Source organism: Ranitomeya variabilis, chromosome 3, assembly GCF_051348905.1.
Source record: "Ranitomeya variabilis isolate aRanVar5 chromosome 3, aRanVar5.hap1, whole genome shotgun sequence".
NCBI lineage: Eukaryota > Metazoa > Chordata > Amphibia > Anura > Dendrobatidae > Ranitomeya > Ranitomeya variabilis.
Genome location: NC_135234.1, coordinates 218,096,610 through 218,240,788, shown reverse-complemented (window position 1 = coordinate 218,240,788; position 144,179 = coordinate 218,096,610). Strand labels below are relative to the sequence as shown.

Here is a 144,179-nt window from a genome sequence, read left to right as displayed (position 1 = left end):
TCAAAGATTAGCAGTTCCACTCAAAGCCACCAGAGGGTGTCCAAGGACAGAACTCACCAAAGTACCATTCACGACCACAGGAGGGAGCCCGAGAACGGAATTCACAACAGATGGGACGCCATGTGTTATGACCCCAGTGGACAGGGTCTCAGAGGAACGTGTAAGTCTGCAAGATACAAAAATCCAGCTCATAGGGCTGTGGTAACTGGGTTGACCAAATAGCTACTCCTAACGCCAACACTAGAAGTAGCCGGGGATCATGCCTACGGTGATCGCTAGATGACTCGCGCCAGCCGGAGAATCTAACTACCCCTAGGAGAAGAAAACAAAGACCTCTCTTGCCTCCAGAGAAAGGGACCCCAAAGCAAGATACAAGCCCCCCACAAATAATAACGGCGAGGTAAGAGGAAATGACAAACACAGAAATGAACCAGGTTCAGCAAAGAGAGGCCAGCTTACTAATAGCAGAATAAAACAAGATAACTTATCTGGTCAACAAAAACCCTATAAAAATCCACGCTGGAGATTCAAGAACCTGCGAACCGTCTAACGGTCCGGGGGGAGAACACCAGCCCCCTAGAGCTTCCAGCAAAGGTCAGGATACAGATAGGAACAAGCTGGACAAAAATACCAAACAAAACAAAAGCAAAAAGCAAAGAAGCAGACTTAGCTTGAAAAACAGGAACCAGGATCAGAGGACAAGAGCACAACAGATTAGCTCTGATTTCAACGATGCCAGGCATTGAACTGAAGGTCCAGGGAGCTTATATAGCAACGCCCCTGAACTAACGGCCCAGGTGAGGATATAGGAAAAGACAGACGCTCCAGAGTCAAATCACTAATGACCACTAGAGGGAGCAAAAAGCAAAATCACAACAGTACCCCCCCCTTAGTGAGGGGTCACCGAACCCTCACCACGACCACCAGGGCGATCAGGATGAGCGGCGTGAAAGGCACGAACTAAATCGGCCGCATGAACATCAGAGGCGACCACCCAGGAATTATCTTCCTGACCATAGCCCTTCCACTTGACCAGGTACTGAAGCCTCCGCCTGGAGAGACGAGAATCCAAGATCTTCTCCACCACGTACTCCAACTCGCCCTCAACCAACACCGGAGCAGGAGGCTCAGCAGAAGGAACCACAGGCACAACGTACCGCCGCAACAAGGACCTATGAAACACGTTGTGGATAGCAAACGACACAGGAAGATCCAGGCGAAAGGACACAGGATTAAGAATTTCCAATATCTTGTAAGGACCAATAAAACGAGGTTTAAATTTGGGAGAGGAAACCTTCATAGGAACAAAGCGGGAAGAAAGCCACACCAAATCCCCAACACGTAGTCGGGGACCCACACCGCGGCGGCGGTTGGCAAAGCGCTGAGCCCTCTCCTGTGACAACTTCAAGTTGTCCACCACAAGATTCCAGATCCGCTGCAACCTATCCACCACAGAATCCACCCCAGGGCAGTCAGAAGGTTCCACATGACCCGAAGAAAAACGAGGGTGGAAACCAGAGTTGCAGAAAAACGGCGAAACCAAGGTGGCGGAACTAGCCCGATTATTAAGGGCAAACTCAGCTAACGGCAAGAAGGTCACCCAATCGTCCTGATCAGCAGAGACAAAACACCTCAAATAAGCCTCCAAAGTCTGATTAGTTCGCTCCGTCTGTCCATTAGTCTGAGGATGGAAAGCAGACGAAAACGACAAGTCAATGCCCATCCTACTACAAAAGGATCGCCAGAATCTGGAAACGAACTGGGATCCTCTGTCTGACACAATATCCTCAGGGATGCCGTGCAAACGAACCACGTTCTGGAAAAACACAGGAACCAGATCGGAAGAGGAAGGCAGTTTAGGCAAAGGAACCAAATGGACCATCTTGGAGAAGCGATCACATATCACCCAGATAACAGACATGCCCTGAGACACCGGAAGATCAGAAATGAAATCCATGGAGATATGTGTCCAAGGTCTCTTAGGGACAGGCAAGGGCAAGAGCAACCCGCTGGCACGAGAACAGCAAGGCTTAGCTCGAGCACAAGTCCCACAGGACTGTACAAATGACCGCACATCCCTAGACAAGGAAGGCCACCAAAAGGATCTGGCCACCAGATCTCTGGTGCCAAAAATTCCTGGGTGACCTGCCAACACCGAGGAATGAACCTCGGAAATGACTCTGCTGGTCCACTTATCAGGCACAAACAGTCTGTCAGGTGGACAAGAATCAGGCCTATCAGCCTGAAATCTCTGCAACACACGTCGCAGATCTGGAGAAATAGCTGACAAGATAATACCATCCTTAAGAATACCAACAGGTTCAGCGACTCCAGGAGCATCAGGCACAAAGCTCCTGGAAAGAGCATCGGCCTTCACATTCTTTGAACCTGGTAAATACGAGACAACAAAGTCAAAACGGGAGAAAAACAATGACCAGCGGGCCTGTCTAGGATTCAGGCATTTAGCAGACTCGCGATACATCAGATTTTTGTGATCAGTCAAGACCACCACACGATGCTTAGCACCCTCGAGCCAATGACGCCACTCCTCAAATGCCCATTTCATGGCCAACAACTCCCGATTGCCCACATCATAATTTCGCTCCGCAGGCGAAAACTTCCTAGAGAAAAAGGCGCAAGGTCTCATAACAGAGCAACCAGGGCCTCTCTGCGACAAAACGGCCCCTGCTCCAATCTCTGAAGCATCCACCTCAACTTGAAAGGGAAGCGAGACATCAGGCTGGCACAAAACAGGCGCCGAAGTAAACCGACGTTTCAACTCCTGGAAAGCCTCCACGGCAGCAGGAGCCCAATTAACCACATCGGAGCCCTTCTTGGTCATATCCGTCAAAGGTTTCACAATGCTAGAAAAGTTAGCGATAAAACGACGGTAGAAGTTAGCGAAACCCAAGAACTTCTGAAGACTCTTAACTGACGAGGGCTGAGTCCAATCAAGAATAGCTCGGACCTTGACTGGGTCCATCTCCACAGCAGAAGGGGAAAACATGAACCCCAAAAAGGGAACCTTCTGTACACCAAAAAGACACTTTGAGCCCTTGACAAACAAAGAATTTTCACGCAAAATTTTAAAGACCATCCTGACCTGCTCCACATGCGAGTCCCAATTATCAGAAAAAAACAGAATATCATCCAGATAAACGATCAGAAATTTATCCAGATAGTTCCGGAAAATGTCATGCATAAAGGACTGAAAAACTGAAGGGACATTAGAGAGCCCAAAAGGCATCACCAAGTACTCAAAATGGCCTTCGGGCGTATTGAATGCGGTTTTCCATTCATCCCCTTGCTTAATGCGCACAAGGTTGTACGCACCACGAAGGTCTATCTTGGTAAACCACTTGGCACCTTTAATCCGGGCAAACAAGTCAGACAACAGCGGCAAAGGATACTGAAATTTGACAGTGATCTTATTTAAAAGCCGATAGTCAATACAAGGCCTCAAAGATCCGTCCTTTTTAGCCACAAAAAAGAATCCCGCACCAAGAGGGGAAGAAGACGGACGGATGTGTCCTTTCTCCAGAGACTCCTTGATATATGAACGCATAGCGGTATGTTCAGGTATCGACAGATTAAACAGTCTTCCCTTAGGAAACTTACTGCCTGGAATCAAATCTATTGCACAGTCACATTCCCTATGAGGAGGCAATGCACTGGACCTGGACTCGCTAAAGACATCCTGATAATCAGACAAGTACTCCGGAACTTCCGAAGGCGTAGAAGAAGCAATAGACACAGGCAAGGAATCCTCATGAATACCACGACAGCCCCAACTAGACACTGACATAGCCTTCCAGTCAAGGACTGGATTATGGGTCTGTAACCATGGCAGCCCCAAAACAACCAAATCATGCATTTTATGTAGGACGAGAAAACGTATCACCTCGCGGTGTTCAGGAGTCATGCACATGGTAACCTGTGTCCAATACTGCGGCTTATTTTCTGCCAATGGCGTAGCATCAATACCCCTAAGAGGGATAGGATTTTCTAATGGTTCAAGAATAAAACCACAGCGCTTAGCAAATGAGAGATCCATAAGACTCAGGGCAGCACCTGAATCTACAAACGCCATGACAGGATAAGATGACAGTGAGCAAATCAAAGTTACAGACAGAATAAACTTAGGATGCAAATTACCAACGGTGACAGGACTAACAACCTTAGATATACGTTTAGAGCATGCTGAGATAACATGTGTAGAATCACCACAGTAGTAGCACAAGCCATTCCGGCGTCTATGAATTTTCCTCTCATTTCTAGTCAGGATTCTATCACATTGCATCAAATCAGGTGTCTGTTCAGACAACAACATGAGGGAATTTGCGGTTTTGCGCTCCCGCAACCGCCGGTCAATTTGAATAGCCAGGGACATGGTATCATTCAGACCTGTGGGAATGGGAAAACCCACCATAACATTCTTAATGGCCTCAGAAAGGCCATTTCTAAAATTAGCGGCCAGTGCACACTCGTTCCAATGTGTCAGCACGGACCATTTCCGAAATTTTTGGCAATACACCTCTGCCTCGTCCTGGCCCTGAGACATAGCCAGCAAGGCTTTCTCTGCCTGAATCTCAAGATTGGGTTCCTCATAAAGTAAACCGAGCGCCAGAAAAAACGCATCAATATCAGCCAATGCCGGATCTCCTGGCGCCAACGAAAAAGCCCAATCCTGAGGGTCACCCCGTAAGAATGAAATAACAATTTTTACTTGTTGAGCAGAGTCTCCAGACGAACAAGGTTTCAGGGACAAAAATAATTTACAATTATTCCTGAAATTCCTAAACTTAAATCGGTCTCCTGAAAACAGTTCAGGAATCGGAATCTTGGGTTCAGACCTAGGATTTCTGGTAACATAATCTTGTATACCCTGCACACGAGCGGCAAGCTGGTCCACACTTGTAATCAAGGTCTGGACATTCATGTCTGCAGCAAGCTTAAGCCACTCTGAGGTAAAGGGGAAAAGAAAAAAAAAAAAAAATGAGAGAGGGAAAAAAAAACCTCAAAATTTTCTTTCTTATAATCCCACTTCTGCAATGCATTAAACATTTAATACTGGCCTGGCATACTGTTATGACCCCAGTGGACAGGGTCTCAGAGGAACGTGTAAGTCTGCAAGATACAAAAATCCAGCTCATAGGGCTGTGGTAACTGGGTTGACCAAATAGCTACTCCTAACGCCAACACTAGAAGTAGCCGGGGATCATGCCTACGGTGATCGCTAGATGACTCGCGCCAGCCGGAGAATCTAACTACCCCTAGGAGAAGAAAACAAAGACCTCTCTTGCCTCCAGAGAAAGGGACCCCAAAGCAAGATACAAGCCCCCCACAAATAATAACGGCGAGGTAAGAGGAAATGACAAACACAGAAATGAACCAGGTTCAGCAAAGAGAGGCCAGCTTACTAATAGCAGAATAAAACAAGATAACTTATCTGGTCAACAAAAACCCTATAAAAATCCACGCTGGAGATTCAAGAACCTGCGAACCGTCTAACGGTCCGGGGGGAGAACACCAGCCCCCTAGAGCTTCCAGCAAAGGTCAGGATACAGATAGGAACAAGCTGGACAAAAATACCAAACAAAACAAAAGCAAAAAGCAAAGAAGCAGACTTAGCTTGAAAAACAGGAACCAGGATCAGAGGACAAGAGCACAACAGATTAGCTCTGATTTCAACGATGCCAGGCATTGAACTGAAGGTCCAGGGAGCTTATATAGCAACGCCCCTGAACTAACGGCCCAGGTGAGGATATAGGAAAAGACAGACGCTCCAGAGTCAAATCACTAATGACCACTAGAGGGAGCAAAAAGCAAAATCACAACAGCCATGTTGCGTTTGGAGAGCCACTGATGTGCCTAAACATTGAAACCCCCCACAAGTGACACCATTTTGAAAATTAGACCCCCTAAGGAACTCATCTAGATGTGTTGTGAGAGCTTTGAACCCCCAAGTGTTTCACTACAGTATATAACGCAGAGCCGTGAAAATAAAAATTCTTTTTTTTCAACAAAAATTATTTTTTAGCCCCCAGTTTTGTATTATTCCAAGGGTAACAGTTGAAATCGGACCCCAAAAGTTGTTGTCCAATTTGTCCTGAGTACGCTGATACCCCATATGTGGGGGGGAACCGCCGTTTGAGCACATGACAGAGTTCGGAAGGGAAGGTGCGTATTTTGGAATGCAGACTTAGATGGATTGGTCTGCAGGCGTCACATTGCGTTTGCAGAGCCCCTAATGTACCTAAACAGTAGAAACCCCCCACAAGTGACCCCATATTGGAAACTAGACCCCCCAAGAAACTTATCTAGATGTGTTGTGAGAACTTTGAACCCCCAAGTGTTTCACTACAGTTTATAACGCAGAGCCGTGAAAATAAAAAAATTCTTTTTTTTTTTCCACAAAGATAATTTTTTAGCCCCCATTTTTGTTTTTTTCCAAGGGTAACAGGAGAAATTGGACCCCAAAAGTTGTTGTCCAATGTGTCCTGAGTACGCTGATACCCCATATGTTGGGGGTAAACCCCTGTTTGGGCGCACGGGAGAGCTCGGAAGGGAAGGAGCACTGTTTTACTTTTTCAACGCAGAATTGGATGGAATTGAGATCGGACACCATGTCGCGTTTGGAGAGCCCCTGATGTGCCTAAACAGTGGAAATCCCCCAATTATAACTGAAACCCTAATCCAAACACATCCCTAACCCTAATCCCAATGGTAACCCTAACCACACCCCTAACCCTGACACACCTCTAACCCTAATCCCAACCTTATTCCCAACGGTAAATGTAATCCAAACCCTAACCCTAACTTTAGCCCCAACCCTAACTTTAGCCCCAACCCTAACTGTAGCCCTAACCCTAGCCCCAACCCTAGCCCTAACCCTAACTCTAGCCCTAACCCTAACTCTAGCCCTAACCCTAACCTTAGCCCTAACCCTAGCGCTAACCCTAACCCTAGCCCTAACCCTAACCCTAATGGGAAAATGGAAATAAATACATTTTTTAAAATTTTTAAATTTTTCGCTAACTAAGGGGGTGATGAAGGGGGTTTGATTTATTTTTATAGCGGGTTTTTTAGCGGATTTTTATGATTGGCAGCCGTCACACACTAAAAGACGCTTTTTATTGCAAAAAATATTTTTTGCGTTACCACATTTTGAGAGCTATAATTTTTCCGTATTTTGGTCCACAGAGTCATGTGAGGTCTTGTTATTTGCGGGACGAGTTGTTGTTTTTATTGGTAAAATTTTTGGGCACGTGACATTTTTTGATCGCTTTTTATTCCGATTTTTGTGAGGCAGAATGACCAAAAACCAGCTATTCATGAATTTCTTTTGGGGGAGGCGTTTATACCATTCTGCGTTTGGTAAAATGGATAAAGCAGTTTTATTCTTCGGGTCAGAACGATTACAGCGATACCTCATTTATATAATTTTTCTATGTTTTGGCGCTTTTATACGATAACTATTTTATAGAAAAATAATTATTTTTGCATTGCTGTATTCTGAGGACTATAACTTTTTTATTTTTTCTTTGACGACGCTGTATGGTGGCTCGTTTTTTACGGGACAAGATGTCGTTTTCAGCGGTACCATGGTTATTTAGATCCGTCTTTTTGATCGCGTGTTATTTCACTTTTTGTTTGGCGATATGATAATGAACAGTTGTGATCACTGAAGGGGTTAACTAGTGGGACAGTTTTATAGGTCGGGTCGTTGCGGACGCGGCGATACTAAATATGTGTACTTATATTGTTTTTTTTTATTTAGAGAAAGAAATGTATTTATAGGAACAATATTTTTATTTTTTTGGGGGAATTTTTTTAAATTTTTTTTACACATGTGAATATTTTTTTTTACACTATAACATTGCCCCAGGGGGGGCATCATGTTATAGTGCAAGATCGCTTATCTGACACTTTGCTGTGCACTGTGTCAGATCGGCGACCTGACGTGCACAGCTCCAGGCTTCCCGGCGCCTGCTCTGAGCAGGCGCTGTGAGGCCACCTCCCTGCAGGACCCGGACGCCGGGGCCATTTTGGATCCGGGCCTGCTGCAGGGAGGAGGATGTAAGAGACCCTCGGAGCAATGCGATCACATCGCATTGCTCCGGGGGTCTCAGGGAAGCCCGCAGGGAGCCCCCTCCCTGCGCGATGCTTCCCTATACCGCCGGAACACTGCGATCATGGTTGATTGCAGTGTGCCAGGGGTTAATGTGCCGGGGGCGGTCCGTGACTGCTCCTGGCACATAGTGCCAGATGTCAGCTGCGATAATCAGCTGACACCTGGCCGCGATCGGCCGCGCTCCCCCCGTGAGCGCGGCCGATCGCATATGACGTACTATCCCATCACTGGGAATTAAGTCCTAGGTCACCTTGACGGGATAGTACGTCATATGGGATTAAGGGGTTAACTAAATATCTCCATCTTTCTAGAGTCTGGATACTATGGTTTCAGTTGTGCCTCCATTGGCGCGAAAGACCACAGAACAAAAGAGCTCACCACCTCACAATAATAAGCAATCCACCTGTCACATACAGAAAAGATGCATGATAAGAGTAAGACCGGGGTCAGACATAAAGTATAAAAATATAGTCCGTTTTTACGGACCTAATACGCAGAAATATTCCCTGAACAGTGATCCGTATGTCATCCATTGGCAAGGTGTGGCTGCGTATTTTGCTCATGTAATCCTCCGTATGTCATCGATATTGCATCCGTATACCGTTTTTTACTCGCAGCCTTCCAAAATGGACAATTAATGGTTTTGAGGCCTGACATTAATTTAAATCATCATCAGCGACCCTTTTTATTGCCTCTACAACAGGTGGCAGCCTCCAATCTGGCCCTTTTGTTGCTGTGTTTGTGTTGGTGTAATGGTGGTTTGTTGGCAACATGTCAGATCTACTTCATTTTACCCCAACTGAGTGTGCCCTATACAACTGGGTTTTGTCACGCCGCTTTGGGAAGCCATACCCAGTGATAGTGGATCCGAGGAGGAGGAGACGAATGTGGGTCCATCCGCTTTTGAGGCAATGCCTCACTAAAAGCCATTTCCACCGTCTCTATGCATCTCTGCGGACACATCCCGACAAGTTTTATCAATATTGTCACATGAGTCTTGCCACCTTTGATGTTTTGTTGGAGACAGTGCACCCTGGGATAACCTTTCAGGACACCAGGATGTGTAAATGTATATCTGCAGAGCAGCGTCTTCTCCTTAAGTTACGGTATGTATTCCTCCTCCTCATACTCTGTGTTGATGATGTGTCTCTAATAAATGTCTTAGGCTGGTTTCACACTTGCGTTTTGATCTGCAGAGTTTTAAAAAAAAACGCATGTGGTGAAAAAACGCATGTAAACGCGGCAAAACGCCGCATTTTTTAGACGCATGCGTTTTTGCATGCAGAAAAAAACGCGGTGTTTTGCGGCGTTTACATGCGTTTTTTCCTGCGTTTGCGTTTTTTAAACGCATGCTGAGAAGTGTGTGACAGCTGCCAATCATCAAAATCAACTAGAAAACCCACTAAAAACAGAAATAGCTAGGGTAAGGGTTAGGGTTAGGATCCCTAGTAACCCTAGGGATCCTAACCCTAACCTTACCCTAACCCTAACCCTAGGGATCCTAACCCTAACCATATCCCTAACCCTAGCCCTAGGGATCCTAACCCTAACCCTAAGGGTTAGGATCGTAACCCTAACCATAAGGGTTAGGGTTAGGATCCCTAGGGTTACTAGGGATCCTAACCTTAGGGTTAGGGTTAGGGTTAGGGTTAGGATCCCTAGTAACCCTAGGGTTAGGGTTAGGGTTTTCTTGTTTTTTCTTGTGTTTAGGGTTAGGGTTTTCTTGTTTTTTCTTGTGTTTAGGGTTAGGGTTAGGGTTTTCTTGTTTTTTCTTGTTTTTTCTTGTGTTTTTCTATAAAAACGCATGCGTTTTTAACGCAAGCAAACGCATGTGCTTAAAAACGCATGCGTTTACATAGACAGCAATGCATTTTTTTGCCGCGAATAAACAAATCTGTTTTTTTTGCGGCAAAAAAACGCCGCTAGAAATTACTACAGGTTGCATTTCTGCAAATGAACGCACGCGTCAAAAAACGCATGCGTTGCCGAAAACGCGTCAAAACGCACGCTAAAAAACGCATGCGTTTTTTAATGTTAAGTATAGAAAAAAAAACGCATGCGTTTTTTAGCGCTAAAATGCTGCAGATCAAAACGCAAGTGTCAAACCAGCCTTATGTAGTTATGCTTACCAGCTGTTGTTAATTTTTTATTAATATATCTAAAATCTCTACTATTAGTGCTAAGAATATGTTATTAATGTTAAATTCACATAGCCAGTGTAAATTTTTTAAGGTACTGATAGCCTGGCTTGTTAGTTCCAGACAGTACTTGTGCTCTATATGAATGCTTTAAAACCTTCAAACATTTTACATTTTTTTATATTTTTTCTTTCAGCTTCCTGACAACAGGTCTTTCCTATTCAGCACTCCATCATGAATTTTTGATTGGGAGGTCTGCAATCTCAGGCATAGTCTGGTCTACCTGTTCTGAAATCTGGTCCAAACTTCATCAAGTGGTCATTAGTGTTGAGCATTCCGATACCGCAAGTATCGGGTATCGGCCGATACTTGCGGGTATCGGAATTCCGATACCGAGATCCGATACTTTTGTGGTATCGGGTATCGGTATCAAAACAACATTAATGTGTAAAATTAAGAATTAAAATAAAAAATATTGCTATACTCACCTCTCCAACTCAGCCTGGACCTCACCGAGGGAACCGGCAGCGTTCTTTGCTTAAAATGCGCGCTTTTACTTCCTTCCGTGACGTCACGGCTTGTGATTGGTCGCGTGCCGCCCATGTGACCGCGACGCGACCAATCACAGCAAGCCGTGACGTAATTTCAGGTCCTCAATGCAGAAATAGGCATCAGGACCTGAAATTACGTCACGGCTTGCTGTGATTGGTCACGTCGCGGTCACATGGGCGGCACGCAACCAATCACAAGCCGTGACGTAATTTTAAAAATGCGCGCATCTCCTGCCTCCCGTGACGTCACGGCTTGTGATTGGTCGCGTCGCCCATGTGACCGCGACGCGACCAATCACAAGCCGGAACGTAATTTTAAATTCCTGAATGCCTAGAATTAGGCATTGAGGACCTTAAAATTACGTCACGGCTTGCTGTGATTGGTCGCGTCGCGGCCACATGAGCGGCACGCGACCAATCACAAGCCGTGACGTCACGGAAGGAAGTAAAAGCGTGCATTTTAAGCAAAGAACGCTGTCGGTTCCCTCGGTGAGGTCCAGGCTGCGTCGGAGAGGTGAGTATAGCAATATTTTTTATTTTAATTCTTTATTTTACACATTAATATGGTTCCCAGGGCCTGAAGGAGAGTTTCCTCTCCTTCAGACCCTGGGAACCATCAGGAATACCGTCCGATACTTGAGTCCCATTGACTTGTATTGGTATCGGGTATCGGTATCGGATTAGATCCGGTACTTTGCCGGTATCGGCCGATACTTTCCGATACCGATACTTTCAAGTATCGGGCGGTATCGCTCAACACTAGTGGTCATGCCTGAGCCCAAGATGGAAGACTGGTTGCGGATTGCCTGTGGATTTGAGAAGCAATGCCAATTTCCAAATTGTATTGGAGCCCTTGATGGAAAACACATCCGTGTGTGTAAGCTGCCGAACTCAGGGTCCCAATTCTATAATTATAAACAATATTTTTTGGTAGTGCTGTTGGCTGTGGTTGACAGTCACTACAGGTTTATAATTGTAGACATTGGGGCCTTTGGAAGAACTGGAGACTCTAGAGTCTTCAATTCTTCCGTTATGGATCAGCGGCTGCGCAATAACCAGTGGGACCTACCACCACCACGTCAGCTTCCAGGCTCCAATCAAGATTCTGTGTCTTTTGTCCTTGTTGCAGATGAGGCCTTTCAGTTAACCAGGCCTGCAATGAGGCCATATCCCCATCAATACCTGGACCACCGGCGTAGTATATTTAACTTGCACCTATCACGCGCACGGCGTCTGGTGGAGTGTGCCTTTAGCATTCTTTGTGCCAAATGGAGGTGCAGCGCCCCAGAGTCCTGGTCGTTGCAGTACTGTTGCTCCGCCACTAAGGGGCGGCTATGGTACGTCTGATGGCACTGAAGGAGTTCATCTGACAAGGTATCACAGACACCAATACATTTCACAGTCTGGCCTCCAGGGGGAGCTAAGGGCACTATGCATTAGGCCACTCCTCACAGTCTGGTAAAACTGGGGGTTGGATAGGAAGTTAGATCAGAAAGCTGACTGGGTTGGAACCAGGCAACACCTTGTGGCAGAGGGTGTTGTAGGGGAAGATTCAGAGGGGTCCCTGTCAGGGGTGGGATCCTGACAGAGGCCTAGCAACCAGAGAGAACGTTACGGGACCGCGCCTGCACGATATAGCGGCGGTACCCCAAGAAAGGACAAGAAGCGAGGTTTATTGTGCTGAGTGAGAAACGAGATCAACGCAACAAGGAGAATACCAGTAGGAGTTGTGCTGTAAGACGAGGCAACATCCTACTGAGGCGCGTAACCGGTGGCCGGAACGCCGAGGAAGTATAGAGCTCCAGGCCAAACTTCAAACCTATGGCAGGACAGTCAGTTATAGGCGGGCTGTCTCACCCAATCGACCTAGGAAGACACAGGGGGGTAACAACAGGAGTGGGGCGACGCTAGAGTCCCGGAAGAGCTCCGAGCCTCCCCGTCATACAGGTGCGTCCTAACCATAAGATCTGTGGGACGTGGAAGAACATCAGAATCGAGTTGTGAGGGAACACGAGAAACAGACACAACAGTTGTGGGGACTATCCCTTGAGCACAGCAGGGGAGGACCACAACACACAAGCGCTAGAAGGTAGGCACAGATTTCCACCTGCAAAGGGAGCTCTAGATGTGCCATCGGACCGGCCAGGCTTGCGCGGCCCGGTTAACCGTATTCCGGATTGAGGATCCTGAAGCCTTCAGTAAAGAGGTAAAGAGACTGCAACCTGGTGTCCTCGTTATTTACCGCGACTGGCACTTCACCGCACCATAACGACATCCCATACCTCCACCTTCATTGTACGCCCCTCAGCAGGGTCACGGACCGGGTCAAGCCACCGTGACAACCCCAGAACAGAGACTCAGAGGCCCGGTACCGGGTACCCCTCGGCCCTGCGGCAGTGGGGGCGCTGCAAACTTGGCGTCACGAACAGGATCTACTTAAGCCTGAAGAATCAGGTTATGTGTGCCTTGGAACTGTGATTTATTATACTTGGACTGTGACTTATCGCAAAGACTGTGGATTGCCATTTGCCGCCAAAACCAGCCGCCATTACAGCGCTAGGGAAAGCGCAGGAGAAGAAGAAGGGCGTGGAGTAGGCGTGGACCAGCTGAAGAGCGCGAAAGACAATGGCCGCCCAGTCTAAATATTTCTGCACTGTGAGGACGTGTCCGTCAGCAGCCGAGATCCGCCTCCTAATTCTCAATGGTGGGCGGAGACAGAGAAAACGAAACCGCCCACGAAGGAGAAAGCGGGAAAAGGACCAGGAAGAACTCAGCGACATGGAGGATGCCATGGTGAGCTGCCCGGAACCGGAGCGTGGGGTCGGAGCAGAGGACTCCCCCAGCTACCCGGAGGGACACCGTGACCGGGCCTCCACCGCTGATACTGACTTCCTGCAGGCCGGAGTTGATGAGCTCAGCGACCAACTCTGGTGGACGCAGCTGAGCACTGAGGCTGGGTGGAAGAAGACCTTCATCGGGAGCCTCACCAGATGTCTGTCGGCAGCCTCGTCTGGCCCGGAGCAAGAAAGAAGTTCCAGCGCTCCGAAGCCAGAAAGCAAGGCCCTGCCGGAAAGCGAGATGCTGCAAGCAGAGATGTCAACATCGCAGCACAAGGCCCCGCAACCAGCGTTCCAGATCCCAGCGGAGACGGAGCAGATCGGCACCGGAGGGACCGCATCTGAAGCAGGTATGAAGAACGACCCTGCCTCGCCAGCAGAGGACCTGCTGATAGGCCCCGTCGCGGTGCCCCCTCTCCCTGGGACCTATAGACTCCGGCGCCTTACACCCTGGGATCGGGCCACGGGTATGGAGCACTTCTTAAAGGCCCCGAGCTCGCCGATCACCTTGCCGAGCGAGGTCTATGCGGAGCTACGGCCGCCAGAGCGAGAGTAAACCTCGATGCCATGGATATGTAAATAGTTAACTGCTTGTTTCCCTGCTTTTTGCTGCTAATACCCGACTAGGGTTATTCTTAAAGGGATCCCTTCGTTTACCCGGGATCCCTATTGCTTTTTATTTTTGCTTTTATTTTCATTTTTTTTTGCTTTTGTTCCACAATGTTACAAAGAACTGCTGGATCATGAACACTGCATGATTACAAACTCCTTGTACATAGTTTGCACCTTCTTAAAGGTGCTCTCTACTGGTTTTGCACAAGGAAAGGACTCTTTGCAAAGACACTGGTCTTGGAACCAGCACCGGAGTCCTTACTGCGAACAGACTTGCAGCTTGAGAAGTTGCACTACCTCATAGAGACTTGGTCCACTCTTAAATGGGATGTTCACATATTGCACTTATGAACAGTGTTGCCTTAAGATGGTTAAATGGCAATAATGTCTTGAAAGAAGAAGTTAAATGTAGCTAACTAGTTGATTGTGAGAAATGTTTAATAATGTTGATAGAAGAATGAGGACAGAAAGTGAACCCGTACGGGGTTAGTCAGTGAGTCCTCCTAGGAGCCATACAGAGCTGGCTCAGTAATCCTGAACTGAAAGATGGATGATAAGTTCTATACCGTGTATAGTAGTAGAAAGGCAGTAGGCCCGGGCGGAAAGGGGCGGTCCTGTAACAGAAAGGAGAGGCAGTAGGCCTGGAGCGGATAGGACAGGCGGTCCTGCAGATGTAAAGAAGGAGAATGCAGAAAAGTTGATTAGCCTTATAATGTTTTATAAGAAGGTCTTTAGTGGATTCAGCGAGTACGTCCTTAAAGGCAAAGTTAAATTATTGTTCAAAAATTTGCACTTAGTAGAATACCCGGTTGGGTAAAAGAAGTTATTTATAGTATGTTACTTAAATATTTAACCATGTTTGTAACGTTCAAGTGTCCTCACCTCCCATAAAGGGAAGCTCTGTTAAAGTTTACTTGTTATTGCATTTCAAAAATTGTATGTCATTTTGCTGACATGTATTGTTGTTTTCTTCCCAGTCCAGGAGTACTGGATTTAACCGGGGGGGAGTGCAGCGCCCCAGAGTCCTGGTCGTTGCAGTACTGTTGCTCCACCACTAAGGGGGGCTATGGTACGTCTGATGGCACTGAAGGAGTTCATCTGACCAGGTATCACAGACATCAATACATTTCACAGTCTGGCCTCCAGGGGGAGCTAAGGGCACTATGCATTAGGCCACTCCTCACAGTCTGGTAAAACTGGAGGTTGGATAGGAAGTTAGATCAGAAAGCTGACTGGGTTGGAACCAGGCAACACCTTGTGGCAGAGGGTGTTGTAGGGGAAGATTCAGAGGGGTCCCTGTCAGGGGTGGGATCCTGACAGAGGCCTAGCAACCAGAGAGAACATTACGGGACCGCGCCTGCACGATATAGCGGCGGTACCCCAAGAAAGGACAAGAAGCGAGGTTTATTGTGCTGAGTGAGAAACGAGATCAACGCAACAAGGAGAATACCAGTAGGAGTCGTGCTGTAAGACGAGGCAACATCCTACTGAGGCGCGTAACCGGTGGCCGGAACGCCGAGGAAGTATAGAGCTCCAGGCCAAACTTCAAACCTACGGCAGGACAGTCAGTTATAGGCGGGCTGTCTCACCCAATCGACCTAGGAAGACACAGGGGGGGTAACAACAGGAGTGGGGCGACGCTAGAGTCCCGGAAGAGCTCCGAGCCTTCCCGTCATACGGGTGCGTCCTAACCATAAGATCTGGGGGACGTGGAAGAACATCAGAATCGACTTGTGAGGGAACACGAGAAACAGACACAACAGTTGTGGGGACTATCCCGTGAGCATAGCAGGGGAGGACCACAACACACAAGCGCTAGAAGGTAGGCACAGATTTCCACCTGCAAAGGGAGCTCTGGATGTGCCATCGGACCAGCCAGGCTTGCGCGGCCCAGTTAACTGTATTCCGGATTGAGGATCCTGAAGCCTTCAGTAAAGAGGTAAAGAGACTGCAACCTGGCGTCCTCGTTATTTACCGCGACCGGCACTTCACCGCACCATAACGACATCCCATACCTCCACCTTCATTGTACGCCCCTCAGCAGGGTCACGGACCGGGTCTAGCCACCGTGACAACCCCAGAACAGAGACTCAGAGGCCCGGTACCGGGTACCCCTCAGCCCTGCGACAGTGGAGGCGCTGCAGAGGGTCCTCCAGTCAGCCATTCAGCTGAGTGAAGCCAACGTAAATGAGGTCATCAAAGCATGTGTGGTTCTACATAACTTCACCCGTCTTCATGAATGCTCATCATCTCCACCGTTACAGAAGATCGACTTTCAACTCTACTCTCAAGATCGCATCTCACCACCTGTGCACTTGACCCGATCCCTTCCCACTTCATCCCAAACCTTGCCACAGTCTTCATCCCAACCCTAACCCATCTCTTCAACCTATCACTAACAACTGGTGTTTTCCCCTCAAGCTTTAAACATGCCTCAATCACACCTATCCTCAAAAATCCCTGTCTTGACCCATCCTCTGTATCGAGCTATCGCCCTATATCACTTCTCCCCTATGCCTCAAAACTACTACTGGAACAACATCTTGAACTATCCTCCCATCTATCTTCCTGCTCCCTCTTCGACTGCTTACAATCAGGCTTCCGGTCACACCACTCCACTGAAACTGCCCTAACTAAGGTCACCAATGACCTATTAACCACCAAGAGCAAACGACACTACTCTATCCTCCTCCTCCTGGACCTGTCCTTTGCCTTTGACACAGTGGACCATTCCCTGTTGCTGTGGACCCTCTCATCCCTTGGCATCACAGACTTTGCCCTATCCTGGATCTCGTCATACCTAACTGACATTCAGCGTCTCCCACTTACACACCACCTCCTCATCTCGCCACCTATCTTTTGGAGTCCCGCAAGGCTCAGTTCTAGGGCCCCTGCTCTTCTTCATTTACACTTTTGGCCTGGGACAGCTCATAGAATCTCATGGATTTCAGTATCATCTCTATGCTGACGACACACAGATCTACATCTCTGGATGAGATATCACCACCCTACTAACCAGAATTCCTCAATGTCTACCCGCTATTTCATCCTTCTCCGCTAGATTTCTAAAACGTAACATGGATAAATCAGAATTCATCTGCTTTCCCCCCATCTCACGCGACCCCCTCCAACAAACCTATCCATTACAGTAAACGGCTGCACACTCTCCCCAGTCCCACAAGCTCGCTGTCTTGGGGTAATCCTTGACACTGATCTCTCCTTCAAACCGCATATCCAAGCACTTTCCACTTCCTGCTGCCTTCAACTCAAAAATATTTCATGGATCCATACATTCCTAAACCAAGAATCTGCAAAAACCCTAGTCCATGCCCTCATCCTCTCCCGCCTCGACTACTGTAACCTCCTGCTCTGTAGCCTCCCCTCTAACATTCTCACTCCCATCCAATCTATTCTAAACTCAGCTGCCTGACTAATCCACCTGTCCCCACACTATTCCCCGGCCTCTCCCCTCTGTCAATCCCTTCACTGGCTCCCCATTACCCAGAGACTCCAGTAAAAAAGCCTAACCATGACATACAAAGCCATCCACAACCTGTCTCCTCCATACATCTGTGACCTCGTCTCCCAGTACTTTCCTGCACTCAACCTCTGATCCTCAGAAGATCTCCTTCTCTACTCCCCTCTTATCTCCTCTTCCCACATTCGCATACAAGATTTCTCTCGCGCATCACGCCTACTCTGGAACTCTCTACCACAACATATCAGACTCTCACCTACCATCGAAACCTTCAAACAGAACCTGAAGACCTACCTCTGCCAGAAAGCCTACAACCTGCAGTAACCACCAATCGACCAAACCACTGCACGACCAGCTCTATCCTCACCTTCTGTATCCTCACCCATCCCTTGTAGATTGTGAGCCCTTGTGGGCAGGGTCCTTTCTCCTCCTGTACCAGTTATGACTTGTATTGTTCAAGATTATTGTACTTGTTTTTATTATGTATACCCCTCTTCACATGTAAAGTGCCATGGAATAAATGGCGCTATGATAATAAATAATAATAATAATATTAATAATAATAATCATCTGATGGTGCTGAAGGCAATGTGGGTAGGCCTAGACCACATATCATCCCTCAACGCCGTCTGCTTTCAGGACTGAAAGTACGTGATATTTTCACTAATTATTTTGTGACACCTCAGCAGGGCCGTATTTGCCACTAGGCACGTGAGGGCACGTGCCAAGGGCGGGGACACTGCAGGGGGCGGCACCTGAGCAAGGTTTGGTGTTTTTTTTTTTATTTATTTTTTTTTTTTTAAAGCTGGGTCACCTCCCGATGCCCCGCCTCCCCGCCTCCCCCCTTGAAGACGATACTCACCTGCTCCAGCGATGCCTGGTCTCGGCGTCTGGAGCTCGTCCTGAATGAGCGGTCAGGTGATACCGCTCTGCTAATTAAGGTCATGAATATGCGCATATTCATGACCTTAATTAGCAGAGCGGTATCACCTGACCGCTCACGCAGGAAGAAGGTGCAGCGCGCCGGGAGTCGGGACAGCCAGAGGGACGTCGCGGCCGTTCGGTGAGGAACAGGTGAGTATGACTGAGGGATGGGGGGACAGGGGAGGGGGGAAGAAGGAGGACGGTAAGCCGCGCCATTCAAGATGGGGGGTGGGATATGAGCCATGCATACAGAGGGGGGGTTAATATGAGCCATGCATACAGAGGGGGGGTTAATATGAGCCATGCATACAGAAGAGGGGTTAATATGAGCCATGCATACAGTAGGGGGGTGAATATGAGCCATGCATACAGAAGGGGGGTTAATATGAGCCATGCATACAGTAGGGGGGTGAATATGAGCCATGCATACAGGGGGGGGGGAATATGAGCCATGCATACAGGGGAGGGGAATATGAGCCATGCATACAGAAGGGGGGTTAATATGAGCCATGCATACAGTAGGGGGGTGAATATGAGCCATGCATACGGGGGGAATATGAGCCATGCATACAGGGAGGCGAATATGAGCCATGTATACAGGAGGGGGGGTCATTATACAGTATGGAGAACTGTGTGTGGCCATAATACAGTATTGAGCATCATGTGTAGCCGTTATACAGGATGGAGCATCATGTGTGGCCATTATACAGTATGGAGCATCATGTGTGGCCATTATACAGTGTGGAGCATCATGTGTGGCCGTTATACAGTATTGAGCATCATGTGTGGCCATTATACAGTATGGAGCATCATGTGTGGCCGTTATACAGTATGGAGCATCATGTGTGGCCAATGGCCATTATACAGTATGGAGCATCATGTGTGGCCGTTATACAGTATGGAGCATCGTGTGGCCATTATACAGTATGGAGCACTGTGGCCATATTTTTTCGGTTTTAATTATTGTATATAAAACAGTGTGATCAGCAGTGCTAAATGGCTGTGGTTGGGACGTGGATATGGGTGTGACTAGTTGTGAAATGGGTGTGGTCAGAGGCGTGGCCTAAAATTTGCCGCGGCGCACGTAGTGCGCCGCAAGCTTTATACCTCCTTCCCTTCAAAAGTTGGGAGGTATGGTACCGCATTTGCCAGATCATGGCAAAGTGCAGCACATCCCATAGGGAATGAATGAGGCCGAACGCAGTGTTGCTGTAAGTGATCCGTTACGCGGCACATGCAGAAAAACTGCCGGATCTGCTGCAAAAGGCGACTTTCACATCAGCGATTCTTGCCAAAGTCACTGCCGATAGTGTCATACTCACCAAAGGGGGAGGCAAGCTAAAAGTGCCTAGGGCAGCAGAAACTCTAAATACAGCCCTGCACCTCAGGGTGCTACTCCCTGGCAAAAGCATGCTGTATTTATGCTATAACTTTAAAATGTTTGTGTATATAAATAAAACATTTTCATTTAAATTGTTGTGTGTTCATTTGATTTATGTAATAGATGGTTTTTAAATTACTTTTTTTATCTTGTAGTAATTATTGTAAGAAGAGACAAAAATTGGTATTTTTAACTTTTTTATAAAGCAAAAACCAAATATTTTGTACTCAAAACTAGGGTTGAGCGACCTTTAGTTTTTTAGGGTCGAGTCGACTGTCTTAAAAGTCGAGTCGAGTGAAATCGGCCGACCACCGTGAAAAGTCGGGCTTCGGCCGAAACACGAAACCCAATGAAGGAAATTTTTTTTTTTTTTCTCTCTCTCTCTCTCTGTCTCTCTCTCTCTCTCTGTCTCTCTCTCTCTCTCTCATAACATGACAATAGGCGTTCACTCCCCTAAGACCTATGTCATCACTCTGCCCACGCTCATTCATTGGCTGAAAAAATGGCGCTAAACGCGTCATACGAAACGCGACTTTGGCGCCAAGATCGCGTACCGCATGGCCGACCCCGCACAGGGATCGGGTCGGGTTTCATGAGACGCCGACTTTGCCAAAAGTCGGCGACTTATGAAAATGAACGACCCGTTTCGCTCAACCCTACTCAAAACCATATAGAACTCATATGGCTTTTGTGCCCATAGAAATTTGGCCATACCCATTTTTTACATGTACAGAAACATAACAAGCCAACAAACATATTATTTTGCAACAGCAAAATCAAATACAAAAACAAAATTATAGATTTTTGTAACTTGGTGGAGTTGATGGCGGGAGTCCAGCCTCTCTTTCTTGCTGGCTTTGTTGGTCAAATTGTCCTTAACCCTGTGTAGGTGCATAATCTTGGCCATGCTGTCTGTTTTGACCAGGGTCAGATTGCTGAGTTGCAAAGTGACCATATGGAAATTGGAGATGAGACTCCTGGGGATTGTGGAACCCACGTGACTCATACACTCCAATATGGCCATGTCGTCCAAACCCAGGTTGGGACCAGCCTCCAACACTGGGTCTGTACAAGTGGCCATATTGGGCAGGTTAGTTACAGGATGCCATTTGGGCCTGTTGTGGCCATGGTTGGTTTTGGGGGGGAATGGGTTGAGGTGTAGGCACCCGTGGAGGAGGTGCGTCAGATCCATGTTGACTATGCACTTGTGGGTTTGGTTGAAGTCTCTGCAGATTACGGGATGACAGATGCCACCTCTCCAAGAACTCAAAGACCTCATATGGGGTATTGGGGGGTGTGCATGCATCAATGAGGATCTGAATTGACCCTTGCATACGTAGCCTCACCTCATGGGGTAGGGGACGAAGGTACCGGGTCAGACTGCGGGAGTATGCCTCCTCACCCTCATCCTGGGCAGACCTGGTCAGGTATTTGAGTACCCCCATGTCAACATGCCTCCTGGTATCAGAGCTAGGGTTCTCTCGCCTTCGTCGCCCACAGCGGGATATGACAGCAGGCTGTGGGGAGTCCTCCAGAGGAATAGTAGGGCTGCTGCTGTTGCCTGGTTCTTCCAGGCTGACGGGTGCTGGTGCAGCTGGTGGTGCTGGTGCAGGTGGAGCTACTGGTGCTGGTGCAGGAGGAGCTTGGGGGATGCAGCTGGAAGGCTGAGAAGATGGGCCAGCCACCTCTTCAACTTCCCCAACCGGATCAATAATGGCCTTAGAATCCGACCCTGTCTCCCTCTCAGTGAGGTTGGACTGAGTTCTGTTAGGAAATTTGATTAGAAAAAAAATATATAAGACATATGACCCTAAAAAACATGTGTAATGTGGTGTGATGTATGAACTTACGGTCTGAGATCCATACTGGGAGCCTGAAATGCCAGGAGGTAAAAATAAATGTATTTCCGTTTTGTTGGTGCGGCTTCACCACTCCTGGCCCGCTGCTGAGGTTCCTGCCTATATTAATCGTGGATAGTGTTGAGCGATACCGTCCGATACTTGAAAGTATCGGTATCGGAAAGTATCAGCCGATACCGGCAAAGTATCGGATCCAATCCGATACCGATACCCGATACCAATACAAGTCAATGGGACTCAAGTATCGGACGGTATCCCTGATGGTTCCCAGGGTCTGAAGGAGAGGAAACTCTCCTTCAGGCCCTGGGATCCATATTAATGTGTAAAAGAAAGAATTAAAATAAAAAATATTGCTATACTCACCTCTCCGACGCAGCCTGGACCTCACCGAGGGAACCGGCAGCGTTCTTTGCTTAAAATGCGCGCGTGTCCAGCCTCCCGTGACGTCACGGCTTGTGATTGGTCGCGTCGCCCATGTGACCGCGACGCGACCAATCACAAGCCAGAACGTAATTTTAAAATCCTGAAGGACCTGAAATTACGTCACGGCTTGCTGTGATTGGTCGCGTCGCGGCCACATGGGCGACGCGACCAATCACAAGCCGGGACGTCACGGGAGGCAGGACACGCGCGCATTTTAAAATGCGCGCATGTCCAGCCTCCCGTGACGTCACGGCTTGTGATTGGTCGCGTCGCCCATGTGACCGCGACGCGACCAATCACAAGCCAGAACGTAATTTTAAAATCCTGAAGGACCTGAAATTACGTCACGGCTTGCTGTGATTGGTCGCGTCGCGGCCACATGGGCGGCACGCGACCAATCACAAGCTGGGACTTCACGTAAGAAGTAAACGCGCGAATTTTAAGCAAAGAACGCTGCCGGTTCCCTCGGTGAGGTCCAGGCTGCGTCGGAGAGGTGAGTATAGCAATATTTTTTATTTTAATTCTCTCTTTTACACATTATTACATTAATGTTGTTTCGATACCGATACCCGATACCACAAAAGTATCGGATCTCGGTATCGGAATTCCGATACCCGCAAGTATCAGCCGATACCCGATACTTGCGGTATCGGAATGCTCAACACTAATCGTGGATGCTGCGCCAGTCTCATAACATCTTCCACTGCAATGTCAGACAATAATAATGTATAAGGACATTGTGCACATTGGATCAACTAGTTTATTGAGATTTTACATAGTCATATGGCCTAGTAAGCTGTATTTTTTAAACATGATCTTAATTAAAAATAATTGGATAAAAAAACACATACTAGGATTTAAGGGGTAGTGTGAAAACGTGTTATTTAGCGCAGTTAATAATATTATTTTCAAAACATGAGTGAACTTACTTATTTGTTGCTGTTCATCACGTGGACAGTCTGCAAAATCAGCCAAAAATAGCCCACAGATCCTCCTCCATGCTGCCTCTTTTCTGGCCCGGTCGGAGTAATGTGTATCCCTTTGGTCCCATATTTCTGGCCTTTCTTGGATCAGAATAATAAGCATCTCTACATTGATAAATGAAGACATGCTGCAGGACTCCGTGGAGGTGTTCTTCCGGGATGTCTGGAGCTGTTTTTGGGCTAATTAGCATGTCTAAGCTTCCTGATAATGACTTGGCCCATTTCCTGTCATCTGGAAAAGTCTTGCGTATTTCTCGCAAGGCACACTGATGGTCCGTGTGTAATCTGTATTTTTCTCGCCCCCAAAGACTTTTATTGGCGTATTTTTGGAGGAATACGCTGACAATCGCAGCCAGCTGCGATTTTCTCAGCCCGTAAAATGCGGCTGACAAATATACGGCTGATGGAAGCTTCCCCATAGAGAAACATTGGTCCGAGTGCACCGAGTGCAATGCGTTGTTTTTGCCCCTCTCACTCGTCCGTATTTCTCTCTAGTGTGACCCCGGCCTAAGAGGAAAAGCAGTATGTAATAACAGGGATCACCAAATAAAAGTAAATAGTTTATTAAAGAATCAAGCCAAACAAGACATCTTAAAAACAATTAAAACAGCATAAATAGCTTAACAGATATGCAGCGCCCCAGAGTCCTGGTCGTTGCAGTATTGTCGCTCCGCCGCTAAGGGGAGTGATGGTATGTCTGGTGGCACTGAAGGAGTTCACCTGACCAGGTATCACAGACACCAATACACTTCATAGTCTGGCCTCCAGGGGGAGCTAAGGGTGCTATGTATTAGGCCACTCCTCACAATCTGGTAAAACTGGGGGTTGGATAGAAAGTTAGTGAGAAGCTGACTGGGTTGGAACCAGGCAACATCCTGTGGCAGAGGGTGTTGCAGGGGAAGATTCAGGGGGGTCCCTGTCAGGGGTGGGATCCTGACAGAGGCCTAGCGAAAAGAACAGAACGTTAAGGAACCGCGCCTGCACTACATCGCGGGGTATCTCAAGAAAGGACAAGAAGCGAGGTTTATTGTGGAGAGTGAGAAACGAGATCAAAGCAAAAAGGAGATAACACCAGTAGGAGTCGTGCTGTAAGATCGAGGCAACATCCTACTGAGGCGCGTAGCCGGTGGCCGGAACGCTGAGGAAGTATTGGGCTCCAAGCATTACTTCAAACCAACGGCAGGACAGTTAATTATAGGTTGTCTGTCTCACCTAAATCACCTAAGCAGACATAGGGGGCAACTGTGGGAGAGGGGCGTCACTAGGGTCCCGGAAGAACTCCAGGCCTACCCGTCATACGGGTGCGTCCTAGCCATATCATCTGGGGGACGGAGAAGAACATCAGAACAGACATAAGTTGTGGGAAAGAACATCAGAAACAGACACAACAGTTGTGAGGACTATCCCATGGTGCTCAGCAGGGAACACACAGGCGCTAGAAGGTAGGCACAGATTTCCACCTGCAAAGGGAACTCTGGAGGTGCCATCGGACCGGCCGGTCTCAGACAGCCCTGTTAACCGTACTCTGGATTAAGGATCTTGAAGCCTTCAGTAAAGAGACTGCAACCCTGTGTCCTCGTTATTCATCGCGACCTCCACCACCTACAACTTTCATTGGTCGCCCCTTGGCAGGGTCATGGACCGGGTCTAGCCACCGTGACAACCCCAGAACTGAGACAGAGAGGCCCGGTACCGAGTATCCCGCGGCCCTGCGTCTGGGGGCGCTCCAGATACACAGGACAATAACATTATAATGTTGTAAGACAATCTGCTAGATGTCAAAAAGTAGACCACCAAACCAATTAATAATAATAATCTATTTATGTAGCATCAACATATTCTGCAGCGCTTTACAGTTTTTGCATACATTACCATCGCTGTCCCCGATGGGGCTCACAATCTAAATTTCTTAGCAGTATGTCTTTCAAAAATGTGGGAGAAAACCCACGCAAACATGGGGAGAACATACAAACTCCTTCATCGACTATACAGAGGAACCTCTAGGTACATAATAGATAGATTAAATAGATATTGAATGTGTGCAATATTGAAAACACATGCTATCCGAGATTCCCAATTATTTTGCATGGACATATTTAAAGTGCAACTGCATCAAATCAAAGAATAAATATGCAACAAAGTAATTAAATGCAATAAGCAAGGCAACAAAGTAGCAATGTTGGAATAACTGACACAATATCTAAAGTCATATGTAAGTAATAAATGCTAATAGATATAAACACTGGCGCTCAGCAAATGACTGACCCAAGGGTAAGATTTGTATAAAGAGCTGCTGGTGATTGAAGCAGGTTCTGTGTATACCTGCTAGAAAGCAAAGCCTAAAAAAAAAAGGAATATATCACCGCACTACTCCATATATGTCAACCAATATGATAAACAATACACAGTGTGTCACAAATAACACCTGTGCCCTATTGAGGGATTACTAATAAGAAATCCCATGCAACCACAGCATATAGACCCTACAAAGGAAACCTTGCACAAAACGGGATAATATCAAACAGTAAACTTTATTGAAGATTGCAATATTAAAAATGACAAATATAAGAAAGAAAAGGAAATGCTATATGAAGGTGACAATTACACCATAGCCGCAGGTGAGAGGATAATAATAAGCTATACTCAAATATAAGATACGGTTCTAGCAAAGAGAGCAAGTGTGCTAGTAAAATATAAGATAAATAACAATCAGCTGGTGAAAAACATCCAGCAAGCACATCCAAGCTAAATGCAAGACACTAAGTAACATTGTTGAAGCATAATTACCTCAGACCTGCGGCGCCACCCCTACGCGCGTTTTGGCTTGTGTGCCTTCTTCCGGGGGAGTGGCGTCGTCAGGTCAACATGCAGTATATATATAAGCAGCCAGCCAATGAGGGATATATCATAACAGGGCACCGAGGTGCCGGCCGTGTATCGGCGCATGCTCAGTCGGAACAGGAAGGACACCCATCACAGAGTGCGTCATCGCCAGGTGACCGAACTGGAACCTCCCACAATGACGTGGGCAGGCGCCGTTCGTACACAAAAAGGTTGCGATGGAGACGCTGTCGGTGATCGTAGGCAACCTGACTCAGCTGACATGCGCACTGGCCAAAGAGGAAAGTATCAAGAAAGGATCAAGGACGAAATCACAGTATCCAAAGTGCGACAGTGCGGACAAAGCATTAAGGCTAGGTTCACATTGCGTTAGTGGGTGATCGCTAACGGACAGCGTTGCACAGCGAAAATGTCGCAATTAACGCCGTGCAACGGGTCCGTTAGCGCACCCATTGACAGCAATGTAAATTTCGCCTGCAGCGCATCACTAGCGCGTGCCTTTTTCGGCTCGCGCTAGTGATGTGCCGTTCTCCTGTGACGCGCCTCGGACGCTGCTTGCAGCGTCCGCGGCGCGCCCGAGGTCCGTTCCCCGCTCTCGCAGATCGGGGATCTGCGAGAGCGGGGACGTTAACGCGACCCCTGAACGCGGCCCCTAAATAAACATTGCGTTAGCGCAATCCGCTAGCGCTAGCGCTAAACGGATTGCCCTAACGCAATGTGAACCTAGCCTAATATAGAGCCACAAAGAGCATAGTACATAGAACAAAAGTAACAGTTATTAGTGCAAGATAATAAAGTGCAAAATAGTGCTGAAGCTATATGTGCAAAGCACCGCATGTGACTGCTGCCAGTTTTATATGGCCCCATATGCACTGACGTTCATATTATAAAAACAAATGGGGAGGCAGCACCGAAAAAACTAGGAACAAAAACCACATATTAAATCCATGTTAAAAAAGTGCTAGCGGACGCTATAGTGATTGCCAAAGTGCATATAATAAGTACAGAAAAATACTGTAACCTTATAATAAAATTGCTAAGTAAATAATGAATAAAAGCCTGTGGACAAATATATGTCTGATGTGAAAAAATTATCAGCACATACAAAAAGGAAAATAAAAAAATAAAGATGAACAATGCTAAAAAATAGCCACTACAATCAATTGTGATAAATATTACGAGAATTACATGTACCTAGAGGTAAAAAAATACATATATCTAGTAATCAAAACAATAATCTATATTGTGAAAATACATAACACTTATAACATATGAACATTGAACATTATATAAAATAGATCCACAAAAGCAGTGGACCCAAAAAACGTCCGCAGTATTGATGTGAGATCCTCTTCGTGATATAGAACAGGTTATTCACCACAAAGGCAGCTGAGGTATATAGATCAAACTCATAATAATTTGAATGAAACTAGAGAAAAAGAAGAAAAATACAGGTAAGTAAACACATTAAAAATTAAAAACAAGATAAAAAACCCCTGACGAGGCCAATGTAAAAATTCTGATGACGGGATGCTGAGGGAAACAAATCAGAAAAAAGGGGGGGGGGGGGGAAAGGTGGGAAAGAAAAAAGCTCAGAGGAAAGGGGCGTAACTTATCATTTCATTTAAACCCTGAGGATGTATGGTACGTAATTCCCAAATCCAGCGGGCCTCCTTCTGGGCTAACAACCGCCCAACATTGCCACCCCGAAGATTCAGACGAACACAGTCAATCCCCTTGACTTGGAGCACACTGGGGTCACAGGCGTGGAATTGTTTAAAGTGTCTCGGCACACTCTTCAAAACCTCAATATTTTTCTCATCTTTGGCTGCCAGAATGTCCCTCACATGTTCCCTAACTCTGACTTTTAGGGCTCTTGTTGTTAATCCAATATAGACCTTGACGCACGGACAAGATGCATAATACACGACCGCCGTCGTGTCACATGTGATAGTGTGTGTTATTTTGAAAATGCGCCCATCATTTAGGTGATATATTGGTTAGGAGTTATTATACACCCAAATCTCCTCCTCCGCTTTTCCGCACTGATCAGCAGAAACCACTTTCAGCTTGGGGATGTAAACCATGCGGGAAATGCGTGGCATGCCCCAACATTATACCAGCAAAGAAATTCTCCTCTTCTGATGGGCGCATTTTCAAAATAACACACACTATCACATGTGACACGACGGCGGTCGTGTATTATGCATCTTGTCCGTGCGTCAAGGTCTATATTGGATTAACAACAAGAGCCCTAAAAGTCAGAGTTAGGGAGCATGTGAGGGACATTCTGGCAGCCAAAGATGAGAAAAATATTGAGGTTTTGAAGAGTGTGCCGAGACACTTTAAACAATTCCACGCCTGTGACCCCAGTGTGCTCCAAGTCAAGGGGATTGACTGTGTTCGTCTGAATCTTCGGGGTGGCAATGTTGGGCGGTTGTTAGCCCAGAAGGAGGCCCGCTGGATTTGGGAATTACGTACCATACATCCTCAGGGTTTAAATGAAATGATAAGTTACGCCCCTTTCCTCTGAGCTTTTTTCTTTCCCACCTTTCCCCCCCCCCCCCCCCCCCCCTTTTTCTGATTTGTTTCCCTCAGCATCCTGTCATCAGAATTTTTACATTGGCCTCGTCAGGGGTTTTTAATCTTGTTTTTAATTTTTAATGTGTTTACTTACCTGTATTTTTCTTCTTTTTCTCTAGTTTCATTCAAATTATTATGAGTTTGATCTATATACCTCAGCTGCCTTTGTGGTGAATAACCTGTTCTATATCACGAAGAGGATCTCACATCAATACTGCGGACGTTTTTTGGGTCCACTGCTTTCGTGGATCTATTTTATATAATGTTCAATGTTCATATGTTATAAGTGTTATGTATTTTCACAATATAGATTATTGTTTTGATTACTAGATATATGTATTTTTTTACCTCTAGGTACATGTAATTCTCGTAATATTTATCACAATTGATTGTAGTGGCTATTTTTTAGCATTGTTCATCTTTATTTTTTTATTTTCCTTTTTTTATGTGCTGATAATTTTTTCACATCAGACATATATTTGTCCACAGGCTTTTATTCATTATTTACTTAGCAATTTTATTATAAGGTTACAGTATTTTTCTGTACTTATTATATGCACTTTGGCAATCACTATAGCGTCCGCTAGCACTTTTTTAACATGGATTTAATATGTGTTTTTTGTTCCTAGTTTTTTCGGTGCTGCCTCCCCATTTGTTTTTATAATATGAACGTCAGTGCATATGGGGCCATATAAAACTGGCAGCAGTCACTTGCGGTGCTTTGCACATATAGCTTCAGCACTATTTTGCACTTTATTATCTTGCACTAATAACTGTTACTTTTGTTCTATGTACTATGCTCTTTGTGGCTCTATATTAATGCTTTGTCCGCACTGTCGCACTTTGGATACTGTGATTTCGTCCTTGATCCTTTCTTGATACTTTCCTCTTTGGCCAGTGCGCATGTCAGCTGAGTCAGGTTGTCTACGATCACCAACAGCGTCTCCATCGCAACCTTTTTGTGTACGAACGGCGCCTGCCCACGTCATTGTGGGAGGTTCCAGTTCGGTCACCTGGCGATGACGCACTCTGTGATGGGTGTCCTTCCTGTTCCGACTGAGCATGCGCCGATACACGGCCGGCACCTCGGTGCCCTGTTATGATATATCCCTCATTGGCTGGCTGCTTATATATATACTGCATGTTGACCTGACGACGCCACTCCCCCGGAAGAAGGCACACAAGCCAAAACGCGCGTAGGGGTGGCGCCGCAGGTCTGAGGTAATTATGCTTCAACAATGTTACTTAGTGTCTTGCATTTAGCTTGGATGTGCTTGCTGGATGTTTTTCACCAGCTGATTGTTATTTATCTTATATTTTACTAGCACACTTGCTCTCTTTGCTAGAACCGTATCTTATATTTGAGTATAGCTTATTATTATCCTCTCACCTGCGGCTATGGTGTAATTGTCACCTTCATATAGCATTTCCTTTTCTTTCTTATATTTGTCATTTTTTAATATTGCAATCTTCAATAAAGTTTACTGTTTGATATTATCCCGTTTTGTGCAAGGTTTCCTTTGTAGGGTCTATATACTCCATATATGTGTAAAGCCAAATTGTGAAGATGTTAAATATGCAAATGAAGAGAAACTTACTGCGGTTAGGCTACGTTCACATTTGCGTTGTGCGCCGCAGCGTCGGCGCCGCAGCGCACAACGCAAACAAAAAAAAACGCACGCTAAAACGCTGCGTTTTGCGCCGCATGCGTCCTTTTTGGCCGAAAGTTGGACGCAAAAAAAATGCAACTTGATGCGTTTCTTGCGTCCAACGCTTGCGGCCATGCGGCGCAAAACGCAGCACAACGCATGTCCATGCGCCCCCATGTTAAATATAGGGGCGCATGAAGCATGCGGCGACGCTGCGGCGCCCGACGCTGCGGCGCTGACCGCAAATGTGAACGTAGCCTTATGCCAATAGGACGGATCTGATGAGTGGCACTTAGTTTAATGAGGGGATGATCCCAACAATTGGTGGAAAAGGGTATGATCTCCCCTATGAGAAAAAAAAAAAGGGAGTTTTGCTGTCACCCACAAGACTTTTAATATGAACAGTAAAGAGTACTGATGTGTTTGTAGTTGTACTTACTGAATTGCCTTGAGGTGGTGTGACCGCTAGAAGATCGATAGTGGTGGATAGTTGGTGGTGAATCCTTTAATAATGCGTGAATATGCTGTTATTCAGATGTGGATATAGTATCCTGTTAGATTGCCCCTAGTAACAGCACAATAGGTATTCGTTGTGAATTGTCTGTATAAAATATGGTGGACTCAGTGGTTAATAGTCCGTGGGAGGATCTAACAGGGTTTTATGGCAGTAACCCAGTGTGCTTAATCAGGTTTAAGGCGGTACTCACTGTGTTGATCCTGGGTGTGGGGACGACAAGTGGTGTGCCTGCATCCGGAAGACTGACCGCTGTGCTCCAGAGGGTGACCGCAGTCGGTGTGCGGGAACCGCTGCACTGGACGCCGACAATGATCACAGGTGCCCTGGCCAGAAGCACACTGTGTATGCGGTGGAAATGGGATGGGCGGGGTTTCGGGGTGACGTTACCGATTGAGAGAAGGACGGGTGCGCAGAAGGAATAAGAAACCAATGCGTTTCGAGGGACAGGAGCCCTCTTCGTTAGGGTAGTTGCTGCCTGCGACTTACATCATCCTTAAATAGATTCAGGGTCACCATATTTATCACTCCAATCAGTCCATTAACTTTTCTTTATTTACCCTCATTGATCATTGATTGAACTCCAAACACTTTATACCAACTAACCATAGCTGTGCTCAGTAAAGGGAAAGGAGAAGAAGAAGAAAAAAAAAAAAAAGTTGACCCTGAATCTATCCTGTGTAAATAAGTCTCACTGCCAAGCATTATGGCAAACTACGCACACTAAGGGATTCTGCGTTTTAGCTGTGGATTTTATGCGGATTTTGTGCGGATTCCACCTGCGGTTTTACACCTGCGGATTCCTATTATGGAATAGGTGTAAAACGCTGCGGAATCCGCACAAAGAATTGACATGCTGCGGAAAATAAACCGCAGCATTTCCGCGTGGAATTTTCTACAGCATGTGCACTGCAGATTTGGTTTTCCATAGGTTTACATGGTACTGTACAATGCATGAACAACTGCTGCGGATCCACAGGGCTAAATCCCCAATGTGTGCACATACCCTAAGCGATCTAGTATAGATCATTCAGTGTGTGTCATTTAGTTTGGTCTGCCTGTGTAAGTTGGCACTCAAACAATCTCAGATTGGTAAAAGTTTACCGATCGGAGGTCGCATCGTGCTGCTGGTTGGTCCGTGTAAATGGACCTTAAGTTACGGGACAGGTTGATTGGCAAGATCAGGTGCACGTCTCGTTGGAGGCAGGTAATTTCTTAAAAATGTTTAGCGTCCATGTCTCCACACATGACTCATATTGTGGCCGCCAGAGTTCTCAAAGAATCTGGTGCCAATATATAATATCATTCTCCCCTGCCAGACAACTACTTGGTGGGTGAAACGCATTGAGACTAGTAATATTAGAACATATGAAGGGACAATAAATTGAATTTTATACATTGTCATGAAAGGATCCAGCAAAGAGCCGCCTATAATAATATAGTAAACATATAACCCAGACCCATTACCACCAACTAAGGGATGGGTAACACTCTTATTCTATCTTTTAAACATACTGATTCGCTACGCAATTATTAGATTGCACGCTAAATCAAGAAGTGTTCTATTTTTTTTGGATAAAAAGTTACAACTTTATTGACTCACAAAATACAAAGAATAAAACAATGCCTCATCAGCCTAAAAATACTGTATACATTGGCAGATAAGAGTAATACAAATTCTTAATGGCTGCAAGAGAGCATAAGGTGCTAAGAAAGTTTTTATATTTATGAAATCTGACCAAAAGGCATGCTTAGAAAATACCTGACAAATATTAGAATCTAACACATGTTTATTAAAACCTATAATTGGTTAAAGAAAGCATACCAAAAAGTTAGAGCACCAAACAGGAAACATAATAATAATAATAATAATAATAATAATAATAATAGGTAACCGAAACTAAAAAGCTTACTATATTGATGCCAGAAAATTTCTATGTTTGACCCCTAACCAATGTGGGCCAATAATAGCCAGCAAACAATAATATTTGCTCTATAAAGTAAACTCTATATCCTAGTCTCAATATGGAAAGCAGGCACAAGAGATGCAACCTATACTAAATACTGGGCTGAATCAACATTCCATATAAATAATCAATAATTTGGCCATAATACATGAATCAAATTTGTTAAGCTTAATAGACAAATTGTCCCTAAATACCGCTAATACACACTAGACTGGTTACCTAAATGAACCACCTGCCCAGTGGGATATGTGCAACCCACTTGCTTGACTGCTCTATTACCGCACTATGATGTAAAACCGGCCTGTTATGATTGCCCAACTACCCAAAGCAATACAAACTGCTCAAAGCCATACAAACTGCTGTGTAGCTGGCTATATAGGCCCTTTGTGAATGTTAAAAGCTGCAATAGTAAGTACGCAGCTGAGAAAAACCATGCGCTATGCACACCATACACCAAATGGCCAGTAGCGCATAGACCAAATGCTTGCAATAAACCGTGCATAAGAGCATGTGAATATATCAAGTCTGTGGGGCACAAAAACTAACACTGAACATATGACCTGAGAATGTAATGCTCTCTTGCCTCCAACCACACGTGGCACGCCCCCACGGTGGGGTGCACCCTGCTCAGGCTATAGGGGCAGGTAGGAAGTTTGACTTTACAGTACACCTGTCAAACTGTAACACAGGTGTCCTAACGTCAACTCAGGGAGGCCTCCTGTGGAGCAGAAAGTCAAAAGCTCCTTTCATCATAATTTATAAGATAGACACTCTTTATAGGTTGCTTTGATCCAGGGAATTATGTTTAATTCTGAGATTAGACTTGAAATTAGAAACATTATAAAGGAACAATAATCTATAACTTTATATTGTCATATAATTATCCAATTATTAGCAAATAATAAGCATAAAGAAATAGGTTTAGCCAGTGCTCATGAAATAAAAGAGAGCTATACCATTTTTTTAGGCTGGCTGAATTGCAGCATCATATCTGTACATAATGGTTTTGCCTACATAGATAATATGAGAGATGGACCTTTTCTAAACAGGCAAGACCCTCCTAATAAATTGTAATCATTCATCAAGTGTGGTGGCTCTACTATTGTAGTAGCAGCTAGAGCTAGAGACTTTGCACTGTGGGATTGTGAAATATATTTTAATGTGTATATAATAAAGGTTAAATTATTTAGTTAGTCCACTTAAAGAGGTTGTCCAAAACTTTATCATTGATGACCTATCACTGAGACAGGTCATCAATGTTTGATTGGTTGGGGTCCGACACCTGGCATCTCCGCCAATCAGCTGTTTTTTGTGTCTACTGTGGGGACTGCTGGCCGGAACCACTCAATTGTGGAGCTGCTCCGTCCTCTTATTGTGGCAGCAGCAGGGTACTGCATATCCACATCGTATTGATATGAATAGGAGGCGGATGTGCAGTACTCTGCTGCGGCCACTCTCAGGAGACAAAGCAGCTACACAACTGAGCGGTTCCGGCTGTTGCAGATGATACTGAGAACAGCTGATTGGAGGGGTGGCAACTTGTTGGACCCCGACCGAACAGACATTATGACCTATCCTAAGGATAGGTTATCACTGATAAAGTAGCGGACAACCTCTTTAAGATAGTGACATTGATTTAAATTCTAGTGGATTAGTGAGTGTTGTAAGTCCTTGTGCCGTGATAGATTGCACCATAAGAGGAACAAATAAAAAGATTTCATCATTAATTCAACAATAATTCTGCATTTCAAATAAAGGTCATATTATGTAAGCTATTTACACTGGAGTGATCTGCTTACCGGTAATTCAAGAAATCATTGACTTACAAGTTTACAGCGCAATGTCTATTGAGACAGAGCAAAGAAAAAAGCAGGAACAGCTTAAAGGGAACCTATCACCCCCCCAGGACGTTTTTAAGTAAAAGAGCCACCGCACTAAGGCTGCATTCTGTGAAGGTGGCTCTTATATTTGTGCTCCCTAATAATGCTGAAATATTACGTTTTATAATTTTCGCGCTATACCTGTATTCTGTCCAGGGGGCACGTCTTTTCCCCTGGACTGAGTCAACCGCCTCCCGGCCGTCAATCATTCCCTCAGTGCACCGGGCGCCACCTGCTCTGTTTGCATACATGTACCCGGAGCCTGCGCTGTGCTCTCATTTTTCTGTCATGCGCCGTGCGCGCTGCCCTGCAAGTCCCATCAGCTGATCTAGTGATCCCGTCCCCGCAGTGTGTTCTGATGTATTCACACTGGGGGGCTGGGAATCTGGCGCATGTGCAGTTAGTATCTGAGGCTGTCCCCATCTCCTGCGCCTCTTTCCTCCATGCGTGATACGACTCGTCTGCAGCTTGTGATCACTCTGACGCTGCAGTGCAGACGGCACATGACAGAAAAATGAGAGCGCAGCGCAGGCTTTGAGCCCAGCCTTCTATTTATTAAAAATGAACCTGAGGAGACTTATATGATTTTCTCATGGGACTCAGTTCTGCCTTTTTATTGAGATTGAAAATTGAGTTTTTTGTCTAAGTATATCAGTTTATAAGAATCCTCAAATTCCTTTGTGCTTGTTGCACATTATGTTACCATACAATATACTATTCAGCTTTCTTGTGCATGTTCATGGTGAATTATTACTCTGCAATTGCGATGTACAAGATTATAGGTATTGTCGTCTTCTATTGGTCATCTATTTAGGGCCAACAAGGTCAGTTTAGAGACAGTCGACGAACGAGCGGGGGTACCAATTCTCGACATCTCTTCTAGGGTGCCATTCTCCGCAGCCAGGAATATGTTTAGCAGACAGTCAATAGGGACAGATCACCTTTCTAATACTATAATCTTTGTTAGACCTTTCATAGTTACCTACGGTATTTATGTATTATTCATGAGATGAGTAGTGGCTTTATCTACTGCATACGTAGATTATTATGCCAATTTTTTTCATTACTAAACCTGACCAGTGAGAGAGGTCCTGGACTTTATTTTATGTTGTGCGGGTCACATTTATATAACGGACAGTATACCTGGATTCTCTGACTTGAGCAGCATCTATGTGCACTCGGACTGATCAGTTTTGGCACAGGCACCTTTGGTCCTCTGTCCTTCTGGACATAGGCGTCTGCGCTTGTTTTTGAGATCATTACCAAGTTTTGTCTCATTTGCCGTATGTGGTGCATGCACTGTGGAATTTTTGGGAAGCTTTTACAACTCCTGTGCAGTGTAGCTGGCGAGCGTAGGTGGCGCATGTGTGCTTACATCATTGTTCGCGACTGTGCACGGGAAGTGCACAACCTCTAGCATCCATAGACTGCTTTGACATGCGCATTCAGGAACCAGGGGACATACATACATCTACTTCATAATGCATTGAGATTGAGATAAAGACCCATGGGAAACATTATCATCTAAAGATAAGTAATATGGCTGTTTCTTTGCTATAGGTGGCCCCACAAGAAGACATCCATGTCTCATTTATTCAATTCTTAAGGCGCAACTCCCATAGACTGCACCCCCAGTAACCCCAAAAAAACATCATAAGGGCTGAGGGGGAAGAGAGCAAAACCTTCCACACACTTCATAGAACCAGCCACTGAATCCATAATTATTTACTGACATCTGGTGGCGGTTTACAGAAGTGCATTAGGCTTTTCATAAATAATTGTATCAGACACACTTTTTCTCCCTACTGGTTTCTTTGAGCTGTAACAAGGGCCTCCTCCAACCGCAAAACCATTATCTAACACAAAGGTACATAGTTTTTGTCTGCAACTATTTAAAGTAAAAGAAAAAAAAAATTGAGCTCGGTGTAAGTTGGTATACATGCAGCACATAAACACATGATCACATTGGCCAAGTACAGTGCCTTATAAAAGTATTCAGCTCCCTGGAACCTTTCAATCTTTTCCCATATATCGTGCTTCAAACATAAAGATACCAAATGTACATTTTTGGTGAAGAATCAACAAGTGGAACACAATTGTGAAGTTGAACAATATTTATTGCTTATTTTAAATTTTTGTGGAAATTCAAAAACTGAAAAGTGGGACGTGCAATATTATTCGGCCCCTTTACCTTCAGTGCAGCAAACTGACTCCAGAAGTTCATTGTGGATCTCTGAATGATCCAATGTTGTCCTAAATGCCTAATGATGATAAATATAATCCACCTGTGTGTAATCAAGTCTCCGTATAAATGCACCTGCTCTGTGATAGTCTCAGGGTTCTATTTGAAGCACAGAGAGCATCATGAAGAGCAAGGAACACAACAGGCAGGTCCGTGATCCTGTTGTGGAGAAGTTTAAGGCTATGTGCACACGTTGCGGATTAGGCTTAGGAATTTCGGGTGCGGATTCTGCATCTCTTGACAGAAAACGCAGGCACGGATTTGTCCCTTTTTTGTGCGGATTTTGTGCGTTTTTGGTGGGGATTTGCTGCGGATTTTTTGCGGATTATCTGTGTTTTTTACCACTACGGATTTCTATAATGGAATGGGTACAAAAACGCTGCAGATCCGCAAAAAAGAAGTGACATGCTACTTCTTTTAATTTTCCGCACCATCTGCACAGCGGTTTTTCTCATTGATTTACATTGTACTGTAATTCAATTTCGGATCTGGGGCGTTTCTGCACCGCAAAAAAAGCTGCGGATCCGCAGGAAATCCGCAACGTGTGCACATACCCTAAAGCCGGATTTGGATACAAAATGATTTCCAAAACTTTAAACATCCCATGGAGCACTGTGCAAGCGATCATATTGAAATGGAAGGCGTATCATACCACTGCAAATCTACCAAGACCCATCCGTCCCTCTAAACTTTAATCTCAAACAAGGAGAAGACTGATCAGAGATGCAGCCAAGAGGCCCATGATCACTCTGGATTCGCCTAGTCACATCCCTCCAGGCTCTCCAAGGTCCGTGGCACAGTGGTTCCTGCTGGACCCCGGATCCTGCCCGTTCTGACCATGTGCCAGGAGCTTTGCTGACAGAAAGACGCACAGGAAGATCTGTCCATACAGTTGCAGTGTTTAACAACTAAATTGGAGGCTTTAATCATCCCTCCTGAGTTCCAGAATGTTGAAGCAGCAGTGTCTTCTTCAGAAACTTCCCAGACAGTTTGCTTAGTTCAAGATCCAGCTCCACCACATTTTGATGGTAATCCGAAGCTCTGCCACGGGTTCATCAATCAGTGCTGGCTACATTTTGAGCTTCTCCCGCACCACTTCCCGTTGGACCGAGCAAAAGTAGCGTTCCTTATGTCGCACTGGTGGTTGATCCCATTATGGGAGAGAGAGGATCCGATCATCTCCAATTTACCTGCATTCTTGAAAGCTTTTCGCAAAGTGTTCGATAAATCCGGGCGAACCACCTCGGCAGCTTCCGCTCTTCTCCGTTTATATCAGTCCAATTCTTCTGTAGGGCAATGTGCAATATGCTTTCGAACCCTGGTATCTGAACTCGGATGGAATAACGAAGCTTTGGTGGCGACATTCTGGGAGGGGTTTTCCGGAGATATTAAGGATGAGCTAACTGGTCGAGACCTACCAGGAAATGATGCTCAGTAGTGTGCCTGTATGACCTCTCTACAACACCTGGGCATGCTCCTGATGAGGAGGCAGATGGTCTCCTGAGGGATCTCCTTCCGGACCTGGACTAAAGCATCCGCCAACTCATGAACAGCCTGTGGTGCAATGTGACGTTGGTGGATGGTGTGAGACATGATGTCCCAGTAGTGTTCAATCGGATTCAGGTTTGGGAATGGGCTGCCAGTCCATAGCTTCAATGCCTTCATCTTGCAGGAACTGCGGACTATCCAGCCACATGAGGTCTGGCATTGTCCTGCATTAGGAGGAACCCAGGGCCAACCGCACCAGCATATGCTCTCACAAGGGGTCTGAGGATCTCTTCTCGGTACCTAATGTCAGTCAGGCTACCTCTGGTTAACACATGGAGGGCAGTGCGGCCCTCCAAAGAAATGCCACCCCACACCATTACTGACCCACTGCCAAACTGGTCATGCTGAAGGATGCTGCAGGCAGCAGATTGCGCTCCACGGCGTCTCCAGACTCTGTCACATGTGCTCAGTATAAACCTGCTTTCATCTGTGAAGAGCACAGGGAGCCAGTGGCGAATTTGCCAATCCTGGTGTTTTGTGGCAAATGTCAAGCGTCCTTCACGGTGTTGGGCTGTGAGCACAACCCCCATCTGTGGATGTCGGGCACTCAGACCATCCACATGGAGTCGGATTCTAACAGTTTGTGCAGACACATGCACATTTGTGGTCTGCTGGAGGTCATTTTGCAGGGCTCTGGCAGTGCTCCTCCTGTTTCTCCTTGCACGAAGGCTGAGGTAGCGCTCCTGCTGCTGGGTTGTTGCCCTCCTATGGCCTCCTCCACGTCTCCTGATGTACTGGCCTGTCTCCTGGTAGCGCCTCCAGCCTCTGGACACTACGCTGACAGACACAGCAAACCTTGCCACAGCTCATATTGATGTGCCATCCTGGATGAGCTGCACTACCTGAGCCACTTGTATGGGTTGTAGAGTCAGTCTCATGCTACCACTAGTGTGAAAGCACAGCCAACATTCAAAAGGGACCAAAACATCAGCCAGAAAAATGATAATTACTTACCGGTAATTTGATTTTCCAGAGCCATGACTGCACCGCACATTGAGAGATGGTATCCACCCCCAGGAACAGGAAACCTGTAGCAGAGATAAAAGAGGGGGGTGGCACCTCTCTCCTCAGTTTTTGCTTCAGAGTATGCAAGGTAACCACCAAATTAGTACACCTATATATTACTTAACAAGGTTACTTTTATACACCTTCTTTTACGTTTAATGGAGGGGTTTTTTTGTGCATCACACAACCATCAGCAAGATAGGGTGGGAACTAATGCGGTGCTGTCATGGCTCTGGAAAATCAAACTATCGGTAAGTAATTATAATTTTTCCCTTCCCCATGACAGCACCGCACATTGAGAGGAAGAAATAGAATAGAATCCTAGGGTGGGACAACAGCAGATAACACTTTCCTACCAAAGCCTAGATTTGAGGGCCCTAGGTCTAGCCTGTAGTGGCGGAAGAAAGTGGAGGGTGAAGACCATACTGCTGCTCTGCAAATCTGTTCTGCAGACTCATTTGCCCTTTCAGCCAAGGACATGGCTATGGCCCTTGTAGAGTGAGACCTTACACCCAATGGGGGAGTCTGTCCTGTGGAAGAGTAAGATAGTGCAATAGCCATAGGAAGCCACCGTGCAATAGTTGATTTTGAAGCTTTTTTACCCGTTTTCCCCCTGCAAGGAGACAAAAAGGGTTGACGCCTTTTGCCACGATTTTGATATTTCTATGTATTGGAGTAGGCAACGTCTTACATCAAGGCAGTGAAAAGTTTGCTCTCCCTGGGATTTTGGATTTGCACAAAATGAGGGCAAAATTATTTCTTGGTCCCTGTGATATTTTGAATTGACCTTTGGAAAGAAGGCCGGATCAGTTTTTATGATCACTCTGTCCTCCAAAAAGGTAGTATATGGAGGATTTACAGAAATAGCTTGCAGCTCACAGATATGCCGAGCCGACGTTAGGGCAACCAGGAGTACTGTTTTCAACGTTAAGGCTTTCTCAGAGATAGAAGCAAGAGGCTCGAAAGGAGGAGAGATTAAGGCATTTAGGACTAAATTTAGATCCCAGGGAGGCACCTTAGGTAATAATTTTGAGGGTCTTGCTGCAAATGAGGCTCGGATGAACCGGTAGACCCAGGGGTGATCTGCAAGTTTTTTGGTCGAACAATGCACCCAGGGCAGAGACTTGTACTTTTAGGGTGTTCCAGCCCTTTTTGAAGGAATTCCAGTATTTCTTTTACTGGGACTTTCTGGCTCGTATTGGACAACTTCCGATCTGAGAATTCCAGGAACTTTTTCCATATCTTTTGGTACTTATCCGATGTTACTTTCTTTCTGCTGGTGAGCAGAGTGTCTACTACAGAGTTCGAGAAACCCTTTGCTAGTAACAGTCCCCTCTCAAGTTCCAGGCAGTGAGATGAAGTCTGTGTACTTGAGGATGTAGCACTGGGCCCTGGTGTAGGAGATTTGGTATGTGCGGGAGGATCCATGGGTCCGAGATAGACATGCGTCTGAGCCATGTGAACCATGCCCGTCTCGGCCAAAAGGGTGCTACAAGGATTATCCGTGCTTTGTCCTCTCGAATCTTCTTTAGGACTATCGGAGGTAATTGAATTGGAGGAAATGCATACCCTAGATGAAATTTCCACTGGTGTAGCAGTGCATCTACCCCTTCCGGGTGTTCCCTTGGATTGAGGGAATAGAACCTGTTTACTTGTCGTTTTTTTCTTGTGGCAAATAAATCTATCTCTGGCATGCCCCAGATAGCACAGATTTTCCCAAATACGTCTCGGTTCAGGGACCACTCTCCCTGGCATAATACATGACGACTTAAGAAGTCTGCCACAAGATTTTCTTTTCCCTTTAAGTGTGTTCCTGACAGACAAAATGTTGTTTTCTGCCCATTCGAACAGTCGTTTGGCTTCCGACATCAGGGACGTTGATCTTGTTCCTCCTTGTCGTTTTATGTATGCTATGGTAGTACTGTTGTCGGACAGTATTGTAACGTGTTTTCCTTGGACCTTTTTTCTCGCTTGGACAAGTGCTCGCCTTACGGCTGTCAACTCTTTTAGGTTGGAGGATGCCGTTCTCATTGAGGGTTCCCACGGACCCTGTAGAACCAGATCTGACAGGTGTGCTCCCCAACCTAATGGCCCTGCATCCATAGTTAGTACTACCGGGTCTTGAATTGACCATGGTACAGCATTTATTAAGTTTTCCGTGTTTAACCACCACTTCAACGATTCTTGTACCTGCGGTGATAGGAGTATTTTCCAATTTAGATTGCATGGAACCACCGACTGTTCGGACAAGATTTGATGTTGTAATTCTCTTGTATGCGCCTGCGCCCACTTGACTGCTGGAATTGTCTGTTAGGACCCCTAGAAGTGACATTGCGGACCTTAGAGAGATGGGTTGACCCGTCTGTATCTGGCATATTTTTTGAATGACGGAGTGAATCTTTCTGTCTGGGAGAACGCATTTTTGCTCGATTGAATTCAGCTGGATTCACAGGAACTCCTGTATCTGGGTTGGATTTAGTCTTGACTTTTTTAAGTTTATTATCCAGCCCAATTTTGTCAGTATTTCTAGTACCCTTGTGACCGCCTCTCCGCATTTTTGTTCGTCGTCCGCTACAACAAGAAAGTCGTCCAAATAGGGTACCAGCAGTATATCTTCCTTCCTTACATAAGATGCTATTTCCGATATTTTTGTAAATATACGGGGAGCTAGTGAGACCCCGAAGGGAAGGCACCGGTATTGTAGATGAGTGGGAACCTGAGCTATTTCTACTACCAATCTTAGGTATTTATGGTGTTCTTCACAGATTGGTACATGGTAATAGGCGTCGGTTAAGTCTATTACCACCATGTAACACCCTGGACTGAGTAACTTCACTGCCGACCTTAAGGTCTCAATTTTGAAATTTTCCACCCTGATATACCGGTTTAACGATTTTAGGTTGAATATCGTTCTCATTGAACCGTCTGGTTTTGGTGTAAGGAAAAGAGTGCTGTAGAACCCTGGTCCCACTTGTGAATGTGGTACCTTCTTTAGGACTTTCTTTTGTAGAAGGATCTGAATTTCTTTTTCTAGTGCGGCCTGATTTTTCTTGGCCACTTGAGTGAATATTACTCTTCGTGGCGGGGCCCTGATAAAATTTAGTCGCAGGCCCTCGGATAATAAATTTGTTATCCATTGAGAGGCAGGTAATGCCACCCATCGATGGAGGAAAGGTTGGAGCCTTCCTCCCACCGGATTCCTGGCGTCATTGCTGTTTTGAATTTGATCCAGGGGGAGGCTTATTGAAGAGGAATCCCTTATCTTTCCTCCTGGGTCTTCCTCGCCTGGACCTATCATCAGATCATCCACGGCCACCCCTATTTCCTGATCCTCGAAAGGACGAGCAAGTATCACCCCAACGATGTTTAAAGAAGGAAGTGGAAAACTGTTTCTTTTTATCCGAAGCTTTTTCCAGTAGTTCATCTAATGTTTTTCCAAAAAGGTACTGACCCTCACAAGTGACTGCACAAAGTTTTACTTTTAACTGGAAGTCTGCTTTCCAGTTTTTTTTAGCCATAATGCCCTACGCCCTAAGTTCGATAGGGCACATGCACGGGCGGCACTTCGAACGGAGTCGACCGACGCGTCTGCTAGAAAACCTGCCACTTTCTATATTGAGGGTATTGCCCCTAACAGTCTTTCTCTTGGGCATTTATTTTTAATTTGCTCAGTTAATTCCTCCAGCCACTTGACTATAGCACAAGCTGTGCAAGTGGCGGCAACTCCTGGTTTAAATGACCACACTGACACCTCCCAAGCGGATTTTAAGAAGGCATCAGCCTTTTTGTCAAGGGGGTCTTTTAGGGCACCAATATCCTCAAATGGTAAGGCTATCCCTTTAGATGTGCTGGCGATGGCTGCCCCATTTATCACAAACTTCCTCGTCAAACGGATATTTGCTTTTTAGTGTATGCGGTACTGACATCTTTTTGTTAGGTTTTTTCCACTCTTAATTAGATTTAGGATGCTTTCATGAAAAGGAAAAACCTTACTTTTTTCCCTCTAAATTGCTAAACAGAGTCTTGTACCATGCGTTGTTCCCTGGGCTTTTCAACCCCCATAGTGGACCTAACCAATTTTAGCAATTCCCCAATATTCTCAGAAAAGAAATAGGGGTGGCCACACTTCTCATCCGATGAGTCTACACTCACTGGCCACTTTATTAGGTACACCATGCTAGTAACGGGTTGGACCCCTTTTGCCTTCAGAACTGCCTCAATTCTTCGTGGCATAGATTCAACAAGGTGCTGGAAGCATTCCTCAGAGATTTTGGTCCATATTGACATGATGGCATCACACAGTTGCCGCAGATTTGTCGGCTGCACATCCCTGATGCGAATCTCCCGTTCCACCACATCCCAAAGATTTCATGTTGTTTACGCCAAATTCTGACCCTACCATCCGAATGTCGCAGCAGAAATCGAGACTCATCAGACCAAGCAACGTTTTTCCAATCTTCTACTGTCCAATTTCGATGAGCTTGTGCAAATTGTAGCCTCAGTTTCCTGTTCTTAGCTGAAAGGAGTGGTACCCGGTGTGGTCTTCTGCTGCTGTAGCCCATCTGCCTCAAAGTTCGACGCACTGTGCGTTCAGAGATGCTCTTAGGCCTACCTTGGTTGTAACGGGTGGCGATTTGAGTCACTGTTGCCTTTCTATCAGCTCGAACCAGTCTGCCCATTCTCCTCTGACCTCTGGCATCAACAAGGCATTTCCGCCCACAGAACTGCCGCTCACTGGATTTTTTTTCTTTTTCGGACCATTCTCTGTAAACCCTAGAGATGGTTGTGCGTGAAAATCCCAGTAGATCAGCAGTTTCTGAAATACTCAGACCAGCCCTTCTGGCACCAACAACCATGCCACGTTCAAAGGCACTCAAATCACCTTTCTTCCCCATGCTGATGCTCGGTTTGAACTGCAGGAGATTGTCTTGACCATGTCTACATGCCTAAATGCACTGAGTTGCCGCCATGTGATTGGCTGATTAGAAATTAAGTGTTAACAAGAAGTTGGACAGGTGTACCTAATAAAGTGGCCAGTGAGTGTAGATCTGATATCTCAGAACAGGTTAATTCTCCCAGCTCTTCCTCTGAGTCTATATCAGAGCTTTGTTTTTTTTTAGAGGTATCGGGAGGGGTGGGTTTTTCAAAGCTGATTGTTTGTTCCTTTAACTGCTCTTTTACTGACATCTTCACCTCATCCCTAATGATGGTTTTAATGCTCTGGAGTAGGGATGGTGACTCTTCGGCTACTGTTTTTTCAATACATGGCCGACAGATCCGTTTTTCGAATGTTTTAAGGAGGGTTTCCCTGCATAACGCACACACCCTATTCTTCTGCTTTGTGGTGGCCTTTCTACCCTATAATATAAACATGAGAGAGGGCCCTCAGTAATAGTGTGCTTCGCCTTACAAAGGAACTCACCCGCCGAACCCATGAATACAACAGGCTGTGGGTCCTCCTCTGGCGCACGTCCATCTGCAGCGGGGTCCGCCATGCTTGAGGCTGCTCACCGCTGGTTACTGTGCGCTGCCTTGTTTTTTATATGAGTGGAGCGGTGTGCGCGCTCCTGGAACAACTTCTGCCTGGAAGCGTCCAGCACACCCTCTCACTCTGGCGTGTGACGTCACTTCTGGCGCGACTGGAAGTAGTCACCCATTCAGTTGGCGCCAGCGTCGTGATGGGCACACCTGCACCCCGGCCCAGCCTCCCAACAGGAGCAGCCGCCGGGGAGTCCAGGAAGGGGACGAGCGCGGCCAGACAGTTCCACATGGCCGGGATCACAGAGGGCCCCCCCCGGACCTCAGTCTCCAGACCGGCAACATCAGAGGGGGATCCCTCCGGAGGTATTTCTGTACAGGCATCCGCCTGCAGGAACAGGAAACCAAAACTGAGGAAAGAGGTGCCACCTCCCTTTTATCTCTGCTACAGGTTTCCTGTTCCTGGGGGCGGATACCATCTCTCAATGTGCAGTGCTGTCATGGGGAAGGGAAAAGCACTGGTACAGAGATGTGGTCTGCGGTCCCCACCTGCAAAACCACTCCTTTATTTAGTGTGTCTTCATAATTGCCAATAATTTCAATCTGTTGTCTATTTAAAGGGAACCTGTCACCCCGTTTTTTCCGTATGAGATAAAAATACTGTTAAATAGGGCCTGAGCTGTGCATTACAATAGTGTATTTTGTGGACCCCGATTCCCCACCTATGCTGCCGTAATGTTACCAAAGTAGCCATTTTCGCCTGTCAATCAGGCTGGTCTGGTCAGATGGGCGTGGTGTCTTCCCCCAGATCTTGCTTAGTTTTCCGTTGGTGGCAGCGGGATGCCGCGCGTGCGCAGATGGAGATCGCGGCGGCCATTTTCCTGAAGCAGAGATGCGAACTCTGCTTCAGGAAAATGGCGCTGCATCCCGCGGCCATTTTCCTGAAGCCCCGGGCAGCAGAGCGCTCCATCTGCGCACGCGCAGCCACAGGAAGATGGCCGCCCCCACCGATCACCAGGGGAATAGCGCAGATCGCGCTCTTTTCCCTCCCCTGTGCAGTGGATTCTGGACTTGGGCATGCGCAAACCACTACGCCACCAACAGAAAACTAAGCAAGATCTGGGGGAAGACACCACGCCCATATGACCAGACCAGCCTGATTGACAGGCGAAAACGGCTACTTTGGTAACGTATTTCGGCAGCATAGGTGGGGAATCGGGGTCCACAAAATACACTATTGTAATGCACAGCTCAGGCCCTATTTAACAGTATTTTTATCTCATACAGAAAAAACGGGGTGACAGTTTCCCTTTAATTTGAACAACAGCATGTGAAATTGATTGTCAAACAGTGTTGCTTCCTAAAGGTACCTTCACACGAAGCGACGCTGCAGCGATAGCGACAACGATGCCGATCGCTGCAGCGTCGCTGTTTGGTCGCTGGAGAGCTGTCACAACGATGCAGAGGTCCCCGGGTAACCAGGGTAAACATCGGGTTGCTAAGCGCAGGGCCGCGCTTAGTAACCCGATGTTTACCCTGGTTACCAGCGTATAAGTAAAAATAACAAACACTACATGCTCCCCTGCGCCTCCCCCGGCGTCCGCTTCCTGTACTGTGTGAGCGCCGGCCCTAACAGCAGAGCGGTGACGTCACCGCTGTGCTTTTACTTTCACTTTACGGCCGGCAGTCAGTCAGAGCAGGAAGCGGACGGCGGGGGACGCGCAGGTGAGCATGTACTGTTTGTTTTTTTTACTTTTACGCTGGTAACCAGGGTAAACATCGGGTTACTAAGCGTGGCCCTGCGCTTAGTAACCCGATATTTACCCTGGTTACCAGCGAAAACATCGCTGGTATCGTTGCTTTTGGTGTCAAACCTGACGATACACGCCGGTCTGACGACCAAATAAAGTTCTGAACTTTATTCAACGACCAGCGATATCACAGCAGGATCCAGATCGCTGCTGCGTGTCAAACACAACGATATCGCTATCCAGGACGCTGCAACGTCACGGATCGTTGTCGTTCTCGTTGTAAAGTCGTTTCGTGTGAAGGTACCTTTAGTGGACAGTTTGATTTCACAGAAGTTTGATTTACTTGGAGTTATTTCTGTTTTTTAAGTGTTCCCTTTAATTTTTTGAGCAGTGTATGTTGATCATCTATGGTCATAGAATGCCACTGGGCGATCCATGTAAAAACTGACCCTTACTCTTGTCCAGTCCGGATGTTATCTTCTCATAGAAGCAGATCAGATTACTTTGACAGGACAAATCCCTCAGAAACACCTTGCTGTTGGGTCATGGTTATTTTTTGTGAGATACTCTAGGATAGCATCTTTTAGGACCCCCCCCCCCCCCTCAAATACTTTGAGGCTCTTTTAAGCCCTAACATCTCCAATGCATTCCTTCAATGGCTATCTTCATCACGCCCAACCCTCACAAAAGCCCAAAAACCATCCCTGCCCGGCATCAGCATGCACTCACTAGGCATACACTAAAGCTTCCCATACACATTAGACTATCGTCAGCTGAACCCAGTGACAGTCAAAAGGCTGAGTCACACATAACGATATCGTTAACGATATCGTTGCAACGTCACGCTTTTGGTGACGTAGCAACGATCCCGCTAACGATCTCGTTATGTGTGACAGCGACCAACGATCAGGCCCCTGCTGGGAGATCGTTGGTCGATGGCAATGATCAGGACCTTTTTTTGGTCGCTGATCACCCGCTGCCATCGCTGGATCGGCGTGTGTTCACTTGTAACCAGGGTAAATATCGGGTTACTAAGCGCAGGGCCGCGCTTACACTATGTTCCAAATTATTATGCAAATTACATTTTTATCAGATTTTCCTAAATGGTCAGTGCAAATGACAGTCAGTCTAATAAAAGTCATCACCCGTTAGATTATACATCAAATTTTATTGAAGAAACCTCCCACTGATAACAGCATTATCTCCAAAATGAATAAAAACTCAAAATGACTGTTCCAAATTATTATGCACAGTAGAATTTCTAAACATTTGATATGTTTTAAAGAACTGAAAATGCTCATTTGTGGAATTTGCAGCATTAGGAGGTCACATTCACTGAACAAAAAAGCTATTTAATGCCAAAACATCCCAACAGGCCAAGTTACATGTTAACATAGGACCCTTCTTTGATGTCACCTTCACAATTCTTGCATCCATTGAACTTGTGAGTTTTTGGAGAATTTCTGCTTGTATTTCTTTGCATGAAGTCAGAATAGCTTCCCAGAGCTGCTGCTTGGATGTGAACTGCCTCCCACCCTCATAGATCCTTTTGCTTGATGATCCTCTAAAGGTTCTCTATAGGGTTGAGGTCAGGGGAAGATGGTGGCCACACCATGAGTTTATCTCCTTTTATGCCCATAGCAGCCAATGACTCAGAGGGATTCTTTGCAGCATGAGATGGGGCATTGTCAGCATGAAGATGATTTTGCTCCTGAAGGCACATTTCTGCTTTTTAGACCATAGAAGAAAGTTGTCAGTCAGAAACTCTATACTTTGCAGTATGTGAGTATGTAGTGTTTTTTTTTTTTTTTTTTTACTTTTACAATGGTAACCAGGGTAAATATCGGGTTACTTAAGCGCGGCCCTGCACTTAGTAACCCAATGTTTACCCTGGTTACCCGGGTGCTGCAGGGGGACTTCGGCATCGTTGAAGACAGTTTCAACGATGCCGAAGTCATTCCCCTGATCGTTGGTCGCTGGAGAGAGCTGTCTGTGTGACAGCTCCCCAGCGACCACACAACGACTTACCAACGATCACGGCCAGGTCGTATCGCTGGTCGTGATCGTTGGTAAGTCGTTTAGTGTAACTCCAGCTTAAGGTGTATGGGTGCCACAGACAACCGATTGCTGGGGGAGTAAAGGATCTGGCTTGTCAGATTACAGATGCTGATCCTCTTGTTCTTTCAGAGATAAGCTGATGCCAGACAGGTCTGATGGCGGCTCTTAGAGAGCACAGGAGCACTCCTGTGTGTGGGCGAGCCAGCCCAGATGGCTACCAGCTGAACGATTGGTTGAAGCATCATTCGGCTGACAGCCACTTCATGTGTAAGGCATTTTTTAGACTTTGAAGTGTGAGGAAAGAAATATTATGATACTGATCAATCAATTGCTGTTATTAGATGGCAACTAAAGTGGAGCATGTGCAAAGTAATAAGGAGCTGCCCTCCGTCCTGCAGCGACATGATAGTAAATGTGTGCATTAGGCCATATTCACATGTAGAGTATTTGGTGAGTTTTTCACTGCAATCAAAATTGAGAAATAATGTTTATTTATGGATCTGCTAATAAAAAATAAAGTTCACTTTAGTAAAATATTACTTTATTATATAATCATTTACATAGGAGGAAATAAAATAAAATTAAATACACAATAAATTTACATTGGCATGAAAGTCAGTCATCTATTGCTGTACAAAATGTAGAATGCTCATGTTGGTTTACATTTTTTTTTATACAACGGAAACATTAAATTTATTTTAAATATGCTACATTCAATTAAATTATTACCAAGATTAGAAGCTCATTTTTAAAGAAGCCCTCCCATGAACTTTTCTTTTTACCCTTAATCCAGTGTATATGTGTGTGTACTGTAGTGTCCGTGTGTTAATGTACTCACCTACCGCCATCTTCTCCAGTATCCAGCACTGCTCTTGTCCTCTCCTGACTCCTGAGTAACATCACTGCTCTTCAGACCCTCCTCATCATGCTGCACTCTGCATGGTCTGCATGACCCTAAAGTGGCGTTTTACAATGTAAACCTAAGGAGTGTCAAAACCAGGCTTACATGGTAAAAGACATCTGGCACACACACAGATTGATCTGGATAGTCAGAAAAGTAGTGATGTCACTCAGGAGGGATGCAGAACGGGACTGAATCCTCGAGAAACCACCAGAGTAAATTAAAACACTGACGCTACACTACATACAGTGGCATGTAAAAGTTAGGCACCACTGGTCAAGATTACGGCTATTGAGAACAGTTAAACAAGTTGAAGATGAAATGATCTCTAAAAGAGTTAAGTTAAAGATGACATTTCCTTTGTATTTTAGCTTTTTAGGGTTATGGCTTGTTGACCATCATCATTAGGAAAGGCCAGGTGATGCAAATTTGCCAGCTTTATAAAAACCCTGCCTCCTCTAACCTTGTGCCAAGAAATAGCAGCCATGGGTTCAGCTGCCTAGCACTCCGAAAATGAAAATGATGGAGGCCCGCAAAGCAGAAGGCTATAAGAAGATAGCAAAGAGTTTTTAAGTTGCCCTTTCCTCAGTTCGAAATGTAATCAATTAATTTTCAACAAATTCTTGATGTAAACACAAACTGTAAAAAAAGCTGAAGTTCAAAAGATCCTAAACACACGTCAAAATCCACAACAGACTACGTCAAAAGGCGAAAGATGAAGGTTTCACAAAGGCCCTTACAGTCCCCTGATCGGGATATCATTGAAAATCTGTTGCTACACCTCAAAATAGCAGTGCATGCAAGAAGACCCAAGAATCTCACAGAACTGGAAGAATTTTCCCAAGGAAGAATGGATGAAAATCCCTCAAACAAGAACTGAAAAAATCTTGGCTGGCTACAAAAAGCATTTACAAGCTGGGATACTTTCAAAAGAGGGTGCTACTAGGTACTAACCATGCAGGGCACCCAAGCTTTTACATCAGTCCATTTTCCTTTTTGTAATTTTTAAAATGTAAAATATGACAATTTACATATATCTGGCTATTGAAGCATGGCAAAAGTAAAAAAAGAAAATGTTTTAAAAAATACGAAAAAAAAATAAAAATAAAAAGTTTAAATCACTCCCCTTTCACCCCATTCAAAATAAAACAAAAATAAAAATCAAACATACACATATTTGGTCTCGCCGCGTTCAGAATCGCCCGATCAATATATAAAAAAAAGGATTAACCTGATCGCTAAACGGCGTAGTGAGAAAAAAAATTAAAAACGCCAGAAGTCCTTGTTTTTGGTCACCAAGACATTGCATTAAAATGCAATAACGGGCGATCAAAAGAAAGCATCTGCACCAAAATGGTATCATTAAAAATGTCAGCTCAGCACACAAAAAATAAGCCCTCATCCAACCCAAGATCACAAAAAATGGAGACGTTAGGGGTATCGGAAAATTGCACAATTTTTTTTTTTTTTTTTTTTTTTTTAGCAAAGTTTGGAATTTTTTTTACCACTTCGATAAAAAATAACCCAGACACGTTTGGAGTCTATGAACTTGTAATGACCTGGAGAATCATAATGGCAGGTCAGTTCTAGCATTTAGTGAATCTAGCAAAAAATCCAAACAAAAAACAAGTGTGGGATTGTACTTTTTTGCAATTTCACGCACTTAGAATTTTTTCCCGATTTCTAGTACACGACATGCTAAAACCAATGATGTTGTTCAAAAGTACAACTTGTCCAGCAAAAAATAAGCCCTTACATGGCCATATTGACGGAAAAATTACAAAGTTATGGCTCTGGGAAGGAGGAAACAAAAAGGCAAAACCGAAAAAAGCTGGAGTCATGAAGGGGTTAAAGGTAGATTTTCCTCACTCCAAGCCTGTTAAGTACATGGGATATTTCTGGTGTGAAAATGCAACTTTACATTGTATGCTCTGACCAAATTAGATAACCCTGATGGTGCTCGCCCCTTTCACGGCATGAGTCCAACACTGATTGAGAAGAAAAGATATGAATACAATATTCCCTATATCTCATTCAGGATTTTATACTAGATGGATTCTGGACCAAAGAGGATATATGAGCACCCTAAAAGGAGGACCAAGGAGAACTACAGGCTGTAGGAGAGGGAGGAGGATAAATACTATGCATATTATAAATGTATTTACATGTGGTACATATAAATCATTTTTTACCATTTTTGATATGTAAAGTTCAAGTATCTTAACAATCAGAAGGAATTCAGATACTGAGAGTAATTCACCACCAAGCTTTTTATACTAGTTTTCTGGCACAAAAGCTTTGAATGAGTCCCTTAGGCTAAGACAAAGTGTTTTTGCGAGACATCTGGAATAAATAACTTTGATAAGCCCCTAAACTTTTGCGCCTCTCAGAATTGCAGAAAAATAGCGCAGCTTTGTTTTTAAGGTATGTGTCCACATTCAGGATTGCATCAGGATTTGGTCAGGATTTTACATCAGTATTTGTAAGCCAAAACCAGGAGTGGGTGATAAATGCAGAAGTGGTGCATATGTTTCTGTTATACTTTTCCTCTAAGGGTATGTGTCCACGTTCAGGATTGCATCAGGATTTGGTCAGGATTTTCCATCAGTATTTGTAAGCCAAAACCAGGAGTGGAACAATTAGAGGAAAAGTATAATAGAAACATCTGCACCACTTAAGCATTTATCACCCACTCCTGGTTTTGGCTTACAAATACTGATGAAAAATCCTGACCAAATCCTGATGCAATCCTGAACGTGGACACATACCCTAATTATTCCACTCCTGGTTTTGGCTTACAAATACTGAGGTAAAATACTGACCAAATCCTGATGCAATCCTGAACGTGGACACATACCCTTACACAGGTTTTGCCTAGATCTGTCAAAATGGGCTGAACTTGGGCATGACGGGGGCAGAACAGAAGTGTGACACCAGTTTGCCCAATTCATGCTGAACAGTGGCCTGCCTTATGCAAGAAAGACTAGACAGTCTATAGATAAGTCCGAACTTAACCAACAAGAGACAGTATGACAAATTTGGCACAATTTTTCTATTAGTTTTTGTGGGCTACTCAGTTCACCTAAAATAAATTACTACTGGGCTCTCCATTATATGACAAGTCTACAGAACTTTGCCGGTACCTCACATAGAAATGCAGACTGTCCAGGTGGCACGTTTATCTTACCCACTTATATAGCGCCATTATTGAAACAGCACGTCACAGACACCATCACTGTGGGGCTTATTATCTAAATTCCCTATCAGTATGTCTTTGGAGTTTTGGAAGAAATCTGAGTAACTGGAGGAAACCCACCCAAACACGGGGAGAACATACAAACTCCTGGTATGTATTATCCCTGGAGTGATCAAACCCAGGACCCCAGCGCTGCAAACCAGCAGTGCTAACCACTGAGCCACCGTGCTGCAAGTAATAATATTCCCATTATTACTAGAAACTCTTTAGTGGTAAATCCCTTTAAGAATAACCAGGAAAAAATGTGTTTTTATTTTTTTTTATAAAAATATAACAGTCTATTATATTATACTCATAGTTTAAACTGATAAACTAAAAATTACATTCACAGTCTTCATATATTCAACCGCTCCCATGTGCAAAGTTTGCAATCAGAAAACACAAGTCTTTCAGAAGGAAAAGCGTTAAGTGCATGGATCTGGCTTTCCTTGCACACTGAAGAATTAGGTCAGACGTTCATGTGCATTGAAGCCAAGCAGGTCGGGGCGAGTTATTGCGGTCTGAAGGCACATCTTCAAGAATCAAATGGACCAAAGCGTCACGGCAATATTCTCCTCAGGCATACAGGATGGGATGTAGGCTTTGCCACACACGGAGATCCCTCAGGTTCAGAAGCCAATATTTATCACAAATGCCATGAGAGCCATAGTGAAGATAATTACGGTGTTGCCTAAAAAAACCCAGAAGAAATGCATTAAAATTGTGAAATTATTATGACGAGTATTTTGAAATAAAAACAATGGAGGCAAGAAAATAAACGTATCAAGTCGCCTAGTTTCTCATTAATAAGGATCTTTTGAGAAGCGAGACAAAAGTTAGTACGTTAGGAATACTTTGTTATTAATAGAGACACTGCATAATATCTGAGCCAGTCTTATAAAACAGAAGCGTTCATTTTTAGTAATACCTTTAAAAAGGAATCTGTCACCAGTTTTGTTCTACCCAATCTAAGAGCAGCATAATGTAGTGGTAGAAACCCAGATTGTAGTGATGTCACTAACTGCACTGTGTTCTGTCTTTTTAAGGGGAATCTGTCAGCAGGTTTTTGCGACAATATGAGAGTAGCATAATGTGTAGGGCAAGAGAGCCTGATTCCAACAATGTATCACTTAGTTTATGGGGTGCACCAGTTGTGACACAATTAGATTTTAGATTTAGCATGTAGCAGAGCTCAGAGAGCTAACCCTGCTCACACCACAGCTTTCTATGTAGACTGTCTATTGACAGTAAGCTACTTATCAGAGGAGGGCATGCTCGGACCAGGGCTCATGTGTACTGTGTTCAGGGCAATGATAATCTCCTAGTGAGAAAACAGTCACTGTAAGTAAACAATAGCTCACATTCAAATAGATAACAATGCTGGATTCAGTGTCTCAACTGCTGCCTCATGCTGTCCTCAGATTACATAGCAAAAACAGATTCCCTTTAATATAAATCATTGTTTTCTCTGCTGCAGATCTGCATACTGAGGTCTGTATAACCCTGCCCCCACATCACTGATTGGCAGCTTTCTGTGTACACTGTGCATAGTCACAAAACTGCCAATCAGTGGTGGGGGCGGGGTTATATATATATAGCTCATGAATATGGAGGACTATATGGCAGCATGTTCAGTAGTCCTTTAATAATCTCCTGCTGATAAAACAGGGACATTAAAACTACAGCAAGCAGCTCAGTAAGTGACATCTCTGGTATCGGGGTTTCTGTCTCTACATTATGTTGCCTTCAGATTAGGTTGCCAAAACCTGGTGAGTTTCCCTTTTACGCCACACTAGGTGTAGTCTAGGTTTATTCAATGACACCATGTCTATGATTTGGTATATTATATAAAATAAAATTAGCTACAAGGTCAAGAACAAGCCAAAAGTTAAATACTTTTAGTATTCTCATAAAGATAAATTGACAGTAGATAGAGTCATGAAGACTGTGGTTTGAGCAGCATCAGACTGGATGCATTATTGCAGACATGAGTGGTTTACTAAGAGCTAGCTAGAGAGTATGCCCCACAACTTGGGCTGAAAGGTCTCTCCCTGTGTGTGTTTATAGAGAGACCTGTCAACCTACGAAAGAGGAGCAGAAAGATGCTGCTGGGGACCGGAGTCTTGGGCTAATCCTATGAGATGCATGCTCCTCAGCAAGGTTTTCAAAGTATTCTTACTCCAAAACAAAATTCAGAGTAAAGGCCCCGTCACACTTAGCGACGCTAAAGCGATCCCGACAACGATACGACCTGTCAGGGATCGTTGCTGCGTCGCTATGTGGTCGCTGATGAGATGTCAAACAGTGAGATCTTCCCAACGACGCAGCAGCGATGCGGCGACCTGTACAACAATGTCACATGGCAATGTCTGATTCATGCTGCCCATGGCTCACACAGCATTAACTTACCCTCAGGTCATCCCTAAATGGGGTAGACACATTTGACTTTAAACTACCAATTACGTCTAAAACTCATCTAGATCCCAATCAAGAATTACATTTTACATATCAATCCCATCCAGAACACACCAGAGGTTACATATGCTGGCAATATGGAATGAATAAGTACGGTACAAGCCAAGAACAACAATTTGGTAGACTTGAAGAGGCCAGAAATTGGTTGATATTAGTCACTAAAGCTAATGACCGTGAGCCAACAATGTTACACATAAATTATTCCGGTTGAACTGAGACTGCCTGCTTTGATCAACGTTTCCAATACTAATGAGTACATCCTACCCAATGTAGATGGAAGAATAAGATAACAAACGGCACACGAGATGGCCGGGATGGCTAGACAAGCAGCAATAGGAAATCTGCTGCGACTCAAATTGTGATAGGGATAAAAATGAACATGTAACATGTAAAAAGACATTTAAAGGGGTTGTAGTACAATTGTTAGAAATTTCATTGGTGGATCCACTCACAAAACACCATTGTTTTCATCCATTAATATTGGCTAAGAAAACAATCCACATTAGATTTTGCAGCTTATTGGCTGTGATGTAACGTATCCCACAACGTGTACATAATACTTTCTACAGCAAAAACATTTTATTTTTTGGCTGAAAATGGTCATTTATACCAAGTGTAAACTTTATTATCCAAGTGAATAAAAATAGCAACAACCCCTTTAATGGACACAATACTGTTATTATAGACGCACATAGATCAATAGTGTTACGGTTCTATCGCACAATGCAACATTGCTTTTCCTTTGATAAATGTGCGCTACACTGTTAGAGGTTAATGACAGGCATGCAAGATGGTCTACAGCACTGATAAGGCGAGTATGTTGCCATACAAAACTGGAGTTGGTTAGATTTGTTGCAAGATATCAACTAGGTCAACGGTTTTCTTCTTAAAGGGAACCTGGGCCGGACTCGTATCATCTCTCCCAATGGCTCCCGGACAGATCTTTATAGTATGTTTTCTCCAAAACACCGGAGCGTTTCAGAGTAGAACATACCTGGCTGCAATCGTGCGCTAGGATCGGATTCATGCTGTGGTTTGGGCAGCATGAATCCACTGACAGGTTCCCTTTAATCATGATCTTCTGTCAAACCGTGCCCGGTCTATGTTACAGAGGAGCAAACTTCAGAGCGATGTTAGTGCACAACAGGCAGGACGGCACTGAGCGATGCATAATGGACTCGGAACATGGTCCCGGTGAGAAGGTACTGTAAGTACCGAGACCATGACGATCTACCTGGGCTTCTAGCTGCTTCATATCATACTGCTCTACTGGAGTCTGTGGGCTACTTGATGGACCACTGTCTGGTTTCTTTCCAGTTGGAGCTATATAATCATCACTGCCCATATTTCAGTGTAGGAATGGAAAAAAAGAATATATATTATATGTTAATGCAATTACGTATGATGAAACTAACAAGTATTTAAAGACGACCTGACAGCTCTCTTGAACATACTACATGGACATGAACCTAAAAGACGCACAGGCATCTTTTCTTGTAAATGCGTTGGGCAGTTCCTCTGTTATTTTCCTTCGAGGTGTAAGGAATATCTATCAGTGTGTTACAGTTTCCATGTACCTACACACACTGTCAATATGATTTAGCCCTACATCGTCTGACAAAGAAAATGTATAGCCATTTAAAGGGAATCTGTCAGCAGGTTTTTGCTACCCCATCTGAGAGCAGTATAATGTAGAGAAAGAGACCCTGATCCCAGCGATGTATCACTTACTGGGCTCCTTGCTTTAGTCTTGATACAATCACTGTTTTATGTGAGGTATAGTTAACAGTTCTCTGATTGCGGAGCTCTGTATAACCCCGCCCACATAACTGATTGCACAGTGTGTACAAAAACCTGCCAATCAGTGATGGGGGTGGGGTTATCCAGTGCTCCTGAATATGGAGGACTGCAGGTTTACTAGTTACTTGTATCAAGCCTACAGCAAACAGACCAGTAAGTGACACATGGCTTGAATCAGGGTCTCTGTCTCTACACAACTCTGCACTCACATTAGGTGGTAAAAACCTGGTGACAGATTTCCTTTAACATATTACTACAAGAGGAGTAACTGAATTTGTCCCGAGCAATTCCTAACAAAAAGGTGCACCAGAATGGTTATTTTACAGGGAATACAAGTAAAAGAGACAAGAACGGATGTCCTCTGTCCCACAAAAAATCCCTTGTATAAACCCCAGGTCACTATATGAACTATTGTCAGAGATCAGTCAGTGCATACCGAACTATCATTTCAGTGGCTGGGGCACATACAAACTAGGGCAAAAAATGGGAATCAAATGGAACGTTGTCAATTTGGGAGTTGATCATAATTGTTTTTCCTTTTCTGAGGCACATTAGCAGTTAAAGGGTTTCCCAGTAATGGATAACCAGTTTGAATATAAAAACCATTCAGAGGCCTAACTTTATTTTTACAATAATATATGGTAAGTATTTTTCAGGAGCAGTTTTGGCACATTATTATTGTACAAAAATTTAGCGTTTAGTTTATGTATATTCATTTTTATTATAGGCAGAAGGCATAAATAATTTATATTTTCTTTATTTTTTGTGACACTATTAAAGAATTCACATTAATTTGAAAAAGTGTAAAATTTGTTTTTGCAGTGTCCTGTTTGAGACATTTATTCAAAAGTGTTTGTTTTTTTATTTTGTGCTTTATTTTTCAGAATATTTAATTGGATTTACACATTTTTGTTTTAAAGAGAATCTCGTGTAATAATATGTTAAAGGGAATTGGTCATGAGGTTTTTGCCACCTAACCTGAGATCAGCATAATGGAGACACAAAGAAATGGATTTCAGCGATAGGACACTTACTGGGCTCCTTGCTGTAGTTTTGATAAAATCATTATTTTATCTGCAGGAGATTGTCACTAGGGGATAATAAACCTGCTGCCATGTAGTCCTCTGTATAACTCTGCCCCCACCGCTGATTGGCAGCAGCTTTCTGACTACACCCAGTGTACATGGAAAGCTGCCAATCAGTGGTGTGGGGGGGTTATACAGAGCTCAGCATTTGCTTTGGATATATTTGCTTTGATGTTATGGCCTTACACTTCCAATTAAAAGGGCCTAATGTATGGTTACTAACAAATAAAAGGGTAAGACCCCTGGGGGGATTGCATGTTGGTAAAATTCGGTCTAAAAACACATGAATAAAATGGAAACTTAGAGGCAGATTCATCAAAACTGATGCCTCTTGCTGGAGTAGAAGGTGCCAAATTCACCAAGAGGCACATGCCACCTAATGAATTCGATGCCTCCATGCGCTGCATCAGAAATGCCACTCCTATCAGGAGAAGCCGCACATCCCACCCGGGCTCCTTCCCAGCTACGTCCATTTTGTCGGTGTTCTTTTCGAAGCTTTTACAGAACTTTCCTGGCATAAAAGCTTTGATGAATCGGCCCCTTCGCTTTCAGCACTCTACACTATACTTTTTAAATACAGAATGCATCTTTTCATTGGATAATCTCACCCTTTTTTTCTCCTAAACCAGCACGCATAAATTACTGATGCTGCAATGAGAATTCCGATAATTCCACCGATAACTCCGCCTTAAAAGAAATACAGCAATATTACATACAAATGCAAGTTTCCTGCAGTCAGGGCTCTGACGTCTGCTTGACTACAAGTATTGAAATATTGAGAAATATGGTTATAAGGGTTGTCCAAAACGTCTTGAGCTATGCCTGAAAAAGAAAGATTTTTCCAAATATTTACTTATCCAGCCCATTCCCGCCGTGCACGTATCGGTGACGTGATCCTGCCCACCTGCCTCCTGTGATGTTCTGTCCAGCCTTCACAGGGAGTGGCCGCCCCAAAAAGACGCGCATGCATCAAACTCCCACAGCTCCGCTCAACCTTCTATTGAGTGATGAGACTTCAGAGACTGGAGGTCCGGAGGAGAAACCACTGGACAGAACGTCACAGGATGCTGACAGGCAACATCACATTTACTAAAACTTCTTTCTTTAAATAAAAAAAACTTTAGGACTAAAGTGGCATAAACAGACAGAAGAGGCGCATGACCGCTGGAAGATGGGCCAAATTTATCAAGCGGCACATGCACCTTAGAGAGTTTAACACATCTTACTCCAGCAAATCCTGGATTGAGGCTTGCATAAAGAATGCTAGTCTTGATGAATCGGTTCCCTTTTTCCATATTGTGGGCAAAACTATTTTTTTTCTAAATGAGAGATCAAATTTTTCCTTGCAGTTGATAAATATAAATCAATCAAAGCCGCCTTCAGCCTCTATAGAGATAATAAAAGCTTACAGGGTTTATTGGGAATTTTTTTTCTATACATTTTCTTTTTAATCATACAATGTGTCAAATAAAAGCATCATTTTGCCCACCTCAGGAATGCGACCACCATACCACCAACCTAGCTCCAACTCAAATCCATATCCATCTACCTTCTTAGAAGGTCAGCTTGTACACAACAGAGGCCACTGGCCTAATTTTTTAGAATTTTCTAAGAAAAGATTCTGCTCTTACTATGTGATCGTCTGCAGCGCTCTTACTATGTGATCGTCTGCAGCGCTCTTACTTGCTTATTAGCAGATAGTTTGCTGCCACCCGCTGGCCATTACTAATAAGGACATCACTTTTACAATTGCCTATATGGATTTGACACCTCTACTGTCGTCCTTCACTTTACTTATGAAAGCTCTGTGATTTCTCTAAATGTTTTATTGTCTAAAACTAGCATTCTGCTCCTAAAATGGGCCAGATTTATTTATTTTTTCTTCTCGATACAGTCTTTGTGTTAGGATTAAAGTCCAATCCCGTTTTTACTTTTATTTATTTTATCACGGGTTAGGTATCAGTAATGTATGAACCATGTGTGTTGTAAAATAGTTTCTGGTGGCCATCTATTTTTTCCAACGCTACTTTGGTCCCTCTCTATCATCTTGTGTCATCGCAGCTCTGACTGGCTGGAATCACTACCAATCGTTCGTTTTTCCCTTAGAGGTTGTCCACTACTTTTACATTGATGACCTATCCTTAGGATAGGTAATCAGTGTCTGATTGGTAGGAGTCTGACACCCAGCCCCATCTCCGATCAGCCCGTATCTGTGGCGGTGACCGTCTGCCAGATGTACTCACTTGAGGAGCTGGCCGTCTGCTGTTGGTGGCCACCGCAGGATACTGCACATCCGCATCCTATTGATTTGAATAGGAGGCGGATGTGCAGTACCCATCTGCGGCCACTACCAGAAGACAGAGCATGGCTTGTGAGTACTTCCGGCCACCGATGACAGCTGATCGGCGGAGGTTCCGGGTGTCCTACCCCAGCCAATCAGACATTGATGACCTATCCCAAGGAGAGGTTATCATTTTAAAAGTAGCGGACAACCTCTTTAATGTAGGTCTAGGAGACTCAGAATGCGGCTCTCACAGAATAACATTGGGAAATGACTTGTTGTCTGCTGAGCAAACCGTAGAGGGTTCCGGACAGCCCCAACCTCAATCACAGGATGCATAAGAGAGGAGCTGCGCTGGAAACAGCAGAAGATGGGGACAGGTAAGCATTTTATACACACATGGAACATACAATACTGATACCTTACCGGTGGTTAAATAAGAACCACTGGAGAGTTGGTGGTCATGAAGCGGTTATCTATGGACCTATGATGTAAGCGAGTGTAGCGCTTTCATAAGCATTTGTCAGAATAAGCTGGTGCATGATGGCATACCCCCTAATAAGGTTTAGATTTCCCCTCCTTTCACAGCCGCTGTGCTGATCTTTCACTTACAATGCTCAGCAAGGGTCAGACAGTGTAAACTTTAATATCCAAAATGGCACGTGTCAGGGCTGCCCACTTTCTCCCGCCTTGCTAGGCCTCAAAACGGAGGCTTTCATCTAATAAAGCAAGACTACAGGGGCGTGTGCTGATGATCTTATGCACGCTTCTTGACATATTTGAAACAAAACTACATGGACGCGTGATCAGCTTCTTAGACTAGAATTGTACAAGTTCTATCAGTAAAAATCACGGACAGAATTCAGATTTGAAAGACAGACGTTTGGATGAGCCCCAAGTATGGCTACTTCCTCCTCCTTTTATTATTTTTTAAGGAATTCAACAAACGGGACTCTTCAGCTGAAGCATATGATGCCTGCATGACTTTTTCGGTGTGAAGAATAATAATTTAACTATGAACTTAATTAAATGATGAAACTTTGGATTTCAGCTAATAGAACTATGCCGCCATATGCAAATAACCACTTCAGAGAGCAATAGAAGTGGGTCTCTGGTGCCAACTACAGGGGACAATCTTACAAGTCCATATCGTCACTTTAAAGGAACTTGCCACACAACTTGGGACATAAAGCCAAACAAGTATTAACGGTGAACATGAAAGACCGATAACTGCCTAATACCAGACAATAATATCTAAAAGGACATCAGGATTACTGCAACACATGACAATTACTTTCCTGAATAATGCAGGCATTCAGAGCAGGTCAGATTTGATTAGAGGCTTCCACTACTCATGCATGCATCCAGCAGTGGGGCATCAGTCAAGACAGGAGGACTAGCTGACATGACTCTTTAGAAAAACTCTTCCACCCATATGACTCCCTACATGTCATGTTTCCATGGTCAGGAAACGCTGCGGATTGGAGGCTGCGTACATCCGCAGCAGCCAGATGTTACAGCATAGTGGATGGAATTTTATGAAATCCCATCTCCACTATGCGCTCAAAGACGCAGGTGGCAGACCTGCGTATACGCACATGTGGCACGTCTTTATAGACTGCAGCATGCCTATTTATCTGGCAGAGAAGCTCAGCCTCCGCAAGATGAATAGCACCGTTCTATGTATAGGATGCGGTGATTCCGCATGTATTCAATGAACACATGCAGAATCACAGCGTGTACAAAAGCCGGCAGCACTTTGGATGGAGCGGGTATCTGCTGCGTCCAAAGTGCTGTCATTCCGGACAGTGGAAACATACCCTTGGTGATTGTGAACCAATGCCTTGGGTAAGTTATCCACATGTAGATGTTATCGTAAGTAATTCTGATGTAGAACGCTGTATTGTTGAATCTCAAATCAGGGGGCAATAATGTAAGCAGAGATGTTCAGCAAGTGGCACTGCTGGTGTACAAGACCTACCATAGAATCTTGGGGTCAACAGAATCTCTTGACCCCTGTTAACTGTTTCAGGCAACTGCATTCCCTACCAGTGGTCACAGGAGAAGTCAATAAAAGTTATGGAGAGAGTTCAATATACTTCCTCCTCTTTAATTCTCATATGGAATGATTACTAAACAGACTGTTGATTTCTTTGTTATACAACTACTTTTTAAAAATACATTTAACAAATATCCAGGGTTAAACAACAGATCATTCCCTAACACAATATGCAGCCTGTTTATAAGACAAATTACTTATCTTTATGAGAATAAAATGTTCACAGTGAGAAGGAAATGCGTGCTCTATTTACATGTACATTGGTTAACAAACAACTACGTGTCTTACCCACGATGGCTCCACTGCTGCTTTCCCCTGTAAGTAGACAAAATGATTCTCATCAGATAGTCAAGAACATTATTTACTAATTTCTTTAGATATTTTCTATACAGCAGTGAGTACCAACGTACAGATTAAAGTAGAAATGATGTATTCCCAAAAAGAAGAAAAATTAATGGATATAAGTAATAGGTTTTTAAAACTAAAAAAAAAAAAAAATTGATAGTCTCCAACATGTACCTTAAAATGCGATTTCTCATTTTTCATCTATGCAGTGCCAAAAACTGCATTTATATAAAAAGTTGGACAACGTTTTAGTACACAGTTCTGAGTTGCTCACAAAATTCAAGATTTCGATTTGTGGCGAGTGAATGAGAATATTCTTGCTTATGAGATGCTGCAAACCTGTAAATGTTAGCAGCAGTGTTTCCATTCACTTCAACAGACAGGGTCTTGAAAATAATTATGGGATTACAAAAAGAAAACTTATACTATAAAGATGTACTTATATAACGGTTAAAGGGAGTCTGTACACCAAGAACAACAACTGCAAGAAGTTTGTATGTTATTCATATTCTCCCCGTGTTTGTGTGGGTTTCCTCTGGGGTCTCCGGTTTCCTCCCAAACTCCAAAGACATACAGATAGGGATTCTACACTGTAAGCCCCAATGGGGACAGTGATGATGTGTGTAGAGCGCTGTGGAAACTAATAGCGTTATAGATGCAAATAAATACCTGAATAAACCCAAATAAACATCCTGCAACAGATTTCAATTCTTTCATTTTGCATGTCAAAAAAATATATGCAAATGAGGGTTCTTTGCTGCATCCATGGCATGGTCAAGAGCTTAGTACACCATTCCACCCCCTCAATCCGCATGCCAAGAAAACAGAAAATAAATCAGTACAGAATTTTGGATTCAACCCACTTTCCTCACCCAAAAGGAAAAAGGAACAATTTTGCGATCTGAACTTTAACTGGTAGAAAAAAAAATCTTGCCAGTTTCTTACTAGGACATTTAAAAGTGAAGCATCAACCAGAAAAGACTTCTTGTTGAAATCAGGTTTTTGTGTCACATGTATTATTTTTTATTTTATTTATTTTTTTTTTAAAAGCTGGCAATATTTTAATTCCATATCACAATCTTTTTTGATAAAAACAAAGTTAGCAATCTTGCAGTTTTCACAGTGGCCACTGTGGCTTTTTTAGACTCATGTTTCCCACCTCTTCAAGAAGCAGGCTCCTTATCAGAGGCAGGATTACAGTGACAGGTAACACCTCTATACACAGGAGATAGTACAGGATGCACCAATCACAATAGAGGATACCGCAGCTGACCGATCCCCATTCCTTCAAAATGATTTTTGCACAGGAACACACTTCAAAGCAATACATAGGGTTGGGGTCTGACCATTGTGGCTATGTACATATGTTATTTCCTGAGACAAACCAGAAGTTAGTGTCTAAGAAAGCCGCAGCGTCCAGTGTGAAAACTGCAAGATTTCTAATTTTTTTTATTTTTAATACAGCTTGAACTGTAACAAGAAAACCTTGCCAAAAATGTTTAAAAGTGACATGTAATACAAAAATCTGATTTAAACAATCGGTAATTTCCTGATGAATGTTTCCCTTTATAGGCCTCCAACAAATAATGCCCCATACACATTATACAGATGTTGCCCAAACCCCAAAATATTTATGGGTTCTGCAAACAGTCTGTCCAATATGAATGGGGCACCCCCTTCCTAAATAATCCCCTAACAGATGTCAGGGGATATAAGAATCTCAAATGTCCGAATTCAGACTGCTGATCCTTTTGTTCTCAAAGATATGCCTCTGCCATAGGAGTCTGGCAGCTGCTCTCTCAGAACACAGGAGCACTCGGCACAGCAGGTGCTCCTGTGTATGGGAGAGTTAAGTGAGATAGCTGCCGGCCATCAGCTATCTAGACTGTATAGGAAGCTATACCTTGTGTCACAGAAGCATTGCATTGAGTAAGATGCATAGTATGTGCTATTAAGACCAAAGGGAATAACAGTTAAACGGCTATTGAGATTTACTGTGTGAATAAAAATCTCATCGGTCAAAACATTAAAACATGTACCACTTATTGATTGGTTCTTACAGAAAATGTTTTTTTGAAAGAAAACAAACAAACAACTTTACGCATTGGTTTCCATTTTCACTGGAGTTTCACTTTTAATACAGCTATTTGGCACAGCTTTAGTGTTTGACTTTGTTCACAGGGTAGCAATTTGGTGCATTTTCAGACAATTTGAAAGGGAATCTGTCAGCAGGTTTTTGCTACCTCATCTGAGAACAGCCTGATGTAGGCAAAGAGAAGCTGAATCCAACAATGTAGCACTTAGATTACTGGGTGCAGCCGGTCTGACACATTCAGAGTTTGTAGATTTAGCATGAAGCAGAGCTGAGGAAGCTAACCCCGCCCACACCAGGCTCAGTACATACAGTGTCCATAGACAGTGAGGTGCCCATCACAGGAGGGGGCGTGTAGGACTAGGGCTTATAGCACCAGCTAGTGGCAGCAATGATAAGCTCCTGGTGCTAAAACAATCATAAGCAAACAAAACCTCTGAGCTTGATAAGAGAGGCATTGCTGAAATTTGTGTTTTAATCCCTACAGCACGCTGTCTTCAGAATACATAGCAAAAACCTGCTGACAGATTCCCTTTAAAAAGGAAAAAAAAACAACAAAAAAACCATCGGTGTATAAATCCATTCCTGGATGTCTCTGGAGTGACATCATTGTGATGTTCCATCTGTTGCTGGAGGCCGGAAGAAGAAACCATTTGAATGGCATGACAGAGAATGCGGACAGGCGGTGTCATGTAACCGCTACCTCCTCAGTTGGAACAGGGCAAGATAAGTAAATGTACTTAGGAAAATATTTTAGTTTATCAAAAGATTAGTATTGCGTTTTGCTGTAAAAAAGTAGTGGACAAGCCCACTAATGTACCAAAGGGTACATAAACTACTGAATCCAGTGGCATACAACTAATAAAAGCAGACCACGCGTCCGCCATGGGGCTCAAGAGTTGGAGGGGCCCTGTGCCAATCAACTTCACCCCCCCTCTCTGTGTTATAAGCCCAAAGAATCTGCATCCTCCATTGAAATATTATGCTGGGACAGGGAGCCATCGGCCTGTCAGAGGCTAAAAAGAGAAGGCAAGATGACTCACTAGTAGTGATGAGTGAGCGTGCTCACCTCGAGTGACATTGGGGTGCTCAGGTGCGTACATGGTATTGCGGGTGCTCGAATGCAATGCATCCATGTTTTGTGGTTGTTAGCCATTAAACATGCTCGGATATCCTGCCATACAGGGTCATTTTGTAGCTATGTTGGCTACAGCCTACAGCATTAGCATGTATGGCAGGCGGTCCCTAGGGTCTCAAGCACCCGCGATACTCGATACGCTCATGAGAACCCCAATGTCACTCAAGTGGCGAGCACGCTCGCTCATCACTATTCACTGGATCTTACCTGCTGCGCTGAGCTGTAGTTGGCACACAGCACAGACCGGAGTAGCTCTTTGGAGGAATAGGGCTAGGTGAGTAGTATTTTTATTTTATCAGTACTTCTCAGTGGCTGGGTGGAATCATATTGTGGCTGTAGGGGATCACTGGTCACTGTGGAGATCTGAATGCATGTGGGGAAATCACATAGTAAGTGCAACACACACACACCAGTAGTGCTGTGTAACCAGGGGTGTGGAGTTAGAGTCTGTGTCCATTTTGGTGGAGTCGGTTATAAAATGGACTCTATTATGATCATATATAATACATTGGGTACAGCAGTACATTGCAGGATGTGCTGTAAATTTTCATAAGAATTTGGGAAAGTTAAGAAATGACCTATAAATGTCTGTTCTGTCCCTGATCTAAGGATCTCGGCTTTTAGTTGAGATGAATCTGAGCTGCATTTTATGTACATGGTCAGTAGTAACCAGGGCTGTGGAGTTGGAGTCAGGGAAATGGAGGAGTAGGAAATAGCGCAAGTGCTTCCAGCCAGACCACTGTGCAACTGAAGCAAGTTTATTTTTTATTAGGTTATACAGATAGTTTCTGAATTTCTTTTATAATAGATACATGTACTTTCATAGAATGGTTTAAGACTCTGCAAATATACTAGTTTAGGATATGTACACACGAGACAAAAACGCTGCACGTTTTTAGTGACCATTCGGGCACCCTTGTGCTTTCAATCGGGTAATTTTGCCAATAAACTTGCATAGAAATTTAATGGCAGGTTTCTGGCAGACTTTTAAGTCCCATGTGGACGCACCCTGGTTCCTTATTCTTAATAATTTACTGGACATGTTACCTCCATTTTCCTCAGTGCTTTGCAGTTTAGTTGTTTTTTGAGCGACAGTTGAACCTGGGATTAAATAAACAGGACTTTGAATTTCAGTAAAAAAAAGCCACCTATCAATGCTTGTGAAATGCTCTCTCCATTCAGAAAGTCATTAACTAACAATGAATGAAAAGCAAATTCATGCTAATAAAGAAACTCAACTTCATCTTTTTGATTTAATTCAAGGCATACATACACATCATATACCTAAGATTACAGTTTTCCAAATATCCCCTTATGCCAGACGTTGGAGAAAAGGATCAGATCTTCTGGATTTCAAAATGTCCAATATGTTGTTCACGTGTATATAAGCTAGTGCAAGCAGAGTATGACAGCAGCCCTGTCCCTTCTCCTGATGGAAACACATGCTCACTTCCGTGGCTATGTCTAGGCAGATGTCCTGGTAATAGGTGTCAAAGGACAACCAGCTACAGTATGTGTGCCAGTTTCAACCAGTATGTGTTTGTCTAATTTTGAGGCATCGCCAAAAGACTTTTTCCAAGACCAAAGTCAATTGGAAAAAAAATATTTCATAAATGGACACGTTAAGATAATATGTTCCTGTGCAGAGTTAAACTTCTAATAGTGCCCCTGATGCACCCAGTGTAACTGCCCATGCCCGACCGTGTAGAGATGCTGTAGTTTCTGGCCAGTCAAGCAGTTTGCATTGATCCCATAGACCAGGGGTGGGGGAACTTTTTTTCTGCCAAGAGCCATTTGGATATTTATACCATCCTTCGGGGATCCATGGATCATTCGCAGTCTCAGATGTTTATTTTCTTCTATGATGATGTTGTGCATTTGCTAGTGACACGTCTGACATATGTAAAGCATGCCCTAAAGTGCGCTGCATATTGTTTTCCTAGGTCAATGAGAGCTTCACAATCCATATGTAGGAGGATCCCACTAGAGGTGGCCAGAAGGAGGTTCTATGACCCAACATTATAAATCCATGGTCATTAATATAGAGTTGGTCCCCTATCTTGAAGATAAACAGCTTATGATCTTCTGGGAAGGCTTCATACAAGATTTGAACTGTGTCTGGAAATTTTTGCCCAGTCTTCGAGTAGAGCATTTGTGATGTCAGACAAACAATGATGTTGGACAAGACAACTTGGCTTGCACTTTCCATTCTACTTCATTCCAAAGGTGTTCGATAGGATAGAGGTTAGGACTCGGGTCACACCAAAATATCCCAATCATGCCCTTATGAACCTTGCTTTGTGTACTGGGGCGACAGTCATGCTAGTAAAAAAGATCCTTCCTAAACCTTATCACAAAGTTGGAAGCATACAAAAGTGTCCAAAATGTCTTGGCATACTAAAGCATTAATATTTCTCTTCACTGGACCACACTTTACAGTTGGCACGGTGCGGTAAGGCAGGCAACGTTATCCTGGGAATCGCCAAACCCATACTCATCCATCACACTGCCAGATAGGAAACAAAGATATGTCACTCCACAAAACTGTGTTTCTCTAAGTACAGTGGTGCATGCTTTACACTATCCAATGCTCAGTATTGTGCTTGGTGATGTAAGGCTTGCAGCTGTTCGGCCATGGAAAGTCATGGCATAAAGTTCCCGATGCACATTTTCACGCCAATGGAGGTTTGGAGATCTGCTATTAGAGAGAGAGCAGATCACATGTGACATTTATGAACTAAGCTTCTCAGCCTTTGGAGATCCAGGCTTGTATTTTTATATTTTCTGCAAATTCGTGGACGAGTTGCTCTGGCTCTTAATCTCTTCTCCTTTTCAATATTTGTACTCAATTAATTGTGGAAAATTTATGAGAGAAGAAACTTCACAAACAGATTTGTTACAAAGGTGGCATCCAATTGCAGGACTCTGTGGAATGCCCCATTCTTCACAAAGGTTTGTAAAGGCAGACTACATGGCTAGAGGCTTGGTTTTATTATCCCATTACAATGGGACTGGATGAGAACCCTCAATTCACTGATGAAGAGGCGTGTCCAATACCTTTGTCTATATAGTGTGTATTCTATATCATTCCTATATCTCTTCTATTATCATAATACGTTATTCATGTGAACCCAACCATGACCTAATCCAAATGCATTTAGTCCTTATGCTACATGATTTTTTGCTTGACCGTTACCTCCATTAGTCTCATCTTTCTTCTTTGTGGTTGATGGCTTTTGACTGACAGTTGTACCTAAAAATAACAAATATGCCTTTGATAGGTGGGTTTTTCTACTGAAATTCATAGACTTTGAAATCTTTTTACGTACTGTTGACAAAGCCCAAGCTCCCAAATAGTACGGAAGAATCATTGGGACTTCATTTGGTAACCCGATTGTTCGAGAAGTTTTTTTTAATGTTCCAGTTACTCCACATTATTACTTCTGTACTTTTGGAAGACAAGCAAAACATAGCTCCCAGTCATGCAAACATTGGATACGGACAGAAAATTAAAATCTGAGCTTCACAGCTCTGCGGTTGGAATTTCACATATTGCACATCTAAAGCAGAAAGCAACCCGTACATTGACCAAGTCCAGCGCCCAAAGATTGACAGCTTCCAACATCATATAGTGCTCCTTCCCTGTCACAAATGATCTGCATAACACTTGTATATAGCAAGCTCTGATGAGTACATAGAAATTTTTTTTTTATTTTATTTCTGTATTTGGTCACTGCTTTTGATCATTGGGATAAAGGAATAAATAAGCAAATAGATATGGTTTGACAGTAATGAAGCGGAAATGTTGAATAACTCGTAATGTTGGAATTCATTTTGTGTAAGGCTTCTTTCACACTAGCGTCGGGCTCGGCCCTTCTCAGTGCATCGGGCCGAGGTTACCGACGCTAGCGTTGTATACGCCGCACAACGGGGGCAGCGGATGCATTTTTCCAGCGCATCCGCCGCCCCATTGTGAGGTGCGGGGAGGTGGGGGCGGAGTTCCGGCCGCGCATGCGCGGTCGGAAATGGCGGTCCGTCGGCAGCAAAAAATGTTACATGTAACTTTTTTGCAGCAGATGGTCCGCCACAACACGGCGCAACCGTTGCGTGACGGTTGCGACGTGTGGCAATGCGTCGCAAATGTTAGTCAATGGTGAAAAAACGCATCCTGCAAGCACTTTTGCAGGATGCGTTTTTTCGCCAAAACGACGCATTGTGACGTATTGCAAAAAACGCTAGTGTGAAAGTAGCTTAAGCCACTTGGATGGGATACAACCTAATGATAAAGAAATGTGTAAAAATACTAGACTTTACTCAGTCACTATAATCTATTTAAAGGGATTGCTCCACCATCATATTTATATTTATTAATGAAAAAAATATTTCTTCTGCCTTTTTTTTAGTTACTACTATTAAAAATAATGCAGTGTTCTAAAGACATGCTTTACGATACGGATGGTGCCATTTACCTGGGGTTTAACATCAGATTGGTCATGGTAATGACACTCAGATCAGAATGACAGCCTAGTATGATTAGATTCTCTCGGATGAGAGAACCAGATCACAGGTGCAGAGAAGAAGGAGAACTTCATTTCTCCATCTTCTCCATTTTGGGAGTCTAGGGAATGGGACTGCACTCAGATGACATCAGAGTGTGGGGAGATATTTTACACGGCCCTACAGACTTGAATGGGTGGGTGTGATCCAATTTGCGAAGCATGCTGCGATATTTTTAGATTTGGTCTGTGGGGAAAAAAAAAAGGATCTGCCATGCCCTATTATTATTTTCTATTATTATAGCGCCATTTTTTCCATGGCGCTTTACACCTGAAGAGGGGTATACATAATAAAAAACAAGTACAATAATCTTAAACAATGCAAGTCACGACTGGTACAGTAGGAGAGAGGACCGTGCCCGCGAGAGCTCACAATTCTATAACATTGGTCCAACTTTATCCAATAAAACACTTGTCTGAGTGGTACGCTCGTGTGAGCGGGCCCTTAGAGTCAGTAACAATGCCTGCAATGTGGTTCTGGGTATGTAACTGGCCCAAGCATTCACAATGCATGGTTATTCTTCAGTATCTGTAGCAGCACTCCGCTGTAAAGTGTAATCCTCCGACTTGGCCGGGGGGGTCAGTATGTACAGAGACTTTCATGACAAAGGAATTTAGTATTACAGCCCAGTGCCGCAACTCTGGCAGTTTTGACTACATTTGCTCAGTCTTTTCTCTTCCGTAGCTGCAATCGGCAGTAATATTAGATTGTACCATACCGGCAGCCTATGTACTCACTATCCCTGGCTTTTTACTGCAATACAAGAGAGCCAGCTGAGTGCAGCTACAATGATAGAAGCTGGACTGAGCATGCTCGGACACCCAAGATCAGTTATGTATACAGAACCATACAGCAGGCATTATAGGGTGCCATCCTTGTGATAAAATAGAAATATCTTTAAAGTCATGCATTAGGTTTAGAATAAGTAAATTGAAAAAAAAAAAAAAGGGAAATTTACAATTTGCTTGATAAATACCGTAAGTATAACTACGATGATGGAACAATAATCCCTTTCAGTAGGTACGCATAATAGGCCAGATCAAGGGTTGCCATTTCAGAAACTTTAAAATGCTGTATTTAAGCTAATGGTCATTCTTATTGTCAGGACACAAATATGCAAAAAATTGTTGAAACCAAATATACTGACGTTGCTTAGGAGGAGGCAATAATAATGTTGGAAGCAGATTTCGCAGAGCATGAAAGAGCAGATCTTATTCATTCACGTAAAAACAAAGAATAACTAAACCAAAATATTTAAGTCATATTGAATATTAGGCAAATGCACTGCAGTCCTTTTTCTTTTTTTTCTACGTAAACATACTATGAGGGTTTAGTTATTCTTTTGCAAATTGCCCAATAGATTATAGAGTTTTACCTCCGGTTACAGTCTCCTTTCCCTTTGTTGTTGTTGTTGTTGTTGGAGTCGGAGAAACAATTTCTGATGTTAAAAAAATAGGTGTTAACAGGTTAGTGAGGATTAGTACGAAACGACACAGACATGCACAAAAAGCAGACAGTGTGATCAGTTGCAACAAAGCAGCATTTTCTTTAGTAGGACAATTGCATAGATTTCACATAGGTGTCAATTTTAGTTTTCACAAACATTTTAATATGCTACTGTTAGAATAAACAAAGACAGGAGGAGTACGACATTGTGTTAAACTATTTTTCTATTTAGGTTAGCCAAGCAAAGCTTGTACGGTGCAGAGTACAGCACACAGCTATCTCCAACAGTCCCATCTAATATATAATTGCCTAGAATACTACTTCCTGCAATTTGTGCCAACTTCCGTGGCTTTGTCCGGAGCTAATGTCCGGAGCTAATGTCCGGAGCTAATGTCCGGAGCTAATGTCCGGAGATAAGTGACGTCACCAGTGTCCTACACCCAGGCAGAGCACAGGGGCCCCAGGCAGCATAAGGGGCCCCAGGCAGAGCACAGTGGCCCCAGGCAGAGCACAGTGGCCCCAGGCAGAGCACAGGGGCCCCAGGCAGCATATGGGGCCCCAGGCAGAGCACAGTGGTCCCAGGCAGAGCACAGGGGCCCCAGGCAGCCTATGGGGCCCCAGGCAGAGCACAGTGGCCCCAGGCAGAGCACAGGGGCCCCAGGCAGCATATGGGGCCCCAGGCAGAGCACAGGGGCCCCAGGCAGCATATGGGGCCCCAGGCAGAGCACAGGGGCCCCAGGCAGAGCACAGGGGCCCCAGGCAGCATATGGGGCCCCAGGCAGAGCACATGGGCCCCAGGCAGCATATGGGGCCCCAGGCAGAGCACAGTGGCCCCAGGCAGAGCACAGGGGCCCCAGGCAGAACATGGGGCCCCAGGCAGAGCACAGGGGCCCCAGGCAGCATATGGGGCCCCAGGCAGAGCACAGGGGCCCCAGGCAGCATATGGGGCCCCAGGCAGAGCACAGTGGCCCCAGGCAGCATATGGGGCCCCAGGCAGAGCACAGTGGCCCCAGGCAGAGCACAGGGGCCCCAGGCAGCATATGGGGCCCCAGGCAGAGCACAGTGGTCCCAGGCAGAGCACAGGGGCCCCAGGCAGCTTATGGGGCCCCAGGCAGAACACAGGGGCCCCAGGCAGAGCACAGTGGCCCCAGGCAGAGCACAGGGGCCTCAGGCAGAACATGGGGCCCCAGGCAGAGCACAGGGGCCCCAGGCAGAGCACAGGGGCCCCAGGCAGAGCACAGGGGCCCCAGGCAGAGCACAGGGGCCCCAGGCAGCATATGGGGCCCCAGGCAGAGCACAGGGGCCCCAGGTAGCATATGGGGCCCCAGGCAGAGCACAGTGGCCCCAGGCAGAGCACACACCAAATCGGAGGCCGAGGGGCCCCGCCAACCAAATCGGAGGCCGAGGGACCCCGCCAACCAAATCGGAGGCCGAGGAGCCCCGCCCACCAAATCGAAGGCCGAGCGGCCCCGCCCACCAAAGCGGAGGCCAAGGGGCCCGGCCCCGCCCACCAAAGCGGAGGCCGAGGGGCCCCGACCACCACATCGGAGGCCGAGGGTCCCCGCCCACCAAATCGGAGGCCGAGGGTCCCCGCCCACCAAATCGGAGGCCGAGGGTCCCCGCCCACCAAATCGGAGGCCGAGGGGCCCCGCCCACCAAATCGGAGGCCGAGGGGCCCCGCCCTCCAAATCGGAGGCCGAGGGGCCCCGCCCACCACATCGGAGGCCGAGGGGCCCCGCCAACCAAATCGGAGGCCGAGGGGCTTCGCCAACCAAATCGGAGGCCGAGGGGCCCCGCCCACCAAATCGGAGGCCGAGGGTCCCCGCCCACCAAATCGGAGGCCGAGAGTCCCCGCCCACCAAATCGGAGGATAAGGGTCCCCGCCCACCAAATCGGAGGCCGAGGGGCCCCGCCAACCAAATCGGAGGCCGAGGGGCTTCGCCAACCAAATCGGAGGCCGAGGAGCCCCGCCCACCAAATCGAAGGCCGAGCGGCCCCGCCCACCAAAGCAGAGGCCGAGGGGCCCCGCCCACCACATCGGAGGCCGAGGGTCCCCGCCCACCACATCGGAGGCCGAGGGTCCCCGCCCACCAAATCGGAGGCCGAGGGTCCCCGCCCACCAAATCGGAGGCCGAGGGTCCCCGCCCACCAAATCGGAGGCCGAGGGGCCCCGCCAACCAAATCGGAGGCCGAGGGGCCCCGCCCACCAAATCGGAGGCTGAGGGTCCCCGCCCACCAAATCGGAGGCCGAGAGTCCCCGCCCACCAAATCGGAGGATAAGGGTCCCCGCCCACCAAATCGGAGGCCGAGGGGCCCCGCCAACCAAATCGGAGGCCGAGGGGCTTCGCCAACCAAATCGGAGGCCGAGGAGCCCCGCCCACCAAATCGAAGGCCGAGCGGCCCCGCCCACCAAAGCAGAGGCCTAGGGGCCCCGCCAACCAAATCGGAGGCCGAGGGGCTTCGCCAACCAAATCGGAGGCCGAGGGTCCCCGCCCACCAAATCGGAGGCCGAGGGTCCCCGCCCACCAAATCGGAGGCCAAGGGGCCCCACCAACCAAATCGGAGGCCGAGGGTCCCCGCCCACCAAATCGGAGGCCGAGGGTCCCTGCCCACCAAATCTGAGGCCGAGGGGCCCCGCCCACCAAATCGGAGGCCGAGGGGCCCCGCCCACCAAATCGGAGGCCGAGGGTCCCCGCCCACCAAATCGGAGGCCGAGAGTCCCCGCCCACGAAATCGGAGGATAAGGGGCCCCGCCAACCAAATCGGAGGCCGAGGGGCCCCGCCAACCAAATCGGAGGCCGAGGAGCCCCGCCCAACATAGCGGAGGCCGAGGGGCCCGGCCCCGCCCACCAAAGCGGAGGTCGAGGGGCCCCGACCACCACATCGGAGGCCGAGGGGCCCCGCCCACCAAATCGGAGGCCGAGGGTCCCTGCCCACCAAATCGGAGGCCGAGGGGCCCCGCCAACCAAATCGGAGGCCGAGGGGCCCCGCCCACCAAATCGGAGGCCGAGGGGCCCCGCCCACCAAATCGGAGGCTGAGGGGCCCCGCCCACCAAATCGGAGGCCGAGGGTCCCCGCCCACCAAATCGGAGGCCGGTCCCCGCCCACCAAATCGGAGGCCGAGGGTCCCCACCCACCAAATCGGAGGACGAGGGGCCCCACCAACCAAATCGGAGGCCGAGGAGCCCCGCCCACCAAAAGTAAGTGCGGCTCCAAAAGTAAGTGCGCCCCCGGGTTCAAAAGTAAGTGCGCCCCCGGGTGCAAAAGTAAGTGCGCCCCCGGGTGCAAAAGTAAGTGCGCCCCCGGGTGCAAAAGTAAGTGCGCCCCCGGGTTCAAAAGTAAGCGCGCCCCCGGCCCCGGGTGCAAAAGTAAGCGCGCCCCCCAGTCCTGTGTGTGAAAAGTGCTGCTGTAAAGCTTGTAGCGCTGTTCAAGCACCATGTATTTCCTTCAGGAAATGCCCATCTAATATATAATTGCCTAGAATACTACTTCCTGCAATTTGTGCCAAGAAAGAACATACCAATATACATAGTTATTGATACATATTATTTATTATTTACATTATTGTTCTTAAGCAAAGAACCGTTGTTGTGGCATTTGCCACAACACGCAAAGTTGTTGTCTGATGTCTTTCATCACTCCCCTCATAAGCATGTTCATGGATCCTGTGTAACTGTACCTTAAATAACAAGAATTGTCAAGAGCTGGTGAGTGCAGCCATTTTTTGTTCTTTCTTACTATTATTTATTAATTGTATTATTCTTACATTTGAATAAATAAAGTATATATGGATTCTAGACTCCCGATTCTTTAGAATCGGGCTGCCATCTAGTAGAGAATAAATGGCGTAAACGTGACCATGCTTAACCTCCGCTCCATCCAGGTAAGGATCTGCTTTAGGCCACATGAACACATTCAGTATTTGGTGAGTTTTTTACTCCACTATTTGTAAGCCAAAACCACGAGTGGGTGAAAAATGCAGAAGTGGTGCAAATGTTTCTATTCTGCTTTTCCTCTGACCTACAAATACTGGGGTAAAAAAACTCTCCAAATACTCAATGTGTGCATGTGGCCTTACGGTCTCAGTCCTCAGGACCCGGCTCACAGCCAGCTGCGATTTAATGCATAGACTTTAACAAAGCTATATTGCAGTATAAAGTCCAAGAGATAAGACTACACATTCAAATCCCCTAAACATAAAATAAAAAAATCTATATTTATCTATGTAGACACACACACACACACACGAAAATGTAAATGTCCTCAACCATTTCACTCATTTAATTAAAAAAAAAAAAAAAAAGCCATTTCAGTATTGCCATATATGCAAAAGTCTAATTTACCAAAATCTAAAATTAACCTGTATGTGAAAGGCTGTTAAGCAAAAATAAGATATCAAACCATTGTAAGCACTCCATAATGTTATCAGAACAAACATCATGAGATCACAATTGCAAAACAGAACCATCTAGAGATCAGTACGGGCTCATTAATCTTCATTGTCAGATAACACAAAAAAAAAAAAAAGAAAAGACCCTTGCAGTTCATTAGCCTAATCCTAGTCTATTGGAGAGGTCTTAAACACATGGCTATTGGGTGGCCCCTGAAGCGGCTTTATGAGGCCCACAGGCACTGTAGACCCCTTGACTATTGTGGCCCGGTTCAGGGGGTCATCCGACAGAAGCGCTTTATTTCAGTTGAATGTGCGTTGTTGGATTGAAACGTAAGCTCTCGGTATAGCAATACTAATGCCAGAACCAGCCAATCAGAGGCCGGGAGCAGACATCAGTGCACGGCATATGACGTCGCTGCCATGCGCCAGCACGCCGATGTCAGCGGCTGGCCTCTGATTGGCTGGCATTGGTACTGCTGTGCAGACAGCTTTCCTCTATGTGGCAACACATTTCAATTGAATGTCCAAGGACACGCACTCAACTAAAATTAAGGACTGCCATTGGCGATCCCCTCGACCGGGCCACGATTGTCAAGGGGTCCATCATGTCTGCGGGTTGCATGTGCAGAAAAGAGGACGCTGAGGGAACGGAGAACAGGTGAGAAGAATCTTTTTTTTCTTTTAGGTGTATGTGAAGCACGGCACAATAGAAGACATTACTACAATTTGTGGATAGTATGGGGCATTACTACAAGAAAAGGATCGGGATGGGGTATTGCTACAAGATGTGGACACCATTCTAAAAACTGCACCCCTCAGGGTGCTCAAAACCACATTCAAGAAATGTATTAACCCTTCTGGTGCTTCACAGGAATTTTCAGAATGTGGAAGAAAAAAAAAATGAACATTTAACTTTTTTCACAAAAATGTTTACTTTAGAACCCTTTTTTTAAAAAAAAAAAAAATTTTTTCACAAGGGTAACAGGACAAAATGGACCCTAAAATGTGTTGTGCAATTTCTCATGAGTACACCTATACCAGATATGTAGGGGAAAACTACTGTCTGAGTGCATGGCAGGCTTCGGAAACCACCACAAGTGACCCCTATTTTGGACACTAGACCCTCAAGAAATGTGTATTGAGCACTTTGCATCCCGGCCAGAAATTTATAACTTAGAGCCGTAAAAATAAGAAAAAAAAAAACACAAAAACTAATTTTTCTGACAAAAATATTATTTTTGCCCCAAATTTTTTATTTTTACAAGGGTAACAGATGAACATGGACCCCAACATTTGTTAGGCAATTTTTCCTGAGTACGCCCGATACCCCATATGTGGTCGAAAACTACTTTGAGAAACAGTACAAAGCTCAGAAGGGAAGAAGCGCCAAATTGGAGTTCAGATTTTGCTGGACTGGCTTGAGGGTGTCATGTCACATTGGCAGAGTCCTTAAGGTGCCATAACAGAAGAACCCCCCATAAGAAACACCATTTTACAAACTACACCTGCATCTAGGGGTGCAGTGATTATATTCACACCATAGGTGGGTAACACAATTTTACACCATTGGGCAGTGAAGAAAAAAATAATTACGTTTTTAGAACCAAAATTTGGTTTTAACCCAGATTTACCATTTTCACACTGGGAAATGGGTAAAAATGGCACCAAAATTTGTCCTACAATTTCTGCTGAATGTGAAAATACCCCATATGTGGCTGTACAGTACTGCTTAGCCTTATGGTGAGATTCGGGTGGGATGGAGCGCTATTTGCCTCCTGGAGCACAGATTTTCTTAGAATAGTTTGCAATTGCAGAATCTATATACAGAGCCCTTAAGTGCTAGAAGTGTAGAATTCCCCCTCAAGTGACCTCATTTGGGAAATTATATCCCTTCGGGAATTTATCTACAGGTGTAGTAACGATTTTGACTCCTTTTGACCAATGGAAGTTGTAGTGACCAATACATTGTAGTGACCAGTATGTTATGCCCAGCTCACACTTCTGGAGACGAGCACCCGTAGATTAGGTGGACTGTCATCACTACATAAAGTCAAGTATGTGGATGGTAAGTGTGGTTTAGGGATACTGTGACCCCGGGGGGGGGGGGGGGGGGTCTGGGGGGTGGTTTGGTAAGGGGATTTGGATTTGGGATCACAGAATGTGCCCAGTATCCGTTGGGAGGGGCAAGAAGCCATTCGCTTTTCCAGAGCCTTTGTGCCATCAGTAACATGGAAGACTCCTATATTTCCCTTGACAGATGACGGACCTGAGTGGGGACTTTTTTTGTGTATTGAGTTGACACTTTCATTGAGAACATTTTACATAACATTTGTGATCACATTTATCCTACGCTCTACGCTGACCGCTTAATTTTGTGTTTCCATCTAAATCTCAAAGTGACGTCATTCAGATGGAACCCCCGAAGGATCTATTCACTATAATGAGGCAGCAGAGTCAGTGATGTCCTTTTTTTCCCCAGAAGTGGACAAAACTGTGGCAGACCATGCCTTTATGAATGCCTAAAAAGATAGACACCACTGGGTCATAGGAAAGACAGCGTCCACAGTTTTTGCAGGACAAGTTGACATTTTTATTGACACCAGTAGTTTGATCGCAATATTTAAGGGGTTAAAGTATCGGGAATGGTGTGTGCACTGTAATTAATTTCTGCAGATGCGAGAAAAAGGATATAATGGTGGAGGATGATAGTTGCACTGTAGGATATTAGCAGACAGAAATGAGAGTGGAAATAGAAGTGTGTTGAATTTTGCTATCTCTCTTTTCTCTATATATAATTTGGGAGGCATGGTAGCTGATATCTGGTCATTTTTTGCTGTCACTATAAACTGGGTAACAAACTTATTGTTGCCTGCTAATATTGCTATTGCCCCCTGCTGGAGACTGTGAATCCACTTGCCTTTCCTACCAGAACAGATGCCACACGGAAAGTATCATAAAGTGCACACTTTTTCATGTGAAGCCTCTTCTGGTTGCAGCTAATTTTCATTTTTGTGCTTTTGTTTTTTCTTCCCCTTCCTCCAAGAATGCTAGCACATGCCAGCGCTTTTTCCTTCAATATAGTTGTATGAGGGCTTGTTTTTTTTTGTGGGATCTTTTATTGTTATGATATCTGCACTTGCACCAGATATGTGATGTACGTGTAGGTCATGGGTCAGGAAGAGGTCAAAAATTGTAGATGAGGTCAGACAATGTTATGTGGCTGCGTAAGAAGATTCGCTTATTCCAAATCATCTGGGTGTGCATAGAAGACATGTATAAGGAGTACTGTGTGAGATCACTAAAAGGCGATGGAGGCCATACTTACTGCTGCAGGTGGGCAGAGGAGGATGCCACTCACTACTAGCATTGCACGTTACAGAAGCCGATCCAGTCATGGTGTAACCTGAGTCACACTCAAATCTAACAGCAGAATTTAAAGTGTATGGACCAGCAATTCCAGATAATTTCTTTGCATGTTCGACATCTGGAGATTTACAAACCACAACTGCATGGGGACAAAATAAAGAAAAGTTTAAAATATGTAAAACTGAAAATAAGATTCACAAGAGACAAACTTTTTTTTTTTTTTTTGGATCGTTAAATCTAAAAAAAAAAAAAAACCTTTTACCAAGAATACAAGATTGTTGGAGAAAATTCGATGCATGGAAATCTGGCCTTTAAAAGGGAATCTTTCACCAGGTTTGCCCCATATGAGATACGACCACCACCTTTCAGCCCTGATATACAGCATTCTAATATGATGTGTATATGCCCCCGAATCAGGCCCGTGACAAAAGAAAAACAGCTTTTATTATGCTCACCTGCTGGGCATTCGGGTCCGATGGGTGTCACTGTCCTGGTCCAGCGCCTTCCTTCTTCTTTCGATGACATCCTCCTTCTATGCTTCATTGTTGCCCAGCATTGTGCTCCTGCGCATGCATACTTCTCTGCTCTAACCAGGGCAGAGTAAAGCACTGCAGTGCGCATGCGCAGGGCTCCTTGACCTTTTCCGGCACCTGCACACTGCAGTACTTTGCTCTGCCCTGGTCAGGGAAGAAAAGTCTTCCTGCACAGGAGAGCTATGCCAGAGAACACTGTGTGGATCCACACGAAGCACAGAAGGAGGACGGCATATGAAAGAAGAAGGGAGACACCGGATCAGGACCAGTGACAGCCATCAGACCAGACCGCCCCACAGGCATCTATAATAAAAGCATTTTTTTCTTTTGTTGCAGAACTGATTGGGGGCATATACACAGCATATTAGAATGCTGTATATCAGGGCTGAACGGTGGTGGCCGTATCTCATATGGGGCAAACCTGGTGACAGGCGCAAGTTTGATAAAATAAGTGGTTAAAAGGAGTCTGTTCAATTGCAAGTACAGGTAATCGGTGCACCCTTGGGGTGGACAAAAAGTTAAGTGCACCTTCCATCTATCTCCACCCTCCTTTGTCCTTATAAAGCCAGAGCTGTCACTCCAAACAGAAGGGGGAGGGGTGGAGATCTAGAGAAAACAAGTGGGAAGGTGCACTGAACAGTTTGGCCACACCAAGTGTGCACCAAGCATCTGTATTTCGTTTGAACAAACATTATACGCCGACAGACTCCCTTTAAGCATATACACAAATTCAGGACCCTCATTCTAATGATCCTTGGAAAAAAAACATCAGTGGGAGCCCACTGCAAATGTACATTAATTGTCTGTAATGCAGATACATTATCAATATGTTTTAAAGTAAAGAAGGGGAATACGGGACTGTGATTGCCTAACTGTAGGGATAAAAGTAGAGCGAAACACTATATTAGTGCTAACTAACTTCCCCCAAACCATCAGTGATGATCATTTGGGGCAAATATCCATCACTAATATAGGGTTTCACTTTACTTTACCCCTAAAATTAGGCAATCTGTCTGATGAAGGTCTGATATTCAAGACGGAAACATTGTTTTTGGATTGCGCTGCAAATAAAGCATTAATATTCTATTTTTCACATTTTGATGGGCTGGATGCCTTTGATTTACATTGGATTTATGGAGTGGAAATCTATCCGAGCACCTACTCACACACAGTGACTTATATCTTGTCCTTGTGTACTTTATCAATGTGTTTCAAAAGGTAAAACACTTAAGGTCTACAGGGTTAATAGAGGGTTAGCCTTCTGTTCAGTATCCGCATCTCGTGACCGGATTGGAGAGCATCTATCGGAGGACCTGACCTGTATTACACAGTTCCATTGGTTTCAGTAAGCAGTGTGTATGCCGTGATTACCCTGAGGGGGCGCTGCAAGGAAATTACCGTAAATGCTTACTGCCAAAGTTCCCTATAGATTACAGTTGACCATCAGATACAAATAGGTTACCAATCGATCCCGCTAGCATATGAATGGTTACAGAGAGCTCCTTTAAAAGGCCTCACATGGTTTCATAGAGACCGTCTAATGTTGAAGTTGCGGAATCTACAATGTACATGTGACCTTTTGATGAAGACATTGGTGATGTACTGTACGCAACAAAACCACGGGACAGGCAGGAAGTTGTGCCAATCAGATAAGTGCAACAGACGGTCTATATTCCATCCTACAGGTCACAGAACATGTGAGCTAAATTTCCACCATGCCCATAACAGACTATAAAAAATAAAACCCCTCAATAGTAGTGGGAGTCAAAACCATTTCATGCGGTAAAGATAAACCAGTCACACCGAGCTCACATACCTGTGCACTTTGGAGGCTCCGCGCTCCAGTTTCCATAGCCTGTGCAATATATAGACTTGTCGCCAATAAGGGAGAATGTGGCATCTTTACATTTATAGGTTACAGCATGCTGGTAGGAATAATCCTCCATATCTGGCTCATAATGTCCATCTGCTATTGGTGGTGGAGGCGGACAGGTCTGAACTGTGAAAAAAAGAAGTTTAGACTTAAAACCATCAGTTTTGTAATAGACTATTTTTGCACATTTTACATTTCATTGCCAAGGATGTATGTAATCGCTCAGAAGCTTAGCGGTCTAGGGTCTAGGCTTAATACCGAGATAACAGCAATCATTTGTAAGATTAAAAGTTCTGACTTTGATGCTTTCGTGAAATGCTGTGCTTGTTAACATTGGCAGAAGAAGCATGCACGTATGAACTCGGCACTTCATGAACTTTCATTTTCAGGAGGAATTGTTTTTCTAAGGCTATGTTCACATGTTGCGTTTTTGATGCTTTTTTTTTTCTCCGCAGGCAAAACCTGCTCTCTTGGCAGTAAGAAACTTGCTTAAAAAAAAAAAAAAAAGGTTTTGCCTAGCTTTTTTTGCATTTTCTTCCTTTTTTTGGTCAGGGTACATCTGCCTCTTGTGCATGATGATAACGTTTAGTGCCCCCCAAAAATAATCTGATTCTACTTCATCAGGTTTTGGCACCAAAGCACAACCCATTGCATTCAGTGGGTGAAAACCACTGAAAAAATGCTGAAAGACGTGACAAGAAAAAAACAACAACAAGGTATTGCACAAAATACTGAAGATGAAAAAAAACCAAGCTGTGTGCATGAGATATCTGAAATTTCAGACTTTGCTGGTACTGTAAAACACAGCTGAAAATTGCAATTAAAAAAAAACTAATTCAAAAACGCAACGTGTAAACATAGCCTAAGGCTCTGTGTGATTCAGACTAAACCAAAAATATTACCTTTTCGGTGTGACAAAGGTAGCTTATAAATTAGATGCAAAATTGTAAAGAGGTGCCAAATGCCAACTTTTCTGAAAATATGTCAGCAAAAGTCTATGATGTTTAACTTCATAATTCACACTTTAAATGTAAATATGAAAATCGGTCTGAAGCCCCAGGCAGAACAAGGGTTAAAACAGCACTACATCTTAATGTGCAGACCAAAAAAAAAAAAAAAAAGAGCTAGCTTAAGCTTGACGTGCATCCTTTTCTATTCTTCTCGGTCAGCGCTGCACTCTTTCTAGCCCAGCATATGGCTCAGTTTATACATTCTGTCGTGATCGATCAGTTCACCAGCTAACGGCTCAGTGCTACGTTCCTCATACCTTCTATATCTCCTATAATTTTACCTTATAGTTTAACCTTGCATAGATTAGACTCATTTAGGTTCCCTTTTTTATTTTTCACACTTTTTACATTAAATGCACCATTCCAGTGGGTTTTTTTTTGTCAGCACTGGAGTGGCGCTTTAAATGTAAATACCCCCAGTCATATACTCACCCTCCGGCATCTTCCGTCTTGAGAGCACAACTTCTGATTGTACATCACAAGCTCTTAATGCCAAAAGTGACCCCCGCACCGCTCCATGGAACACTGGAGCTGCCATCAGGTCGCTTACTGCCGAAGACCGAGGGGAATGACGCTGGAAAAGGATCAAGATAGCAGTAGGAGAGTATCGGACAGGGAGCAGGGAATTTACAGGGGCAGTTTAAAAAAAAAAAAAAAACACGCTGAAGTGGCTCTTTAAACCTGGTTATTAGCATCATAACTTGCAGTCTGCCCAAAGACCATGCTTATACCAGTAAATGTACATTCCCCCTATATTTACAGCTAGTGCCAATATCAATAGCACATTTTAATGCCATGTGCACACGTTCAGTATTTGGTCAGTATTCTACTCTGTATTTGTAAGTCAAAACCAGGAGTGGGACAATCAGAGGAACAGTTTACTAGAAACACGTCATCACTTCTGCAGGTTTCTTCCACTCCTGATGGCTTACAAATACTGAATGTGCGAACGTGGCCTAAAGGGGTTTCCATTTTAACCTTTTCTCTGTGACAATGCCGCAGTCTTTGCTGACATGACGGCTAAAGTGCACAAGATCGTTGCCGCCAAACCACTGGTCTCAGAGGTCTTGTGCCATCTACTCTTGCACAGACATGATTGCAGATCCCAGGGATTGGCTGCAGCGATCAAATGTGCTCGCTAATAAGCTGGAAAAACAATTGAAAGCAAAATCACCCATATCAGCACTTTAACAGGTCCCACTACACCCCCCGTTACCTTCGCATACAGGAACCTCATTACTCCACTGGCCATTTGCCTGACAATCTCGATAGTTCCTTTTAGAAATCATGGCGAATCTAAAATATATGAAATAATGCTGTAAAATTCATTGCAGAAACTCCCCGCACACATTTTTTTTTCCCTCTTCATGGTAATTTTGCTTCCCATGCTCATTGTTACAGCCCTAGCTCCAACAAATAGTCTTTACTAAACATTTCTGCATTCCGTCATTCACACATTATACTAACACATGCCACACTTGGACAGAGGGATTATTAACTAAGGGATAATAATAATAATAATAATATAGGGATATCATAACAGACACTGGGGCATCTCTCTAGAATATTCCACAAGGGCCTGATTAGGAGTAAGCGGCTCCAGAAATGACGAGAGGGGTGGCCTCGCAGTATCCAAGCACCAATGCCATTTTGTTCTTCCTACTGATGATTAGATACGTTTGACATTTATTAGCCTATTTTTTCTGTGACTATTTTTATGCTGAGTTTTGATCGCACTAATTACTGTATTATTGTGCAGATTAAATCAATTTTAGCCAATCAAAGACAAACTTATCTTAGAGGGATTATCTGGTAAAAAACAAGCTGAAATCTATCCACAGAGTAGGTATGACTTGATCGGTGAGGGACCGCAACGCATCCCATCGGCGCTCCTCAATCACGTCACGGGTGCACAGATGAGAGCGAAACCGACCTCCGGTGCGTGTTAAATGCAGCGGTCAAAAATGGACACTGGTATTTAACATGGTAACAGCTGTGGTGTTAGAGGCAGATGATGGCTGACTAAATCAGCCATCAGAGTCCGGGACACAAAATATGACTTAAATGTACGTCATATGTCGTGAAGGGGCTAAGAATGACGCGAGAGTGTATGTCTAAGCTGCTCCAGTCAATTCCTCCTTCCAATCAATGTGGGGCCTACGCCAATCTAACAATTATTACCTATCCAGTGGGTTTGTGTTATGTAATTTGTGTAGTTTATATAGAATACCCTTTAGTCACCTGAAATATTGATTGTATGAATGATTGGTTAGAATTATTGCCCAGCATAAATGCTGTATGTCTAGGGGACTAATGGCGAATGAGAAGTTGCTTGTTTGTGGTTGATTGCTGACATAAAAACCATTGTTCATTGTCAGCACATCCCCTCATGTAAACAGGCATCTGCCTGTCTCTAGTAATAGAAACTAGAGGGGGGAACCATTATATGAGAGCAGTATTTATCACTGTGTAGATAAATGACAGAAATGGTGTGGCATCACAAAGGGTGAAATACGCAAGAGCACATTGTAGATTGCTTAATATACCATAAAGGGCAGACAGTAAAACACATAGGATTATGCATACCGAGAAACATACACTGGACCTTAAAGGCTATCTTCTATAGTTCTTACACAGCAACAGAACCAAACTCACCCAAAATCACAAGTGTAGTTTACTCTAGATCCAAACAGTGTATCATCTATGAATGTTTGGCCATTTTGTATGTCACCGGGAAGCCCACATGATCGTCCTTAATAAATAAAAATAAAGAGATAAAAATGTGAACATGAGTGTCTTTTCAACAAGAGGGTTAACTTAAAGGGAATGTGTCAGCAGGTTTTGGCACCTAATCTGAGAGCAGGATAATGTAGAGAGAGACCCTGATTACTGGGCTGCTGCACAGCCGGACGGCCATTATAGTGTTAATTTAATAAAAGGCAATATTATACAAATAATAAAGAGAACTAATAAACCTTACAAAGACTCACGTGTACAGAATTCGTCAGGCGTAGACCAAGACGAGTTACTTAAGCAAGTAATCACATTGCTGGTTTGTTGAACAGTAATATACCCCGGCTGACAAGTATAGTCTACAGTTGCACCAACAGTGAAATTGTCCAGGTCAGAATATAGTGTATTCAGCGCTCCATAGTCCAGCCTCGGAGGTTCGCCACAGTTACCTAATAACAGCAAGATTAGAAAAGGAAAAAACAATAAGGACACCTATTATGTGACCACTGTGCAATAATTCAGTCCTAATCAGCCTGAAACAGAGCTGAAGTGGTTTTCATATGCCATCACTTTCTGACACCCACAAGGCTGAGAGTAAAAAGGCCTCAGCATCGGTTTCGCACTATATTAAGCGCTAATTGCTTCATCCAACACAAAGTGCAGTTCCTATGTGGAGCACATTTACTATTCTGCTTTTTCTTGCTTCGATGTCGCCGGCTCATGTCACACTATGTAAGCACATTTTACATTTGGCTCTTGAATATTGGAAGCTAAGCTGTAACTGACTGCTATAGGCTTTAGCCAGCTTTGCTTTAATTTTCATCCAACTGGTCATTTACCGCTCATGTTACAGCAACTACAGGCCTTACTTTTGCACAGTCCTTTTTGGACCACCCTGTACATAGAAATAGATTTAAAAAATGCTTCTACTTGCTATGAATACAACTTACCATAACTACTTCCAAAAAAAGCTGGTAGAAGTAACAATGTCCAGTAGTATCCCATTGTTTTTCTCTGCAAAAAAAAAAAGATAGTGAAATAACCAGTCTCCATTGCCTTACATTTCCTAACACTAGGGGGCAGACTTTTCCACATTTACAGTTTATTTTTTTTTATTACTGTGCAACACATCAACCCAGAGGAAAGCAACAAACATCAATATACAGTATATGCGTCATCTGGTGAATAAGGGAGGCAAAATTCAATTATTGCAATTTTCTACTATAGCTAGAAATAATAATGATTTTCCATGAACAGTTCATAAATACTGCTATACTATAGTAGTCTTCGATCTAAAGATTAAAATGGGCAGCACTACCAGCTACAGCACAGATCCATTTTTTTGCAGTGTTCTGGTTTACATCAATTTGGCAGGTGGCTGGAAACCCTACTCTGAGCTCTTCCTTGTGTGGTTTTCTTGGTACATCCCTTTACATAGAGGCTCGTAGCAAGACACCAATGCACTCCTTGTGAGGATTCACTGGAGAAGAAATATCAGGAATCAAGAGGATAGATTCAGGTCATATTTTTTCATGTTCGATTTACAAACAATTGTGGTTATGCACCACTATTTTATAAGATCTCAGTAAAGAAAAAAAACAAACAAGCCATGTAATGCAAGCCATAAAACCAAATTCACGCATCAATATGTTTTTCTCACACGAAAATGAATCCTGTTATTTTGCGTCACTTTGCAAGGTCTGATTTTAACCCAATTTTGCTTTTGTTTTTCACCATCCTTGTGTCGTTCGTTATTCTCCTATAAACCCCCCCAAATTTATAGAGATTTCCCAAAGCTTCTCTTATCGCTTAATTGGTGAAAAAACACAGAACACTGATGATACCTGTGTGTAAATTATTTTGAGTGAAATTTTTTTTCCAGATTTAAGTGGTAGTGGAAAAACTGCTGATACATTGATGATAATCACAAAGCACATGCTGACTGCTGTTCCTTGGCTGGACTGATCCTTGATGAAAAACGACAAATCTCATCCCATGATTAGGGCCACCTTCGCTTGCTGTACTCATCCCACAGTCTGTTCTCATATTTTACCACCATCTTCCTTTAGGTTCCCCAATTTGGGTAATCCACCTTCACTCCTGGGGTTAGAGGATAAAGACTTTTGTGCTTGGCTAAACAGGGTTTGCTTCAGAGGTGTCTCATTTTGAGGATGAAAGTAACTGGCTTTCAAAGGAATGCCTTCTCAGCTACTCTCTCCTTCCCTGGGAACCTGGAGAGTGTGCCAGCTTTCCCATTTTTCTATTCAGTTCCTCCTAGACCTTTTTATTATAACAAGGCACCATTAAGACACACTTTACCCTTCTCATACTACTGGCTGATCGAACCCCCAGATCAACCGAACACCAATTTTGAAAAACAACAGGAAGGTGATTTGGACCTTTCTCCAACGATAGATCAGTGGAAGTGTATTTTCAGATTATCGCATAAATCATCTATCTGCCCCCGCTTTTAGGAGGCCAGGCATAAATTACTCTCTAGGTGTTATAGGCTGCAGGCAAGTCGGAACTCTACCTTTCTGAAGGCGAGTCCCTTGTGTTGGAGTTGCGTACAGGAGAAAGGGGACATGTTACACATTTTCTTCTTTTGGGGGGAAGGTGCAGCTGGCGATACGTAAAGTACCCGACACTCGTCTTCCTCTATCACTGACATTACATTAAAAACCTACAGGAATATGATGTTAACATCTAAATCACGACTGAAAGAGCGTGCATTCCCCTACTTTGGATGAAAGATACTGCTCCAATAATGTCCCTCTTGTTCAATAAAGTAAACGAGGTGATGTTATTGGAAGAACTCACTTCTACGATGAATAATTCTGATGATCGCTTCCACACTACCTGGTTTTATTGGATGGAGTTTAAAAATTCAGGTGATTATCTGGTCTCTATGAGGGAGAACTGATCTGCGCTATTTGGGAACATTTTTTCCTATGTCGTTCCTCCTCTACCCCTGCTCACTTTTCGTCGAGCTTCTGCTGTTCACCTCCTTATTTTTCTTTGTTTACTTTTATGTCTAGTTTGCTACAATTGGCTTAAGCAATTTTGGCTATATATTTCCATATCCCGCTAGTTAATGCTCAATTGGGGATGTTTTTATTCTGCATAATCCTCAGAACTTGGATCAACCAGATGCGGTAATTGTTTTGTTTGATTTTTCCATCTTTCAGCGTTTGTTACTTTGCACATTGCTCAGTATGGTTAGTGCCTTTTGACTGTATTTTTTAAAAATCTCTCTTTATATTCAATAAATAAAGATAGAGTTTTAACAAAGACCCCAAAAAACATATGGACAAAAAAAACGAGTCAAATCCCGCACGTGGACCATAACGAAGGCAGCATAATCGGATGACAGATCCACTTACAGATTAGATATCACTCACTACGTTATTATCTTAGTAGTGAAAATCAGCACAAAAACATGATATGAAAGCATGTGAAAAGCTGGTACGTAACGCTGCACTAGACAAAGTAAAAATTGCTGGATTCCTTAAAGGGATTATCTACACTTCTTAAATGGGTACATTTGCAAAGTGCTTGCAAAAACAAGCAACATTGCAATTAAGGCTGGTTTCACACTTGCGTTTTGATCTGCAGCATTTTTACTGAAAAAAACGCATGCGTTTTTTTTCTATAGTTAACATTAAAAACGCATGCGTTTATTCGCGGCAAAAAAATGTATTGCTATCTATGTAAATGCATGCGTTTTTAAACATGCGTTTGCATTAGTTTTTAAACGCATGCGTTTCTATAGAAAAACACAAGAAAACACAAGAAAAAATAAGAAAACCCTAACCCTAACCCTTGGGTTACTAGGGATCCTAACCCTAACCCTAACCCTAATGTTAGGATCCCTAGTAACCCTAGGGATCCTAACCCTAGGGATCCTAACCCTAACCCTTAGGGTTAGGATCTTAACCCTTAGGGTTAGGGTTAGGATCCCTAGGGTTATGGTTAGGGTTAGGGTTTGGATCCCTAGGGTTATGGTTAGGGTTATGGTTAGGGGTAGTGTTAGGATCCCTAGGGTTAGGGTTAGGGTTTGGATCCCTAGGGTTATGGTTAGGGTTAGGGGTAGGGTTTGGATCCCTTTATCACTTTGATGGTGGGGGGTGGCTTATCAGTGACCTGGTGACCAGGACATTCTTCTAATAAAAAGCTACCCCTAACCCTAACCCGAGCTAATTCTATTAATAGCGGGTTTTCTAGTTGATTTTGATGATTGGCAGCTGTCACACACTTCTCAGCATGCGTTTCAAAAATGCAAACGCAGGAAAAAACGCATGTAAACGCATCAAAACGCCGCGTTTTTTTTTCTGAATGCAAAAACGCATGCGTCTAAAAAAACGCAGCGTTTGCACGCGTTTACATGCGTTTTTTCACAACATGCGTTTTTTTTTTTTAAACGCTGCAGATCAAAACGCAAGTGTGAAACCAGCCTTACTGATTATTAAAAAACTTCTCTATCTTAAAAAAAAGGAAGGATTTTCCATTCTATAATTTACTGCTCGTTGCCTAGGTTTCTGCCCACCCTACAGTCTATCAGAGGTGGTCAGATCCTAGACACGATCAATGGTGCGGAGGAAACACTGCCCCTGCTTTCAGTATGGGAAAGTACGCTGTACAGGTCAGCGGCATGACTACGCAGGAAGCTATGAGAGCAGTGCGCTCCTGAAGAAAGACGATTAGACAATCTCCTTGGCTTGTTTCCAAACCCAACACATCCCCACCTGCGTGGCACAAGATTAAACTAACATGAAAGAAAAAAAAAAAGTATACATTAATGTATGCAACAGGATGCAGCTATTAAATTGGTATCACAGCAAACTGTACAACAACGCAATTCAAGAAAACCGACTGGTGGACACATCGGAACTTGCCACTGGCAACATCAAGGCAGTGTATACTGGCATACAACCTGCTCTAGCGTTACTACAGATAGGAACTCATGTGTTGGCCAACAGGCATAGTATAGAGGGGCATATGGATACACTGGTGGTTACAGGGGGTCTTAGGACTCTGCCCAGGAGTGTTGGATTTGCTAGAAAACAAACTCCATGGTCGCCATGTGCAAAATGCTAAACCAGCCTTAAATTTGGTAACCGCACCCTTTGGCGTTGTGTTGTCTAGTAGCAGCCGCAAGCAAACTCTTCTACATAAAACCTGGTTTCCTTCATACTTCAAGAGTAACCATCATTTTACTATTATATAAATCAATTGCACATATAAAAATGAGAAACTCTGTAATATATCTTATTAGAGAAATATGCTTCTTCCACCTTCGGATTTGATAATCCAGTCTCAAAATTCTCAATTCACAGGTAAAATCTGTAATCAGTGAAAGCAGACAGGAAATGACAGTTGGTGCTCATGAGCTTCTATGCAGAACTGTAAGTGATATTTTAGAACTTGCGGCAGAATATCCGTCTCTAGCTCTTCTGTGCCATCTCCTATGTCAGTCATGTAAATGTCTTCACTAGGGATGAGCGAACGCGCTGGGATAAGGTGTTATCTGCACATGACCGTGTGCTAAGCGAGGGACTTCGGCATGCTCCAAAAACCTGTTCAAGTCCCCGCGACTGCATATCTCATGGTGTTACGCCGCCTAATACTTACCTCTCCGGCCGGCGCGCTCCAGACGCTCCTCCTCACTCTCCTCCATCTGTGTTCACTTGGGCTTGTCGCTTCAGCGGTCCCCGCATGCGCAGATGCGCTCCTTTCACTGTTGGGGCTTCTGGGAGTTCGTGACCGGGTGGCTCCGCCCCAATATGTCGGCGCCCATCAGGTATTTCTTCCCTGTCTCTACTCAGGTAAGACGCCTTAGTGTCTATTGTTGTCGCTGGCTTTCTTGCTGGCGCTTCTTTAGGTTCCTCTGGCTCCCCGTCTCTGATTCCCTCGCTGTGAGTCTGCCTTGTTCCATTCTTATTTGTCTTTGCCATTTTTTTCTGCTTGTCCTGTGTCTCTGCCGTTCCTGCCAGCCCTGAGTCTCAGCTGTTTCTGTCACCTCGGTGGTCCTGTCTTCTCCCCGTCATCTCTTCCCCTTTGGCCTAGCCCTTAGTCGCCCCTTTGGCTCCGGCAGTTGCGGTTTCATCCTCCTTGGGCCTGTTCCAAACACTCCCTGTACAGGGGGTGGCTCCATCTGGTCCGCTCGTCCTCGGAGGCTCTGAAGCCGTGACCCAGAGGGTCCACTTCCCGGGTTTTCTCCTCTGAATCACGATACATGGCTGTTAACAGCGGCAACACATGCCTGTTTGTTAGGCAATCCTTGCATGCAGCCGCGGGACTCAAACATAGTATTCAAGCACGTCAAAGTCACTCGGTTAGCACCCAAGCATGAGCGGATAACACCTTATCCAAGCACCTTTGCTTATCACTAGTGTTCAACAAATACACATTTAACCCATAAACTGAGAATGAAAGATCAGTCCAGGAGAGAGAAGCAGATTTCCCTGGCAAGATGGTATAGGGTTGCTTATTTTCATATGTTCTATTGATGTATGAAATACAAATGTAAATGGTGGTTACTCTTTAACCCTATAATGACATATGGTAAGTTGATTCAATCTAATTGGTTTCAGTTTAAAAACTATGGGGGAAACGCATCCCAAAATATACATGGTACTGATCCCCTGGACTATTTAGGCATTGGGCAAAAGATAATTACCCACAAATGCAGACTGGACATATTGTATCATTTTCCTGTGAATTCTAATTGTTATATGTAGCAATTATGCACATGTAGCGGCCATGAAAACCAAGTCTACACAAGTACATAGCACAAATAGGTGCACTTATCAAATCGCTTAATAATGGCCGTGTAGTTTGCATTTAGAGATGCTGTATACCTACCCGGAATCTATTTGAAAGCTACTCGGAGTTGTAAAACGACATGTTGACATCTACGTGTGGACTAATCCATAAGATTCAATCATCTTTCAGCTATGAACAAGCTGGAGGCCCCATCCAAGCTTTGCTAGAGACACTGTCGGAAGATCACCAGACAGAAGATGGCTCCTGTCTCTTTAAAGTCCAACAATGTATCTGTGACAGAAGCGGTTTGCTGCTTTGGAGGTGGTAATGGAGTCCCCTTACCCATCTGGCTGCACCAATGGGCTGTCCGCCCCTGCAACAGCCCTGACCATTTCCTATGCTCACTGCAGTTTCATGAGTGGAGGGTAACATTACAATACATCTACATGGATGATATCCATTTACTGGAGAGACCCAGAGTAGTCACCACGGTAAGTGGACACCATTCATCATTCAGACTCTAGTCATTTGTATAAAAGGTCTCTATGTCTGACTCGCAGAACTTATCACTAGTGATTAAGGTCAGTCACCTCCAGGGGGCAGAAACTCTGAAGTTGTCATTGAGCAGTATTGTACAGAAGATGCCTTTCTAGGGGGTCTGGCAAAATTCCCCTTTCCTACCAGCTCCACCCTTTCCTTTCACGGGATGCTTTATTTACATCAGTGTTTTGCAATACAAATGCTTTGCTTTTGCTTAAATGCAACTTTTTCATGTAGTTACAGGAGCTGCTGGAGAATGGTATTATAATGGCTGAAATCCAACTACAAATGGCAAAGGTACGGCGTAGATTTGGCTGCAGATTCCTCAACAGCTTTGTGAAAATCTCATTCATCCTTACAGGTCACAGTAAAGCAATGAGGGACTGAGGATTGGGAGGGGGTTTCCTCTTTTCTATAGATTGGATCAAGTCTACATCCACAAACTGTAAGGCACGTGACGTATCACACATCTGTGAAACATGAACTGTTCTTGCATTGAAAAACCTGCCATAGGCATACATGAAGCTGCCAGCTCTGGTCAGGACACCCAGAGATCCGGCAGCATCTTGTGATGCGAGAATGGTCAATGTTTCACATATAAGTGAAACTGGCATAAATGTTGCGGGATTTTCCATCTGGATTGATGGTGGAAGAGGAACAGTATTACATCTGCACAATGTTTCCTTAGTAACAGGTCAGGTTTTCATTCAGACGTCTGTGCAAATCGGTCCGAGACTGACCCACAATGCACGGACTGGCCACGGGTCTCCCATGCACTGCTGTCACGCTCGGGTCGGTAGACCTATAGCCAGTCCGTGCTTTGCGGTCCAATCTCTGACAAATTTTCACAGACTTCTGAATGTGCCCTAATCGTAAGTCAGAATCACAAGTGACTTAGAGTCATAGACAAGGTGTGCGTTTCAGTTATTTTTGCCATGTCGGTTGCACTCCTACTTTTGGCTTACAAATACTAATGAAATATTGACCGGACAAATGACATCTGCTCAGATGGCCGTAATCTGTCTGCATGTGAAACGCGTAGTATGTGTACAGGGCAAGGACCAATGCAAGTCAATGTGACAGCTCACATGAACGTTTTATACATGGTCTGAATGGAAAAAATATCCCAACCTGCAACCACTAAGATCAGAGGCTTGAATTAGACTCATCATTAGTTAGAAGTCAGTGGGTGAGCAAATACAGGTCACATGCAGGCTTCCTTCCATATGGCATCTATTTTACATGGATCCATTGCAATTATTAACATCTTATCTAAATAAATTATTTAGAAAAACAAAACAAGAAAACAGACATAAGGATAACAATACGAATTTTAAAAAAAATCTGTTTTTTCTGGAACAAACTCAGACAATTTTTCAGACTCATCTGAACTTGTCTTAAGCCCAAAGAGCAGGGAAAATAATTTAGATATAGGCCAAGAACAACAACCACGGTAGGTGTAATACGGACATAAACCGTATGGGTAGCTATGGTATGGCACGTGGTCTCAGCTTTCTTCTATTAGTGTGTAGTTGGAACTTCCGGCTGCTCTTCCAATTTTACATGTAGCAATATTATACAGGTCCTTCTCAAAAAATTAGCATATAGTGTTAAATTTCATTATTTACCATAATGTAATGATTACAATTAAACTTTCATATATTATAGATTCATTATCCACCAACTGAAATTTGTCAGGTCTTTTATTGTTTTAATACTGATGATTTTGGCATACAACTCCTGATAACCCAAAAAACCTGTCTCAATAAATTAGCATATTTCACCCGTCCAATCAAATAAAAGTGTTTTTTAATAACAAACAAAAAAAACATCAAATAATAATGTTCAGTTATGCACTCAATACTTGGTCGGGAATCCTTTGGCAGAAATGACTGCTTCAATGCGGCGTGGCATGGAGGCAATCAGCCTGTGACACTGCTGAGATGTTATGGAGGCCCAGGATGCTTCAATAGCGGCCTTAAGCTCATCCAGAGTGTTGGGTCTTGCGTCTCTCAACTTTCTCTTCACAATATCCCACAGATTCTCTATGGGGTTCAGGTCAGGAGAGTTGGCAGGCCAATTGAGCACAGTAATACCATGGTCAGTAAACCATTTACCAGTGGTTTTGGCACTGTGAGCAGGTGCCAGGAAGCATGAAGTGCTCCAAAATCTCCTGATAGCTAGCTGCATTGACCCTGCCCTTGATGAAACACAGTGGACCAACACCAGCAGCTGACATGGCACCCCACACCACTGACTGTGGGTACTTGACACTGGACTTCAGGCATTTTGGCATTTCCTTCTCCCCAGTCTTCCTCCAGACTCTGGCACCTTGATTTCCGAATGACATGCAAAATTTGCTTTCATCAGAAAAAAGTACTTGGGACCACTTAGCAACAGTCCAGTGCTGCTTCTCTGTAGCCCAGGTCAGGCGCTTCTGCCGCTGTTTATGGTTCAAAAGTGGCTTTACCTGGGGAATGCGGCACCTGTAGCCCATTTCCTGCACACGCCTGTGCATGGTGGCTCTGGATGTTTCCACACCAGACTCAGTCCACTGCTTCCTCAGGTTCCCCAAGGTCTGGAATCGGTCCTTCTCCACAATCTTCCTCAGGGTCCGGTCACCTCTTCTCGTTGTACAGCGTTTTCTGCCACATTGTTTCCTTCCAACAGACTTACCATTGAGGTGCCTTGATACAGCACTCTGGGAACAGCCTATTTGTTGAGAAATTTCTTTCTGGGTCTTACCCTCTTGCTTGAGGGTGTCAATGATGGCCTTCTTGACATCTGTCAGGTCGCTAGTCTTACCCATGATGGGGGTTTTGAGTAATGAACCAGGCAGGGAGTTTTTAAAAGCCTCAGGTATCTTTTGCATGTGTTTAGAGTTAATTAGTTGATTCAGAAGATTAGGGTAATAGGTTGTTTAGAGAACCTTTTCTTGATATGCCAATTTATTGAGACAGGTTTTTTGGGTTATCAGGAGTTGTAGGCCAAAATCATCAGTATTAAAACAATAAAAGACCTGACAAATTTCAGTTGGTTGATAATGAATCTATAATATATGAAAGTTTAATTGTAATCATTACATTATGGTAAATAATGAAATTTAACACTATATGCTAATTTTTTGAGAAGGACCTGTATAAGGTCATGTTCACACGTTGAGTATTTGCTGAGTTTTTTTACCTCAGTGCTTGTAAGTCAAAACTAGGAGTGGGTGAAAAATGCCAAAGTGGTGCCTATGTTTCTCTTATATTTTCTTTCGACTCTTTGGCCATGTGTGCGCACACATTGCAGTTTTTGCTGCGGATCCGCAGCGTTTTTTACGCTGCGGATCCGCAACAGTTTTCCATGCGGTGTACAGTACAATGTTATAAAGGCACGAATGATTGACCTCGTGGAGACCAAAACATCCAACACCGCGGAGACACCATCACGTGTTTCTCAGCGCAGTGATCCAGAACACTGCCCCCAAATATGCAAATGCATGTAGAGGAGCTGCGGAGACACCATCACGTGTTTCTCAACGCAGGCAGTGAATAGCCAGACCTTTCCCCGGGAAGGAACAACCAAGGGAAGGGCAGCATCCAATAAAGGAAAACATCCAATAAAGGAAAACCACCTATGCCAAGCATGGTATCCATCCACAGACAGCTGTTTCGGGGTATTTGTCCCTCATCAGTGTGGAGTAGGAAACTGGCTATCAGGAGCAGTGCCTAGTAGAAAGACTATAAAGGCACGAATGATTGACCTCGTGGAGACCAAAACATCCAACACCGCGGAGACACCATCACGTGTTTCTCAACGCAGTGATCCAGAACACTGCCCCCAAATATGCAAATGCATGTAGAGGAGCTGCGGAGACACCATCACGTGTTTCTCAACGCAGTGATCCAGAAGAAGACGCGTGTGGAGGAGTGTATGGAGGTCAGCGGCTCTGAAAGCTGCTCAGTGCAGATGGTGGAGGAGGACAGTGGCGGTGCTGTGTAGATATGTGTTGTTATTTCAGTAGCTAGGTGGTTTTGTATATAGCATTTGCCTTTAAAAATGTTTTTTTTGTTTTTTGTGTTTTTCATGTAAGTTGAGTAATGTCATGTTCGTAGGTTGTTTTTTTTAGTATTTTTTTGTGTATGTGATGGGTTTTGTAATCATATCACAAGATGTGAGGGTCTTTAAAAGCAGGTGGCGGAGGGCAGCCATTTTGGATTTTTTTGCAACCCAGAATGCAGGAATTTTTTGTCTGCAGGAGTGTGGGATTGTGGATGGTGTGAAGGGGAGTGAATGGCCTCAGGGTGCGTCTGTGTGGTCAGGGAGTGCCTGTAATAAAAATGATGGTGTGGGTTTTTTGGTAAAGGGAAATGAAGTGAGTTTATGTGACTATATGGTGATTGAGGTTGGAAGGTGTGTGTTGGCTAATTTTGAGTTTAGAAATGTTCGTTTTTGCGTTATTAATGTATATGCGCCTGTGGATAAACAGGAGCGTAGAGTTTTATTTGAAAAAATTAAGTTTTTTATTCCAGGAAGAGTGCCTGTTGTGATAGTATGTGATATGAACTGTGATGTGGGAAGTGTGAATGTCGACGCATCAGGGAAAGTGTTAATGGATATGGTGAGTGATTTTGGTTTAAAAAATATGCAGCAGGCATGCAATATAACTCAGTTGTTAAATACGTCTTTTTCTGACAGTGGGAGGGTGGAGTCTAGATTGGACTATTGTTTTGTTTCAAAAAATCTGATTCCTGTTAGTTATGCACAGGAGAGGGTGTTTTTTTCGGATCATGTGTGTATGAAGTGTGAATTGGATTTGCATGTTAATGAGGTGGCTGGGAAAGGTGTGTGGAAGTTGAATGTGAGTTTGCTGGAAGGAGGGGGGGTGAGAGAGGAGTATGAAAGACATTATGCAGAGTGGTGAGGGTGCAGGAGTGATTTCAGAAATGTGTGTGAATGGTGGGATTGGGTTAAATGGAAAACCAAGAGTTTTTTTTTAAAAACTCGGGTACAAGTGTGCGGCTGCAAAGAGAGAAAGGTTTGTTTTTTAAATGCAAGATTGAGTGTGTTGTATAAGTTGAGGGCGGGAGGGATGGATGTGAGTGAAGATTTAGTGAAAGTGAAAAAAGAAGTGAAGGATTGTTAGAATGAGGGAGGAGTATTGTGTATAGGGCCAAATTAGAGAATTTGGAGAAGAATGAGAAGTGTTCGTGTTTTTTCTTTAAGAAAGTTTTTGGGAAGAGACAGTATGAGTGTTTTGAATGGGATGGATGGAAATGAAGTAAGTGGTGCGGACTTGTGTGAGGAAGTGGCAAAGTTTTATGATGATTTGTATGCTAGTTTAAAGTAATAAATACCGCGCCACAAGGGTCTAGAAACTATTTGAACTGATCTATGAGTTAATTACCCATTATATCAGGGATCAACAGCCTAACGGCCAATCTATCTAGACGTTGACGTTTATTTGCAGAAGTGCATGCGGTTAATACCAGCGTACCTTAAGGATACCGGCCATACCCTGGAGGCTCTAACGGAAATCCAGTGGAGAAATAACTATATATTAGGTACCCTGGATATCAGATCACTATACACAGTAATAGATCAGGAAAAAGGATGCCAATCAGTCCACCATTCACTTCAGGGCTTAGACGTCTATTCTGAAACACAAGTACAGTATATTGTGGAGTGTATCAAGTTCATACTACAGCACAACTATTTCTTATATGAAGATGACTATTATATACAAACATGGGGGACCGCGATGGGTACGCGGTTCGCGCCCAGTTATGCGAATATTTACGTTGCTAACTGGGAGGATACATATATCTATAAGGAGGGACAACTGTACCCAGGATTAGTGATCTGGCGTCGTTTTATTGACGATGTTCTCTTCATACGGGAAGGTACTCAGGAGGATCTAGATGTCTTCATTTCAGGTTTAAATATTAACCAATATGGCCTGGAGTTCACACCAATGACAAGTACGACCAGTGTGAATTTCCTAGACCTGAAGATTTTTGTAGAGAATAGTCAGCTCCACACCAAGTGCTACCATAAAGAGGTAGACTCCAATAGTTTTATCCATATGACAAGTTGTCATTTACCGGTGTGGCTACAAAACATACCTAAAAGCCAATATACTAGGGTACGAAGGAATTGTTCTAATCTGGGTGATTACAATGAAGAGGCCGACTATCTAACCCAACAATTCCAAGATAAAGGATACTCTAAGCAAAGGCTGGAACAAGTACGGGAGGAAGTGGCCTTAGTACCGAGGGATGTCTTGTTACAGAAATCTAATAATATCCCTGAAGTAGTTACGGTAAACATACAACAGCAGATTCTTGAGCTGCCATTTATAACCCAGTTTCATAGTGGACATAATAAATTTACTAGTATTGTGCGTAGGCACTGGTCAGTCCTACAGAAGGACAAAGTGATAGGGGAGTACCTTCCAAGTAATCCTAGGTTTATATACCGTAAAGCTCAATCTCTAGGACACCTTATAGCCCCTACTACACGAATGGTCCTCGCAAATAAAGTAGGGGAGCTGGCAGTACCCAATTACTCCAGAAAAGATTTTTTACCATGCAAAGGGTGCTACGGTTGTATGCACACCGCTTTTAAGAAAATAAGACAATTAACATTCCTGGACTCAAATGCGAGCAAGCAATTTACTATTGAGGATTGTATATCCTGTCATACTGCTGGGGTCATTTATTTAATTCAATGCCCATGTAAGAAGTTGTACATTGGACGCACTAAACGTCAACTAAGAGTACGGATTAGGGAACATTTTAAAAATATACAGAAGGGATTTGTGGGACATCCACTCTCCCGCCATTTTAGGGAGAAACATGGGCAATCCCTAAAAGACACATCCTTCTGTGGCATTCAAATTGTACGTCCAGATAAAAGGGGTGTGGATTTCTTCAGGAAAATGTCGCGTCTTGAATCCCAATGGATCTTCACTCTAGACAGTTTATATCCTAAGGGACTAAATTGTGAGTTGGAACTGTACGCATTTTAATTAATATTATAGTACCGGCCCATTATGGAGCTGAACACGTGTGCTGATGTGTTTATAGGATCCTGTATATATCTCAAGCCGTGCACCCATTAATGGGTTTAGGTTTTCTGTATTTATTTGTATATCTATATTTATATTTTAGCTTTGTTTTATACGTTTTATTCAGTTTATAATAAAAATTGACTACGTTGAATACGTATTTTAGATTTGGACATGTAATCTATGACATCTCTGTCCCATCGTCATTTAAATCCACTTAATTGAGGTGCTCCCTCTAGGGACAGACAAGTAGATTATTCAGCAGAGCTTCTAAATACAATGGTTTATCAATGAAGTGCTTCTACGAGATGTGACAGTAGCGGGGAGTAAATGCACTAATTGTAACATCTTGAGTGCGGGTGGTCATTAGTCCAGTGCATACACAATGACAACGCAGTATGGCGGATACTGTATGCACAGAGTTAATGTGTAGCACGCAGCAGGGCGCCTGTTGTGTGTGCATAAATATGCAGCCAGTTATCTGGGGGCAGTAACCCTGAGGAAGGAGTGCGGTACACTCCGAAATGCGTTGGTTTGCTTTTTGCCCTAGTGAGACTCCGTAGGCCTGTGACGTCACACGCTGCCCGGCAGCGTCGGCCATTTTTTTTCAGTACAACCAGGATCGCATCCGGCCGGGACGGTTCCTTGCTCTGTACTGTATACTGGCACCCGGTCCTCCAGCTGGACAAGTGATAACCGGTGTGTGCCTACCTGACCACCACCGCTTAGAGGACCACCTTACCAACAGACCCCTTGTCCATCGTTGTGGAGTACCGCATGTATCTGGTGGTACACTCACTTCAAGCCATCAGCTAGACCATCACGGTATGTGATTTGTTTACCCTAATAGGCATACATAGTGCACATATTAATTGCGATGCATTCTAATTAAAGGTAGAAACAGTGTCAGTCGACTGTTGATTGGACACTAGTACAGAATATTCACTATATTGTGTTAAGTTTGCTGCGCATAGGCGAACCGGTAATTAACTCATAGATCAGTTCAAATAGTTTCTAGACCCTTGTGGCGCAGTATTTATTACTTTAAACTGGTTTACTTGTTCCTTTGGCAGAGTGTGCACGGATCTGCCTAAATACCTGCAGCACTTGGGTTGTTTCTCTAGTAGCGCCAGTGTGTTTTAGTGTTATGATTTGTATGCTGTGAAATGGAGGGATGAAGGTTTGGAGGGTGAGGTGTTGAGTGCTTTGGAAAACAGTTTGAATAGGATAGAAAGGGAAAGTTTGATGGGTGAAGTATGGAAGGTGGTGTGCAGTATGGCGCTGAATAAAACGCCGGGGGAGGATGGTCTACCGGTGGAATTTTATCGGGTGATGTGGGATGTGATTGGGAAGGATTTTGTTGATGTATGTAAGTATATGTGGGCGAATGCAGAGGTGGTTGTGTTATTGCCAAAAAAAGGTGATTTGAAAAATCTAAAAAATTGGAGGCCGATCACATTGCTGAATTGTGATTATAAGATTTATGTGAAACTTTTGGCTAACAGGATGCGTGGCGTGGTTGGGAGTGTGGTGGGTGAGGAGCAATGTTGTGCGGTACCTGGAAGACGAATACATGGAAGTTTGTGTATGTTGAGAGATTGTTTGTGGGACTGCATGAATCGTAAGAAAGGGGTGTTATGTGTTGAGTTTGGATTTTGAGAAGGCGTATGATAGATTGGCGCATGGTTTTTTGTTTAGTGTGTTGGTGAAGATGGGTTTTCCTTCTGAGTTTGTTGAGAGAGTGAGAAGTTTGTATAAGAATATTTATAGTTGTGTGTTGTTGAATGGAAATGTGGGGAGGAGAGTAAATGTATTTTTGGGTGTTCGGCAGGGGTGTCCTTTGTCCCCTATCGTTTTTATTTGTGCAATTGAGCCTTTGTTATGTCTGTTAAGAAAAGATAAGGTGATTCGGGGTGTGCAAGTACCTGGGGGTGGGGGGAGAGAGAGTGGAAGATGAGTGGCTATATGGATGATGTGTGTGTGCTGTGTGATTCAGAGTGTTCGGTACGGCGTGTGAAGTTGTTGGTTTCTATTTTTTGTGGAGCATCAGCTTTTAAAGTGAATTGGGAGAGGAGTGAGTAAGAATTTTGGGGGAAGGAGTCTGAGCGATGATGTTGGAGTGAATGTGGTGAGTGGATCGATAAAGGTTTTGGGTGTGAAATTTTCAGAGAAATTGGATGAAGAGGAAAGCTGGGTGGATGTGAGAGAGAGTGGAGCGTAAGTTTAATTTTTGGAGTTTGAGGGATCTTACGTTTTTTGGTAAAATTTTAGTTAAGAGTGTTGTGTTACCTATTTTTTTGTATGTTGCGATGGTTTTTCCACCAAGCTACATGTGTATTAGAAGATTAAATAGGGTTTTGTTTGTCTTTTTTGGAGTTCATGTATGGAGCGTGCGAGGAGAGAGATTGTTATGAAGAGTTTGGATAAGGGGGGACTGGGTTTCCCAAATTTGAATGTTTTTTTCGGCGTGAATATTATGGTGTTTGTACTAGGTGTGATTAGGATGGATGGGAAGTATGCATGTATGTGCAGGTTTTTGTTTGGAAATTTCTTGTTTCGTTTGAAATGGATTGAAAGATCTTAGGAGCCCAGTGGCTTTTGAGGTTCCTGTGTGGTATGTGTGGGTTTACCAATTTTTAGTGAAGTATGAACTGTGTGATGTGGATGTGAGATTGATAGAAAAGAAGAAAGCTGTATATAAGATGATTGAGTGTAGAGAGATGGAATGTGACATTATTGTAGGACGAGCCCATAGGCTGTCCTTGCCAGATCTTAAAATGGTAAGAGGGGATGATGTGCAGAAAGTATGGAAGAAGGTACGTGTGAATGGTATGACAAATAGGCAGAGTGAGATTGTATGGCAGTCATTGCATGAGCTGTTGCCGGTGAGGGAGTTTCTGAAAAACCGGGGTTTAGTGAGGAGTGAGAAGTATCAGAGGAGTGGATGTGATGGAAGTGAGAGTGTGGTGCATTTGTTTTGGAATTGTCAGTATGCTAGAAGTGTGATTGCAGGTCAGGGTCCTTTGTGTAAGGAGCTGTGTGAGGTGAATCTGTTGTCTTTTGAGCTTTTTATGTTTGGATTGGGTATGTGTGGGGAAAAGGAGAGAGTATTGTGGTTGATGATGACATGTATAAAAGAGGTTTTGTGGGATGTGAGGAATGTGTATGTGTTTAAAAGGAAGGATATTGAGGTTAAAAACTGTATAAAAATTATTTTGGGAAAATTGTATTTTTGCTTTGTGTGTGATCAGAGGAGAGGGGAGGTGGATGCAGAGGGAATTTGGAAGACTAAAAAGTGGAAACATTTTGTTAATGTATCTTGAAGTGTTTTTTTGGTTGTTAATAAAAAAAAAATTTTTGTGTGTTTTCCAATGATGATGGGAATGGCGGTTGCACTAAGTATGTGGCACGCTGTTTTGGGAGATGAGTTCCTAATAGTTTTGGTTACCTGACTGTGGAACGTTCCATCTGAGGGGAAAAAAACAAACAAAAAAACAGCTGTCTGTGGATGGATACCATGCTTGGCATAGGTGGTTTTCCTTTATTGGATGTTTTCCTTTATTGGATGCTGCCCTTCCCTTGGTTCTTCCTTCCCGGGGAAAGGCCTGGCTATTCACTGCCTGCGTTGAGAAACACGTGACGTTGTCTCCGCAGCTCCTCTACATGCATTTGCATATTTCCCATAAGGGATGGGGGCAGTGTTCTGGATCACTGCGTTGAGAAACACGTGATGGAGTCTCCGCGGTGTTGGATGTTTTGGTCTCCACGAGGTCAATCATTCGTGCCTTTATAGTCTTTCTACTAGGCACTGCTCCTGATAGCCAGTTTCCTACTCCACACTGATGAGGGGCAAATACCCCGAAACAGCTGTCTGTGGATGGATACCATGCTTGGCATAGGTGGTTTTCCTTTATTGGATGTTTTCCTTTATTGGATGCTGCCCTTCCCTTGGTTGTTCCTTCCCGGGGAAAGGCCTGGCTATTCATTGCCTGCGTTGAGAAACACGTGATGGTGTCTCCGCAGCTCCTCTACATACAGTACAATGTTAACCTATGGAAAATAAAAACCGCAGTGCACATGCTGCGGAAAAAAACGCGCGGAAACACTGCGTTTTTTTTCTGCAGCATGTCAATTCTTGGTGCGGAATCCGCAGCGGTTTGACACCTGATCTATATTAAAAAAACGCAGGTGTAAAACCGCAGTAGAATCCGCACAAAAACCGCGGTAAATCCGCGGTAAAAGAGCAATAAATCCGCAGGAAAAACGCAGTGTTTTTGCCCTGCGGATTTATCAAAATCAGTGCGGAAAAATCCGCACAGCAGTCCGCAGCGTGTGCACATAGCCTTTCACTCCTGGTTTTGGCTTACAAATACTGAGGTAAAAACAACTCACCAAATACTCAACATGTGAACATGGCCATAGATCGATATATGAAAACACAATTGAAAGTGGGCTCTTTCACCAGGAGAATGCATCCTGCCACACTGCAAAAAAAATGTTCAGGGATGGTTTTAGGATCATGACAGTTTAAGATGTTGATGTAGCCGGCAAATAATCCAGACTTCAATTTGATTGAACAGATGTGATGGTGAAAGGAGTCAGACAATATTAAGCACATGGTTTTATATTACGGTATGACTAATCGATGCTTGTACTACTTTTATGCTACCGTTGTAGGCCACTGTACTGCGGCATTTATTGGGCCCTGGGCTGTGATGTTATCTGCAGGGCAGGTTACTCAATCGTGTGCTATGGGACGCTGAATCACCTAGTAACACATAAGCACTTCTACGTGCCAACCTTATTTCCAAGTGTGACGTCTAATCAGAGCAAGGAACACATCAACTGACAGTCATAAGGGGTGGGCAATGAAAAATATGTTTCTATATTTAACATTGTATTTTTTTTCATTAATAATCCATGAATATATAAAATGATATCTTATAATACAAATCATCCACCACCGCCCATGCAGGAATGAACGCCTGACGGCTCATGGTGTGCATGCCACACATACAAGCTAATGCAAACATGGTGTGAAAGAATGTAATACGGAGCCATTAGAAATACTGCCAGGCAATAAGCCGGATATAAAGTGCAAAGAAACCTTCTGCTCCCGGATCGAGAGAGATCGAGAGAGAGATCGACAGAGATCGAGAGAGAGATCGACAGAGATCGAGAGAGAGATCGACAGAGATCGAGAGAGAGATCGACAGAGATCGAGAGAGAGATCGACAGAGATCGAGAGAGAGATCGACAGAGATCGAGAGAGAGATCGACAGAGATCGAGAGAGAGATCGACAGAGATCGAGAGAGAGATCGACAGAGATCGAGAGAGAGAGAGACTTTTTCCCAGACTTGAAAATCCTTCCGGGCATGCTCAGAGTGGAAAACGGGACCCGTCGCTGGATTCCTGTGTGTGACGGTCAGCGACAGATCCTGCGTCCATAGGCTTCCATTAGAGCCGACGACAGACAGCGCAGGACCCGTTGCGGAGCGATTTTCTGACGCGCAGATAAAAGTTCCTCTGAAAGTTTTCTCAGCACGATGGACCGCTATTTTCCGACGGATCCAGTGCACGACGGATCAAACGGATGGCCATCCGTCACAATCCGTCGTTAATAAGTGTCTATGGGAAAATACAGGATCCTGCAGAAAAATTTGCTGGATCCTGTTTTTTTCAAAACTCGACGGATTTCAACGGGAGAGAAAAGGCGGAAGTGTGAAAGAGGCCTTAGTCAATTGTTTTTTGGCAATCATTTCGGGAACTATGGGATCAAAAAGATAAAGTCATTTTCCAGACTCCCAATGTTCCTGGTTTATCCTGGCATCCTTGTTGATCAGCTGACTGAAGAGGCTGTGGCCCTCAGTAGAGAGATGGGACTTCTTGTATTGCCTAGCGTACCTGCATGGCGTGCCTTTAGAAGCAACCATCACATAAGTAGCGGCACTGGCGAGTATTACAGTATGGTCTAAATGTAAAGCACTTACTCTGAACAAACTGCATAGTGTGTGTGTGTGTGTGTGTGTGTGTGTGTGTGTGTGTGTGTGTGTGTGTGTGTATTTCTAAGAAGGAGGATATATCATCCTGTCTACACAGGACCTGTGCTGCGCACTGAACACACATATACACATATATATATATATATATATATATATATATATATATATATATATATAGTATTTGGCTCTGACAAAACTTTATTGATATATTTAGGTGCGGATTACATGCATGTTTGATGCGTTTTTTCACCTATATATTTCCCAAATCTAATGTAACTTTATGTAAAAAATCTGCACAGAAAATGTACCCGCAAGAGAAATCGACATGCTTTTGATTTGAAACACGGCCCCGCAGGAGAGATTACGCTCAGAGAATTACAATGACAAGTAACAATCCCAGAAGGCGATGTCACAGCCGACCCTGTTCCCCTTCCCACCACAATGATGTCTGCACATGCTCATTAGACACTTCAATATAAAAGAGGGTCAGAACCTGACTAATTCTGGTGTGTAGATATGAGTTTTCCTGATACTGATGACCCGCGCCGCTTTATCTCCCATTCATTTGAATAGGGGATAACACTACACAGTATGGCAGTGCTGGGTCTCATGCCATATGCTGTTTACATACAGCAGAGCTAACAACAGCCGATTGGTGGGGATCCTAGGATTTGGACCCCACAGATACTGATATTATTCTTAATTTAGGATAGTTAAATTGAGGCTACAGCTACTATTTCACTACATTTTTCTTTATTATTGGGGGGGGGGGGCATAATCATTTTAGGCTATAGCATCCATTATACAAAGAGAAAACATTCCATTGTGGTTTATTCCACCACAAGAGCTCTAGGTCATGTAATAAAAGATCATGGACTGCGATAAAGTAATAGCGCCCAACACTTCCGGTATTAATCGAGACTTTGAACTGTTTGTCATTCGCTTGGTAAATTCCATTAGCTGATGAGCAGCGATCTGAGCAAAATCCATACAGAGAGGCACTTAGAAGAAAAGAAGAAACGCAGCCAATGTCATGACCGAACAAGAATTCAAAGTTTAGCCAGCTGACCCAAACATAACCGTACTAGTCAGTTGAACATTACTAATCACAATGAGGATCAGGAACACGTGTTCTAGGAGCGCTCAGACATCTGGCCAGTGGAAATGGGCTTCTACTGACTAGACTTCACCAAAAAAGGCTGAAGACCGTGACTAAAATTGGAATTTGACTCCTTGGTATTTGCACTTAGTAGCCAGAGACAATCAAGTGACTTTCTTTCATAGCCGGAAGTTATGTGGTGCAGACACATAGGGAACCGGTCATGTAAAAAAATGCTATTAACCTGTAGCTATGGGGTTGACCTGCATGTTAACAGCATTCTGAAGCTGCCCGGCACCTGCACTGAGTCCAACTGCCAGGAGGTAATGAACTTTATTCTTCCCCTGAAGTGTCAGACAAATCTCCGTAATGATTGCGCGACATGTCTAAGGGTACTGTCACACAGTCACACTTTGATCGCTACGACCGTACGATCCGTGACGTTCCAGCGATATCCATACGATATCGCAGTGTCTGACACGCAGCAGCGATCAGGGACCCTGCTGAGAATCGTACGTCGTAGCAGATCGTATGGAACTTTCTTTCGTCGCTGGATCTCCCGCTGACATCGCTGGATCATTGTGTGTGACAGCGATCCAGCGATGTGTTCGCTTGTAACCAGGGTAAACATCGGGTAACTAAGCGCAGGGCCGCGCTTAGTAACCCGATGTTTACCCTGGTTACCAGCGTAAAAGTAAAAAAAAACAAACAGTACATACTCACATTCCGGTGTCTGTCCTCCGGCGTCTCAGCTTCTCTGCACTGTGAGCGCCGGCCAGCCAGAAAGCGAGCACAGCGGTGACGTCTGACGTCAGACGTCACCGCTCTGCTTTCCGGCCGCTGTGCTTACACAGTGCAGAGAAGCTGAGACGCCGGAGGACAGACACCGGAATGTGAGTATGTACTGTTTGTTTTTTTACGTTTACACTGGTAACCAGGGTAAACATCGGGTTACTAAGCGCGGCCCTGCGCTTAGTAACCCGATGTTTACCCTGGTTACCCGGGGACTTCGGCATCGCTCCAGCGCCGTGATTGCAACGTGTGACCGCAGTCTACGACGCTGGAGCGATAATCATACGATCGCTGCGACGTCACGGATCGTGCCGTCGTAGCGATCAAAATGGCACTGTGTGACGGTACCCTAAGTCTGCAGAGCACGCAGAGTACTAAAGGCTTGAAAATATTTTATTAAAATGTGTTCAACCTCCTCAAGTTGAAGAAAGTTTTTTGTTTTTGGTTGTTCATTTCTTCCTCCCCCTTCTTTCAAGAGCCATAACTTTTTTACATTTTTCATTCAATATATTCATATGAAGGCTTGTTTTTGGTGAGTCAAGTCATTATTCACTTTACCATATAGTCTACTGAAAAACCAGGAATAGAAACATTCTAAGTGGGGTGAAACTTTTAGATTCATGTATTTCTGAACAATGAGGGGATCACACCAGACGCAGAAAGCCGGACTTCACATACTTTTGCCACTCAGTGATTTGATAATGGATAATTTTCCCCAATTTAAAGCACCACTCCAGAGGGTTTTTTTGTATTATTATTGCAGTGCTGGAGTGGTACTTTAATATACAGGTCTCTATACTTCATCTCATACTTCACTTTCTATCACCACTGCTTCGGTCGGTCTCCAGCAGTTTGTGATCTGCCGAATCGCTCTAGTTGAGTTGAGCTGAATGTCACATTTCAATGCAAGTCGATGACAGCCTGGTTGTGATTCTCATAGACTTCCACTGAGAGCTTGTGACCGTTACTTCTGACTTCCAGGCAGTCAGATGTTTGTGGTCACAAGATGGCGGCACAGATAGAAAGTGAAGATGATGGCTGATTAGCACTGATACTAGGGTCAGGTACCTTATATTAGAAGCACCACTCCAGCACTGAAAAAATAAATACTGGAGTGGTGCTTTAAAATATTACTAATATTTGTAACTTATTTGATTTCTTTATCCACTTTAGAACGGCAGTTTTAGGTAAAATGTATATAGAAATAAGGAAATTCTGAAGGGTTCATAAACTTTCAAGCACCAGTGTATGATTTTTATTACATTCTTGGGCGAAGTGAGGTGTCTGAAAAATGCTGTGGTTTATTCTTTTATTTTGCTTAACTACCTTTACTTACGGTATATTATGGGTTCAATAATTTTGTATGTTAGTAAATTATACTTTTACAGCAAAACCCAATTCCAAATTTTTATGCTTTTTCCCCTTTTCTTAATTTTAACAATTGTTAAAAGGAACGATTCAAACTTCTACTTTTTTTGTTCCCTCTAAGGACTTTGAAGCAGTGATTGCTTGGTCAGTTCAGCACTGCAGTATATGGTCAAAACATCAATCTCTTATGAAGACCAGTGACAGAGTCTTGTAAACTTGGTGGCGAGGGCAGGAGTAATGGTCAACACCAAAATTCCTGGAACGGACAGCTTAAACACTGTTGTCAGAAATCGACCGTAGCATCTAAAACGATTAAACAGCAGGAATCAAATTAATCTTGTGTATGGCTTGTTGACTGGCTAATTTGAATAGTGAAGCCAGACCCTTTTGTCCAGGCAATTGCAGTGAAGGGTATAATATGGTGTAACGTGGCACAGCTGTAGAGGTGCACAAAGAAGGTTCCCAAACCAGAAGCTATATAAAGTAAACTTTGGCACTCAACTTTCAATGATATGAAAATTTTAATGGCAGCCACTTGTACGTTTGAACGTTTCGGTCAGTGACATTGACCTTCTTCAGTGTACTGCAGTAACATCAAAATAAAGAACAAACAATAAATATGTACAACAATATAAACATAAAATGGAAAGACAAAAAACCAGGAGACTAATGTACAGGTCCTTCTCAAAAAATTAGCATATAGTGTTAAATTTCATTATTTACCATAACGTAATGATTACAATTAAACTTTCATATATTATAGATTCATTATCCACCAACTGAAATTTGTCAGGTCTTTTATTGTTTTAATACTGATGATTTTGGCATACAACTCCTGATAACCCAAAAAACCTGTCTCAATAAATTAGCATATCAAGAAAAGGTTCTCTAAACGACCTATTACCCTAATCTTCTGAATCAACTAATTAACTCTAAACACATGCAAAAGATACCTGAGGCTTTTAAAAACTCCCTGCCTGGTTCATTACTCAAAACCCCCATCATGGGTAAGACTAGCGACCTGACAGATGTCAAGAAGGCCATCATTGACACCCTCAAGCAAGAGGGTAAGACCCAGAAAGAAATTTCTCAACAAATAGGCTGTTCCCAGAGTGCTGTATCAAGGCACCTCAATGGTAAGTCTGTTGGAAGGAAAAAATGTGGCAGAAAACGCTGTATAACGAGAAGAGGTGACCGGACCCTGAGGAAGATTGTGGAGAAGGAGTCTGGTGTGGAAACATCCAGAGCCACCGTGCACAGGCGTGTGCAGGAAATGGGCTACAGGTGCCGCATTCCCCAGGTAAAGCCACTTTTGAACCATAAACAGCGGCAGAAGCGCCTGACCTGGGCTACAGAGAAGCAGCACTGGACTGTTGCTAAGTGGTCCCAAGTACTTTTTTCTGATGAAAGCAAATTTTGCATGTCATTCGGAAATCAAGGTGCCAGAGTCTGGAGGAAGACTGGGGAGAAGGAAATGCCAAAATGCCTGAAGTCCAGTGTCAAGTACCCACAGTCAGTGATGGTGTGGGGTGCCATGTCAGCTGCTGGTGTTGGTCAACTGTGTTTCATCAAGGGCAGGGTCAATGCAGCTAGCTATCAGGAGATTTTGGAGCACTTCATGCTTCTATCGGCTGAAATGCTTTATGGAGATGAAGATTTCATTTTTCAGCACGACCTGGCACCTGCTCACAGTGCCAAAACCACTGGTAAATGGTTTACTGACCATGGTATTACTGTGCTCAATTGGCCTGCCAACTCTCCTGACCTGAACCCCATAGAGAATCTGTGGGATATTGTGAAGAGAAAGTTGAGAGACGCAAGACCCAACACTCTGGATGAGCTTAAGGCCGCTATTGAAGCATCCTGGGCCTCCATAACATCTCAGCAGTGTCACAGGCTGATTGCCTCCATGCCACGCCGCATTGAAGCAGTCATTTCTGCCAAAGGATTCCCGACCAAGTATTGAGTGCATAACTGAACATTATTATTTGATGTTTTTTTTGTTTGTTATTAAAAAACACTTTTATTTGATTGGACGGGTGAAATATGCTAATTTATTGAGACAGGTTTTTTGGGTTATCAGGAGTTGTATGCCAAAATCATCAGTATTAAAACAATAAAAGACCTGACAAATTTCAGTTGGTGGATAATGAATCTATAATATATGAAAGTTTAATTGTAATCATTACATTACGGTAAATAATGAAATTTAACACTATATGCTAATTTTTTTGAGAAGGACCTGTATAACGTGCATATACAGTGATGGATGGGAGGGGGAATAAGGGTAATATGACGGGAGAGGCAGAAAAGAAAAGGAAGTCATACCTTCGTATTTTGGAAACACTATTCGTGTGTGTCTCAAGGTCAGAGTAAGGTCCTAAAATGGATCCTAAACTAGAATAAGAATATACCATGTTGGATCAGTCATGGTATATAGAATACTTATATCTAGAAAAAGATATGACACTAACCCATATAGTAGTGCGGATGAGGATAATGTAGTAGGTGGGTCAGACCGTAATGCTTCTCATCTGGGTAATGGGATATATCTGTGAACAGATATACATGTGCATGGTAACCCATACATAGGAGTTCACTTAAGAGCAATGAAAATTATACATATGAGATGTATAATAAGGTTAGACCAATAGTGGAACTGACCCTAAAATCCTAGATAGCAAATTTGGTTGAAAAAAATCCTCTTCAGGGGTCAGAATAGTATCTATGGGAGAACACATTAAGTAGATGTGAACAATAGTTATATGAATGGGTGAAAATACATAAAGGAATTGTGGGGGAGTATACATACATACCAAACGTGCATGTAAGTTACAAAATGGATCCAAAGGTGGACCAGATTTGAAGTCCCTGCCTAGGGATGGGAAATGACAGCGATATATAAAATTATAAAATTGGTTAGAGTCGCCTCCTGAAGTAGAGCGCTGGCTCCTGAAACAGGTCTTACCGGAGAGTGGCAGTGATGTGCGTCCAGAACGCGGCGTCCACCGCTTGTTCAAACGTGTGCTGCCATTGTTTAGAGCGCTCTAATGTAGGTGGGGGGCGGGACCGCAGAGTATGTGTGGCCCTAAACAATAATAATAACATTGGATATGATAGGAGGCAGAAAAAAATGAAGGGGAGGACAAAAGAATAATAATGATAAGAAAGGAAAAAAACAGGAAAAAACTGGGGAAAGGAAATAATAATAAAGGCAATGGGACTGAGGTGGGGATCCAGAGGGAAGGAGGATCAGGATGTGAGAATTTTCGTGCCGTCACATTCAATACTGATGACTCTGTAAGATAAAGCAGTATGTCTGTATATTGATAAAAAAGATGAACACATACATATACAGTGAAGAAACCAGCCTGATATCAATCACTATTGGAGAAACAAATTCATTATATAAATGCAAGGAGATCATATTCCCTATTCAGACCTTTGGGTGTCATTGTCTCCAACTCGTGTATCCAGAACGCCTCCCTTTTTTTGAGGGTCTGGGTACGGTTGCCCCCCCGTCTGGGTACTGGGACATGTTCAATTACCTGAAACTTGAGTTGAGGTATGGAGTGTCCTGCATCAATAAAGTGGTGTGGTAATGGAAGTAATGTGTTTTTGCACCTTATTGTAGACTTGTGTTTGCTGATGCGGTCCCTTATGGGTTGTGAAGTCTCACCAATGTAAAGGAGACCGCACGGGCATTTAATGGAGTACACCACAAAAGAGGTATCACAGGTACTGTAATCTTTAATTTTATATCGTTTACCAAAATGTGGATGGTAGAAATGATCTCCCTTTAGTACATTCCCACATTGGTTGCAGTGTAGGCATGGGTGCGTGCCAGTCCTGGGTTGAGAAAGAAATCTCTGAGTGGAAGAACGTGAACCCGATCCAATATCAGCTTTGATCAATGTATCTCGAATATTTCGGGGCCGTTTGTAGCAAGGTAAGAAATGATTGTGAAACTCAGGTATATCAGGGTGTGCCTCCTGTAGTAATCTCCAGTGTTTCCTAATGCTGTGGTGGAGAACATGGACATAGGGGTGGTATGTGTGTACAAATGGTATGCGATTCATTACGGACTGTCTGGGAGGTTGTAGCTGGCTGCAGAGCCCCGTGCAGTACATCCGGGGGATATCCCCGTTCACTGAATTTGTTGTACATCTCATCTATTCTCTCCTGCTTTTTGACAGGATTAGTGACTGTACGTTCCACCCTTTGAAATTGAGAGCGAGGAATGGCATTTTTGGTGGTCGTGGGATGCAGGCTGTTGAAATGGAGCAAGCTATTGCGGTCTGTAGGCTTCCTATACAGATCTGTGCTTATGTTTCCACATGTGTCTTTGGACACAAGGGTGTCTAGGAAGCTGACCTGGTGTTCATCTTTGGTCATGGTAAAGGAGAGGCCTAACCAGGATTGATTTAGTGTTGTAAAAAATTCATCCAGAGAATCGGGTGAGCCCGTCCATATACAAAAAATATTGTCTATAAATCTTATCCAAGTGACACAGTGGGTCCTAAAGAGAGCATTGGGATATACTACTTCTTCTTCAAATGTGGTCATGTATGTGTTGGCATATGGGGGCGCCATGTTGGACCCCATGGCGGTCCCTTGTGCCTGTAGGTAGTAGGTGTCCTCAAATAAAAAATAATTTGGGGTGAGAACGATTGTCAACAATTCAAGGCATAGAATGATAGTATTGTGATCTATTTCAGATGTAGCCAGTAGATGTCTGACACAGTCAATGCCTCGGTCATGGGGAATGGACGTATAGAGGTCCTTTACGTAAAAGGAAACCAAAAAGGAGCTTACCGTCAGCTTAATGATAGTACAGTCTATATTAAATTAAGTAGAGATCCAACAGGGGACACACGTAATAGTATATCATCCATACTTAAGACATACTTAGACTTGGGAGTAATTGACTCAAAAACTAAGGATTTCCTCACTAAAGCAAACCCGGTGACACCTGTACTATACCTACTCCCCAAGGTGCACAAAAGCCTAATTAATCCACCTGGCCGACCCATCATTGCAGCTACGGACTCAATCCAGTCCCCTATCTCCATATTTTTGGAAAAAATACTTACACCTTTGACGCAGAAATCCAAATCATATTTACTTGACACCGGGGCCTTTCTCAGGGCATTACATACACTGGGCACTGTCCCTAGTAACTCCTTTTTGGTTTCCTTTGACGTAAAGGACCTATATACGTCCATTCTCCATGACCGAGGCATTGACTGTGTCAGACATCTACTGGCTACATCTGAATTAGATCACAATACTATCAATCTATGCCTTGAATAGTTGACAATCGTTCTCACCCCAAATTATTTTTTATTCGAGGACACCTACTACCTACAGGCACAAGGGACCGCCATGGGGTCCAACATGGCACCCCCGTATGCCAACACATACATGACCACATTTGAAGAAGTAGTATATCACAAAATCATGTATTTTACCCAAACAATCTTTATTATTAAAACAAAGGCAAACCATGCCACCAAAGGTGACCAAAACAAAACCAAAAACGTGTTCAACCCAATTAAAATCTATGGGGTATAACTAGCAGTCCCTAAAGACAAACTTCAACGCGTTTCGCCTGCCTAGGCTCATCAGGAGGCTCGATACATTGATAATCTTGTGTCACAAAAAATATGGCTGTGACACAAGATTATCAATGTATCGAGCCTCCTGATGAGCCTAGGCAGGAGAAACGCGTTGAGGCGCTAACATTTAAGGACAGAGGGTGTAGGAAGTCGTGTACTATGCAGATACGTATCAATGGCTTTTATGGGCCTTTTGGCCACTGAATTTTATTACTGGGCACACATATAGCTTGACCAGATGGTAGCTTTGTGGTAAAACTGTTGGGGTGTATAACCTGTGTACCAAGTTGGTGTTAGATGCTTTCCATTGTTTTCTCCCCGGTTCTAGCTATATGATACATGTGATGCCCGGACTTTGTATATAGTCACACTTACTGCCTGGTTATCAGAGTGTCGATCTGATAATCCCATTAGACCCCTGATCGAAAGGGTCTGAGATACAGAAGAAGAAATTTATGAAAACTGATTGGGGTATATCTAACCCTTGATATGGTAGGGGTGTGCATTTAACAATTAGCCACATATAGCGGTTACTAATATCTGCTGATATCTATTATCCACTACACCGGCTTTTGTTCCTGCTGTGTTCAGGTTGTTTTTATATGTTTCTTTGGGTGCTAGCTCTCCCTAGGACAGTACCTGCTTGTCTAGATATAGAGGTCCTTTAGTCCGCGGGTAGAGGGTCTCATCAGTGGCTGTAGGGTTCATCAGGGCCCCTAGGGTCAGTCATCGTGGAGCGGGGGCGCCAATACGTTCCCCCCTAGGGTGTCAACCTCCGCTGACAGGCAGGAAGTATCTAGGTTTGTCTTTAGGGACTGCTAGTTATACCCCATAGATTTTAATTGGGTTGAACACGTTTTTGGTTTTGTTTTGGTCACCTTTGGTGGCATGGTTTGCCTTTGTTTTAATAATAAAGATTGTTTGGGTAAAATACATGATTTTGTGCTCTGAAACCCTTCAATCCATCGTAGCCGGTATATTTTGAAGAAGTAGTATATCCCAATGCTCTCTTTAGGACCCACTGTGTCACTTGGAAAAGATTTATAGACGATATTTTTTGCATATGGACGGGCTCACCCGATTCTCTGGATGAATTTTTTACAACACTAAATCAATCCTGGTTAGGCCTCTCCTTTACCATGACCAAAGATGAACACCAGGTCAGCTTCCTAGACACCCTTGTGTCCAAAGACACATGTGGAAACATAAGCACAGATCTGTATAGGAAGCCTACAGACCGCAATAGCTTGCTCCATTTCAACAGCCTGCATCCCACGACCACCAAAAACGCCACTCCTCGCTCTCAAATTTCAAAGGGTGGAACGTATAGTCACTAATCCTGTCAAAAAGCAGGAGAGAATAGATGAGATGTACAACAAATTCAGTGAACGGGGATATCCCCCGGATGTACTGCACGGGGCTCTGCAGCCAGCTACAACCTCCCAGACAGTCCGTAATGAATCGCATACCATTTGTACACACATACCACCCCTATGTCCATGTTCTCCACCACAGCATTAGGAAACACTGGAGATTACTACAGGAGGCACACCCTGATATACCTGAGTTTCACAATCATTTCTTACCTTGCTACAAACGGCCCCAAAATATTCGAGATACATTGATCAAAGCTGATATTGGATCTGGTTCACGTTCTTCCACTCAGAGATTTCTTTCTCAATCCAGGACTGGCACGCACCCATGCCTACACTGCAACCAATGTGGGAATGTACTAAAGGGAGATAATTTCTACCATCCACATTCGGGTAAACGATATAAAATTAAAGATTACAGTACCTGTGATACCTCTTTTGTGGTGTACTCCATTAAATGCCCGTGCGGTCTCCTTTACATTGGTGAGACTTCACAACCCATAAGGGACCGCATCAGCAAACACAAGTCTACAATAAGGTGCAAAAACACATTACTTCCATTACCACACCACTTTATTGATGCAGGACACTCCATACCTCAACTCAAGTTTCAGGTACCGTAATTGAACATGTCCCAGTACCCAGACGGGGGGACAACCGTACCCAGACCCTCAAAAAAAGGGAGGCGTTCTGGATACACGAGTTGGAGACAATGACACCCAGAGGTCTGAATAGGGAATATGATCTCCTTGCATTTATATAATGAATTTGTTTCACCCATAGTGATTGATATCAGGCTGGTTTCTTCACTGTATATGTATGTGTTCATCTTTTTTATCAATATACTGACATACTGCTTTATCTTACAGAGTCATCAGTATTGAATGTGACGGCATGAAAATTCTCACATCCTGATCCTCCTTCCCTCTGGATCCCCACCTCAGTCCCATTGCCTTTATTATTATTTCCTTTCCCCAGTTTTTTCCTTTCTTATTATTATTCTTTTGTCCTCCCCTTCATTTTTTTCTGCCTCCTATCATATCCAATGTTATTATTTTTGTTTAGGGCCACACACACATGCCATCCATACATATCCACTACTTCCTCTACTTTAGAATATATAAGTTCGCTTTATGCCCCTCCATATATAGTGCACGCTCCACCATGTTTTTCTTTGATTCCAGTGAAATACACATTGAGGTGGAACGCACCTCCATTACATTTCCTGCCCTTGCTGACACGCACAGTGTCACCGGCATCAGCAGCGCGTCACTTCCGGTGACGCACTTCCGGTTTCGTGCTACTCTGCGGTCCCGCCCCCCACCTACATTAGAGCGCTCTAAACAATGGCAGCACACTTTTGAACAAGCGGTGGACGCCGCGTTCTGGACGCACATCACTGCCACTCTCCGGTAAGACCTGTTTCAGGAGCCAGCGCTCTACTTCAGGAGGCGACTCTAACCAATTTTATAATTTTATATATCGCTGTCTTTTCCCATCCCTAGGCAGGGACTTCAAATCTGGTCCACCTTTTGATCCATTTTGTAACTTACATGCACGTTTGGTATGTATGTATACTCCCCCACAATTCCTTTATGTATTTTCACCCATTCATATAACTATTGTTCATATCTACTTAATGTGTTCTCCCATAGATACTATTCTGACCCCTGAAGAGGATTTTTTTTCAACCAAATTTGCTATCTAGGATTTTAGGGTCAGTTCCACTATTGGTCTAACCTTATTATACATCTCATATGTATAATTTTCCATTTTAGGACCTTACTCTGACCTTGAGCCACACACGAATAGTGTTTCCAAAATACGAAGGTATGACTTCCTTTTCTTTTCTGCCTCTCCCGTCATATTACCCTTATTCCCCCTCCCATCCATCACTGTATATGCACGTTATACATTAGTCTCCTGGTTTTTTGTCTTTCCATATTATGTTTATATTGTTGTACATATTTATTGTTTGTTCTTTATTTTGATGTTACTGCAGTACACTGAAGAAGGTCAATGTCACTGACCGAAACGATTGTTGTACAAGTGGCTGCCATTACAATTTTCATATCATTGAAAGTTGAGTGCCAAAGTTTACTTTATATTTGCAGTGAAGGGGACTGGGTTATCTATTGAAATGAATCAACCCCCTTAAGCCAGATCACACAGATTCCCATGTCACATGTCGACAGAAGAAATGAATTTTATTAAATATAATAAAAATTAGACAGGAATGAATGAACGTACGTACGAACGAACGAATGAAATAAAACAAATGCCTCATGTGAGGACGCTGCTGGCTAGGGACACCATTAAACACACAACTTGTAATAATACATACACATTAAAAATCCAGAGAGTATCCTATGCTTAGGTGTAGTAGATGCAGCTTGCCTATCATGGCCAGTATAAAATACCTCAAATGAAAATGTGATGCCTAAATTGCTAGTGCTTAAATAGGTTTATAATGGTTACAGGCATATATGTGTATGTATGCAGATATATCAAGGCAACAACACTGTATTGGGACTCCAGAACGTGCCCCCATTACAAACCTAAATAAGGCAATGGGCCTGAATAACGTGCTGCTGCTCAAAATATGAAAAAGGGCTGAAAGTATTACCTTCAGTGTGTGCGGTGTCCGAGCCGCGTCCCTTCACCCCGACGCGCGTTTCGTCCATACTTCTTCAGGGAGCAAGTTGCATCTTCTACACCTAAGAGTAGGATACTCTCTGGATTGTTAATGTGTACATATTATTACAAGTTGTGTGTTTAATGTCTGTCCCTAGCCTGCAGCGTCCCTCACATTAGAGGCATTTGTTTTATTTAATTCATTACTGTATGTATAATTTTGTCTTTATATTTAATAAAATTATTATTATTTATTATTATTAGATTTATTCTCTTGTGCATTTCTGGCCAAATATAGAAGTTGCCTGGATTCCACTATCACTATCACTAAGAATAGAGCACCACTGTTATTTGAAGTAAATTAGTAAATTTTATATCTTCATATTCTCAGTACAGAATTTTTATGGATTGCAGAACCCTTTGTAAGGTGGTTAGTGTTTAGTGCCATTGATAGTGTGGATTTGGTAACTAGTAGGTAAATATTCCTTGGTAGTCACGAGAATATGAGTTTCTACAGCAGTCCTGCACAACATACGTCCTGCTGAACAATGCTGTGGTGCCCGTGGAGCTGTCCAGGAGATGCAGCTTCCTTCTTACCATATTCAAATATATACAAGTCTTTCAGACACGAATACATTTCAACACAGCGGTGCCAGGACTCGGGCAGAGAAAGCGCACGTCAGCCACTGACCCGACGTGCAGCATCGTGATAACGTCAGCATACTGCTGCCGCTGCCAGGACCGCACAGGCAGAGGAGATGTCAGGCACTGGTAAGCGCTCCATGGAAGAGGCGAGGATTAAATGTCATGTCAATTTAGATGAGGGCTGGGTAAGGGAAGGGTAGTGTTACTACAAGGGCACATAATGCGGCAATTTGGGCCATTATGGGGGAATTGGGAGGTTCTGTGGGGGGATATTTTGGGGATTGGTTCAGTATAGCAATATGGCACTTGGACCAAAAAATGTTGTGCACCATTGTTCTATACACATAATAGGGCTAAGTTTTGACAAGTATAATTTAGGTTTTCGTGCGGCCTGTTTACATGATGGATGCCAAACAGACCAGTCATTTGTACCAGTCAAACGGTCCATGTGGATGAGAATTGAAAATTGAACTAATTTGTTATGAAAAGAAAAAAAAAAAAAAGAGACCATAACTGTCCCTCCAACCTCCAAGTGGCCGTCTTATACCAACCTCCAGGCCCGGCCACTGCCTTTATTGACCAATTCTCCACCTGTCTTCTTTACTTTCTCTCTGCTGACATTTCACCATCATTATGGATGACTTTAACATCCCCACTGACACCTGCCAGTCAGCAGCCTGCAAACTCCTGTCGCTTTCTTCATCTTTTGGACTTACTCAGTGGTCCTCCTCAACCACCCACACTGACAGACATACATTAGACCTCATCTTCACCCGACTCTGCTTCCTATCTAACCTCACAACCTCCCCTCTCCCCCTTTCTGACTATCATCTACTGATGTTCCTCAAGCTCAATGTGGACAAATCAGAACTAATTATCTTTCCTCCATCTCGCATCTCTTCCCTACCTGATCTATCAAAATAAATTAAATCACACTTTCCCCTGTCCCCAAAATCCGCTGCCTCGGAGTAACCCTGGACTCTGCCCGGTCCTTCAAACCGCACATCCAAGCTCTCGCCACCTCCTGTTGCCTCCAGCTCAAAAATATTTTCAGAATCTGTCCTTTCCTCAACCCTCACTCTACCAAAATGCTTGTGCATGCCCTAATCATCTCCCGCCTCGACTACTGCAACATCCTCATCTGTGGCCTACCTTCGAACACTCTTGCACCCCTCTAGTCCATCCTTAACTCTGCTGCCCGACTAATTAATCTCTCTCCTCCATACACTCCTGCTTCCTCTCTTTGCAAATCCCTTCACTGGCTCCCAATTTCCCAGCATATCCAGTTTAAACTACTAACACTGACCTACAAAGCCATCCATAACCTTTCTCCTCCGTATATTTCCATACTAATCTCACGTAATCTCCGGTCCTCCCAAGACCTCCTTCTCTCCTCCAAGCTTATTCGCTCCTCACCCAATCGCCTCCAAGACTTCTCCCGAATATCCCCCATCCTCTGGAATTCTGTGCCCCAACATGTCCGGTTATCCACCACATTTGGATCCTTCAAAAGAAACCTGACAACCCACCTCTTCAAAGAAGCTTACAGTCTGTAACGACCACACGGCCACCTCAACACCATCGGAGCTACCGCAACCCTCGACCTACTGTCTCCTTCCCCATAATCCTGTAGAATGTAAGCCCGCAAGGGCAGGGTCCTCTCCCCTCTGTATCAGTCTGTCATTGTTAGTTTTGTTTACTGTAAGTGATATTTGCATTTTGATGTAACCCCTTCTCATGTACAGCACCATGGAATTAATGGTGCTATATAAATAAATAATAATAATAACAACAACAATTGTCATCCTCACCTGTCACCCATGTCCAGCAACTAGAACACCCCTGCAGAAACCTTGCACATCTAGGCACTCTCCGACTCACTGAAGGAGATCTTACTTGTCTCCTCTCCAAATCACACCTCACCACTTGTGCACTTCACCCCATCCCATCTCCTCCTCAAACTCACCACTGTACTTATCCAATCAATAACCCATCTCTTCAACCTATCACTAAGTTCTGGTACATTCCCTTCTGTTTTCCAACATGCCACAATCATGCCTTTCCTCAAAAAGCCATCCCCTCAACCCAAACGCTATGTACAACTATCACCCCATATCGCTGCTCCCATTTGGTTCCAAACTCCTTGAGCAGCATGTTCACACTGAACTTTCCTCCCACCTCTCATCTAAGGGCAGAGACAGACTGCCAAAATTTCTTGTGTGAGAATTGCATTGTAAAACTCATACTGGCTGTTGGCTCTCCTGATCTGAGCTAGACAGCTGCATAGAAATACATCACGCTGTCCTGCTCAGGTCAGGAGAGGTGCCAGGCCAGTTCGTGAAGTGCAATGCAATTATTGCATGAGTTATACAGAAGTCTGACTCAGCCCTTACTCTCTCTTCGACAACCTGCAATCTGGCTTCCGCCCCCACCATTCCACGGAACGGCCCTTACCAAAATTTCTAATTACTTACTTACAGGCAAAGACAAAAGACAATTCTCTAAACTCCTCCTTCTAGACCTGTCCTCTGCCTTTGACACAGTTGACCACTGCTTTCTACTACAGATCCGCTCTTCCTTTGGTGTCAAAGACCTTGCCCTATCCTGGATCTTCTCATACCTTTCCAACCACACATTTAGCATCTCGCACTCCCACACTACCTCCTCATCCCACCCTCTCTCTGTTGGAGTCACCCAAGGCTCTGTCCTAGGACCCCTACTCTTCTGTATCTTTACCAATGGTCTGGGACCACTCATTAAAGGGACTCTGTCACCTGAATTTGGAGGGAACAATTTTCAGTCATATGGGCGGGGTTTTCGGGTGTTTGATTCACCCTTTCCTTACCCGCTGGCTGCATGCTGGCTGCAATATTGGATTGAAGTTCATTCTCTGTCCTCCATAGTACACGCCTGCGTAAGGCAAGGTTGCCTTGTGCAGGCATGTACTACGGAGGACAGAGAATGAACTTCAATCCAATATTGTAGCCAGCATGCAGCCAGCGGGTAAGGAAAGGGTGAATCAAACACCCGAAAACCCCGCCCATATGACTGAAAATTGTTCCCTCCAAATTCAGGTGACAGAGTCCCTTTAAGTCCTATGGCTTCCAATACCATCCCTACGCTGATGACACTCAGATCTATCTCTCGGGCCCAGACGTCACCTCTCTGCTGTCCAAAATCCCAGAGGTCAATCAGCCATATCCTCCTCCTTCGCTTCCTCAAGCTCAGTGTGGACAATGTGAACTCAGCTTCCTCCATCTCACATATCTTCTCTACATGATCTATCCATCACAATTAATGACATCACGCTTTCCCATGTACCAGAAATCCGCTGCCTCGGAGTAACCCTTGACTCTGCCCTGTCCTTCAAACTGCACATACAAGCTTTTGCCTCCTCTTGTTGCCTTCAGCTGAAAAATATTTCCAGAATCCGTCCTTTCCTCAACCCTCACTCTATCAAAATGCTTGTGCCCTCATCATCTCCAGTCTAGATTACTGAAACATGCTACTCTGTGGCCTACCTGCTAACTCTCTCACACCGCTCCAATCCGTCCTTAACTCTGCTGCCCAACTAGTTCATCTCTCTCCCCGCTATTTCTCCACTTCCCCACTTTGCAAATCCCTTAATTTGCTCCCAATTCCTCAGTATATCCAATTCAAACAACATACACTGTCCTACAAAGCCATCTAAATCCTTTCTCATCCGTACATCTCCGAACTAATCTCCCGTTATCTTCCCTCACGTAATCTCCGGTCTTCCCAAGACCTTCTCTCCTCCACACTTATTCGTTCCTCATCCTATCGCCTCAAAGACTTCTCCCGAACATCCCCCATCATCTGTAATTCTTTGCCCCAACACGTCCGATTACCCACTACATTTGAATCCTTCAAAGAGGAACATCTCTTCAAGAAAGCTTACAACCGCAATAACCACGTTGCCACCTCAACACCACATTAAGTGCTGCAGCCCCCGACCTACTGTCTTTTCCCCATCATCCAGTAGAATGTAAGCCCGCAAGGGCAGGGTCCTTCCTCTCCCCTCTATCTCAAAGGAAGAGAAAAAAAAGTGAACGGCACCAGAGCCAAACTGCAGTCTCATGCCTTTCAACTAATGGTCCTCTATTTAACTGAATTCCTTCAGCACATGCAACAATATTATGGTGCTCAGCAATGAAATAAACATATCCTTACACATAATTAGAAGAAAAAAAATTGCAGTAAGGGCTCATTCTCACAATGCGAGAAACTCGGATGAGTCTCGCATGTCAATGCCCGACACTGCACCCGCCACTCAGGAGCGGAGCGTGCAGCGGCATAGCAATACATGCAGCCGCACGCTACGCTCCTGAGTGCCGGGTGCAGTGCCGGGCATTGACATGCGAGACTCATCCGAGTTTCTCGCATGTGAGTATGAGCCCTAACACGCAAACGCCGTCGTCCATTCCTGCACTCCCCGCATTCTTCGCAAGCCCGCTTTCGAGACTCAAATGAAAACACCCTAGAGGTGAAATAAAGGATTTTTTGAGACTTCCTCTTCCCTCTGTACCTGTATATCATTGCTAGTATGTCTACTGTAAGTGATATTTGTATGTAACCCCCTTCTCATGTACAGCACCATGGAATTAATGGTGTGATAAAATTAATTATTATTAACTGTTGTAACTGTCGGCAGAGGCCTACTTAGCACCAGAAGGCCCTGTGAAGGACCACATGGAGAGCACTTTTTCTGGCCCTCTACAATGTGACAAGTTCATTCAGGCTTTTATTTTGCTTAATTCACACAAAGCAGGACACACAAAGTTTTGGATTTAGGAAAATACACCGAACTGAAAGGGCTTGTACACTTTAGAGTTTTTCAAGCAAAAGACATTTCGGGAAAGCACCAGCTATGTTTTACCAGAAGCGTCTTCTTTGGAGCCTGTGTGTTTTTTGCTTGTTTTTTTTTTTACCTTTTCACATAACAAATAGTGAGTTTTCAATAGACAGGTCACTTCTTTTAAAATCGCTTTGTGTTTTTGGAAACCTGAAACAGTTAAAAGAAGCTAAAATGATGGAAAATATGAACAGCAAGTCATTTTCACATAGGGATGCAGATGTTCATCCTTTTTAGCGTTTATGAAGCACTTTTTCAGATGGCTAAAAAACAAAATAATAAAAAAAAAATAATATATATGTCATATAGATTTCAAGAACTGACATACGGACCACTTGTGGATGTGATATAAGCAGACCGATGCCTGTGTGTGGAAAATCTCTCACGGGAACTGGCCCCTTGACTTACATAAACCTGGGTGCAATCCATGTGCATGAACTGGCCATGAGGAGGGCTTCTTAATACAGTTCCTCACCCAGCGCATGAGCACATCCAGCCACACAAAGGGTTAATGAAGCTCTGCGCCACCCAGGACATTTTATATGCAGCCTAAATCACATCCGCGTGCTGAGGCCAATATCTACATGATTCAGCAGGTAAATGAAGGTACTGCCATGTAAACTGGGGCGTAGTGCAGGTTACACGCAGCCCTATACGCAGGCGTACGTGTCAGAGCCCAGCAGTGGCTTATAAACATGGTGGCCGTGTCAGCCAATATATTATATTACTAGCTGTACTACCCGGCTTCGCCCGGGTTAATGACTGCTGTTAGCAAAATAGAATGTGTTAACAAAAATTTATTCTGCACACAAAAACCACAAAACAAATAGATAGAAATGTAATTATTAAAAGGCAAAAACTAAGCAAATAGAAGCATTTCACAACATATATTAGCTTTGTTATACTGAGAATGTCTTTGTTGCCTATATTAACCAATCAGAGCTCAGGTTAATTAACTGTAGCAAAATAGAAGCTGAGCTGTGATTGGTTGCTATTGGCAGCCTGATAAATCCCCAGCCAACAGGAAGCCCTCCCCCCTGGCAGTATATATTAGCTCACACATACACATAATAGACAGGTCATGTGACTGACAGCTGCCGTATTTCCTATATGGTACATTTGTTGCTCTTGTAGTTTGCTTATTAATCAGATTTTTATTTTTGAAGGACAATACCAGACTTGTGTGTGTTTTAGGGCGAGTTTTATGTGTCAAGTTGTGTGTGTTGAGTTGCGTGTGGCGACATGCATGTAGCGACTTTTGTGAGATGAGTTTTGTGTGGCGACATGCGTGTAGCAACATTTTGTGTGTTGAGTTGCATGTGACAGGTTAGTGTAGCAAGTTGTGTGCAGCAAGATTTGTGCATGGCGAGTTTTGCGCGTGGCGAGTTTTATGTGTGGTGCATTTTGAGTATGTGCAAGTTTTGTGTGAGGCAACTTTTGCATGTGGTGCAACTTTTGTACATGTGGCAATTTTTCTGTGTGTGCAAGTTTTGCATGAGGTGAGTTTTCCATGAGGTGAGTTTTGCACGTGTGGCGAGTTTTGCGTGAGCCTAGTTTTGCATATGGCGAGTTTTGCATGTAGCGAGTTTTGAGTGGTGACTTTTGTGTTTCGACTTTTATGTGGCGAGGTTGGTGTGTGTGTGTGGTGAAATGTGTGCTGAGGGTGGTATATGTGTTCAAGCACGTGGTAGTGTGTGGCGCATTTTGTGTTTGTGTTCATATCCCCGTGTGTGGTGAGTATCCCATGTCGGGGCCCCACCTTAGCAACTGTACGGTATATACTCTTTGTCGCCATCGCTCTCATTCTTTAAGTCCTCATTGTTCACATCTGGCAGCTGTCAATTTTCCTCCAACACTTTTCCCTTCACTTTTTCCCCATTATGTAGATAGGAGCAAAATTGTTTGGTGAATTGGAACGCGCGGGGTTAAAATTTCACCTCACAACATAGCCTATGACGCTCTCGGGGTCCAGACGTGTGACTGTGCAAAATTTTGTGGCTGTAGCTGCGACGGTACAGATGCCAATCCCGGACATACACACATACATACATACACACATTCAGCTTTATATATTAGATATACCTGTATGTAATCTCCTGTATATAGTATATACCTGTGTGTCATCTCACCTATATATAGTATATATCTGTGTGTCATCTCCTGTATATAGTATATACCTGTATGTCATCTCCTCCTATACATAGCATATACCTGTGTCATCTCCTCCTGTATATACTATATACCTGTAGGTAATCTGCTCCTGTATATAGTATATACCTGTGTGTCATCTCCTCCTGTATATAGTATATACCTGTATGTCATCTCCTCCTGTATGTAGTATGTACCTGTATGTCATCTCCTCCTCTATATAGTATATACCTGTGTGTCATCTCTCCTGTATATAGTATATATCTGTGTGTCATCTCCTCCTGTATATAGTATATACCTGTGTGTCATCTCCCCTGTAAATAGTATATACCTGTGTGTCATCTCCTGTATATAGTATATAGCTGTATGCCATCTCCTCCTGTATTAGCCCTCGTTCACACGTTATTTGGTCAGTATTTTTACCTCAGTATTTGTAAGCTAAAATGGCAGCCTGATAAATCCCCAGCCAACAGTAAGCCCACCCCCTGGCAGTATATATTAGCTCACACATACACATAATAGACTGGTCATGTGACTGACAGCTGCCGGATTCCTATATGGTACATTTGTTGCTCTTGTAGTTTGTCTGCTTATTAATCAGATTTTTATTTTTGAAGGATACCAGACTTGTGTGTGTTTTAGGGCGAGTTTCGTGTGTCAAGTTGTGTGTGTTGAGTTGCGTGTGGCGACATGCATGTAGGGACTTTTGTGAGATGAGTTTTGTGTGGCGACATGCGTGTAGCAACTTTTTGTGTGTCGAGTTGCATGTGACAGGTTAGTGTAGCAAGTTGTGTGCAGCAAGTTTTGCGCATGGCGAGTTTTGCGCGTGGCGAGTTTTATGTGTGGTGCCTTTTGAGTATGTGCAAGTTTTGTGTGAGGCAACTTTTGCATGTGTTGCAACTTTTGTGCATGTGGCAATTTTTCTGCGTGTGGCAATTTTTCTGCGTGTGCAAGTTTTGCGTGTGGCGAGTTTTGCACGTGTGGCGAGTTTTGCATGTGGAGAGTTTTGCGCGTGGCGAGTTTTGAGCGGCGACTTTTGTGTTTCTACTTTTATGTGGCGAGGTTGGTGTATGTGTGGTGAAATGTGCACTGAGGGTGGTATATGTGTTCGAGCACGTGGTAGTGTGTGGCGCATTTTGTGTGTGTGTTCATATCCCCGTGGTGGTGTGATTATCCCATGTTGGGGCCCCACCTTAGCAACTGTACAGTATATACTCTTTGGTGCCATCGCTGTCATTCTTTAAGTCCCCCTTGTTCACATCTGGCAGCTGTTAATTTGCCTCCAACACTTTTCCTTTCATTTTTTCCCCATTATGTAGATAGGGGCAAAATTGTTTGGTGACTTGGAAAGCGCGGGGTTAAAATTTCACCTCACAATATAGCTTTGACGCTCTCAGGGTCCAGACGTGTGACTGCAAAATTTTGTGCCTGTAGCTGCGACGCCTCCAACACTTTTCCTTTCACTTTTTCCCCATTATGTAGATAGGGGCAAAATTGTTTGGTGAATTGGAAAGCGCGGGGTTAAAATTTCACCTCACAACATAGCCTATGACGCTCTCGGGGTCCAGACGTGTGACTGTGCAAAATTTTGTGGCTGTAGCTGCTACGGTTCAGATGCCAATCCCGGACATACATACATACATACATACATACACACACACACACATTCAGCTTTATATATTAGATTAGGTATTTACAGCAGAAATCTGGCATAAATACAAAAAAATAATCTGCCCCAATACATTCTTGTTTGAGGCCCAATTTGGACTTTGGTTTTTCATGCCGCCATAAAGCCGCTGCAAAGAGCGCGTTGTGGATCTTTTTCATACAGAAGATTGAGATTATTTGATAAAAACCCCAAAATGTCCCAGAAACTGCATTGATGTGTACCATTCCTGTCTCGTATGTTATTCCCAAATAGCAAGGACTCATACCCACAATGTGTCCACTCTGCGCAAAACCGGATTTATGCAAAAATCAAGACATTAGAATGGGATCTGCCCAATTTGGCCTCCTCTGACCTCAGAATTGTATGTATTGTACTAGACAAGCCCAATGTCTGCAGTGATCAGGGAGGGACCGAAAGGCTCCACAATAACAGCAGGTGCAGGTGCAGGTCATAGCCAGGCTCCAGGGAAATATTCTATCACCTCCCCCCTCTCCTTACAACAGAAACCAAAAGAGAAGCCATTATCCAACCCCCGGGCACAGCCAGAAACCCTACCTGCTACTTCCCACATCCTATGCTACAGGACTAAATATAATACCGTACAATAGTATAGAAACACTACAACACAAGTACCGTACAGTGCATAGTACAACACCACACAACACAGTGCGATATAGTACACTGCACAGAGTGTAGCAATATACCACACTGCAATGTAGTACAATAGTATTCCACACAACACAGTACAGTATAGTACAGGGTAACAGAATAATACCGCAATAATCTGCCTCACACCACACTACAATATTAGGGGGGTGCAGAAGTAGGAATATAGTAAAAATAGTCAAATTATAATAAGGTTATCATCTGTGCCCATGTTTTTTAGTGTTAATATTCCTAATCTCTGATAGCCCCCCAAAGGAAGAAAAGTCCCCCTGGATAATGTATGGTGGCCATTGTGGCCTCAGCTAGCCACCTATAGTGATAACGATACAATGTGACCACACACTATACGCCTACATACGCACCGCTGTAGTATGGCTATAACATACTACACTATAGAATACAATATAAATCACCGGCTACAGTACAATATAACACCGCTATATACTACAGTACACCACAATATAAACACGCTAATACAGAACAGCATATAATGCAGCACGATACAGTGGAACACCAGATCAGCAGCACAATAGTACCCAACATACCCCGCTATAGTACAGAACACCTTAGGGCTCACACTGGCGTATAACACGGCCGAGCGCTCTGCGATGTTTTATCAGATAACACTGTGCTGAGTGCTATGTGCCCACCATCAGGAATAGCAGCGGTTTGGACGCAGGTATTTTTGCTGCCTCCAAAACGCTGCGTTCTAATTACACAGTTGAACCCGTATGTTCTTATAAAATTATGAGGATTTACCGCATCTCATGATGTCTCTGCTGCAGATAATGGACATGCTGCGGCTCGTAAACCGTGGGCGAGTATACGCAGCGGTCATACAAGTCTATGGATGAGCGTGAAACATCGGACTGAACTCAGATGTCATCAGAGTGCAGTCCGATGTACGCACGTAGAGAAGATGGGGAAATAAAGTTCTCTGTACTTGTGCTACAATTCTCTCATGCAAGAAAATAGGGTCACACTAAGGGGAAACTTGGATCAAACTCTGACAGAGTGTGATCCAGGTGAAATTAGCATAAATGGGCCCGATTCTCCCCCATATGAGATTATATGGGAGTGTGAGCGAGCCCTTACACTAAGGCACAAAGCACAATAGTACAGCACACTACACGTATAATATCAGTAATATAGTATATGTAAAGCGCTACAGTACAGTGTAATACCATGTAATGTAAAACAGCACTACAGTTCTCAAATGACCCATAACAGTGCAGCGCACCAACTATACAGCACAACAGTATCCTATATAACAGCGCACCACATTATAGTACAGCACCCTATACAGGTCCTTCTCAAAAAATTAGCATATAGTGTTAAATTTCATTATTTACCATAATGTAATGATTACAATTAAACTTTCATATATTATAGATTCATTATCCACCAACTGAAATTTGTCAGGTCTTTTATTGTTTTAATACTGATGATTTTGGCATACAACTCCTGATAACCCAAAAAACCTGTCTCAATAAATTAGCATATTTCACCCGTCCAATCAAATAAAAGTGTTTTTTAATAACAAACAAAAAAACCATCAAATAATAATGTTCAGTTATGCACTCAATACTTGGTCGGGAATCCCTTTGGCAGAAATGACTGCTTCAATGCGGCGTGGCATAGAGGCAATCAGCCTGTGACACTGCTGAGATGTTATGGAGGCCCAGGATGCTTCAATAGCGGCCTTAAGCTCATCCAGAGTGTTGGGTCTTGCGTCTCTCAACTTTCTCTTCACAATATCCCACAGATTCTCTATGGGGTTCAGGTCAGGAGAGTTGGCAGGCCAATTGAGCACAGTAATACCATGGTCAGTAAACCATTTACCAGTGGTTTTGGCACTGTGAGCAGGTGCCAGGTCGTGCTGAAAAATGAAATCTTCATCTCCATAAAGCATTTCAGCCGATGGAAGCATGAAGTGCTCCAAAATCTCCTGATAGCTAGCTGCATTGACCCTGCCCTTGATGAAACACAGTGGACCAACACCAGCAGCTGACATGGCACCCCACACCATCACTGACTGTGGGTACTTGACACTGGACTTCAGGCATTTTGGCATTTCCTTCTCCCCAGTCTTCCTCCAGACTCTGGCACCTTGATTTCCGAATGACATGCAAAATTTGCTTTCATCAGAAAAAAGTACTTGGGACCACTTAGCAACAGTCCAGTGCTGCTTCTCTGTAGCCCAGGTCAGGCGCTTCTGCCGCTGTTTATGGTTCAAAAGTGGCTTTACCTGGGGAATGCGGCACCTGTAGCCCATTTCCTGCACACGCCTGTGCACGGTGGCTCTGGATGTTTCCACACCAGACTCCTTCTCCACAATCTTCCTCAGGGTCCGGTCACCTCTTCTCGTTGTACAGCGTTTTCTGCCACATTTTTGCCTTCCAACAGACTTACCATTGAGGTGCCTTGATACAGCACTCTGGGAACAGCCTATTTGTTGAGAAATTTCTTTCTGGGTCTTACCCTCTTGCTTGAGGGTGTCAATGATGGCCTTCTTGACATCTGTCAGGTCGCTAGTCTTACCCATGATGGGGGTTTTGAGTAATGAACCAGGCAGGGAGTTTTTAAAAGCCTCAGGTATCTTTTGCATGTGTTTAGAGTTAATTAGTTGATTCAGAAGATTAGGGTAATAGGTCGTTTAGAGAACCTTTTCTTGATATGCTAATTTATTGAGACAGGTTTTTTGGGTTATCAGGAGTTGTATGCCAAAATCATCAGTATTAAAACAATAAAAGACCTGACAAATTTCAGTTGGTGGATAATGAATCTATAATATATGAAAGTTTAATTGTAATCATTACATTATGGTAAATAATGAAATTTAACAATATATGCTAATTTTTTGAGAAGGACCTGTATAACAGCGCACCACATTATAGTACAGCACCCTATATAACAGCGCACCACACTATAGTACATCACAACAGCACCCTACATAACAGCACACCACACTACAGTACAGCACAACAGCACCCTACATAACAGCACACCACACTACAGTACAGCACCCTATATAACAGCTCACCACACTACAGTACATCACAACAGTACCCTATATAACAGCGCACCACACCACAGTACAGCACAACAGCACCCTATATAACAGCACACCACACTACAGTACAGCACAACAGCACCCTACATAACAGCACACCACACTACAGTACAGCACAACAGCACCCTATATAACAGCGCACCACACTACAGTACAGCACAACAGCACCCTATATAACAGCACACCACACTACAGTACAGCACAACAGCACCCTACATAACAGCACACCACACTACAGTACAGCACAACAGCACCCTATATAACAGCACACCACACTACAGTACAGCACAACAGCACCCTATATAACAGCGCACCACACTACAGTACAGCACAACAGTACCCTATATAACAGCGCACCACACTACAGTACATCACAACAGTACCCTATATAACAGCGCACCACACCACAGTACAGCACAACAGTACCCTATATAACAGCGCACCACACCACAGTACATCACAACAGCACCCTATATAACAGCACACCACACTACAGTACAGCACAACAGCACCCTATATAACAGCTCACCACACTACAGTACAGCACAACAGCACCCTATATAACAGCTCACCACACTATAGTACAGCAGAACAGCACCCTATATAACAGCGCACCATACTACAGTACAGCACAACAGTACCCTATATAACAGCACACCACACTACAGTACAGCACAACAGTACCCTATATAACAGCACACCACACTACAGTACAGCACAACAGCACCCTATATAACAGCACACCACACTACAGTACAGCACAACAGTACCCTATATAACAGCGCACCACACTACAGTACAGCACAACAGTACCCTATATAACAGCGCACCACACTACAGTACATCACAACAGTACCCTATATAACAGCGCACCACACCACAGTACATCACAACAGCACCCTATATAACAGCACACCACACTACAGTACAGCACAACAGCACCCTATATAACAGCTCACCACACTACAGTACAGCACAACAGCACCCTATATAACAGCTCACCACACTATAGTACAGCAGAACAGCACCCTATATAACAGCGCACCACACTACAGTACATCACAACAGTACCCTATATAACAGCGCACCACACTACAGTACAGCACAACAGCACCCTATATAACAGCACACCACACTACAGTACATCACAACAGCACCCTATATAACAGCGCACCACACTACAGTACAGCACAACAGCACCCTATATAACAGCTCACCACACTACAGTACAACACCCTATATAACAGCTCACCACACTATAGTACAGCACAACAGCACCCTATATAACAGCGCACCACACTACAGTACATCACAACAGCACCCTATATAACAGCGCACCACACTACAGTACAGCACAACAGTACCGTATATAACAGCACACCACACTACAGTACATCACAACAGCACCCTATATAACAGCGCACCACACTACAGTACAGCACAACAGTACCCTATATAACAGCGCACCACACTACAGTACAGCACAACAGTACCCTATATAACAGCGCACCACACTACAGTACAGCACAACAGTACCCTATATAACAGCGCACCACACTACAGTACAGCACAACAGCACCCTATATAACAGCACACCACACTACAGTACAGCACCCTATATAACAGCTCACCACACTATAGTACAGCACAACAGCACCCTATATAACAGCACACCACACTACACTACAGTACAGCACAACAGTACCGTATATAACAGCTCACCACACTACAGTACAGCACCCTATATAACAGCTCACCACACTATAGTACAGCACAACAGCACCCTATATAACAGCACACCACACTACACTACAGCACAACAGTACCGTATATAACAGCTCACCACACTACAGTACAGCACCCTATATAACAGCACACCACACTACAGTACAGCACCCTATATAACAGCTCACCACACTATAGTACAGCACAACAGTACCCTATATAACAGCACACCACACTACACTACAGTACAGCACAACAGCACCCTATATAACAGCTCACCACACTACAGTACAGCACAACAGCACCCTATATAACAGCTCACCACACTACAGTACAGCACAACAGCACCCTATATAACATCACACCACCTCACAGGTTGGCACATCACAACAGTACCCTATATAACAGCGCACCACACTACAGTACATCACAACAGTACCCTATATAACAGCGCACCACACTATAGTACAGCACCCTATATAACAGCGCACCACACTACAGTACATCACAACAGTACCCTATATAACAGCGCACCACACTACAGTACAGCACAACAGCACCCTATATAACAGCACACCACACTACAGTACATCACAACAGCACCCTATATAACAGCGCACCACACTACAGTACAGCACAACAGCACACTATATAACAGCTCACCACACTACAGTACAGCACAACAGCACCCTATATAACAGCGCACCACACTACAGTACAGCACCCTATATAACAGCTCACCACACTATAGTACAGCACAACAGCACCCTATATAACAGCGCACCACACTACAGTACAGCACAACAGCACCCTATATAACAGCACACCACACTACAGTACAGCACAACAGTACCCTATATAACAGCACACCACACTACACTACAGTACAGCACAACAGCACCCTATATAACAGCTCACCACACTACAGTACAGCACAACAGCACCCTATATAACAGCTCACCACACTACAGTACAGCACAACAGTACCCTATATAACAGCACACCACACTACACTACAGTACAGCACAACAGCACCCTATATAACAGCTCACCACACTACAGTACAGCACAACAGCACCCTATATAACAGCGCACCACACTACAGTACAGCACAACAGCACCCTATATAACAGCGCACCACACTACAGTACAGCACAACAGCACCCTATATAACAGCTCACCACACTACAGTACATCACAACAGTACCCTATATAACAGCGCACCACACTACAGTACAGCACAACAGCACCCTATATAACAGCACACCACACTACAGTACAGCACAACAGCACCCTATATAACAGCGCACCACACTACAGTACAGCACCCTATATAACAGCTCACCACACTACAGTACAGCACAACAGCACCCTATATAACAGCGCACCACACTACAGTACAGCACAACAGCACCCTATATAACAGCACACCACACTACAGTACAGCACAACAGCACCCTATATAACAGCTCACCACACTACAGTACATCACAACAGCACCCTATATAACAGCACACCACACTACAGTACAGCACAACAGCACCCTATATAACAGCTCACCACACTACAGTACAGCACAACAGCACCCTATATAACAGCGCACCACACTACAGTACAGCACAACAGCACCCTATATAACAGCACACCACACTATAGTACAGCACAACAGCACCCTATATAACAGCGCACCACACTACAGTACAGCACCCTATATAACAGCTCACCACACTACAGTACAGCACAACAGCACCCTATATAACAGCGCACCACACTACAGTACAGCACAACAGCACCCTATATAACAGCACACCACACTACAGTACAGCACAACAGTACCCTATATAACAGCACACCACACTACACTACAGTACAGCACAACAGCACCCTATATAACAGCTCACCACACTACAGTACAGCACAACAGCACCCTATATAACAGCTCACCACACTACAGTACAGCACAACAGTACCCTATATAACAGCACACCACACTACACTACAGTACAGCACAACAGCACCCTATATAACAGCTCACCACACTACAGTACAGCACAACAGCACCCTATATAACAGCGCACCACACTACAGTACAGCACAACAGCACCCTATATAACAGCGCACCACACTACAGTACAGCACAACAGCACCCTATATAACAGCTCACCACACTACAGTACATCACAACAGTACCCTATATAACAGCGCACCACACTACAGTACAGCACAACAGCACCCTATATAACAGCACACCACACTACAGTACAGCACAACAGCACCCTATATAACAGCGCACCACACTACAGTACAGCACCCTATATAACAGCTCACCACACTACAGTACAGCACAACAGCACCCTATATAACAGCGCACCACACTACAGTACAGCACAACAGCACCCTATATAACAGCACACCACACTACAGTACAGCACAACAGCACCCTATATAACAGCTCACCACACTACAGTACATCACAACAGCACCCTATATAACAGCACACCACACTACAGTACAGCACAACAGCACCCTATATAACAGCTCACCACACTACAGTACAGCACAACAGCACCCTATATAACAGCACACCACACTACAGTACAGCACAACAGCACCCTATATAACAGCACACCACACTATAGTACAGCACCCTATATAACAGCTCACCACACTATAGTACAGCACAACAGCACCCTATATAACAGCACACCACACTACAGTACAGCACAACAGCACCCTATATAACAGCTCACCACACTACAGTACAGCACAACAGCACCCTATATAACAGCGCACCACACTACAGTACAGCACAACAGCACCCTATATAACAGCACACCACACTATAGTACAGCACAACAGCACCCTATATAACAGCGCACCACACTACAGTACAGCACCCTATATAACAGCTCACCACACTACAGTACAGCACAACAGCACCCTATATAACAGCTCACCACACTACAGTACAGCACATCAGCACCCTATATAACAGCACAGCACACTACAGTACAGCACCCTATATAACAGCACAGCATACCACACTACAGTACAGTACTCTATATAACAGCACACTACAGTACAGCACATCAGTACCCTATATAACAGCACAGCACACTACAGTACAGCACCCTATATAACAGCATACCACACTACAGTACAGTACATCAGCACCCTATATAACAGCACAGCACACCACACTACAGTACAGTACAGTACTCTATATAACAGCACACCACACTACAGCACCCTATATAACAGCACACCACACTACAGTACAGCACAACAGTACCCTACATAACAGCACACCACACTACAGTACAGCACAACAGTACCCTATATAACAGCGCACCACCTCACAGGTTGGCACATCACACTACAGTACTGACATAACCCATAACAGTGCAGCACATCACCTTCACTATGGCACACCACACAGCAGCACCGCACTACAGTACTTATAGCACAGCACAGTACAGTACAGTACCCTATATAACAGCACAGCACGTTACCTTACACGGCCGCCAGGGAATAATCACCGGTTACCGGGATGACCCCTCGTCTCCGCGCTCCCGGGACCTGCTCTTCTGTCACTGAAACTTCTCGGCTCAGGCAGCTGTGAGCAGTGTACTAGCTGACGTCACAGCCCCCCCCCCCCCCCGCTCTGTGACATGTGACCCCTCCCATCACACGCCCCGCTGTCCCAACTTGCGAAATCCAAATCCCAGGCTACACCAAAATGGCGGCCGGCCGTCATCCATGCCATCACCTGAAGTGCAGCGTCTGCGGCGGCTGTTTGCCGGGCTCGGATGTCAGTGCTCAGGAGCCTCATAGTAAATGTCGCAGCTGTTCTTGCAGCTAGGGCGGTCTGTGCGGGGCGGCTGACATGGTGCCTCACATTATACCCTCAGCAGCTTCTGCCATCAGTGAATGTTGCCCCCTGCTGGCCAGGCAGCCTGAGGGCTTAACCCCTTCATTGGGTTTTGTTTGCCATCATCGTGTTCCAGGAGCCATGACTTTCCCCGTCCCCATAGACGGGTGACGACTTGTTTTTTGCGGGTCGAGTTGTACTTTTGAATGGCACCAGCTATTTTATGATTCAGTGTATTGGGAAAATGGGGAAAATTTAATGTACAGTGAAATCATGAAAAACATTATTTTGAGCGTTTTTTGTTTTTAGAGCATTCATTGTGTTGTAAAAATGACCCGGTGACGTCTCCCCAGGTCAGAAAGACTACGGCGATACCAAACATGGCGATACCTGGCGAGCTGGCGTATTTATTGGTACCAATGTGGGGGGATAGATCCAATCTTTTCATCGCTTCTTAATGGATTTTTGCAACTGCCGTTCTGGTGTTTCAACACGTTAATTTCCTGCTGGTCGGAGTGTTTATGGCGATAGTGTGGCACTTTATGGTCTCACTTGCTCCAGCGCTGACGTCACAACTATAGCGCATGTCACCCCTGCAGCCAATCACTGAGCTCAGTGGCTCTGCAGAATTAGGCAGCACGAAACACTGACATAGATGAGGGCCCGCTGACTCCTGCCTCTACTTCAGCCGAAGTGTATTGCAGTGTACAGACTCATCAGGTCCGTGCACCACAATACACGCTTCTGGTCAATCAGAGGACAGCAGGTGACAGCGTGCACGTGACCATCATGCGCTCCTGTAACACACCGAAGTCAGCTGAAGTGGAAGCCGCATGGTGTGGGAGCACTGGGAAAGTGAGTAGGAACAGGGTTTTTTTTCTGTGTATTGAACAACAGTGGGGCCATATACCAGGATGGGGGACCTATACCAGGATAAGGGATATATACCAGCATGGGGTGACATATACCAGGATGGGGTGACATATACCAGGATGAGGGCCATATACCTATACCAGGATGGGGGCTCACATACCAGGGTGAGGGACACTCACCAGGATAGGGCGACATATACCAAGATGGGGGACATATACCAGGATGGGGACATACACCGGGATGGGGTGACGTACCACGATGGGGGCCATATACCAGGATGGGCTGCGCATTATACTATATGGAGGACTAAGAGGGGTGCATTGTACTACATGGAGGACAAAGAGGGGTGCATTATACTACATGGAGGACAAAGAGGGGTGCATTATACTGTATAGAGGACTATGGGGAGTGCATTATACTTTAGCTATGTGCCCTCATGACTTCTATGTTCATCCCTGGTGAGTATAATAGTTTACTTTTTCCTATACATTAAAGTACAGAGGCAGAATGGGGGATATATACCAGTATGGAGCCCAAGTAAGCGACATATACCAGAATGGAGGAGATATATACCAAGATTGAAGACGTATATATATTTCAGGAAAGGGGAGGGGGTCCTAATCTTGCACCAGGGCCCATCAGACTGTAGCTACGCCACTGTCTCCTGCTATGCTTAAGATGGGATGTATGCTCAGTAATGTGACAGTGGCCAGTTTAAAAATGCTAATAATTGCCTCATAGGCACTGGATAATAAAAATAATTAAAAGTATCTGTAATAATGAATATTTTGTTGTTTTCTCGATTTCCTGGAAAACCCCTTAAAGCATCCCTTTCCCTGATCTGGGAATTCCCTGGGATTTCCTGGCTGTCATGTTACTACTTCCACAGAAGGGATGTTCTGTTTTTTTGCAATGCTGGCCAGGTTTATACTATTTTTCAGCAGGACGGCATTGTCTGGGAGCAGTGGGAATGCTCTGGTGGTGTGGTGAAGTGCCTTCATTACTGATTTTATATATTTGATACATTCCTTTGTGGTATATTTAGCACACCCTAATGAATGGTATTCAGAACCTTTCTATTTCTTGGACTCGCATGTTAATCATGCTGGAGAGCGGCACCATAGAAACTTGTTGAGCCCTTTCCCAGTTATGATGTCACTGGGATTTCCAGCTATCTCAAGTGCTGTCGTGACAGTGCAGAAAAAGAGCCCCATCAGATGTACTGTACTGTTCAACTCTTCAGTTTTCTGTTCTAGATTGTAACCTTAAAGGGAACCTGTCAACAGAAAAAACCTAATTAACCTGCAGATAGGGGGTCAATTAACATGCCCGGCGCCCCCACTTAGCCAAATGCTGCCGTCCCTAATGCAGAGCCAGTGTCAGTCAGGGCAGGGGAGCACAGTTACAGCCGCTGTCCTGTACCGAATCTGCGCCAGCGCCCCCCGTGACTAAAACCGAAACGCTGTCAGTGAGAATAAAGTTAATTTTCTTCCAGCAGCATTCGGCTAAGTTCAAGCGCCAGGCACGTTAATAACTCTACTAACCTGTATATTGACCCCATATCTGTAGGTTAATAGCATTTTTTCTGGTGACAGGTTCCCTCTACGGCTGGATTTACACCTGTGTGTATGGACAACAATATGCTGAATGGCCGCGTGTCTCCTGTCACAAACTCATAGTGAGATCATAGTTTGATCCTATTTTCTTGGATGAGAGGAAGATGGAGACAAAAATGTCTCCATCTTCTTTATACTGTCAGTCCATGGTGTGGTAGAATGGCTCACTTGGCTGGACACAGAGGCAGAAATAGAACACTGTCTCTTTAAGAACGTGCTTGGTTTGTTAAAGGCAGTATAAACCAAGCTTGGAAAAATAATCACGGCTCTCTGAACAAAACAACAAAACACAGTCCTTCTCCTAGCGGGGATCAGCCCGCTCACAGCTAGCAATGTCCACAGTGCAGGTCATTTAACACAGGCACCAACACTTTCCTGGAGCGCTTCCTCTGCAGACCCCAGAACACTGCTGCCTTTGGAAGCCAGCTATTTAAGCCCCAGAATATGTGACTCCTCTCCCCATGTGACTGATCACATGACTGTGACACCAAACAGATCCTGTCAGCACACGGTGGTGCCGGCTTTGCAAAGGGAGATAAGGTGGACATCCTCCCACCCACTCTATGGATGTCCACATAAAGGCCAGCCCATTATGTAACTTAGCTTAACCCTCACAACACTTAGTGTGCTGGAGGAAAAACTTTTATAATACTGATGCCATATCTCCCCTACAGCACTTTATCCGTGACTTTGTCACAGCGGAAATTGGACGGCACCCGCATGTCATCCGAATGCAGCTCAATGTTTCTCACAGACTCATTGACTTGCATGGCCAAGTGCAATCCGAATATCGGACCAAACTCAGACATTCAGCAATTTATTTTCCCCCGTCTCTGTCCAAGGGAAAAAATCGGACATGCGCACGACCCCATGGAATAACATTGGTCCGAATGCAATCGGATCGCAGTAGGACCAATAATACATTTGGCTGTAGGAGCCCTTATAGGCGTGTATCAGGCTGCTGATATTGGCCAGATCGTGCATCATGGATGTGTGTATGTTCACAGTTCTGAAAAAGTAGCATTATTGAGACAAGTTGAAGGGTTAACTTAGTGGATATAGTGGTTTACTGCCACCCAAAAGATTGTGGTTAGGTTCAACCTTCCTGCACTGCGAGTTCTGAGCTGTCGTAGAATGACACCTGCCACTGTAGTGTAGTAAAGCGCATTATCTCCTAAACTAAACCAACATGATCCCGTTACCCGTGGGGCACAGCAGCAGCTCACTACCTAATGTAATTTATTGATGCTCCACATTATGAAATTAAGTTCTCAAGCAGATGGTTTCTGCATATACCACTGAGCAGAGCCAGAGTAGAAAGATGATCTGAAACCTCTGTGACTGTGGGCTTAGTGTAAGTCAATGAGAGGCTCGATCTGAGTCTCACGACCTAAGGCTACATTCCCACATCCGTGTGACATGTCCCAGTGCTGTCCGATTTTTTTCCCCTTTTTCAGACAACACCCTGACCCCGAGAGTTTCATTGATACATGCCATTAAAAGGTATGAACCACTGAGGACGCTCAATTCTGCATATTTTTTCATTGATACATGCACACATTAGTTTTGAAAACTGATCCGTGCCTTCAATTAGTGAGACTGAAGGCATATCCTATTCTCATCAGTTTTGCTAATGAGACTCGGCCATTAAAGTCTATGAGGATCCATGTAGATCGGAAGACCCACAGAACATAAGACTGTGCTCGGCGCTCATAACAATGTGGTAAATCTACTACATAGGAGCGATCTGAGCATCGCTCCTATGTAGCAGAGCAGATCAGGCTATGCCAGCTTCTAGCCTCCCATGGAGGCTATTGAAGCATGGTAAAAGTTAAAAAAAAAGTTTTAAAAAACATGAAAAAAATAAAAAAAATATAAAAGTTTAAATCACCCCCCTTTCGCCCCATTCAAAATAAAAAAAAAACCTACACATATTTGGTATCATCGCATTCAGAATCGCCCGATCTGTCAATAAAAAAAAGGATTAACCTGATCGATAAACGGTATAGCGAGAAAAAAAAATCGAAACCCCAGAATTATGTTTTTTGGTCACCGCGACATTGCATTAAAATGCAATAATGGGCGATCAAAAGAATGTATCTGCACCAACATGGCATCATTAAAAACGCCAGCTCGGCACACAAAAATAAGCCACTACGAAAAATTGCGCAAATTTTTTTCTTTTAGCAAAGTTTGGATTTTTTTTTACCACTTATATAAAACAACTTAGACATATTTGGTGTCTATTATCTCATAATGACCTGGAGAGTCAAAATGGCAGGTCAGTTTTAGTATTTAGTGAACCTACCAAAAAAGCCAAACAAAAAACAAGTGTGGGATTGCACTTTTTTATTGCAATTTCACCACACTTGGAATTGTTTTCCCATTTTCTAGTACATGACATACTAAAAACCAATTATGTCATCCAAAAGTACAACTTGTTGCACAAAAAATAAGCCCTCACATGGCCATATTGATGGAAAAATAAAAAAGTTATGGCTCTGGGAAGGAGGGGAGTGAAAAAAAAACAAAACGCAACACCGGAAAAAGCTGGGGTCGTGAAGGGGTTAATCAATACACGTCACGACTAGTACAGGAGGAGAGAGGACCCTGCCCGCTAGGGCTAACAATCTGGGTGAGGATACAATAGGTGAGAGCAGACTGGTCGTGTTGCGGTTTGGTGGATCGGTGGTTACTGCAGGTTGTAGGTTTGTCGGAAGAGGTAGGTCTTCAGGTTCCTTTTGAAGGTTTCCACAGTAGGCGAGAGTCTGATATGTTGGGGTAGAGAGTTCCAGAGGAGGGGGGATGCACGGGAGAAATCTTGTATGCTATAGTGGGAAGATGAGATAAGAGGGGAGTCGAGGAGATCTTGTGAGAATCGGAGGTTGCGTTCTGGTAGGTCCCGGGAGACGAGGTCACAGATGTATGGAGGAGATAGGTTGTGGATGGCTTTGTATGCCATGGTTAAGGTTTTGAACTGGAGTCTCTTCGTAATGGGGAGCCAGTGAATGATTGACAGAGAGGAGACGCTGGGGAATAGCGGGGTGATAGATGGATTAGTCGGGCAGCAAAGTTTATGATAGATTGGAGGAGCGCAAGAATGTTAGAGGGGAGGCCACACAGCAGGAGGTTGCAGTAGTCAAGACGGGAGATGATAAGGGCATAGAGTTTTTGCAGATTCTTGGTTGAGGAATGTATGGATCCGGGAGATGTTTTTGAGTTGAAGTCGGCAGGAGGTGGAAATGGCTTGGATAAGTGGTTTGAAGGAGAGATCAGAGTCAAGGTTTACACCGAGGCAGCGAGCTTGTGGGACTGGGGAGAGTGAGCAGCCATTTACTTTAATGGATAAGTTTGTTGGGAAAGTCGAGTGAGATGGGGGAAAGATGATGATTTCTGTTTTGTCCATGTTGAGTTTTAGAAATCTAGCAGAGAAGAGGGATGAAATAGCAGACAGACATTGTGGGATTTTAGTTAGTAGGGAAGTGATATCTGGTCCAGGGAGGTAGATCTCTGTGTCATTAGCGTAGAGGTGATACTGTAAGCTGTGAGATTCTATGAGCTGTCCCAGTTCCAAGGTATAAATGGAGAAGAGCAGGGGCCCTAGGACTGAACCTTG

At 44.2% G+C, this 144,179-nt stretch overlaps 1 protein-coding gene across 8 annotated transcripts; it reads right to left on the bottom strand.

The window, feature by feature from the left end:
* Nucleotides 1–52,596: 52,596 nt before the first annotated feature.
* Nucleotides 52,597–137,851, bottom strand: LOC143815678 (C4b-binding protein alpha chain-like). Of its 8 annotated transcripts, XM_077295184.1 has the most exons (15): nt 112,254–112,401; nt 112,108–112,176; nt 87,109–87,172; nt 86,416–86,607; nt 86,081–86,177; nt 84,642–84,721; nt 82,359–82,541; nt 79,969–80,148; nt 72,180–72,242; nt 69,444–69,500; nt 67,295–67,348; nt 62,961–62,987; nt 58,941–59,019; nt 56,682–56,784; nt 52,597–53,663 (listed from the first exon to the last, which is right to left on the bottom strand). In XM_077295184.1, exons 3-15 carry the CDS (start codon nt 87,161–87,163, stop codon nt 53,652–53,654), a joined length of 1,182 nt encoding a protein of 393 aa, XP_077151299.1. In that variant the 5' UTR covers nt 87,164–87,172; nt 112,108–112,176; nt 112,254–112,401; the 3' UTR covers nt 52,597–53,651. The 8 variants fall into 8 exon arrangements, with proteins under 8 accessions (XP_077151299.1, XP_077151298.1, XP_077151300.1 ...); XM_077295183.1 differs by lacking the exons at nt 112,108–112,176; nt 112,254–112,401 and adding an exon at nt 137,716–137,851; XM_077295185.1 differs by lacking the exons at nt 112,108–112,176; nt 112,254–112,401 and adding an exon at nt 87,520–87,638.
* Nucleotides 137,852–144,179: the final 6,328 nt, after the last annotated feature.

Bases quoted from the DNA above. Each gene is read 5' to 3' on its own strand.
- LOC143815678 (XM_077295183.1), bottom strand. From the start codon at position 87,163: ATGGGATACTACTGGACATTGTTACTTCTACCAGCTTTTTTTGGAAGT. The intron at 69,501-72,179 runs GTAAAACTCTAT...TGTTATTTTTAG, and splicing joins AAAGGAGACTGTAACCGGAG to GTACAACTGTCAGTCAAAAG. The intron at 62,988-67,294 runs GTAACATGTCCA...GTCTACTTACAG, and splicing joins AAGCACTGAGGAAAATGGAG to GGGAAAGCAGCAGTGGAGCC.